We start from the raw sequence: 144,179 nt of genomic DNA on the forward strand, positions 1-144,179 counted from the left end.
GTGAGGGTCCCACCTAACATCCCTCAAAAAGTTTGTCTTATGCCTATATCCACCAATAACAATAAGCATATAAAACCTGAGAATATGCACTCTCAGTGCCACCAACAGGACCCACTTTGGACTGATGCTGATAAACCAGTGAGATCTGTAATTCGTCAGTAAATGCTCCAACATAAATGTTGCATTGAAAATAATTTTTTTTTCATTGCAATTCTCATTAAGGTGTAGAATTACATGTTTCTCCTTATGCTGAGGTCTTCTTCAGGCTTATACCATACTGTTCGCTGTATTGAGAATGCATATTTTCCTGGATACAATCATTTAGTATTTCCAAATAAAGAAGATCATGAAACCAGGATTAGAGCAGAGAGAAGCCAGGTATATTATGTTTTTAAGTCACAGAAGAAAGTGAATAGCGGCACCAGTGTAAAAACATGTAATCCTTTGTACGGAGGAGTTGACACAGATTATAGAGCCTTTATCAGCATAAATATGTCCAATATGGAGGTGCTCAGCATATATCAACATGTAGATATAAATAATTCAGAAAAAAGTGTGCGGCACTCGCCATGGCAACTTGTATGAAAAGTCCTTTATTTCATGACTTTCATCTCAGATGGTAAGGTGCAAAGGGATGAGGGGAGAGAGGACAGAGGATGCGCCCCTCTTCACCTTACCCTCTAAGATGAAAGTCATGAAATAAAGAACTTTTCATACAAGCTGCCATAGTAAGTGCCGCATACTTTTTTCTGACTTTTTTATATTATGTTTTTACTTGAAAAAAAAAAACATTTAAAAAATCTACTCAACATGTACATTTCCTGCTCTACATTTCTTTTCTTTTCATTGGTTTAGCTTTTGTTACAGGTATAGCTTTTGACATCATGACCATTAATGCCTTCATCATATTTTATTAATGTGAGATCACAAATTGTTTACAGTATATTACATTTGAGTGCATTAATATAGTTTTGCACTGACATGCAAATATTTTTGTACAATTGATAATGAGAAAATGTTTTTACTATATTTACTTTATGTACAGTCATATGTAAAAGTTTGGGCACCCCTATTAATGTTAACCTTTTTTCTTTATAACAATTTTGGTTTTTGCAACAGGTATTTCAGTTTCATATATCTAATAACTGATGGACTCAGTTATATTTCTGGATTCAAATGAGGTTTATTGTACTAACAGAAAATGTGCAATCTGCATTTAAACAAAATTTGACCGGTGCAAAAGTATGGGCACCCTTATCATTTTCTTGATTTGAACACTCCTAACTACTTTTTACTGACTTCCTGAAGCACTAAATTGGTTTTGTAACCTCATTGAGCTTTGAACTTCATAGCCAGGTGTATCAAATCATGAGAAAAGGTATTTAAAGTGGCCACTTGCAAGTAGTTCTCCTATTTGATTCTCCTATGAAGAGTGGCATCATGGGCTCCTCAAAACAACTCTCAAATGATCTGAAAACAAAGATTATTCAACATAGCTTTTCAGGGGAAGGATACAAAAAGTTGTCTCAGAGATTTAACCTGTCAGTTTCCACTGTGAGGAACATAGTAAGGAAATGGAAGAACACAGGTACAGTTCTTGTTAAGCCCAGAAGTGGCAGGCCAAGAAAAATATCAGAAAGGCAGAGAAGAAGAATGGTGAGAACAGTCAAGGACAATCCACAGACCACCTCCAAAGACCTGCAGCATCATCTTGCTGCAGATGGTGTCACTGTGCATCGGTCAACAATACAGCGCATGCATAACGCCTTTTTGTATGACCAAACAACTCAATCTTTGTTTCATCAGTCCACAGGACCTTCTTTCAAAATGTAACTGGCTTGTCCAAATGTGCTTTTGCATACCTCAGGCGACTCTGTTTGTGGCGTGCTTGCACAAACGGCTTCGCATCACTCTCCCATACAGCTTCTCCTTGTGCAAAGTGCGCTGTATTGTTGACCGATGCACAGTGACACCATCTGCAGCAAGGTGACGCTGCAGGTCTTTGGAGGTGGTCTGTGGATTGTCCTTGACTGTTCTCACCATTCTTCTTCTCTGCCTTTCTGATATTTTTCTTGGCCTGCCACTTCTGGGCTTAACAAGAACTGTACCTGTGTTCTTCCATTTGCTTACTATGTTCCTCACAGTGGAAACTGACTGGTTAAATCTCTGAGACAACTTTTTGTATCCTTCCCCTGAAAAGCTATGTTGAATAATCTTTGTTTTCAGATCATTTGAGAGTTGTTTTGAGGAGCCCATGATGCCACTCTTCATAGGAGAATCAAATAGGAGAACTACTTGCAAGTGGCCACTTTAAATACCTTTTCTCATGATTTGATACACCTGGCTATGAAGTTCAAAGCTCAATGAGGTTACAAAACCAATTTAGTGCTTCAGGAAGTCAGTAAAAAGTAGTTAGGAGTGTTCAAATCAAGAAAATGATAAGGGTGCCCATACTTTTGCACCGGTCAAATTTTGTTTAAATGCAGATTGCACATTTTCTGTTAGTACAATAAACCTCATTTGAATCCAGAAATATAACTGAGTCCATCAGTTATTAGATATATGAAACTGAAATACCTGTTGCAAAAACCAAAATTGTTATAAAGAAAAAAGGTTAACATTAATAGGGGTGCCCAAACTTTTACATATGACTGTATATATATATATATGTATATATACTCATGAATTCATAGGTGATGCTACATATATAACATATGCTGTTCATTTTTAATCTGATATTTTATATACTGTATGTTTGCAATATACTTTATATTTTATAATCCACCAGCTCCCAATAAATTTGTTGTGTGCTTCCAGGGTTCAAACTCTGACATTTAATAGCTGAAAATACAATGCAGCCAATAAAATGTAGAGCAGAACACCAATTATACCCTAACGCATCACTTGGAGAAAAGGATTTTATCATCCTCTCCCCTACTTCAAAGGGATACCCGGAGACCAAAGTGGTTACATTTTTTTGGTTCCTAGAGCAACCAGCAATCTTATTGAATTAGGACTTGGTCCTAAACAAACACCCCAGAGAAAGTTTGTATCATCTTTATATATTGCTGTAATCCTATTAAATAGCACTGTGTTCTTACAATTGCTCATTTTGCCTTTCTACCCAGCTAATGCTTCTCTTTTCTCTGCTGTATGTAGACACAGGACGTCTCTTTCCTCTGCATAAATCATTCCTCTCTTCACCTCCTGACCCATCTGCTTCTTTCTCCTCCCCCTGCCAGGGACTTATGCAGTGACTCATGACTCATACAGGGAAAACTTACTTCCTGTTTCTACACAGAGATTCAATTTACTTAGTTCTTAAACACATGATGTCATAGACCTAATGGAAATCAGAATAATTATCTTTGTAGAAAGACAATAAGAGCAATTGTCAGTAAACAGAGCTATATAATATGAGAACTGCAATATATTAAGAGGTAAAAAAACTATGATCGGAGGAGGGCTTCTTTAATGACTTATGATATAAAACATTTTCAGCGAATTTAAGAGGTTATTTGACTTTCCATGTACCTGTAATATAATAGTTGACTTTTTTCAGTTTTTGTAGATATACATTTCTATTAATTCAACATTTGTTATTGTATGATTTTAGTTGTCATGGCTTAGTGTGTGATTCTTTATAATTTCTAAGTTTTTCTCTCAGTTGTACTACTCTGATAGCTTGGTATTTTTGAGCTTGTCCATGATAATGTACATATTTTGATAACCATGGCACCAGAAGAAATTTTAATGCAATTATTTTACTGTTGTAATCCATGTCCACATGCCTTACTAAGCATGGATGTTATAGAAGGTTCTTACGGTTTCAACTCTCATCTATGGGCCAGGACAGTGAGTCTGAAGTGTCAATTGAGTACATGAAAAGCCATACATTTAACTGTTGTCATGTAATGCTACATGGCCACCCTTGTGAAGAAATGTGGTTGCCCATGGCTTCTTGTGGTGATAACAGCTGATCTCAAGAGTGTAGAGATGCTGGACTCATGGGGATGAGCTGATGTTTGGGTTGGATTTTTTCTCCTACATGGGGCAATTCTCAACAAGTCTTAAGGGTAGAAGAAGGCATGTGCATGGTGGTAACCACATAAATGTTGGTCAGTTACAATGGTCACTGCATTTCCGAGATAATCTTACCAGAAAAGCAGAGATAATTTACAAAGTTTAAATTGATGTTAATACCTTTTTTTTCCACAAGAAATGAAGGGTCATCTACATAGTGAGTAGATCCATACCCCAGAGGAAATATGTAGTACTACACAGTCATTGTGTCCACATCGAAAGTGGGGAATAAATTAAAATGTGTTATTTGTGTTAGCTTTTTCTACACTGACAAAGAAATGTGCTGTGATGTATGCAGATTGAGGATTTCATAAGAAATTGATTTCGGTTGAGGAGGCATGACATACAGAGTAATTGATTACCACACTGAGCTGCTGTATTACCTGTTTTGTCTTTAAAGATATCTATTTAGAATGATGGTTTAGCTTATTACCATTAAATATCTCAAAACTGATTGCATAATAAAAAATTCATGTGTTTAACAATTTATGTGCTGTATATATTTAGCAGTGTTTAGAACCTTCAAGAGTTCAAGAACAGCATATTCTTGGACATCAGATTTCTTACACTGGCATCATAGCTTTCTTTTTTAGGATGCGAGGCATAAAAACTATTATGATCGGCTAATCTATCATGAGCCTTTAATATCCATTTTGTAAATCCATCATGATCCATACAGATGCACTGTGACCTATTTAACTTACCCCCATGCATAAGAAAACTGACGGAAATGAAACAGCACAAGCATGAACACAGATTTCAGAAATCGGAAAATGGGACTATCTGAAACCTTCACCAAATCAGGTACTAATAATAGCCACGGACCTTAATGATTCCCAATGACATTCTAGTATAATCATTCATATATTGCAAAATGATGAACTAATGTCCTAACGTATTTGTATATACCGTAGGTATGTATTACAGCTGGTCTCCACAAAGTTTTAACCATAGACTTCAGTTGAGATGGATGATCATATAAGAATATTCTATTTCAAATGATATTCAAAATGAGAATTTTGAAGTCCATAAAATGTAGCAACTCAGAGCAAGAAATCACATTTTCTCTTGTGTGTGAAAGCCCATATGAGCCATCCTTACATGTATTATATATGTTCACATGAAGATATCTGTCCGAGATAATGCAAAAAAAACAAAAACATTTTCTTCCTCCTCTTTTTACTCTTTTTTTGTCGTGAAGGGGATGATTGATAATGTATGCTTTAGCATAGGTTGGTAAACTTAAAAATAACCATCCCACCAATATTGATCTACTCCAGATCTAGTACTACGTCTTTGCTGCTGCTTCAGTCTTTGTTGACAGGCTACATCAATGATATCACAACTCCACTGCACGTGACCGCTGCAGACAGTCAACTGGCTCAGCGACTCTGGAGATATGCATGTAAAATGCGAAAAAACGTGGATAAAAAGTTATTCCTTTATTATATCCCAGGCGAAGGATACAGACAGAAGAGATAAAGATGGCAACAGTCACTGAGCTAAGTGAGTAACTGAAGGGTCACATGTGGTCCTGTAGTGATGTCAACACTGTATGGATTCAACAAAGACTGGTGCAGCAGCGGTGGCTCATGATTGGACATGCGGAAGAAGAATGATGTGTGTTTTTAAAAGATATTCCCGAGTCGACAACTCCTTGAAGTATATATATATATATACCTGAATGGCAGAAAATACTTAGGTGATTTAAAAAGGCAAGGATTGCACAGTTCCTGAATTCTTCAAGCTTTTCCTGATCCTAAGCATTAGCACCTATTCTTTTAATCACCGCATAAAATACTGCAACAATATGTGAATTACAGGGACACAGGAAATTACTTCCTATGGAGGAATATTAGCATTTGGAATCAAAGCTCAATACCCAGAACCTTACTTAGCAGTTAATCTCCCTGAAGTTTACAGCAGTAGAATCAGCCAGCAGACACACTGCAAAAATCATATATATACAGCTGAGATCTCTCCTTGTAAAATATATATATTCTAACATAGGTGAAAAATACATAGTGCACAGTCTGTGGTCGGACATCAATAAACCTTCCGCTTGGGGTGACAATGTGGCACTTGCAATATTTCACAATTGCGATGTTGTTTATTGACCCTGGGTAAATAGTATAATGGACATATATGTTAATACAATAAACCGCCTGTATATATATATATATATATATATATATATATATATATATATATATATATATAAAAAACCCACTAAAAGTCAGGAATGATTGTCATTTTCTCCCTGCTATCCAGCACCATTAATTTCTGCATTACTTCACACACACACACCAGTTATGATGACAGAATCTCCAATCAGAATGAACAATTAAGCCTATAATTATTCCAGCCAGCCCGCATACAATGAAATCTTTCTTTTGGGTTTCCAGCCTGCTTTGGCAGAGCTTGCCTCACTGGCCCCCTTGGCTTCCACCAGAATCAGCTGCCTGCATTTTGTAAGCATCCCAGTCTTTCAATGCCAATAATGTGCTTCGACTCTCTCGGCGGAGCAAAAAAATATTTTAATGGCTAAAAAGTCCAATTGTCCTCTCTATCACTGCATGGCACAAGTCTGATAACTGCTTCCTAACAAGTGAATTGCATTTTTTTTCCCTCTAGCAGACAATTTCCCTTCTCCCCTTTGCTAGGCGTAGAACCTAATCAGAGATCTTCTGCATTTAATAGCAGTCTCTTGGGTGCAAGGTGACCTGGATATCTCTCCCCCCCCTATTTCTCTGCAGAGAAGAAAAAGTTACTAAGTCCAGGACTAAAAGATAATGTGAGATGAAGAACAGATAAGGTCGAGCTGTCCCCTTCTGCATAATGGAGAAGAAGACACGTTTCAAGTTCATCGGAAAGTTTTAGGAACTTATCTGAGTTGATTAAAAAAAAAAGTTGGAGTCAGCAGAGTTTGGGAAAAACAGCCCTGGTCCTGGGAGATACAGTGAGCCGGGAGCTGTCCAGAGTGCTGAACGGTGCGCACAGCTGTAACGGTCGTACACGATCCTGCTATAGATCGTCCAGAATAATGATTCTCACCTGCTTGCAATAAAGTCCAGTCTAGCAAATCATATAATTGTCTGTCTTCTAATCCCATATGGCTACAGTGCTTCATTGCATAAAGCTCCTAGGTACAGCATGAAACTTCCTTACCTGCTTTGTGTCTCTCCTGCAGCCCTTCTCCTTCCGTCTCAGATGCCCAAAGATCCAAGGCTCTCCCTTGTTGCTCAGCTCGTCCTTAGCCACACATGTGCAGCCTTCCCCGGCTGCCTGCACTCCTCCAGGCTCCTTCCAGTCCTCCCTGTGGCTGTGTGTGATCTCTAAGTGCTCAGTGACAGGAGCTGTGGAGCTTGCAGGAACCTTGCTCTCTCACATCAGGCTCTTTCTCTCTAAGTGGATTCTGTTTGCTTGTGCCACAGCTTCTCATTCTCCTGCTCATGAATATTCTGACAGAGGTTAATGCTGCTGAAGTAAATTGAATTAGCCAATTGGTGCCAAGAGCTGCACTCCTTCCTTCTCAGGAGATGGCTGGAACTGCACCAGATGGAAGTAATTAGTGTCCACTTGGCACCCTGTGGCTCAGTCCCTGCAGTTTTCATTGGACTCCTCCAGAGAGATCCCCAAAAGCTTTAAGCATTCAGTTCCCATCATTCTGATTGGTAAAGGCAGCTGCCTGGTACAGTAAAAAGCCAACTATTCAAATCAGCCTCTTCCAAAAATAAGCAGCTGCCCTCCCTTCTTCCAGAATCACTTTGATTTGTAACACGACATTTCCATGATTAAGGCAATGACTGCATGCAAACATGCACAGCATATGATCAGTAGCAGTCAATAGATGTCAGAGATTGGTGATTTACAAAAGTAAACAATTTGCTAAATTCGCTTGTCAATTCAACGGAAGCTAAAATATAAGCAAAACTGCATACTAATCTAATATACACAGGCACTACCCCAAATCTAATGTAACTTTCCATTCACTCTCTTTAATTAAATGCTTTATTTTCACCAACATTCTGTCAGCACTATAGAGGCTAGAACATCCCCCTCTCTTTCCAGCCTGTTTTGTACCTGTTACTATCCAGAGGCTTGCGGGCAATAAAACTGAAAGAATAACACTCTGTTTTGTCTAATTCACAGATAGTAGAACAGGACAAAGACCCTCCAGCACTTTCAGTGTTCTTCATCAGATCTTTGCTTGTAGAGTTGGATTCCAGGTTTCAACAGGCAGTTGACAGCAAGTAAGACAAAAGGGAGACACCTAGTGGTTATCACTTTTGAGAGTTTTTTTTCCAGGTTAAAAATGCCATTTTGGATAATTTTATTAATCTTGGGATTGACCATCACTTAAATTAAAATGTATTAAATCCACAATTATTTTTTAAATACCTAATCATGGCAGAAAGACATAACTAAAACACTCTTAAATCAATATATGCTGTAAGTAGCTCACTATGACTGTAGCAATGAAGGTGTCAGATGTATACTATCAATAATCCTGGCACACAATCAATATCTGTAAATTCTATAGCTGTTCTAACCACATTATAATCTTATTGGTGCACAATAGATATAAGGACACCATGAGCAAAGGTTAACTGTGAACAAAGACGAAAGAGGAAGCAAGAACTAAGGCTGGTTTCACATTTGCGTATCTGTGCACAGCATTTGATCCGCAGAGATCCGCATGCATCTTGCCTACCTATCTTTAACATGGTGTACGCAGGGACATGTTTTTGCATCAGTTCGCATGCGGTGTGCAGCGAGGTCCGGCGAACGCAACATGTTGCATTTTTTGAAGCGGCAAAAATCTGTGAAATATGCGCAGTCATGCGCATGCGGATGAGTGCGTCAAAACATCGCATTACTGTCTATGGGAACTCATTGGTATGCAAGGACATGCATACGCATATGCATTTGATATGCATACGTACTTCTAATGAGTTGGTCCTGGAAGTGATTTCACCACCTGCTAATTGCCAGCTGTATAAAAGGAAGTGTGGATACTGCAAGGCCATAACTCTCTGGACTCTGGACGATAGCACAAGACTGACTTTGAAAATGTATGTCTCTCTCACTGCAGTTTGTACTTTGTACCAATATTTTTTTTTTTCGTTACTTCTAAACTTGTCGACTCTCCTGGTGCTGCGGTTGTCTCCTGGTGCTGCGGTTGTCTCCTGGTGCTGCTTTCAGTCCTGGTGAGGACAACACTGTCTATGTAAGTGTAGAAACTTTGAAAATATCTGTCACTCTCAATGCTTTTTCTGTTCCTTGTAGACTGGTCGACTCTCCTGGTGCTGCGGTTGTCTCTTGGTGCAGCGGTTGTCTCCTGGTGCTGCGGTTGTCTCCTGGTGCTGCTTTCTGTCCTGGTGAGGACCACACTGTCAATGTAAGTATAGAAGCTTTGAAAATGTCTTTAACTCTCACTGCTTTTTCTTTTCCTTGTAGACTGGTTGATTCTTCTTGTGCTGCAGTTGTTTCCTGGTGCTGCGGTTGTCTCCTGGTGCTGCTGTCTGTCCCTGGCCTGTGCTTACTGCTGTGCTGTTGTACTACTACCTGTAATGTAAGCATTGGTGTCCATGGAGTTTTTTGTCTACAATGTGTTTGTATCTTAACAAGTTTAATTTTTCATCTGTTCTTTTCTGTAGTGTTTCACTTGTCTGCTGCCTGCTCTTCAAACATGTCCTTAAGTGAAGAAGTGACTGCTTCCCAGGGTGGACAAGACACTGCTTATGTAATCATATTTGCTACACTGATTTGTATGTATTGACTGGCAATACTACACATGTGTTAAATTATATAATTTCTTTATAGGTACTTTCCAGTTATGAAGAGCAGCAGCAGTCAAGTGGAAATGATGCTTCACGGGATCGTCGGGCCCATGTGTCTCAGGAGGAAAGATGGGGTGTAAGTAGTCTTTCATCAGAGTTGTAATAGAATTTTTTTTCAGTTTTACTTAAAATTCACTTTTTCTATTTCATCTATAGGTTCCACAATGGGAAGAAGCCAAACCGGATATTGATAATGACCAACTAATCAACCTTGGGCAAGAGTGAGTACCATTGTGGGACACCCGTAACAGTCATGACTCTGACAATGGGGTGATTCGATGACTCGGGGAAGAAGTGGCAACATCGCTGCTGCCCGGTTGGGACTGTGCCACGCCATGTGCCAGAAATGATTTTAGTAATATTGCAATGTGGTACGATGCGGCAGTGAACCTGTTAATGTATGTGCATTGTTTTCCAATTATTTTTTTCATTTTTTCCCCCTTCACAGTGAAGAGAATCAAAATCCGCTGGCATTCGATGAAGGACCACTTCAACAAGGACATGAGAGAGGAAATTCGGGTCCAAAGTGGTGCTGTTCAAAGGTTAAAGAAATACAAATACCACGGCAACCTTGCTTTTCTGAGGCCTGCGCTTGCTCAGCAAACGTAATTTTTTTTTTTTTCTTTTTAATAATGTTTTATTTTATATTCCACACAGAACCTGGAGCAGCATAGCACAACCTGTTTTTTTTTTACTAATGTTTTTCTTTTCTTTTCCACACAGACCCTGGTGCAGCACAACACAACCTGGATCATCCTCTGTTGAAGCGGCCCCTCATCTGCCAGCCACTGAACAGATACAGTCCCAATCATCCACCAGCGATGGAGCAACCTTGCAGGGTTCACAGGCTGGGGAAGAGGCAGCTGGTCCATCAGGTTTTCCCCTCTCCCAGCCCTCTGCCACTGCTTTTGTTGGGTCTTCTCATCAGCGGCAGAGAGCCTGTGAGAGGTCAGGCATGCCCGAGTTTATGCACTTAAGCTCGGTCTTCCAGAATGGGATTAGGGTGCTTGGTGACAGACTGAAGAGTGAGTTCAACCATGTGAACACACTTATACAGGATGTCAGCAAATGCCTTGACCGCATGGAAACCGACCTTGAGAGACCGGCACAACATTTATTTTCAGCAATAGAGCGGAGCGTGTCGAAAAACCTTACGCCTCAACTCCAGCTGAACATCATGCAGACCTGCCAGGCTGCTAACAGCCATGCACTGCAGCAGCACCAGTCTCAGCAGCAGTCCCAAAGCTACAACCCACAGGCCGGAGGACATTACCATAGAAAACCAAAAAAGAGAAGACCATAAAGGTCAAAGGGGGATCAAGGGTAGACGTAGTTATGGTAAGGAGGAAGGATATAAATATCTATCAAAAATTGTCAGTAATACCTCAAAAATAAATATCCTTCACCTATTAATAACCATAAGTATAGATGTATAAAAACATTACTCCTTGATACAATAGAGGCTCCATATACGGTAAATAATTAGCATAAAAAGATTTTTTTATTAATTTTTATTAGACAAAAAGTATGAATAGTGACAACATGGAAGCAAGCAGAACACGGGACAGTGAAAATATAAGTAGGGTAATCATAAATAACCAAAACAAGGAGAAAAACATATGTCCTATGTGTACAGCCGTATGCCAACACACAGCAGATGAAGGCACAAAATATTCACAACAAAGTACAGGCTTAAATGACTGATTGTGCGTATAGAGGTCAGCAACATATAAAAAGGACAAATGTCTCCCTGTACAAAATAAAATAGGGAAGGAGGGGAAACTGTCACACACTGATGATGGCTGCAGCCACTCTCAATAGGGTAAAGTACTCCCCTTTTACCATATCTGACGCAGCCACAGTGAAAGACCTAGGTAAAGTGATGGCTGTGTCATAGGCAATATAGCATAGGTGGCAGAGGTGGGAGCAAATAAATAGATAAACTATTATATTAAATACCTTCAGTCATAGTGTAGCAGAGAGTGGGTGCAGCAGGCACGTGTGGGACACCGGGAGCCTCGACGCGCGTTTCGCCTATGGCTTCGTCGGGAGGCGTGGCTAATTTGAGGAGGCATGGGCTTTTTAAATACAAGGGCTGAAACTTCAGCCAATCAAGGTTCGTCATGTGTAAAGGTCCGCCCATAAAGGGGAGGCGACAGAGCGCACTCCAACCAATGAAAAAGAGGGCAGTGACATCGCTGAACAGTGTCACAGCGACGTACACATCCCCCAAAGGGGGCGGTACTGGGATATCTCGCCATGGCAGCTCAAGTACAGGGGCAAGTCCAGGTATGTTGGCGCGCGTCCTGTGTGATGCGCCCGTCCGTGGTGCAAGGCGGCGAGCGCGCGCCTCGGCAATGGAGGGGAGGACAAATGTCATCCCCATCCATCACCAAGGCAACGCGCACGCCACCCAAACACCACAGGACGAGCGCGGCGCACACATAGAGCGCGTCTGCACCAACGGAATGGAAGTAAGATGAAAAAGCTAATGCCCATATATTACGTTCAGAAAAGGGGAAAAGCTAAATATATATACTAACCATCCTGTGGACTTAATAAAGTATAGGTGTAACATATTATGAAGGCATATATACAGAACAAATGCATAAAATTATTATTCGGAAAATGGGGATAAAAGATAAATTTATAACAGACTTATACCAACACATATCCCCGATTTCTCAATGCCTAATGTTAACCCATACAGATATCAGAAAGGACTAATTCCAGTACTGTAATCGGAAAAAGATACCGCAATCGCCACATAGAAACAGAAGATAATGTCCGCTATTGTTAAATAAATATATACAAATTATATATAGGAATCAGTGGCATCGGCATCCGCATAGTGACCACGGGCAAAGATAATCTTCGTCCACCTTTGCTGTATGTTATTGTGTATAATCTTGCTGAGATGATCCTAGGAATACTGGATACAGAGAACGAGGACGAAAAAAATCTATAATACAGAGAAAATTAATTAACAAAAAAACAAAACAGAAAAATAAAAAGAGAAAGAAGACCACATACCATTATTAAAATATTTTAAATTAAAAAGAGTTTTATAAAAAGGATTTGAAGCTGACGGTTTCATTGAGACCCTTAGGGGCCACCGTATCAAGGATAGTGATCCATCGAGTTTCCTTTTGAAGTAATTTCTGTTTGAGATTTCCACCACGAATTCCCATATATATGGGGTCAATGCCACATACCTTCAGGCCTTTCGGATCGCATTTGTGGACCTCAAAAAAGTGTTTCGGGATAGTTTTCAAAAGATGAGATTCGGTGCAATCTCGAGCATTTTTAATGTCCCTAATATGTTCTTGAATGCGAACTTTAAGGGACCTAGTAGTCATGCCGATGTATATAAAATCACAGGGGCAGCATGCGTAATATATCACTGCTTATGTTTTGCATGTGATATGATGAACAATTTTAAATTTTTTAGTCTTAGAGGAATCCCAGAATTCTTTAGTCCGCAATATATTATAACTAGAGTTGAGCGATACCGTCCGATACTTCAAAGTATCGGATCGGAATGGATCGGCCGATCTTTAAAAAAAGTATCGGTATCGCCGATTCCGATACCGGAAGTCCCATTCAAGTCTATGGGACTTCCGGTATCGGAATAAGAAAAACCCTGTTTTTGCCTTGTACAGCCTCTCTGGGGTCTGTACGGGCCTTTCGGGGGGCTGTGCCGGCCTGCCAGGGGGTCTGTGCAGGCTCCGGTGGTCTGTGCCGGCCTGCCGGTGGTCTGTGCAGGCTCCGGTGGGCTGTGCCGGCCTGCCGGGGGGCTGTGCCGGCCTGCCGGTGGTCTGTGCAGGCTCCGGGGGGCTGTGCCGGCCTGCCGGTGGTCTGTGCAGGCTCCGGGGGGCTGTGCCGGCCTGCCGGGGGGCTGTGCCGGCCTGCCGGTGGTCTGTGCAGGCTTCGGGGGTCTGTGCAGGCATCGTCCGATGGGACTACAAGTCCCATCGGGCGATGCCTGCTACCATGACAGTGATTGACACATTAGCCAATGATGGGACAGTAGTAGTCCCATCATCCGGCTAATGTGTTGAATGTAAAAAAAAAAATAAAATAAAAATAAATACTACATACATACTACATGCATGCTACATACATACTACATGCTACATACATACTACATGCTACATACATACTACATGCTACATACATACTACATGCTACATACATACTACATATATACTACATGCATGCTACATACATACTACATGCTACATACATACTACATGCTACATACATACTACATGCTACATACATACTACATATATACTACATACATACTACATACATGCTACATACATGCTACATACATACTGCATGCTACATACATACTACATACATACTGCATGCTACATACATACTACATACATACTACATACATACTACATGCATGCTACATGCATGCTACATACATACTGCATGCTACATACATACTACATACATACTACATACATACTACATACATACTACATGCATGCTACATGCATGCTACATACATACTACATGCTACATACATACCACATACATACTACATACATACTACATACATACTACATACATACTACATGCATGCTACATACATACTACATGCATGCTACATGCATGCTACATACATACTACATGCTACATACATACCACATACATACTACATACATACTACATGCTACATACATACTACATATATACTACATGCATGCTACATACATACTACATGCTACATACATACCACATACATACTACATACATGCTACATACATACTACATATATACTACATGCATGCTACATACATACTGCATGCTACATGCATGCTACATACATACTACATACATACTACATGCTACATACATACCACATATATACTACATACATACAATACATTCATACAATACATACATAGACATACAGTACATATAACATAGAGTAACATACTTACCAATACTTGTCACATTGTTCCCCGAAGCCATTGTCTTTTCTGGAATAAATATTAACATAACAAACCACAAAAATACTCACCCACGATCCGAAGCAGTCCACGAGTGTGTCCCACGACGATCTTGGGTAGAGAACTGCAGCATCAGATGATGCTGCCGTTCTCTACGGGCTGCAGGAATCCAATGACGGAAGGTAGGTATCCTTCCGCACTGTATTCCTCCGCCACTTAAAAAAAAAAAAAGTCCCTAGTCTCACTTTATGCCATTGCTGCGTGGGAAATTCCCACACAGCAATGGCATAAAGTGAGACTAGGGACTTTTTTTTTTTTTTAAGTGGCAGAGGAATACAGTGCGGAAGGATACCTACCTTCCGTCATTGGATTCCTGCAGCCCGTAGAGAACGGCAGCATCATCTGATGCTGCAGTTCTCTACCCAAGATCGTCGTGGGACACACTCGTGGACTGCTTCGGATCGTGGGTGAGTATTTTTGTGGTTTGTTATGTTAATATTTATTCCGGAAAAGACAATGGCTTCGGGGAACAATGTGACAAGTATTGGTAAGTATGTTACTCTATGTTATATGTACTGTATGTCTATGTATGTATTGTATGAATGTATTGTATGTATGTAATATATATGTGGTATGTATGTAGCATGTAGTATGTATGTAGTATGTATGTAGCATGCATGTAGCATGCAGTATGTATGTAGCATGCATGTAGTATATATGTAGTATGTATGTAGCATGCATGTAGTATATATGTAGTATGTATGTAGCATGTAGCATGTATGTAGTATGTATGTAGTATGTATGTGGTATGTATGTGGTATGTATGTAGCATGCATGTAGCATGCATGTAGTATGTATGTAGCATGCATGTAGTATGTATGTAGCATGCATGTAGTATGTATGTAGCATGCATGTAGTATATATGTAGTATGTATGTAGTATGTATGTAGCATGCATGTAGTATGTATGTAGTATGTATGTAGTATGTATGTAGCATGCATGTAGTATGTATGTAGTATGTATGTAGTATGTATGTAGCATGTAGCATGTATGTAGTATGTATGTGGTATGTACAGTGGGGCAAAAAAGTATTTAGTCAGTCAGCAATAGTGCAAGTTCCACCACTTAAAAAGATGAGAGGCGTCTGTAATTTACATCATAGGTAGACCTCAACTATGGGAGACAAACTGAGAAAAAAAAATCCAGAAAATCACATTGTCTGTTTTTTTTTCAGTTTATTTGCATATTATGGTGGAAAATAAGTATTTGGTCAGAAACAAAATTTCATCTCAATACTTTGTGATATATCCTTTGTTGGCAATGACAGAGGTCAAATGTTTTCTGTAAGTCTTCACAAGGTTGCCACACACTGTTGTTGGTATATTGGTCCATTCCTCCATGCAGATCTCCTCTAGAGCAGTGATGTTTTTGGCTTTTCGCTTGGCAACACGGACTTTCAACTTCCTCCAAAGGTTTTCTATAGGGTTGAGATCTGGAGACTGGCTAGGCCACTCCAGGACCTTGAAATGCTTCTTACGAAGCCACTCCTTCGTTGCCCTGGCGGTGTGCTTTGGATCATTGTCATGTTGAAAGACCCAGCCACGTTTCATCATCAATGCCCTTGCTGATGGAAGGAGGTTTGCACTCAAAATCTCACGATACATGGCCCCATTCATTCTTTCATGTACCCGGATCAGTCGTCCTGGCCCCTTTGCAGAGAAACAGCCCCAAAGCATGATGTTTCCACCACCATGCTTTACAGTAGGCATGGTGTTTGATGGATGCAACTCAGTATTCTTTTTCCTCCAAACACGACAAGTTGTGTTTCTACCAAACAGTTCCAGTTTGGTTTCATCAGACCATAGGACATTCTCCCAAAACTCCTCTGGATCATCCAAATGCTCTCTAGCAAATTTCAGACGGGCCCGGACATGTACAGGCTTAAGCAGTGGGACACGTCTGGCACTGCAGGATCTGAGTCCATGGTGGCGTAGTGTGTTACTTATGGTAGGCCTTGTTACATTGGTCCCAGCTCTCTGCAGTTCATTCACTAGGTCCCCCCGTGTGGTTCTGGGTTTTTTGCTCACCGTTCTTGTGATCATTCTGACCCCACGGGGTGGGATTTTGCGTGGAGCAACAGATCGAGGGAGATTATCAGTGGTCTTGTATGTCTTCCATTTTCTAATTATTGCTCCCACAGTTGATTTCTTCACTCCAAGCTGGTTGGCTATTGCAGATTCAGTCTTCCCAGCCTGGTGCAGGGCTACAATTTTGTTTCTGGTGTCCTTTGACAGCTCTTTGGTCTTCACCATAGTGGAGTTTGGAGTCAGACTGTTTGAGGGTGTGCACAGGTGTCTTTTTATACTGATAACAAGTTTAAACAGGTGCCATTACTACAGGTAATGAGTGGAGGAAAGAGGAGACTCTTAAAGAAGAAGTTACAGGTCTGTGAGAGCCAGAAATCTTGATTGCTTGTTTCTGACCAAATACTTATTTTCCACCATAATACGCAAATAAAATGAAAAAAAAAACAGACAATGTGGTTTTCTGGATTTTTTTTCTCAGTTTGTCTCCCATAGTTGAGGTCTACCTATGATGTAAATTACAGACGCCTCTCATCTTTTTAAGTGGTGGAACTTGCACTATTGCTGACTGACTAAATACTTTTTTGCCCCACTGTATGTAGCATGTAGTATGTATGTAGCATGCATGTAGTATATATGTAGTATGTATGTAGCATGTAGTATGTATGTAGTATGTATGTAGTATGTATGTAGCATGCAGTATGTATGTAGCATGTATGTAGCATGTATGTAGTATGTATGTAGTATATATGTAGTATGTATGTAGCATGTAGTATGTATGTAGCATGCATGTAGTATATATGTAGTATGTATGTAGCATGTAGTATGTATGTAGCATGCATGTAGTATATATGTAGTATGTATGTAGCATGTAGTATGTATGTAGCATGCATGTAGTATATATGTAGTATGTATGTAGCATGTAGTATGTATGTAGCATGCATGTAGTATATATGTAGTATGTATGTAGCATGTAGTATGCATGTAGCATGCATGTAGTATATATGTAGTATGTATGTAGCATGTAGTATGTATGTAGTTTTTTTTTTTTTTTTTTAACATTTAACACATTAGCCGGATGATGGGACTACTACTGTCCCATCATTGGCTAATGTGTCAATCACTGTCATGGTAGCAGGCATCGCCAGATGGGACTTGTAGTCCCATCGGACGATGCTTGCACAGACCCCCGGACATCAGCACAGCCCCCCGGCAGGCCGGCACAGCCCCCCGGCAGGCCGGTACAGACCCCCACAGGGTGCACAGACCACCGGCAGGCCGGCACAGCCCCCCGGCAGGCCAGTACAGACCCCCACAGGGTGCACAGACCACCGGCAGGCCGGCACAGCCCCCGGCAGGCCGGTACAGACCCCCACAGGGTGCACAGACCACCGGCAGGCCGGCACAGCCCCCCGGCAGGCCGGTACCGACCCCGGGCAGTCCACACAGCCCCCCGGCAGGCCGGCAGAGACCCCCGGAAGGCCCAAAATGACGGCGCATCATGATGCGCACACACCGCGCATCATGATGACGTCAGGCCGTCAATCAACTTTGAACTTCCGATTCCGATGCCGAATTCCGATATTGAAAAAATATCGGAAGTCGGTATCGGAATTCCGATACAGCAAGTATCGGCCGATACCCGATACTTGCGGTATCGGAATGCTCAACACTAATTATAACAGATTGAGCAATCTCCACATGGAAAACTACCCCAGGGGGGGCCTTTACTCGGAGTGAATAATGGTTTTGCCTGTGGTGGAACATAATGGCTGCGACAGAGAATATCTCCTAGAGATTGTGATTTTCGCCACGTAATTGAAGGATGGGGGGTCAGTTGATAATTTAAATCTCTGTCCGTCAGCAATATTGGCCAATGTTTTTTAAAAATATTGTTAATTTCAATCCAATTAGAGTTAAATTTAGTAATGAAGCGTGGTTTAAAATCATTGGTTTTTTGTCTGCTTTTTGATAGTTTATTCAATAAGAATTGTCTCTCAGAATGAACTGCTCGCATGAATCCTCTATGAATATCTTTTTTGTTATAACCCCTATCTTGAAACCGGTTGGACAGTTCCTTTGCTTGTTTGAAAAAAGTATTGTCATCTGAGCAAATCCGACGTGCTCTTAAAAACTGTCCAACGGGGATTGAACTTTTTAATTGGGGAGGATGAGAGGATGAATGATGTAAAAGTGCATTTGTCGCTGTGTTCTTTCGGAAAATATCCGTACAAATTATTCCATCCAAGTTTTTTGATATAAGAAGATCTAGAAAGTCAACAGATATTTGACTATATTTCCATGTTAGCTTTATGTTGAATTCATTAGTATTCAAACGGTTCAAGAAGGTTTCTAGGTGCGACGTGGAGCCCTGCCAAATAAAGAGAATATCATCGATATAACGAAGCCACAAGGTGATATGGCAATGGCCCGGTGTGTCAAGGACCGTATCCCTCTCCCACAGCCCCAGGAACAGGTTAGCATAGGAGGGCGCACAGGCCGCTCCCATGGCTGTACCCTGGAGCTGTAGGAAGGGGCGGTCCTTGAACACAAAAAAATTATGTGTCAAAATAAACAGTAGAAGATCCAAAATGAATTGGATCAAACTAGGTTCCAAATTTGTCATCTGGAGAAAAAATCTAGCAGCCTTCACCCCGTGGCTATGGTCAATCGATGTATAAAGGGACTCCATGTCGCACATTACCAACCACATGTCACTTTCTAAAACAAGACCATTAAGTCGCCTGAGGACATCTGTGATATCTTGAACAAAAGAAGGGAGAGTTTCCACACATCGCTTCAAGTAAAAGTCAATGAATTTACAGGCTAATTCACAAAGACCCCCAATGCCCAACACGATGGGCCTACCCGGCGGGCAGTGGGGGTCTTTGTGAACTTTCGGAAGCAAATAAAAGGTTGGAACAATAGGATGCTCAGGCAATAATGCTTCCTTCATTTTCTTAGAAATGGCTAGATTGTCTACCCCTTCATCAAGAAGGTGAATCAATTTGTGCTTAAAGCCTAGTAAGGGTATTGAATCCAACCTTCTATAATAATCTTTCCTGTTTAGTTGTTTAAAAGCTTCCACTTCATACATAATTGTTGGCCAAATAACTACGTTGCCGCCCTTGTCTGCCCTTTTTATTACAACATCCCTCATTTCTCTCAAAGCTCCAAGTGCTAATTGCTGAGAATAGCTTAAGTTATCATCAGAGGGATGATTATTCAATTTAAGAAGATCTTTTTTAACCATTTTAACAAAAATTTCAACAGGAGGACAGGCAGACAAGGGAGGAAAGATAGTTGACCGAGGATATAGATGTACAGGGAGGGAAGATTCCTGAGGTCCTATGCTTTCGGCTGCCAATGATTCCAAATCACACAATGCCCGTAGTTCAGTCCTTGATAATGTGGGGTCTAGTTTAGGGGAGAATTGTTTTTTTAGAATTAATTTACGTGCAAATAGTTCAAGGTCTTTTAACAATGTAAAATGATCAGAACCCGTCACCGGTGCAAAGGATAGGCCTAAAGAAAGCACCTCAATTTGTGAGGGCGAGAGTATATGTTGGGATAAGTTAATTACCTTTAAGGTTTCTTGCCTCTTTTGGTCCTCATGTTGTACGAATATTGTTTTCTCTTTGCTGCCGGTGTAAAAGGATGTTGAAAATGATTGTTTGGTGGGCCATTGTTTTCGCTGGGCCCACCTCTTTTTTCTAAAAAATGATCTCCACATACCCCTTCAGAGGTGGTTGAAAGACTAGAGGTAGACTGAGATCTGGATTGTGGTTTAATTCATTTATTAGATTGTCTAGACTGCCAGCGGTATACTCTTTTAAGCTGGTAATCCTCAAGATCACGCTGATATTTTTTAGTCTTATTGTTCTGAATTTCTAGCTCCCACTTATTCAGATCATCCTCAAGGGCTGTATCAAATTTTTTAATTTCGTCACCTGAAATCAGCTCATGGATTTTTTCACGTAATAATTCAATTTCTTTTTCCAAAAATTCAAGTGTCTTTTTGTCAGCACCTATAAGTAGTTCTAATAGTGTTCGTGAACATTTAGTGAGTGTATCTTCCCACTTATTAACAAAGGATGAGTTGTCTGTATCTAATGTTGGAAACAGTTGCACCCGCAAACCTCTCGGGATAATATCCTTTTGTAGATAATTTTCTAGTGCAGCCTTATTCCACCAGGTTTTTGCTCTTTTTTTAATGAGCTCTCTGATCCTCAGCTTCAAATCCTTAATATCAACCGTTTCCCTGTCCTTTGGTTGATTTTCACCAAACACAGCCCCAAGCTGAGCTACCCACGTTTTGTCACGTTTCTTGTAATCCATCAACCCTATAGGGAGGTAAACACAATAAAATAGTTATATAACCAAAACAAAATTCCACATGGTCAAGTGGAAGAAAACCTCTAGACCACAAACATAGAAAACCAAAAAAGAGAAGACCATAAAGGTCAAAGGGGGATCAAGGGTAGACGTAGTTATGGTAAGGAGGAAGGATATAAATATCTATCAAAAATTGTCAGTAATACCTCAAAAATAAATATCCTTCACCTATTAATAACCATAAGTATAGATGTATAATAACATTACTCCTTGATACAATAGAGGCTCCATATACGGTAAATAATTAGCATAAAAAGATTTTTTTATTAATTTTTATTAGACAAAAAGTATGAATAGTGACAACATGGAAGCAAGCAGAACACGGGACAGTGAAAATATAAGCAGGGTAATCATAAATAACCAAAGCAAGGAGAAAAACATATGTCCTATGTGTACAGCCGTATGCCAACACACAGCAGATGAATGCACAAAATATTCACAACAAAGTACAGGCTTAAATGACTGATTGTGCGTATAGAGGTCAGCAACATATAAAAAGGACAAATGTCTCCCTGTACAAAATAAAATAGGGAAGGAGGGGAAACTGTCACACACTGATGATGGCTGCAGCCACTCTCAATAGGGTAAAGTACTCCCCTTTTACCATATCTGACTCAGCCACAGTGAAAGACCTAGGTAAAGTGATGGCTGTGTCATAGGCAATATAGCATAGGTGGCAATGGTGGGAGCAAATAAATAGATATACTATTATATTAAATACCTTCAGTCATAGTGTAGCAGAGAGTGGGTGCAGCAGGCACGTGTGGGACACCGGGAGCCTCGACGCGCGTTTCGCCTATGGCTTCGTCGGGAGGCGTGGCTAATTTGAGGAGGCATGGGCTTTTTAAATACAAGGGCTGAAACTTCAGCCAATCAAGGTTCGTCATGTGTAAAGGTCCGCCCATAAAGGGGAGGCGACAGAGCGCACTCCAACCAATGAAAAAGAGGGCAGTGACGTCGCTGAACAGTGTCACAGCGACGTACACATCCCCCAAAGGGGGCGGTACTGGGATATCTCGCCGTGGCAGCCCAAGTACAGGGGCAAGTCCAGGTATATTGGCGCGCGTCCTGTGTGACATTACCAGCAGCCTATCTATTTTCCAACTCCCACAGCACCGAACTATCCTCCACCACCACCGCCCCAAGTTCACAGATCCACCACGCTGCCGAGTTCATCAGCCCTGCAGCCAGCAGCATCCACCATGCTCCAGAGACCAACACCCATGCAGCCAGCAGTATCCACAATGCTGCCCAGTCCAGCACACCTGCCCAGTCCAGCACCCCCGCAGCCATCACTATCCATAATGCTGCCCAGTCCAGCACCCCTGCAGTCAGCAGAATCCACGATACTGCCCAGTCCAGCACCCCTGCCCAGTCCAGTACCCCTGCAGCCAGCAGTATCCATGATGCTAACCAGTCCAGCACCATGCCAGATTCATGCTACAGAGGCCAAGAAAACTGAGTACAAAAATAAACCATCTTTCCATCAGAACGAAAGCCTGGAGCCAAAAAAAACATTCCCAAATTGAACCCACCACATCCCCCTTCACCTACCAATTTGTCACTACCTTCCCGTGTGTCTTCGTCTGTACCTTCCAGTTTGTCTATCAATTCCCATGATTCCACTTTGTCATCTATCCCCAATGTCTCCACTGCCATCCATGATCAAATCCTTCAATTTGATGCCCCTTCCCCTTGTTGCACCTTTCCCTGTATGTAATTTTTACATTACAGGTAGATTTAAACATAAGAGGTACATTTTAAAATTACATGTACATTTTTACATGAAAAGTACATTTAAACATAACAGGTACAATTTAAAATTACAGATACTTTACTTAGCGGCTTAAACCATTTTGTCTTGCCATGCCACACATACATTATCTGAAACAAAGTACTGTAAGCAGCAAACTTATCCCTTATCTGGGCAACTTTCACTGTAGTTCTCAGAGGGTGAAATTGGTAATCATGCAATGTAACAGGTTCCTCAGGTTGTAAGTTTGGTCGTTCTTTTACCAGGATGTAGTTGTGCAGAACAACACACGCTTTCACAACCTCATCAATAGTGTTAATTTTTAGATTGATGGATGTGCCCAAAATGCACCAGATACTAGCAATCCAAATGCACACTCCACAGTTCTTTGTGCTCTTGTAGTCGGTAGTTTTAAATTTTTTTTGTGTGATTTAAGTTTCGACTTGAGTGTGGTTTAAAGAGGTTGTCACACATCTGGAACACCTCATCCCCAACCACAACAAAAGGCATTGGTGGTCCTTTAGTGTTGTGAAGAGGTCGTGGCTGTGGAAAATTAAACTCATTCCCATACAAATGTTGGCCCATGTCAGAGTTTTTGAAAGCCTGTGAGTCATTTCCTCATCTAAATGAGCCAATGTCCATGGCAACAAATCTACACTCAGCATCTGCAATAGCTATTAGAACAATGGAAACGTATTATTTATAATTGAAATACTCTGTTCCACTTCCATCAGGTTTCACAGTCCTAATGTGTTTGCCGTCCCACAGCCCCCACACAGTAAGGAAAATTAAAAAATTCCCAGGAATTTTGAAGCATTTTCCAGCCAGATTTCAGTTGTGGGTTGGGGACGAATTCTTGCCGCAGAAGGTCACCTAAAGCACAACAGGTGTCTCCAATAATCCCAGAAAGTGTGGACACTCCAATCCTGAATTGAAAATGGAGTGATGATAAGGTCTCTTCGGTAGCCAGGAATCTACGTAACAGAAAATGAGAAAAAAAGGTAGTACATGGCTTTTATAGCAATCATATTAATGCCAGGTGTTTCTTTTTCCAAATTACGTACCTCAGGGTGACCAACAGATGTTCCTCAGCAGGAATTGCTCAACTGAGCTGTGTGTTCTGCCTGGTGGTGGAACCTTGGACACGTAGCAGCAAATCATGGAAGCTCTGTTCTGACATCCTCATGTAGTCAAAAAACTTCTCCGGGTTTTGCCGCAGCTCTGTATACAAAGAGTGGTAGGCTCCATGGCTCTCTCAGAGTTCAAGCATGGGGTGTTGCCAATAGCGACGACGATGCCTTCTCTAGCTTTCTCTTCTTTTTTCTTGACAAGCCACAGCAAAGGCAGCAGCTAATTTCAGTTGTAAATCCAGATCTTCGTAGAAGTTGTCCATGTCAAGATTTATCTTGCAGCTAGATTCAACAGCCAAAGACAAGGATTTCATCAGTGCAGTGTGTCTATATATATAAATATCCCATGAGACATGCCTATTGGGTGTCTGATGTCAAGGAAAAGCTGCAGTGAAGCATTGGAAATTTCTAATGCATGCGCATAAACAGCCAAACGCATGCCAAAACGCATACAAATGCATGCATATGCAGTGGGTTTTTTTGCGTCATGTGTAAGATGATGCAGCTAAAAAAAAGCTGCGTAAACATGCGTTTGAATGCGTTTTTGCATGCATTTGCACATGCAGATGATACTCTGCGCACAAAAACGCTAATGTGAACCTAGCCTAAGATGTTTAGTCTTTTTAAAGGAAACTAACATATACATTTAAAATGTTTTAATATTCAGAGACAATATGTGAAATATTTGAAAATGTACAGGTAAAACATGAGTAGGGATGAGCTGACCCCTGGAAGTTTGGGTTCTGGTACCCGACCCACACTTTATTCCAAAGTCTCTTTCTCTCCTCCCTGACTATCCCTGGAATGCCGAACATTGCAACAGACTTCCGTGAGAAGTCTGTGTTTGACATTTAGCACCGGTCACAAACTGTCCATTAAGAACCCCGAACATTTAAATTCGGGTTCACTCATCTCTAAACATGAATTGTTATATCAATTGTGATGGATCCTCAGTAAACAGAGCACATAGTCGTGCTCAATACAGCTGTTTTCCGTTTTATGCATATTTAGTTTCATCTGTGTTATGTGACAGAGGGCCATTTGGTACTAATTAAGTAGAATATTTTATGCCTCTGGGAGGTTGATTTAAAAAAGAATTGTATTCTGATATTTATATAAAAGGGATTTTTTTTTTAACATGAAGAGATGAATAGATTACATATATTGTTTTATATGTTGGTTATCATCTGATGTGAAGAATTAATTAACATAAATAACTGCAAAAAGACATATTTTTTTATTCAAGCTAATGTTGTTTTGTAAAACTACAACATGTTATAAACTACAACACATGAAATCAGAGATTCCAAATAAAAACCTTTGTTAACATCCAATTAAAGAACAAATGTCTATTACTTATACTGTAGAGTACATATCATCAAGTTACAATATGGGAAATATCCCCTATATCCCCTATGTCCTAACTCACCTAACAGAAAATCTTTGGACTTTGGTAACTTGATCAATTATGCAAGTGCATAAAGACGTCTGTTTACTAATGGCGGACATGGAAATCATGACTCAAATGCTGGACTCCCCCTCATAATTTACCCCGATGGCTTCCTTATGGGTTTATATATTGTAAAAAGAAATGTATCAGAAATGTTTCAGTAGTATCTGCCATCTGATATTACGGTCTGTTGTCACTCACTGAATACAGATTTAACCCCTTAACGTCCAATGACGGATATATCCGACATTGGACGCCTCCCCCTGTTTGGTGTGGGCTCCGGCGATGAGCCCGCATCTTTTCCAGCACTTGACAGCTGATCTGATCAGCAGTCATGTGCCCCCAACAGCTGCGGGTGGAATCGTGATCCACCCGCCGCTGTTAAGATGCCACCCTGCAGCCCTGCTCTATGTAGCAACAGCGATCGGATGATTGCAGCTTCTAGTCTCCCATGGGGACTATTGAAGCAAGTAAAAAGTAAAAATAAAAATGTTTTTAAAAATATTAAAAAATAAAAAAATAAAAGTTCAAGTCACCCTCCATTCGCCCCATTCAAAATAAAACAATAAAATAAAATCAAATATACACATATTTGGTATCACCGTATTCAGAATTGCCCGATCTATCAATATATAATAAGAATTAAACTGATTGGTAAACAGCATAAAAAAATCAAAACGCCAGAATTTCGTTTTTTTGGATGCCGAAACATTGCATTAAAATGCAATAACAGGCGATCAAAAGATCGCATCTGCGCCAAAATGGTATCATTAGAGACGTCAGCTCGGCCTGCAAAAAATAATCCCTCACTCAGTACGAGATCACGAAAAATGGAGATGCTATGAGTCTTGGAAATAGCAACTTTTTTTTTTTTTTTTACAAACTTTGGATTTTTTTCACCACTTAAAAACCTAGACATGTTTGGTGTCTATGAACTCGTAATGACTTGTAGAATCATAAAGAAGGTCAGTTTTAGCATTTAGTGAACATGGTAAAAAATATTCAAAAAACAAGAGTGGAATTGCACCTTTTTTGCAATTACACCACACTTGGATTTTTTTCCAGTTTTCCAGTACACAATATGGTAAAATCGATGGTGCCATTCAAAACTACAACTTATTTCACAATAAACAGGTCCTCACATGGCCATATTAATGGAAAAATAAAAAAGTTATTGCTGTGGGAAGAAGGGGAGCAAAAAATGGAAACGCAAAAACGGAAATACCCCTGGTCCTTAAGGAGTTAATGACTGAGATTTAATGACTGATCAGTTCCGGCAGAGAAATAGGAAAGATGTATATCTTTGTACCATGTTAGCCAGTAGATAGAAAAATATTCAGAATTGAGAGTCTTCAGTGGTTGATACCTTTTAATGGCTAACTGAAAAGATGGTAACACATTGCAAGCTTTCGAGACTACTCAGGTCTCTTCATCAGGCATTGACTAACACAAAATCTGAAGAATCACATATTTATCCACAACACAGCACAGAAAAAATGCAATAGATAAGACAAGTGATGTGAAGCAGAACTATCATTGTGGGATAGGGAGAAACATAAATATTGGGCCAGTTCATAGATAAGGAGTCTGGAAGTTTTTTTGTCCTCTGGTCAAGGTCTTAGGAGCAAATTCCTTAATTGCTGTAAAAGACATAAATCCATGCGACACATACATTCCAGCATTGAAAGTGTCAAAGGTCATCATGAGCTTGAACTCCCAGACTCTTCTCTCTCTCTGGGATGTGAAGTTACTTTTCAATACCAGTAACTTCATATCCATGGTGTTATGATCAGGCATACAAAAATGTTTTGCCACAGGTAGAGCCATTCTTTTTTCACTTATTGTGTGACAATGAGCATTCATCCTTGTTCTAAGCTTTTCCCCTGTCTCCCCCTCATACAGACCCCCAGTTGGACATTTAGTACAAATAATTAAGTACACCACATTAGATGTGATGCAGCTGAAAGTACCTGGGATCTTGTAGTCCTGATGTGAATTAGGGATCTTTATCTTGTCCGTGGTCATTATAAATGGACAGGTTTTCCATTTTTTTCTGGTTCCTGCAGCTGTTGGAGAGGACAGGGACCCTTCTGACAATGATGCTTCTTAGATTTGGGGGCTGCCTAAAGCACAGTAGTGGGGGTCTGGAAAAATGGATTGTAATCATGCATCTTTTTGTAGTAAAGGTTGTAATTTCTGTGCCGCTCCCCTTAGCACTTCCAGATTTGGGTTGTAGGTGACTACTAGAGGCACCCGTTTATTTTCTTCTTTAGCTTTGTAATGTAGCAGGTGATTCCTTGACATTCTGGTAGCCCTGATTCAAAAAGGTCTTTTTGAGGCGACCAAGGTGTTCATCTCTATCCATGGTGTTGGAACATATACGATTGTATCTGATGGCTTGGCTATTGATAATAGAGTTCTTTATGTGCTTTGGATGGAAACTTTCCCATTTAAGGTATGTTGCACGGTCGATTGGCTTCTGATACAGGGATGTCTCTATTTCATTGTTTTTTAGCTTAATGATGGTGTCCAAAAAGTTAATCTCAGTGCTGGAGTAGTTGAGTGTTAAGTTGATGGTGGGATGAAATTGATTAAACTGATTCGTGGAACGTCTTTAGCTGTTGCTCAGACTCCGTCCAGATGATTAAAATATCATCAATGAAGCGGTAGTAGGCCAGAGGCCTGATGGGACATGAGGACAAAAAGTCACTTTCAAGCTTGGCCATGAAAAGATTTGCATATTGTGGAGCCATATTACTTCCCATAGCTGTGCCAGTCTCCTGTAGATAGATCTTGTTGTTGAATTCAAAGTAATTGTGGGTGAGGATGAATTTTATAAGTTTCACCACAGCATCAGCATCAGTCCCTGTGTTTTCCATGAAAAATTTGCAGGCATTTAATCCATCCTGGTGTGGGATATTAGAGTACAAAGATTCCACATCCATGGTGGCCAGGATGGTTACTTCTGGTAGAGGACCTATTGCTGCTAGTTTATTCAATAGGTCAGTTGTGTCCTGAATGTAGCTGGGTGTATCCTTAACCAGCTGTTTAAGAATACCCTCTGCCCATCCAGATACCTGCTCAGTAAGGGTGCCCACACATGAAATAATTGATCTTCCTGGATTTCCAGATTTGTGGATTTTGGGAAGCAAGTAGAATGTCCCTATTCTTGGACTCTTGGTATCAGGTCATCGCCGACGCTTATGAACTGGTCAGGCAGACAAGATACCAACTTGTTTAATTCCTTGTAATAGTCCTGTGTAGGATCCGACTCCAATTTTTTGCAGTAGCATATGTCCATAAGTTGTCTGTTTGCTTCCTTCATGTAGTCTGACGTATTCATCATGAATCATGTTGGTTTGTTTGTTGGCAGAGAAATAAGCAGATTACTCTGATAAGATATATTACAAATATATCACGTGTACTACTGATTTATAGAGTTAAGCAAAACGGGTCGAAAAAATTCAAAAGTCGCCGACTTTCGCCAAAGTCGGGTTTCATGAAACGAAACCCGACCTTAGCGTGAGGTCGGCCACGAGGTCGGCGACCATCGCGCCAAAGTCGCGTTTCAAAAGATGCTTTTGCGCCCTTTTTCAGCCAATCAGGAAGAACGGACACTGTGGGCAACGTGATGACATAGGCAGCGGTAACCACCATGTTTGTGAAGGGCATGCAAGTGATTGGCTTGCTTTGTGTGGCGTCACAGGGGGTATAAAAGGGCGGGGACGCCGACCGCCATGTTACTTATGCTGATCTCAGAATAGGGAGAGCTGCTGCTGCTGCTGATGATTCTGTAGGGAAAGCGTTAGGCAGGGAAGAAGATACCAAAAACTACTTCTGCTGCTAGCGATTTTGCCCGTACAACACACCAGCTACTGTGCAGTGCAAGGGGAGGCTATATTTCGGTGCATCAGCTCTGTTGGTTATTAGGCTGCCTTTTAAGGCTCCCTGATAGCTGCATTGCTGTTTTCACACTGCTGAGCAAACTGCTTTTTTCAAAGCAATCCAAATTTTATTGTTTTGTCCTGGTGAGTTACTGAGCGTTCATTTTTTCACACACCGTACAGCGGTGTACGCTCCTCACACGGCCAAATTGTAGCTATCTACGTGTGCGACTCTGTAAGGAAAAGTCGAGGAGTTTGTCCGTTCTTACAGACCTACACCTTATAGTTTTGTCCATTTTTCAAACAGTTTAGCATATTTGCTGTTTGATTACATTCAAAACTAGAGAGAGACAGCGTGTGTCAGTCCGTATACAAAAACACGGAGCTTGACAATTTTACATACACCATACAGCGGTGTACGTGCACGCTCCTCTCTCAGTACCGTGTAATGGCTGTTATTATGGCTAAATTGAAGCTATCTACGTGTGTGACTCTGTAAGGAGAAGTCGAGGAGTTTGTCCGTTCTTACAGACCTACACTCTAGGGAGATTCCAATTCTTCCCAATTCTATATACACCTTGTAGTTAGTCATACACTAGGCAATTTCTGCCTGCCACATTGCAGTGTAATCTGTCCTGGGCCTGAGACAATAGTTCAGCATCCTCCAATCTACAGTGAGATTAAAATTCTCACCAATACTCTATACAGCTTCTGCCTTCTCATACACTAGTCAATTTCTGCCTGTCACATAGTGGTGTAATCTATACTGGGCCTGAGACAATAGTTCAGTGTCCCCCAATCTACATTGAGATTCAAATTCTCACCAATACTCTATACAGCTTTAGCCTTCTCATACACTAGCCAATTTCTGCCTGTCAAATTGCGGTGTAATCTATACTGGGCCTGAGACAATAGTTGAGCGTCCTCCACTCTACAGTGAGATTAAAATTCTCACCAATACTCTATACAGCTTCTGCCTTCTCATACACCAGACAATTTCTGCCTGTCACATAGCAGTGTAATCTACAGTATACTGGTTCTGAGACAATAATTCAGCTTCCTCCAATCTACATTGAGATTCAAATTCTCACCAATACTCTATACAGCTTCTGCCTTCTCATACACCAGCCAATTTCTTCCTGTCACATAGCGGTGTAATCTATACTGGGCCTGAGACAATAGTTCAGCGTCCTCCAATCTACATTGAGATTCAAATTCTCACCAATACTCTATACAGCTTTAGCCTTCTCATGCACCAGCCAATTTATGCCTGTCACTTTGCGGTGTAATCTATACTGGGCCTGAGACAATAGTTCCACGTCCTCCACTCTACAGTGAGATTAAAATTCTCACCAATACTCTATACAGCTTCTGCCTTCTCATACACCAGACAATTTCTGCCTGTCACATAGCGGTGTAATCTGTACTGGGCCTGAAACAATAGTTCAGCGTCCTCCAATCTACAGTGAGATTCAAATTCTCACCAATACTCTACAGACCCTTTACCTTGTTTTACAGTACCATATAGCTGTTGTTATTTTGGGTACCTTTTTCAAAAAAATGAAGAAGTATGGTGGAAGAGGCCGTGGAAGTGGGCGGGGGTTGCCAGCTGGTCCTGATGGTGGTGTTGTTGGTGGTGGTGCTTCTGCTGGTTGTGGCAAAAGCACAATAGCACCTAAGGCAGGAGGTGGTGAGCCGGAGTCATTGTCTGGCTCCACAAGTCCTCGTAGGCTCCCTTTTCTGGGAGTAGGTAAACCGCTTTTAAAGCCAGAGCTTCAGGAACAAGTTTTGGCTTACATTGCTGACACAGCCTCCAGCTCTATCACCTCCTCTTCTGAAGTTTCAAAAAATAAAAGCACTGCGTCGTCAGTGGAGGCTCGTGGTCAGGAACAACACCTTTCCTTGTGTCCCTCACCCCTACCAAAAGTGAAGGATGCGGCAGGCCACACTAGAGCTCTTTTCTCATACCATGCTTGGGTTATCAAGTCAAATCGTGAATTCCCCAGTCCAAGATGAATCTGACATGGAGTGCACTGATGCACAGCCACTGCTAGATTTATCTGCTGGTACATTCACTCAGAGCACTACATTGTCCTCGCAGTGTACTGAGCCAGAATATGACCCTGATGAAACTCATGTGCCCCTTCCCGCATACTATACCACCATACATGATGACACAGAGGAAGGTGCACATGACATTGAAGAGGAGGTGATGGATGACCCAGTTGTTGACCCAGATTGGCATCCATTGGGGAAGAGGGTGTCGCTGCCAATAGCTCAGAAGATGAGGAGGAGCATCCGCAGCAGGCATCGACATCGCAACAGCTGTTATCTGGCAGGCCCAGAGCAGTCCAAAAATGGGTTACAAAAAGCAAAAGAGTTGCAGGACAGCTTGGCCAGACGGTCAAAATAGCACAGCGTGCAAGGCCTCAAAATGTCTTCCATAGTAGGAAGAGTGCAGTGTGGCACTTTTTTGAACAAAATCCTAATGATCAGGCAAAGGTTATCTGTAAGAAGTGCGCAAAGACCTTTAGCCGAGGAAAAAATCTGAGAAATTTGAATACCAGTTGCATGCTTAGAAATTTAACCACCATGCACTTGCAAGCGTGGACGGACTACCAAACCTCACGTACCACATGTGCAACTGCTCCCAAAGAAGGTAGTCAGCAACGCTACATTGTTTCCCTCACTGTAAGCCCACCGTTTAGCACACCACCAGCAGCAAATGTTGAGGTGTCGTCGCAAGGCCAAAGCAGTCAGGGAATCACAATGTTATATCAACGAAAGACTGAATCTAGGCCATCAGAAAGAACACCAACTCCATCACCATCATCAACCCTCTCTCATTCCACCGTGTCCACCGCTAGTTCCACCATATGCAGCTCTCAAGTCCAGCTCACCTTACCAGAGACTATGAGTCGGACAAGAAAGTACTCATCCTCTCATCCGCGTACACTGGGTTTGAACGCCCACATTGCCAAACTAATCTCGTTAGAGATGATGCCCTACTGGTTGGTTGAAAGTGCAGCTTTCCGCGAACTCATGGCCTACGCAGTACCACGTTATGACCTACCCAGTTGCGACTTCTTTTCTCGCAAAGCCATCCCAGCCCTCCACGTTCATGTGAAAGACCGCATTGTCCATGCACTCAAGCAATCAGTGAGTGGAAAGGTGCACCTCACAACTGATGCATGGTCCAGTAGGCATGGCCAGGGCCGTTACGTGTCCATCACTGCGTACTGGGTTAATGTGGTGGATGCAGGGTCCACAGGGGAGAGCGGTGGTGGGACAGTGCTGCCTAGCCCACGGTATAGGAAACAGTTGGCTGTAGGCATTCGACCCTCCTCCTCCTCCTCCAGAAGCGAAAGCTCATCCACAGAGCGCAGTCGCACGAGCACTCCATCCGCAGCTGCCAGTGTTGCACACGAGGTGTCCCCCTATCGATCAGCTAGTGGAAAACGTCAGCAGGCTGTGTTGAAAATGATGTGTTTGGGCGACAGACACACCGCGGATGTACTGGCCTACTACTTTCAGCGACAAACTGAGTCATGGCTGGGCAGTCTACATCTTGTGGCAGGCAAGGTAGTTAGTGATAACGGCCGGAATTTTGTGGCAGCCATAGCCGTTTCAAAACTCAGACACATACCTTGCTTGGCTCACACCTTGAACCTGGTGGTGCATTGCTTTCTCAATAAATATCTGGAGTTAACAGGCCTGCTCCATAAGGTTCAAAGTCTGTGCTCGCACATCCGCCGGTCGCCGGTACACTCCAGTCGTATGCAGAAGCTGCAGCGATTGCTCCACCTTCCCAAGCACCGCCTAATTATCGATGTTGCAACAAGGTGCAACTCCACCCTGCAGATGGTTGAGCGGCTGTGCAAACAGAGGCAGGCCGTAATGCATCTGTGTGAGGATACACGGGCAGGGACTTTGAGGGCAGACATGGAGTTGACAGGTGTGCAGTGGTCGAAGCTGAAAGATCTCTGTAAAGTCCTTCAGTGTTTTGAGGAATGCACACGCTGGTAACCGCAGACGATGCCATCATAAGCATGAGCATCCCACTTATGCGTCTGCTCATGCAAACTCTGACGCACATTAAGGAGCAAGCGTCTGCAGCGGAGGTAGATGAGGAGGAAGTGGAGGAGGGAAGCCTTGATGACAGTCAGCCATTGTCTGCTCCGGGACATCTCCTGGACAAGGTGGAGGAAGAAGAGGAAGAGGAGGAGGATGATGATGGGGATGATTATTTAGGGGAGGAGGATGCTTTTCGTGGGGCAAGAGAAAATGTTGGTGTGGCAAGGTCTGGTACAGGGTTTGTGTGTGACTGGAGGGATGTGGACTTGCCAGAAAGTGCTCCTCCACCCAGCACTCACAGTGCATCATTGACACCGGGAACATTGGCCCACATGTCAGATTATGCCTTGCAGATCCTAAAAAGGGACCCCTCATTGCCAAAATGATGAACGATGACGACTACTGGTTGGCCAGCATCCTGGATTCACGCTATAAAGGCAAATTCCAAAACATAATGCCACAGGAGAACCTTGACCTAATATTGGCTAACAAACAAGCATCTCTGGTAAACCAGTTGGTTGAGGCATTCCCAGCACACAGCAGCGGTGATGGTTCTTACACGAGCCGTAGGGGCCGGGGGCAGCTTGGAAGAGTTGTTCGTGGTGCGCACATCAGAAGTGGCGTTGGAGACAGGGGTTTCATGACCATGTTGTGGACTGATTTTTCAAGTCCTGCTCACACGACTGGTAATACTGCATCGATTGAAAGTGACAGGAGACAGCAGTTGTCAACTATGGTTACAAACTACTTCTCGTCCCATATAGATGTTCTCCCGCACAGGTCTTTCCCATTTGACTATTGGGCCGCTAAACTGGACACCTGGCCTGAATTGGCACAATACGCCTTACAGGAGCTCGCTTGCCCAGCTGCAAGAGTCTTCAGTGCAGCTGGATCAATCCTGACAGAAAAAAGGACCCATCTGTCGAACCAAAATGTGGATGATCTAACGTTCATTAAAATGAACCATGCATGGGTTTCCAAGGATTTTGTCCCACCTTCCCTTGATGACACCTCAGTTGCCAGAAAAATGACTTGCTTTGGTCCTCCTCTTCCTCGCACTTGCCCAATTTCGCCTTTTGCAGCAGCTGAATGTTCAACATCAACATATGCCATTTTGTAAACCTCCCTAACTGTGCTGCCTCCCCCCCATGGCCGGGGTCACCACCTAGTGCACCCAACTGTGCGAGTGCCGTTGCCCTGGACAGGTGGGTGCGCTGACTCTTGGGCGTGGGCACTGGCACAGGGTCCCTCATAGTACAATCAAGTGTCTCTGATGGTGGGGGTGCACACCCGCCATCAGACACACCGCTGTACTATGAGGGGCCCAGTGCCAGTACCGACATCCACTAGTGTGCCCCCCTTGCTTGGGCAGGGCCACAGCAATTGCAATGTTTACCTCTCCCTGCTCCTCCGCTGTGTAGTCTGGGCTGTCAAATCCTTCACTGGGACTGCCACTACAAATTTGTTGAACTGATAGATGATGGTTAAGATGTAGCTATGCCCTGTCCCGCTGGCCGGGCTCTAGCTTCAGATGATCAATGACTTCCATTTCTTATGGACCTCGACTCACAATGACATGCAGTCGTGGTTTACCATCAGCTTTCACAGTTTTCCTACTCACAGACGCGTGACATTCCGGCGCACATTTATAAATGTGCCCTCTCATGCTAATCCCATAGAATCGCCTATAGAATTTGATGGAGATGAGTAGCGCTGATGGGATCAACGGTACTGCGATACAGCAACACTTTCTTCACAAAGTTGTTTTCGCTGTCTCCACACACAAATTAATTGAGGGTCAGCATCGCCTCAGAAAATTGTGACGGCAGTTTTTCCCGTGATTGTTAATTCCCAGATTTCTGCAATCACTAGACTTTATGTCAGTAATTGTATGCATCTTATTTCCTATGTCGGAGAGGCTGGACAGTCTTACTGAGACAGAAATATACATGAAGATTTAAAAATACCACCAAAAGTGGTATTTTCTACTTTTTAGATTGTTGTCTAATCCATACTGAGAACACAGAGATTTTAAATGTTTAAACTATGCTCTATATACCTACTATCCAGTGATAATGTACCATTTCTCACCTTTGTGCAATCACGTCTAATCCATACTAGGCCTGAGACCATCTGAGCCTGCCTCCTGATCTACAGACATAGGTTTTTAATGTGTAAACTAGGCGATACATACCTGTAATCTGGTGATACGTTACCCTTTCTCACCTTTGTCCAATCACGTCTAATCCATACTGGGCCAGAGACCGCCTGAGCCTGCCTCCAGATCTATAGACATAGGTTTTTAATGTGTAAACTATGCTACATATATACGTGTTATCCGGTGAAACTGTACCCTTTATCAACTTTCTACAATGTTGTCGAATCCATATTGGGCCTGAGAACGGCTGCCGAGCTGTTAAGCAAGCTACAGCACCTGTGGTTTGGACACGTAATTTTTTCATTTTGTCAGGAATGCCGGTTAGGCCTAATTCCATAATTGCGGTTGACCTGCACTTACTGGGAAATCATCGTTTGAGGGGAATAATTGGAATCCCAGATCCCCATCACTAACGGTGTTCAGCGGGTTATCAGCACCTGTAAGCGACAAAAGCTGGTCCTTTCAGTGTAGCGCGCATGCAGCCCCGGACATGTAAGGGCATGATAGACCTGTTATTGCTCGATCTCGCGTGCCAGAGCCTCGCGTATCCCTCTAGTAAGCTTGACGCGTACCGCGGGGGCATGCCGGAGTCTCGGTCGTTAACGGAATAAAGCTGAGAAATCGCTAGCACAACTACAAACAGACATACCACACCACACACAGAAACGACAAAGCTTGCAATCTGTCGATCTTTTCTGCAGCTTGTATGGTTGTGGTTTCCCAGGTGGAGTCCAATTAAGCCACAGGCTCCACTCCTGGTGGTGCCCTTTTGGACATTCCTTTAAGGTTCAGCTTTGCAATCATACAGCCCCTGGAAACCAAACACTTTGCCTTCATGGATGCAGTTTGGAGGTTCGTGGGAATAACGTCGCCCCATCGGCAGTTGCCATAATTTATTGGTGGGCAGTCTGACGGTATATGATCGTGTTCGATTTCAGAATTTTTTTTTTTTTTTTGGTTTGTATTTTACATTTTTATTCCAGCCTTTCTTGACTTCTTAAGGGCATGACAAGCCTATATCTGTGTCTCCTCCACCTCCTCCTTTTACTTCTCCACCTCTTTTCTCAATGTAGTTGCCCTTTTCCATATGTTATTTTTGTCTTCTGAGCATTTTGTCTGCTTTGGGACACCTTTAAAGGTGTTTTGCAATTGTTTTCTATGTGTTTGTATGTGTTTGTGTTTGCCTGCCATTGTTTTGAATGGGGTTCGAAGGTGTTCTTCGAACGTTCGACGAACATTCGACGAACTTGCCTCCTGTGCGACGAACCAAAACACTAGCGGGGTGGCTCAACTCTACTCCTGATATATCGAAGTGCATTGTTAATGTTTAAACTATGCTATATATACCTGGTATCTGGTGATACTGTACCCTTTCTGCCAGGAAGTCCTCATCCAACCAACACTCTAAGTGTATCATTGACACCTGGAACATTGTCCCACATGTGTGATTATTTCTTGTGGATCTTCTTGTTATATTGTGGTGTGATCCATCCTGAGCATGTGAGTGTCTATGGGTTACTACTGCAATTTAGATGTACATTTAAAAATTACCCCAACACTGTATACAGCTCTACGCTTGGGATACATTACCCATTTACTGCTTGTTATATTCTGGTCTAATCCAAACTGACCAAGTGAGAGTTATTTTCTGACTGTGGAAATAAATACTGAAATTGACAACAATGACACCTACACTGTGTACAGCTGTACTCTTGAGATCCATTATCGTTTTACGGCTTTTTAGATTGTGTTGTAATCCAATACTGAGCCTGAGAGCTTCTGTGTGTCCCTCCTCAAATATCTACGGAGATGTAGAATGTTTAAACTATACTATATATACCTGCTATCTGATGATACTGTACACTTTGTCTAATTTTTATATTCTTGTCTAATCCATACTGAGCCTGTGAGCATCTCTGTGTGACTGATGGAATATATAGGGAGATTGACAATTATCCTTTGACTGAATAGAGCTGTATGCTTCTGATACAGTGCCATATATCTGATGTTATTTTGGGTCTATTTTCTGCAAAATTTTGAAGTTTGGTGGAAGAGGCTGCAGACGTGGGCGTGGGGGGGCCAGCTGGTGCTGATGGTGGTGGTGCATCTGCTGGTAGTGGCAAAAGCACAATAGCAGCTAAGGCAGGAGGTGTTGAGCCTGTGTCATGGTCTGGCTCTGGAATGCCTGGAAGGCTACCTTTTCTGGGAGTAGGTTAACCGCTTTTAAAGGCGGAGCATGAGGAACTGGTTTTGGCTTACATTGCCGAAACAGACTCCAGCAAATATGCCCTCCTCTTCTGAAGTTTCAAAAAATGCAAGCACTGAGTCGTCAAGTGCTGGCTCCTGGTCAGGAAGAACCCCTTTCCTTGTGTCCTTCACCCCCACCAAAAGTGAATGATGCAGCAGGCCACACTTCACATTAGTCCATGTAACTCTTTCTATCATACCATGCCTGGGTTATCAAGTCAAATCGTGAAATCCCAAGTCCAAGATGAATCAGACATGGAGTGTGGGTGGCCAGCCAGGGCAGTGGGGTTAATAGGTACCGAGCCGATGTCTCACAGGGATGTGTCACAGTGGTGGTGACCCGTTCAGTGTCCCTGGGCGTCCATGCAAAGGGGTGAATTACGTTTATAGGTGAATGATACATGATGCCACCTGTCGTTTCTGATTAGATTGACCAGCGCTGCAGTGTCACTTCTCTGGGACAGATGTTGTGGTGCAGCTAAGATGTAGAAGCCCTGCACAGGTAGGGCCGTAGTCGCAGGGAAGATGAAAGAGTTGGTAGATGGTGTGCAGTGCAGGATGTAGCAGAGCCGTGCGCCAGGCGCAGGAGAAAGATGACAGATGCAGTCATGCAGTTACTTTACCTGTACTTGGTATGTGCCGCCCAGGACCCAGAGGACAGATGGAGAAGGAGTTGGTCAGCCTGGAAGCCAATTTGGAATTCTCTCTCTGCAGATAGGTAGTGTGGCCTCCGTTCTAGCGCTTATCTGAGTTATTCGCAGTGCTGAGTTCAATGAAGTTCCCCCTGTTGACTCTCTTTTGGAACTTTCTCGTATGGCAGGCAGCCGTAGCCTTTTCCTTCTGGCTCCAACATGTCGATGCTGGGGCCTCCTAGCCTTAGTTGGGTACAGAGCATTTACAACTGCTACTTCCTCCGGTTTCGGCTGCAGGAACGTCAGTGTCCCTACAAACTCGGAGACCAGAATCTGGACCATGTGCTCCAGCTAGGAGTGAGCCTTAACTCTGCTCATCCTCCAGCTCCCCTTCTCACGTCCACACAATTCCCCTTCCCTGCACAGAGTGCCCTAACTTACCTCCTCCCGACCACAGAGGGCAGCTCCTCAGCAGTCAGGTTCAGAGGTCTCCCTGCTGGCCTGGAGTGGGAAATGTGTTGTGTGTTGGTTGAACTGCTAGAGATATCCTTCATTGCTCCCAAGCATGACATCACACTCCCTAGGAAGAAGGTAATGCCACTGTGGGGACCGTACTCCTGGGGACGCCACAAGTGCACTGATGCCCAGCCACTGCTAGATGATTCTGCTGGTACATTGACCCAGACCACTACATTCCCCTCACACTCTACACAGCCAGAATGTGACCCTGAGTAAACTCAGGTTCCCCTTCCCGCATACTATACCACCTTACAAGGTGACAAAGAGGAAGGTGCAGATGAAAGTGCAGGTTCCTTGAGCAGGTGGGGGGCATACTCATGGGCGATGGCACTGGCACAGGGTCCCTCGTAGTACGCAAAAGTGTCTCTGCTGGTGGGAGGGGGAGGGCCACCGCCGTCAGACACACCGCCACAAACTGCCGTACTATGAGGGGCCCTGTGCCAGTGCCGTCGCCAACTAGTGGGCCCCCCCTGCTTGCTCTGGATCACAGCACTTGCAATGTTGAAATACTTACCTCTCCCTGCTCCACTGCCATGACGTCTTCCGTTTGTCCTGACAGTGATATTCTGATCAGAGAGCGCAATGACATCACGTCTGTATGCCCTCTGCCTAAACAGCCATGTGCAGTGAGATGGAAGATGGGGACGACGAGGAGTCCAGACTAGTACAGGGATTCCCTAGCGAGGAGACTTATTTAATTGTTTTCCATGTTGGGACATTTTTTGGGGAGCACTATACTCTGGAGAATAATATATGGGGCCCACCACACACTGGAGCATTCCAAAGGTGGACATCAGACACTGGAGCAGCATTTACAGGGCTCATTATACACTGGAGCATTAGAAATGGGGCCCATTATATATGGAGCATTATTTGGGACCATAAGGCAGTGGAGCTTCATCCATGGAGACCAACATATATTGTAGCATTATGTGGAGCTCATCATATACTGTTTCAAACATTATATGGGACCAATGATTCTGTATGGAGAAATATATGGGCCTCATTACTCTGTATAGCGCACTATGCGGTGCCCATAATACTGTATGGAGTAATATACTGTCCATTTTTGGAGCTATTGGAGAATTTAAAATCGATATCAGTCATGAGATGTAAAAAGTGAAGCATTTTTCATTGTACTATACCACTATTTCTCTACCGTATCGGAGCATGATGAGTTGTGGTATGTGTTAAAGGGGCGCTCTTTGGTCCAGGGCACATGAAAACCTGGAGCCAGCCCTACCCCTCCTCAACTTTAGCCAAATAACCCCCAGTTTTCAGTGCGTAACTATTATTATGAAGTAAATTAAGGTAGACAAGCTTCAGTAATAAAAATTTATGTTTTTGCCGTTCAAATGGGCACTGTAGGTGTGTTTAATGTCCGCCACTCCCTGCCGACTTTGCCTCCCCATTGACTTGCATTGGGTTTCAGTCGGCCTTCGACTTTTCACGATAATCGGCCGATTTCGTTCGACCCGACTTTTGAGAAAGTCGGGTTTCATGAAACCCGACTCGACTTGAAAAAAGGCAAAGTCGCTTATCTCTACTGATTTATGAAAAAAAAATTAAAACCTTTGACGTATCCATACGTTCAGGATAGTAAGTACCTTGGACATATAGATAAGTCATGGAGATCACCACTAGGCGATCAGCTGATTTCATAGCTGACACCAGGCACTCATTGCCATTCCTGACAGATTAACCCTCCTAAGTGCTGCAATTGATCGTTGACATGGCATGATCTAACTAACTTGTGTAATTGCATGAATGACAGTTACAGTATAAAGCATAACAATGCTCCTGCATTGCTATGCTTTATAATTGCGATCAGAGTGCTGAAAGCAAAGTTTCCATAGTAGGGCTGAGTAAAAAAAGGGAAAAAACACTAGTATAAATATATATTTTTTAAATTACAAAATAATAAAAAAAGCATATTGTACCAATAAATAAATATTTTTATGAAAAAAACAAACATAAAAAAGCACACATATTTGATATTGTCACATCAGGAAAGACCCACCCTATATAAATGTTACACCAGTTAACCTCCTCAGTGAACACCGTAAAAAAACTAGGTACAAAATAATGCTTTATCATGATATATAAAATGGAATAAAATCAAAAAGATAAATGTAAATAAAAATGGTAACGCAGAAAATGTCATTTTTCTCCTGAAAAAACAAGCCATCATACATCTCCATCAGTAGAAAAATAAAAAAGTTATAGCTCTCATAATAAAGCGATTAAAAAAATGTTTTCTACAAAATACCATATTTTACTGATTATAAGACTCACCTTTTTTCCCCAAAATTTTGGCGGTGAAAATGGGAGTGCTTCTTATAATGCAAATATACCTTACCGTTACCGTTGTGTTGCTGCAGGCTGGAATGAGGGGATGCCTGGCAGTGCTGCTGGGGTGTCCGGTGCTGCTGCAGGGGTCTTCAGTGTGGCTGGGGGCTCTTTTGATATTTTGTGAAAGGCCAGAACCCCCGCAGTTCCGTGGTTTCCTGTGCAGTGAACTCCGGGAAAATGGCAACCGGGGGGCGGTGCATGCGTAGATGGAAATGTCGGCATCAAGATCTCGGGACATGAGATTTCCTTTCTGCTGCAACTCAAATACCCTTCTTAGGGTTAATGATATTCTTTTTGCTCTTAATCTTTCAAATTGTTCTAAGCATGGAAATATTATATGCCATTTTTACTGCAGCAGTTGTGCATCAAAAATATACAGCCAGACTTTTTTAGTTATCAATAGCATTGGTATATTGCTTTTGCAATATAAGAAGTCCATATGAGGTGGGCAAATTTTCCTGCAATAGTAATGCAGTAATTTTTTTCAGCAGTGAAATATTATACAGCATTTATACTGCTCCAGTTGTGCATTAAAACTAAAAAGACAGACTTGTTTGTTTAGAAATAGCATCACTACATTGATACTGCAGCGTAAGAAGTCTATCTGGGGTAGGCAAATTTTCCTGCAGTAGTAATAATGCAAAGTTTTTCATCGGTTAAATATTATATGGCATTTATCCTGCACCAATTGTGCATCAAAACAAAAAAGCCAGACATGATAGGTTAGAAATAACATCGCTGTATTAATATTATAGCGTAAGAAGCCCATCTGAGGTGGGAAAACTTTGCTGCGATAGTAATACTGCAAAGTTTTTTCATCAGTGGAATATTATATAGTATTTATACTGCTTCAGTTGTGCACCAAAACAAAAAAGGCAGACTTGGTTGGTTAGAAATACCATCATACTGCAGTATTATGAATGAGTCACCGGAGGAGGAAATAACAAAAACACAAGCTAAGTCCAGAAAACCGGAGAGGTTGGTAGCTAGAGGATTGCAGACCCCTGATCCTATTCACCACAACTGACAGTAGCCGTGGGGAGTTCCTACGGTGCCCTAGACCCCTCGTCACAGCCGGAGAGCTAAATAAGCCTAAAGAAAGAAATGGGAAATCTAAACTGACCCAGAGCAGACCCCAAAGCAATAGACAGCCCCCAACATGTTTTGTCAGTGAAAAACAGATGAAAACACAAACACAGACAGAAAGACAGGCTGAGCAAATGATGGGGCCTAACTAACTAGATAGGAAAGGAGAGAAAAGATGCTGGCTGCAATCATGCAAAAAACCCTGCGAAAAATAATGTCCAACTCCTCTGATAGAAAAGGCCCTGAAGTCACTAGACTTCAAAATCACTATATCAGCACTCAGGTATATTCTGAAGACAGAGCAAAGAGATCAACTGATCAGAGACAAAGTAAACAGACAAAATCTCATGGAAAAATAGCAGAGCAAAAACTTAGCTTTTAGTAGACAGGAACTAAACTGGATGCCAGAGCTCAGAGCAGAAAGGATCACCAGCAACCCAGCAGGGCGTCGGCTGCCTTATATCCACTCAGAAATTCCGGATGTCCAATCACACTCCACCTGTTCAGATGACAGGTTCTTCCCATCCAGATCAATTTCACTACCTCCTTTCACCAGCAGAGGGAGTTCATCAGACATCAGAGGTGAAGGAGAAAATGAACTCATAACAGTACCTCCCCCTTGGGCAGGGGTCACCGAACCCTCATCCACGCCACCAGGGCGATCAGGATGGGCCCGACGAAAAGCACGAACCAATCTTTCGGCATGAATATCGGATGCAGAGACCCAAGAATTATCCTCCTGGCCATAACCCTTCCATTTAACCAAATACTGGAGTCTCCGTCTAGCCAGACGAGAGTCCAGTATCTTCTCAACCTCATATTACACATTACCTTCAACCAATACAGGGTCAGGAGGTGCCACCACAGGAACTATTGGCTCAACAAACCTCTTTAACAGAGACTTATGAAACACGTTATGGATCTTGAATGTAACAGGAAGAGCCTATTGAAACGAGACTGGATTAAGAATCTCCAAAATCTTGTAAGGTCCAATAAATCTAGGTTTAAACTTTGGAGAAGCCACCTTCATAGAGATATTCTTTGATGACAACCAAACCATATCACCCACCTTAAACCGGGGACCAATGGTCCTATGCCGGTTGGAAAACCGCTGGGCCTTTTCCTGGGAGAGAGACAACTTATCCACCACTTGGTCCCAGATCTGGTGCATTCTCTCCACCACAGTGTCAACACCTGGGCAGGCAGAAGACTCCACCTGCCCTGAAGAGAATCGAGGATGAAACCCAAAGTTACAAAAAAAAGGTGACATCAAAGTGGCAGAACTAGCTCTATTATTTAAAGCAAATTCGGCCAAGGGCAAAAATGAAACCCAATCATCCTGATCAGCAGAAATAAAACATCTCAAATACGACTCCAAAGTCTGGTTTGTTCTCTCCGTCTGCCCATTGGTCTGAGGGTGAAACGCAGAGGAGAAGGACAACTGAATTCCCAGCTTGAAACAGAAAGTCCTCCAAAATCTAGAAACAAACTGAACTCCTCTGTCAGATACAATGTTCTCAGGAATCCCGTGCAACCGAACCACCTGCTGCAAAAACAAGGGCACCAACTCTGAGGAAGATGGCAACTTAGGGAGTGGTACAAGATGGACCATCTTAGAGAATCTATCACAAATCACCCAAATAATAGTCATTCTGAGAGACAGGCATATCAGAGATAAAATCCATTGAAATATGGGTCCATGGCCTCCTGGGCACCGGCAAAGGCATCAACAACCCACTAGAGCGAGAACAAGGTTTAGACCGGGAGCAAGTCCCACAGGACTGCACAAAATTCCTGACATCACGAGACAAGGCGGGCCACCAAAAAGACCGACTCACCAAATCTCTAGTACCAAAAATACCTGGATAACCAGCCAATGTGGAGCAATGAACTTCAGACATTACTGTCTTCCTCCACTGGTCAGGAACATACAATTTTCCAATGGGACAACACTCAGGTTTGTCCTCCTGAAACTCTTCCAGAGCACGTCTCAAATCGGGCGAGATGGCAGAAAGAACTACTCCCTCACCTAAGATGGTAGCAGGCTTGGTCACAGTAGGAGAATCAGCAAAGAAACTCCTAGAGAGGGCGTCTGCCTTGACATTCTTAGTGCCCTGAAAAAAAGAGACCACAAAATCAAAACGTGTGAAAAACAAGGCCCACCTAGCCTGTCTAGGATTCAAGCGTTTGGCCGACTCCAGGTAAATCAAATTCTTGTGGTTAGTAAGGACCACGACTTGATGTTTAGCTCTCTCCAACCAATGTCTCCACTCTCAAATGCCCATTTCATGGCTAACAGTTCCCGATTCCCCACATCATAGTTACGTTCGGATGGGGAGAACTTTCAGGAAAAGAAAGCACAGGGATTAATTTTAGATGTTACAGGATCTTTTTGGGACAGAACAGCTCCTGCACCAATCTCAGAAGCGTCCACCTCTACCTGAAACGGGAGTGAGACATCAGGTTGCCGCAAGACCGTAGCAGAAGTGAACCTTCGCTTCAGCTCCTGAAAGGAAGAAACAGCCTCCGGAGACCAATTCAGCACATCAGCACCCTTCTTAGTCAAATCAGTCAATGGTTTGGCAATACCAGAAAAATTAGCTATAAATTTACGATAAAAATTAGCAAAACCCAAAAACTTCTGGAGGGCCTTCAAAGAAGTGGGCTGTACCCAATCATAAATGGCCTGTACCTTGGCCGGGTCCATTTCAATAGTTGATGGAGACAAAATAAATCCCAAAAATGAAATCCTCTGTACCCAAAAAGGCATTTCGATCCCTTGACATACAGGGAATTCTCCCTCAAAATCCGGAACACAGTCCAAACATGTTCCACATGAGAGTCCCAATCCCTGGAAAAGATCAAAATATCATCCAGATAGATGATCAAAAATTTATCCACAAAGTCTCGGAAAATATCATTCATGAAGCACTGGAAGACAGAAGGGGCATTAGTGAGCCCAAAAGGCATCACCAGGTACTCAAAATGTCCCTCCGGAGTATTAAACGCCGTCTTCCATTCATCCCCATGCTTAATGCGAATAAGATTATACGCCCCCCTGAGGTCAAGCTTGGTAAACCAGCAAGCACCTTTAACTCTGGAGAATAGATCAGAAATCAGGGGTAATGGATGCTGATATTTAACAGTAATTTTGTTGAGGGAACGATAGTCAATACAAGGCCTTAATGAACCATCTTTCTTGGCCACAAAAAAACCCCCAGCACCTAAGGGTGAAGAGGGTGGTCTAATATGACCCTTCTCCAACGACTCCTTAATATAGGATCGCATAGCCTCGTGCTCGGGTACAGATAAATTGAAAAGTCGACCCTTGGGAATTTTACACCCAGGGCTCAGCTCAATTGCACAGTCATAACTCCTATGAGGAGGCAAAGATGCAGACTCATTCTCACTAAATACATCATAAAAATCAGCCAAATAGTCAGGAACATCATGCGACTGGGGAGAGGTGGAGAAAACAGGAGCGCCACTAAGGGCACACCGACAACCCCAACTCACCACAGACAAAGATTTCCAATCCAAAATTGGATTATGGATTTGCAACCAGGGAAACCCCAGAACAATGTTATCATGCAAATTATGCAACACCAAAAATCTGCAATTTTCTTGATGGTCTGGGGCAACCCGCATTACCACCTGGGTCCAAAACTGAGGTTTATTCTTCGCCAAAGGAGTAGCATCAATACCCCTCAAAGGGATAGGCGTCTGCAGAGGTGTCATAGGAAACCCACAACGTTTAGCAAAATCCAAGTCCATCAGGTTCAGAGCTGCTCCCGAATCCACAAAAGCCTTAGCGGAAAATGTGGACAGGGAGCAGATTAGAGTAATTGCCAGAAGAAACTTAGGTTGAACACCACCCACTGCAAATGTGTGTGCAAAACGTTTCTCTCATTTAGGGCAGACAGAAATAATATGAGAGGCATCTCACAAAAAAACACAGCTTATTACGCCTTCTGAACTCCTGATGTTGCACCCTAGACAAAACTCTATCACATTGCATAGGTTCAGACATTTGTTCAACAGGTGGCAACACCTCTCGTCCAGTTTTGCATTCACGCAAACGCCGATCAACCTGAATGGCTAATGACATAGAATCGTCAAGACCAGAGGGAACAGGAAATCCCACCATAGTATCTTTTACAGTTTCTGACAAACCCTTCCGAAAGAGAGCTGCCAAGGCACCATCATTCCAGGTAGTAAGGACCGCCCACTTTCGGAATTTTTGACAGTACAACTCTGCAGAATCCTGACCCAGGCTCAATGCCAACAGGGCCTTTTCAGCCTGATCAATAGCATTAGGTTCATCATACAACAACCCCAAGGCTTGAAAGAATGTGTTCACATTAGTTAGAATAGGATCATCAGGGTTTAAAGAAAACGCCCAATCCTGGGAATCGCCGCGTAGCAAAGAGATGACAATTTTAACCTGCTGCGCGGAGCTCCCCAATGAGTTAGGCTTCAAGGCAAAAAATAATTTACAATTATTCTTAAAATTCAAAAATTTAGACCGATCCCCAAAAAACACATCAGGAGTAGGGATCTTTGGTTCAGCAGCATGTGAATGAACAAGATAGGCGGAAATTCCCCGCACTTCAGCAGTGAGCTGCTCCACACGTTCAGACAATGGCTTAATCTCCATTGAGAAAAAATTCCCCCTACGGCCCCAGAGAAATAGAGGAAAAAATATACACAAAAAAAAAAATTCTGACATCTTTTTTTTTTTTTTACAATTCTTTCCTGCTATTGAGTACCCTAGAATCTGTGGTATGGCTGGTGATTCTGCTATGAATGAGTCACCGGAGGAAGAAAAAACACAAGCTAAGTTTAGAAAACCGGAGAGGTTGGTAGCTAGCGGATTGCAGACCCCTGATCCTATTCACCACAACTAACAGTAGCCGTGGGGGGTTCCTACGGTGCCCTAGACCCCTTGTCACAACCAGAGAGCTAAATAAGCCTAAAGAAAGAAATGGGAAATCTAAACTGCCCCAGAGCAGACCCCAAAGCAATAGACAGCCCCCAACATGTATTGTCGGTGAAAAACAGATGAAAACACAAACACAGACAGAAAGACAGGCTGAGCAAATGATGGGGCCCAACTAACTAGATAGGAAAGGACAGAAAAGATGCTGGCTGCAATCATGCAAAAAACCCTGCGAAAAATAATGTCCAAGTCCTCTGATAGAAAAGGCCCTGAAGTCACTAGACTTCAAAATCACTATATCAGCACTCAGGTATATTCTGAAGACAGAGCAAAGAGATCAACTGATCAGAGACAAAAATGGAGTTCAGCCCGTCCCAACCAGGGCAGGCTGAACACAAACACTAAGTAAACAGACAAAATCTCATGGAAAAATAGCAGAGCAAAAACTTAGCTTTTAGTAGACAGGAACTAAACTGGATGCCAGAGCTCAGAGCAGAAAGGATCACCAGCAACCCAGCAGGGCGTCGGCTGCCTTATATCCACTCAGAAATTCCGGATGTCCAATCACACTCCACCTGTTCAGATGACAGGTTCTTCCCATCCAGATCAATTTCACTACCTCCTTTCACCAGCAGAGGGAGTTCATCAGACATCAGAGGTGAAGGAGAAAATGAACTCATAACAGTGCAGTGTAAGAAGTCCATCTGAGATGGGCAAATTTTCAAGCGATACTAATCCTTCTAAGTTATCTCAACAGGGATATATCCTACATAATTTAAAATCAGTAAGGCATGTGGTAAGGGTCATGGAAGTGGATATGATGCTGATGGTGTGCACAGAGACCATAGCCGTGGGCAAGATGAAACTTTGCCTGCTACAGGAGCACAACAAACACACACATCATGTCGACCCAGTTTCCTGTCCCACTTTGTAGGGGGACATGAAACAACATTCTTGAAGCCTGACCAGTGTGAAAAGGTTGCTGGATGGATAAGAGATAATGCTTCCCAGTCACTTTGACAGCACCACCTTGTCTTCCACACGGTCCGGTCTCAGTAGCCATTATTCTGGACCACACCCTGATCCTATTTACTCCCATCATGCTGAGTGCCCAGAGACAAGTGATTCCACACTTTAACACTCCAAAGAGCTCTTCACATTTCCATTTATAGATTCTGGCCTTTTGACCTGCCCTTTTCAAGCAGGACATGAGGAGATCATATATAGCAATGCCCAAATATTTGAGCAGCCATGATGGGAAAATGTAATTACTGTCGCAAGAGGTGAATGATGATGGCACACAATTGCCAACAAGTAATTGTGTTAAGTCGGAAAATCCGGAGAAGGACCAGGATGCGGAAGTGAAAGATGAGATGGTGGACGATGAAGTCACTGACCAAACCTTACAAGGTGACATTGACATGCAAAGAGAGTACAGAAGTGCACAGAGGGAGGGATCCACAGCATCAAAACAGTCAGAAAGAGGCAGCAGGATGGTCAAAGACAGAAGTCGGGCATGTGTCCTCCAGAGTACCAAAATGGGTGAAATTGCCAAGCCAAGGTTTAGGTGTTCCCGAGACTTGTGCTTTTATAAAGACACGCGAGTTAATCCAAAAAAGGCCAATTGCAATATCTGCCATGCCAGCATCAGCAGGGGTAGCACAACTATCAGCCTGACTACCACCAGCATGCTCAGGCACATGATAGCAAAGCACCTGACTAGTTGGGCCGAACCCCAAGGAACAGAAACAATGTCGGTAGGTGACATCACTTGCTCATTCCTTGTTATATATGCAATTCAATCCCCTGTCCATGATGCAGGCGAAGATGCCTCCCATTCTGCGCCTGTCATTGCATCATTTCACACTTGTAACCACCTTTAGCAACCATGCCCACATCCTTGTCCCAATGCAGTGTTCAGTTGTCCCTACCCCAGTCTTTGGAACGCAAGTGTAAATACACAGCCACCTACACACAGGCCACAATATTAGATAACCACATTTCCAGACTGCTTGTCATAAAAATGTTGCCACTTAGACTTCTGGAGACTGAAGCTTTCTGTAACCTCATGACGGTGGCCATCCCTCAGTACTCAGTCCCCAGCCACCACTATGTTGTCCCTGCCTTACACATGCACGTGTACATAACATCAGCTATGCCCTGACCAATGCTGATACTTGGAAGGTCCACTTAACCACAGACACATGGACAAGAGTTTGTGGCCAGGGACACTACATTTCACTGATAGCACACTGGGTGAACACTGTTGAAACCGAGACCCAGTTGGACACTGTGATGGAACACATGCTACCGACACTGAGGATTATGGGCCCTGTTTTAGTAAGAGTTTCCCTCACCTTCTACAGTAGTTCCTCCACCTCCTTCTTCCTTATCATCTCCGAAATGTCAACATTAGTCTCAAGCTGGAAGCACTGCAGCACTCCCTAGGTCAAGCAGGAGCAGGCTCTGCTGAAACTAATCTGCTTAGGTGATAAACCCCACACTGTCGTGGAGTTGTTGAAAGATCTAACAGACCAGACTGATTTCTGGCTGTCAACCCTGAACCTACAACCAGACATGATCATGTGAGACAGTGGCCTTAACCTGGTGGCAGTTCTGAAGCTTGGCAACCTCGCACCAGTACCATGTCTGGCCCATGTGCTCAACCTAAAGGTTCAGTGGTTTCTCAAAACCTTCCCAGATCTTCCTGAGCTACTTGTGAAAGTATGCTGTGTGTGTGTCCATTTCCGCAAGTCAGCAACAGGTGTCGCCGCCCTGCCAGTTATGCAGTAGCATTTGTAACTTCCAGCTCAACCACTGGTGTGCGATGTCACCATGAGCTGGAACTCTGCATTACATATGTTAGCTAGGCTTTGTGAGCAGCAGAGGGCAGTAGTTGAACATGAGCTACACCATACCCATTGGTATTCTGGTCAGCCTCCTCACATAAGAGCTGAAGAGTGAGCATGGATGCCTGACATCTGTATGGTTCTCCAAAACTTTGAGGACTCGACCAAGATGATGAGCAGCGATGATACCTTAATCAATATCACCAACCTGCTTTTCTGTTTACTGAAACACTCGCTGCTCACAATAAAAGAGGGTGCTTTGCAGGCAGAGCAAGTTGAGATGGAGCAAGAAACTATACTGGGTGATGCTACACAGCTCAGTCTCATCTCATCTTCTCAACACGGCTTGGGTGATAGTGAGAATGAGGAGAAGGAACAGGAGAGGCATGCCTGTGCTACAGACGGTACTACCCACACCACCTTGTATCCCATCTGTTCAGTATGCATGGTTTGAAACAAAGAGGACAAGGAGGAAAGGAGGAGAATGAGGAGGACAATATAAACATTGCATGGGCATTACCAGTCTAGGATGCCTACTCCTTAATAATGGCAAAAATATCTGAGGCCCTCTACTGCGTCTTTTCAAAGGGGTATTAGAGTTCCTACTAAATTTTGTCATCCCTTGCATTTTTAGTGCATGGGCATTACCAATCTTAAGTTACCCACTCCTTAATAATGGGAAAAAAAATGTTTCCTGAGGCCCTCCACTACGTCTCTTCAAAGGAGTATTGAGTGCCTTCTTCTAATTTTTGGCATCCCTTGCACTTAGTTCATATGCTTTAACAGTGTTGGAGACCCACTGCTTAGTAATAGTAAAAATGCTTTTCTGAGGCTCCACCTTCTAGTTCGGGAACATTTTTGGAAACTAAAATAGCCAGCGGGTTCTATTAGTATATGATCCAGTGCCTTGTTGTGGGCTGTCAGGTGGTCATCACATAGACAGTTCTCTCCCTGCATACAGGATTTGACAGCCAGGACAGGAGATTTTGTTCAGTAAGTACAGACGATTCTGGTCTCTTCATATCAGGCTGAGTAGATGCGAAATGCTCCTCTATAGGAACAGGGTTGATGAAATAACAGTCCTTGGTGCTGCTATTTTAAACTAATTGCTTTTTTCAGGGCTAATTCAAGGTGGGTCACATGCAACAAACAATATCTTCAGGGCCAGTTCAAGTCTCTTTTATGATCTACAATAATACCGCTCTTATCTGCAATTTGTCTACGGTGTGGTGTGACACTAGATATAGCGTATGATTGGCATCCAGTCAGGGATTATTGTGCTATAAACTTTAAGCCTAGCTGCTGCTTTTTTCCATGCACTCATTTAACTATTCATGCTTTTGCAGTGATCTATACTCAGAAATTAATCAAAGCTGATAGTGTTACTTGTGTTCCTCCAGAGGTTGTTGCTGCCACATGCACGGAAATATCTTTTCAGGGCCAGTTCAAATCCCTGTTCTACAATAATTCCGCTTTTATGTCCAATTCATCTATGATGAGGTGTGGCACTAGGTATAGCTGTCAAGGGAAGCAAGGGGAAAACAGGAGATAAGGAACCTGGGCCTCTGAACTGCCCCTCAGACTACGGGGTGTCCTGTCTTTTCTTAACTCAGGGGTACCCTTGATGGTAGAGAGGCCTGAGTCACTGACCTGTCCCTATCTCCTATCCAGCCCTGAGATAAACCCCCCAACTCCCACCACAGGAGGTGAACCATAATGGATAGCCACAGATAAAGAAAGACAGGGACTAAAGTAAACTGCATCGCAAAGCAAACTATCAGGACGACAATATGTGTGTGAGGACAACACAATGCAAGTAGGGAAATTAACAAACATCAAAGTATACTTCACTAAACTTCTAAATAAAGATTGGAGTATCAACAGCTACTCCAACACAGGACTGGTATTCAAGAGACATGCAAATGCTATAGTGAGCATCCAGGAATGGTCTGAGCCATGCTTAAAGGGAGAAGGCATTCCCAGCAGCTTAAGCCACTAATGAAAAAGTTAACTCCTGCCAAGCTGAACATAAGTCAACAAACCACCGCCAACGCCGCAACTCAGGCTGAGCAAAAGGAAGGTCTAAGGGTCCTTTTTCACTTAGTGATGCACCAGTGATCCCGACAATGATACGACCTGGTAGGGATTGCTGGTGCGTCGCTAATTGATCGCTAGTAAGCTGCCTAACAGGCAGATCTCTTCAGCGATGCAGCAACGATCCAGTGATCAAACACAGTGATGCGCACTGGCCAGTGGGACGCCGATGATGAAAAAATGGCCCAGGACATTCCTGCATGATCAGCGATATCCAGCGGGTGGGCTGGTCGCTGTTGCATTTTAGATGTAGCAGTGTCGCAATAGCGATCTCGCTAGCGATCTCACTATGTGAGACGGGGCCTCAAGTATGCACAACAGACTCCCCAGTGTGAACAGTGTCCGAAGCTGGCATGACAATAGCGTATGACAAGCATCCACTAGAGGATTGTTGCATTATAAATTTTAAGCCTTGCTGCTGCTTTTTTTCATGCACTCATTGACTGTTTCATGCTTTTTACGGTGATCTGAACTCAGAAATTCATCAAAGCTGGCATTATTACTTGCATTCCTCCAAAGTTTGTTGCTGCCACGTACAAGAAAATTTCTTTTCAGGGCCGGTTCATATCCCTTCTATATTATGCAATGATATTGCTCTTGTCTTCAATTCGTGTAGGGTGAGGTGTAGTAGTAAGTATAGCATATGACAGGCATCTAGTCAGGGATTATTGCCTTATAAATTGTAATCTTTGCTGCTATTTTTTGCAATGCACTTCTTGACCGATTCATGTGTTTTATGATCATCTGTACTCAGAAATTCATCAAAGTTGGCAGTGTTACTAGTTTTACTCCACAGTTTGTTGCTGCCAGGTACAAGAAAAGAAATTTCAGGGTTGATTCAAATCCCTTCTATTTTCTACAATAATACCGCTCTTATCTGCAATTCATCAACAGTGATATGTGGCAGTAGGAATAGCTTATGACAGGAATCAAGTCAGTGATCATTGACCAATTTTTTTAAGGTGATCTGTACTCAGAAATACATTAAAACATGCAAAATTAACTGATTCAATGTGTCTATTCACACTTTCTCTGTAACATCTGGTAGTGGTGGGAGAGTTTATGCTACTGGAGCTAGAATTATCACTTCTGAACTCTCCAATGCTTTGTTTCCATCTATTTCTAGGTGCTTTTTGAAGTATGTTTGGGGTTATTGTCCTGCTGAAAGACCCACGATGCAAACCCAACTTTTTGATCTTGGCACTACATTGTGGCCCAAAATCCTTTGGGAATCTTCACATTTAATGATGCCTTGCACACAGTCATGCACATTAGCAGAGAGGATGTGGAGGGCATAAAGGAATATATGTGTCATCGCTCATCTCAATCAAAGCAGCATAATATAGCCTTTAACAGTGACACCATTATCAGAGCAGAATTTATAATCCGCCAATAACAACTATTTCTGTTTTGCTCCCAAATACCATAACTCACTGTACCACAGCAGAAAAACTTCTTACAGTTTTTTTTAAAACATGAACAGTCAACCTTTGCTTTTGGTAGACATCATCCAGGAGGAAATGAATAACATGATTGCCATTCTATGTTGCAGGCTTTGCATGTGATAGGGACACTGTCCATTGTTGTAGTCCTCTGAGCCAAGGAAAATCTCAGGGTGGCAATCTGATGGAGGAGCAAAAAGAGCTGGCCTTTTCACATACAGAGGCACCTATTGACTGACTTATGTATCATGATGAAGATGATGATTAGAATGATGATGTTGTGTAGGAAAAACCTGGGAAGCAGACAGATGTGATGAGAAGTACATGTCATCAGAGGAGTAGGCTGTTAGCATTGACGATACACAGTGCGGGAGACGTGTATCAGAAACTTTTTCTGGGACCAAAATCAGCTTTTCTTGCAGTAAGCACTGTAGCAGGTAAATGACACATGTACTGTTGCTGGAGGAGGATCTACAGCACTTGAAAGTTCTGGTTGCAGTGTCGCTAGTCATACTTAAAGACTTTTTGTGTGTGTTCTTTTGTATGCTGCTGCCAGGTGATTATTTGGCACTCTGCAGGAGCTATGGCTCTCCATCAGCACATGAAGCAAAATCACTCATTCATTTGGCAACATTTGTCTTTCTATCAGCCAAGCTGCGTAATTAAATAGCACCTGTTTTGTGTCATCATCACCACCATCATCCTTTTCATCCTCTTCTACTGCAGGCAGTACTCCAAGTACACCTCCTCCTTTTCCATTTAAATGGAAATATTCATCTCTGATTGTGTATTGGATAAACAGTCATATGCATCCAGTCATCCACTGGCTAAGCCATCTAAATAATAGCTGGAGGTGCAGTCGCTGCCTTATCAGTTTGTAGATTCTGCTGCCTTTTGAGAAAATATGGAGTGTGCTCGATATCACTAAACCATACCAATCTGCCATTATTTCTAGCAGAAAGGAGTTCCCGCTTTAAGTTTTAATGTGCTGGCAGCTCTATGGACTTGTCTTTGTACTCCAAAGTGTACTGCACTATTAATATGTGGAGTAGCAACTATGGCCATGGAGTTCTGGAGGCTACAGTCTCTATACTTGTCAACCTTGGCTGCCGGGATCCTCGATTCCCCTACACTGTTCTATTGTGGCCATCTACCTATGTATTAAAATACATCTTTGGGCACAACATTTTTTTGTACTGTATTTTATGCATTATATTTCAGTATATTGTCCATGCTAACTAGGATTTGTTTTTCTCATTTTTGTTCAGCTATATGATACTATTAGTCATATCTTTCTTGCCTCTATATTGCAAAGGTATTTCTGGCCTATTTTGACCTAATTTAATATTATTGTATTGGCGGTTAGAGTTGAGCGATACCAGCCGATACTTGAAAATATCGGATCGGAATGGATCGGCCGATCTTAAAAAAAAGTATCGGTATCGCCGATTCCGATACCGGGAACCAATGCAAGTCAATGGGGCCAAAATATCGGAATTAAAAAAAAACCTTTCTTTCCTTGTAGGTTAATTCTACATGAAGAAAAACAACTAAGAATAATGTAGAATGTATTGTGGGAGGTGGAGGAGACATTAAAGCCATAGAGGTTTAGCCCAATCAAATGGAATAGCAGGAATTAAACTTTTTTTTTAAAGATGTTAGGAGTTACAAAGATATTGACTATGTTAGCCTCATTTATATTTTGCCAGACATGTATGTCTTCTTCTTCTTTCTTCTTCTTTCTTATTCTTCTCCCTTTTTTTTACCTTCTTCTTCTTCTTATTCCTTTTTTTACATTCTTCTTCTTCTTCTTCCTCCTTTTTTTACATTCTTCTACTTCCTTTTTTTACATTCTTCTTCTTCCTTTTTTTACATTCTTCTTCTTATTCCTTTTTTTACATTCTTCTTCTTCTTCCTTTTTTAAATTCTTCTACTTCCTTTTTTTACATTCTTCTTCTTCTTCTTCCTTTTCTTACATTCTTCATATTCTTCTTATTCAACAATTATTATTCTACATATTCAACTTCTTCATCTTCTTCCTATTCTTCTTCATCATATTCTTGTTTGTGTCAGGCATTCCTGTAGTTGTTATCTGGAAAAGTTAGAAGTTTACACCTTCCGTTCTGCCTGTCACAAAAGATTTACAACAGGATTTGTCCGCGTTCAGTTTGGCCTGCAGCAGCAGGCCTTTTCCAGGGGCACCACGAGGAGGAACGGACTCACCCCCATACACTGCTTAGTCTTCTTCTGCTTATAAATAAGATAATATCATTTGCTCAGAGTATTAGTCTTATGCTTAATGTTCTTCTGCTTTGTTTTTTTTATGCTTCTTGGTCTTCTCTCTCTTGTTGTTCTGCATCTTGGTGGTTGTCTTCCTGTTCTTTGTCCTCTTGAACCAGCTGACGGTACTGGCACCGGGAGGGGCAGCAGAAGGAACAAGAGCCAATGGCACTACCGAGGACCAGCTGACGGTGCTGGAACCCGGTTACTAAGCAGGAGGTACCTGTGCTACAAAGCACTACCAAGGACCAGCAGACGTTGCCGGAACTCGGATACCGAGATGGAGGCACCTAGGCCAAAGGCTCTGACGAGAACCAGCTGACGGTGCTGGAACCCGGAGGGGTAGCATAAGCTGCAAGAGCAAATGGAAATAGCGAGGACCAGCTGACAGTGCTGGCACCCGGAGGGGCAGCAGAAGGAATAAGAGCCAATGGCACAACCAAGGACCAGCTGACGGTGCTGGAACCCGGTTACTAAGCAGGAGGTACCTGTGCTACAAAGCACTACCAAGGACCAGCAGACGTTGCCGGAACTCGGATACCGAGATGGAGGCACCTAGGCCAAAGGCTCTGCCGAGAACCAGCTGACGGTGCAGGAACCCGGAGGGGTAGCATAAGCTGCAAGAGCAAATGGAAATAGCGAGGACCAGCTGACAGTGCTGGCACCCGGAGGGGCAGCAGAAGGAATAAGAGTCAATGGCACAACCGAGGACCAGCTGACGGTGCTGGAACACGGTTACTAAGCAGGAGGTACCTGTGCTACAAAGCACTACCAAGGACCAGCAGACGTTGCCGGAACTCGGATACCGAGATGGAGGCACCTAGGCCAAAGGCTCTGACGAGAACCAGCTGACGGTGCTGGAACCCGGAGGGGTATCAGAAGTTACCCCTGAAAAGCAAAGTTGGCATGCCGCAAGCTGGCCGCAGTTACCGAATCACACAGTCCTACAGGGGGTGCTTGTCCTACTGGCACTATGGAACAAGCCTTTCTTACCAGAACCCGCAGTCCACATAGGAAGCACCTAAACTGCTGGCACCCTAGCCTCGGCTAACCCAACCGCAACACGACATGGCAACTTGGGGTGGCAAACTGACATTGACACTTCCCGGAAACAGCAGGCAGGGCTGGAACCAAGCTGGGCAGGAGGGAGTACCCGTGCCAAAGTCAGTTATGAGCAGCAACTGGCGATGTTGGAGCCCAGGACAAGCACTTAGCAGGCTGAGGCCTGATGTGCTGTCAATTGGGAGGCAGCAGGACAGATTGCCATCAAAACAGCAGGGGAACAGCTGACGTTACTGAACCCCACAAACACAGGAGCTAGTGTTTTACTCTGTGAAGACGGCACTTCCGAGCAACAACTGGCTGTGTTGAAGCCCAGGGACAAGCACGGAGCAGGCTGAGGCTGCATTGAAGAAATTTTAAGATCGGTTGTAGACTACTAATTTGAACCAAGCTCCACTTAGGCCTGTGGCTTCACTGATTTTCGTATTTCCCCTGTCCTCCAACCCCGCCAGTTACAGCTCCGAAGTGGCGTCTGCACAATCCACACTTGTTCCTGTGTTACAGGTGTTCAGTCCGGTCAGTTAATCCCCTGATGTGTGTCCGGCAATGTCGCCTGCTCTGTCCACATTCCCATAATGGGAATGTGGACAGAGCAGGCGACATTGCCGGACACACATCAGGGGATTAACTGACCGGACTGAACACCTGTAACACAGGAACAAGTGTGGATTGTGCAGACGCCACTTCGGAGCTGTAACTGGCGGGGTTGGAGGACAGGGGAAATACGAAAATCAGTGAAGCCACAGGCCTAAGTGGAGCACGGTTAAAAATCAGTAGTGGTATGACTGTGTAGGCAGCAGGAGACTTTGCCATCTACACAGCAGGGGATCAGCTGACGTTACTGAACCCCACTGAGACACGGGAGCAAGTGTCTCTTTCCGTGTGGACGGCACTTCCGAACTACAACTGGCTGTGTTGAAGCCCAGGAAATAGGAGGGTGTAGGCAGAGGCCTACTGTATTTTGAAAGAGGTGACAGCAGGAGAGACTGCCATCCACAAAGCAGGGGATCAGCTGACGTTACTGAACCCCACTGAGACACGGGAGCAAGTGTCTCTTTCCGTGTGGACGGCACTTCCGAACTACAACTGGCTGTGTTGAAGCCCAGGAAATAGGAGGGTGTAGGCAGAGGCCTACTGTATTTTAAAAGAGGTGACAGCAGGAGAGACTGCCATCCACAAAGCAGGGGATCAGCTGACGTTACTGAACCCCACTGAGACACGGGAGCAAGTGTCTCTTTCCGTGTGGACGGCACTTCCGAACTACAACTGGCTGTGTTGAAGCCCAGGAAATAGGAGGGTGTAGGCAGAGGCCTACTGTATTTTGAATAAGGTGACAGCAGGAGAGACTGCCATCCACACAGCAGGGGATCAGCTGACGTTACTGAACCCCACTGAGACACGGGAGCAAGTGTCTCTTTCCGTGTGGACGGCACTTCCGAACTACAACTGGCTGTGTTGAAGCCCAGGAAATAGGAGGGTGTAGGCAGAGGCCTACTGTATTTTGAATAAGGTGACAGCAGGAGAGACTGCCATCCACACAGCAGGGGATCAGCTGACGTTACTGAACCCCACTGAGACACGGGAGCAAGTGTCTCTTTCCGTGTGGACGGCACTTCCGAACTACAACTGGCTGTGTTGAAGCCCAGGAAATAGGATGGTGTAGGCAGAGGCCTACTGTATTTAGAATGAGGTGACAGCAGGAGAGACTGCCATCCACACAGCAGGGGATCAGCTGACGTTACTGAACCCCACTGAGACACGGGAGCAAGTGTCTCTTTCCGTGTGGACGGCACTTCCGAACTACAACTGGCTGTGTTGAAGCCCAGGAAATAGGAGGGTGTAGGCAGAGGCCTACTGTATTTTGAAAGAGGTGACAGCAGGAGAGACTGCCATCCACACAGCAGGGGATCAGCTGACGTTACTGAACCCCACTGAGACACGGGAGCAAGTGTCTCTTTCCGTGTGGACGGCACTTCCGAACTACAACTGGCTGTGTTGAAGCCCAGGAAATAGGAGGGTGTAGGCAGAGGCCTACTGTATTTTGAAAGAGGTGACAGCAGGAGAGACTGCCATCCACACAGCAGGGGATCAGCTGACGTTACTGAACCCCACTGAGACACGGGACCAAGTGTCTCTTTCCGTGTGGACGGCACTTCCGAACTACAACTGGCTGTGTTGAAGCCCAGGAAATAGGATGGTGTAGGCAGAGGCCTACTGTATTTTGAATGAGGTGACAGCAGGAGAGACTGCCATCCACACAGCAGGGGATCAGCTGACGTTACTGAACCCCACTGAGACACGGGAGCAAGTGTCTCTTTCCGTGTGGACGGCACTTCCGAACTACAACTGGCTGTGTTGAAGCCCAGGAAATAGGAGGGTGTAGGCAGAGGCCTACTGTATTTTGAATAAGGTGACAGCAGGAGAGACTGCCATCCACACAGCAGGGGATCAGCTGACGTTACTGAACCCCACTGAGACACGGGAGCAAGTGTCTCTTTCCGTGTGGACGGCACTTCCGAACTACAACTGGCTGTGTTGAAGCCCAGGAAATAGGATGGTGTAGGCAGAGGCCTACTATATTTTGAATGAGGTGACAGCAGGAGAGACTGCCATCCACACAGCAGGGGATCAGCTGACGTTACTGAACCCCACTGAGACACGGGAGCAAGTGTCTCTTTCCGTGTGGACGGCACTTCCGAACTACAACTGGCTGTGTTGAAGCCCAGGAAATAGGAGGGTGTAGGCAGAGGCCTACTGTATTTTGAAAGAGGTGACAGCAGGAGAGACTGCCATCCACACAGCAGGGGATCAGCTGACGTTACTGAACCCCACTGAGACACGGGAGCAAGTGTCTCTTTCCGTGTGGACGGCACATCCGAACTACAACTGGCTGTGTTGAAGCCCAGGAAATAGGAGGGTGTAGGCAGAGGCCTACTGTATTTTGAAAGAGGTGACAGCAGGAGAGACTGCCATCCACAAAGCAGGGGATCAGCTGACGTTACTGAACCCCACTGAGACACGGGAGCAAGTGTCTCTTTCCGTGTGGACGGCACTTCCGAACTACAACTGGCTGTGTTGAAGCCCAGGAAATAGGAGGGTGTAGGCAGAGGCCTACTGTATTTTGAAAGAGGTGACAGCAGGAGAGACTGCCATCCACACAGCAGGGGATCAGCTGACGTTACTGAACCCCACTGAGACACGGGAGCAAGTGTCTCTTTCCGTGTGGACGGCACTTCCGAACTACAACTGGCTGTGTTGAAGCCCAGGAAATAGGAGGGTGTAGGCAGAGGCCTACTGTATTTTGAAAGAGGTGACAGCAGGAGAGACTGCCATCCACAAAGCAGGGGATCAGCTGACGTTACTGAACCCCACTGAGACACGGGAGCAGGTGTCTCTTTCCGTGTGGACGGCACTTCCGAACTACAACTGGCTGTGTTGAAGCCCAGGAAATAGGAGGGTGTAGGCAGAGGCCTACTGTATTTTGAAAGAGGTGACAGCAGGAGAGACTGCCATCCACAAAGCAGGGGATCAGCTGACATTACTGAACCCCACTGAGACACGGGAGCAAGTGTCTCTTTCCGTGTGGACGGCACTTCCGAGCTACAACTGGCTGTGTTGAAGCCCAGGAAATAGGAGGGTGTAGGCAGAGGCCTACTGTCTTTGTAATGCGGAGACAGCAGGAGAGACTGCCATCTCCACAGCAGGGGAACAGCTGGCAGTGCTGAACCCCACTAACACTTGAACGAATGTGTTTGGCTCTGTGGAGACGACACTTCTGAACACCAACTGACGTTGTTGGAGCCCAGGATTAGGCGAGGAGCAGGCTGGGGCCTACTGGATTTTGGCAGGTGAATGCAGCAGGAGACTTGCCATCTCCACAGCAGGGGAACAGCTGACAGTGCTGAACCCCACTAACACTTGAACGAATGTGTTTGGCTCTGTGGAGACGACACTTCTGAACACCAACTGACGTTGTTGGAGCCCAGGATTAGGCGAGGAGCAGGCTGGGGCCTACTGGATTTTGGCAGGTGAATGCAGCAGGAGACTTGCCATCTCCACAGCAGGGGAACAGCTGACAGTGCTGAACCCCACTAACACTTGAACGAATGTGTTTGGCTCTGTGGAGACGACACTTCTGAACACCAACTGACGCTGTTGGAGCCCAGGATTAGGCGAGGAGCAGGCTGGGGCCTACTGGATTTTGCCAGGTGAAGGCAGCAGGAGACTTGCCATCTCCACAGCAGGGGAACAGCTGACAGTGCTGAACCCCACTAACACTTGAACGAATGTGTTTGGCTCTGTGGAGACGACACTTCTGAACACCAACTGACGCTGTTGGAGCCCAGGATTAGGCGAGGAGCAGGCTGGGGCCTACTGGATTTTGGCAGGTGAAGGCAGCAGGAGACTTGCCATCTCCACAGCAGGGGAACAGCTGACAGTGCTGAACCCCACTAACACTTGAACGAATGTGTTTGGCTCTGTGGAGACGACACTTCTGAACACCAACTGACGCTGTTGGAGCCCAGGATTACGCATGCCGCATGCAGAGGCCAATGGGCATCGGTTTTTATGGAGGTTGTGGACTACTACTGATTCTAACCATGCTCCACTTAGGCCTCTGGCTCCACTGTCTCTACTATTTACCCTGGCCTCCAACCCCGCCAGCTACATCTCTGAAGTGGCGTCAGCACAATCTACACTTGTTCCTGTGTTACTGGTGCTCAGTCCCATCAGTTGATCCCCTGATGTTTGTCCGGCAAGTTCGCCAGCTCTGTCCTCATTCCCACTACTGGTTATGGGAATGTGGACAGAGCAGGAGACCTTGCCGGACACACATCAGGGGATAAACTGATGGGACTGAGCCACAGGAACACAGGAACAAGTGTAGATTGTGCTGACGCCACTTCAGAGATGTAGATGGCGGGGTTGGAGGTCAGGGGAAATAGTAGAGACAGTGGAGCCAGAGACCTAAGTTGGGCACGGTTAAAAATCAGTAGTGGTTTGAATGTTGATGGAGCTGGTGACTTTGCCGTCCACACAGCAGGGGATCAGCTGGCATTACTGAACCCCACTAACACAGGAGCTAGTGTGTTTCTCTGTGCAGATGACACATCTGAGCGACAACTGGCTGTGTTGAAGCACAGGGATTATAGTTCAGGTGGTAGAAAAATGAACACACCAGCAGACCTGGATACAGTTGCCAACCACTAATTTAGTCTGTAAGAGGAATGGCAAAGTCTTTGGAGATCCAGGCCTTGTTCATTTTCAGAAAAGTCAGCCGGTCAACATTATCGGAAGATAGTCGCGTGCGACGGTCTGTTAGTACACCACCTGCGGCACTAAAGACACGTTCCGATAATACACTGGCAGCAGGGCAAGCCAGCACCTCCAATGCATACTGGCTAAGCTCTGGCCATGTATCCAGCTTAGAGACCCAAAACTTGAAGGGGGAAGAGCCATCTGGGAGTACAGCGACAGGGCAAGACATGTAGTCTGACACCATCTGACGGAAGCGTTGCCTCCTGCTGACTCGAGGCGTCGCTGATGGTGTAGACAATTGTGGTGGACACACAAAACTTTGCCACATTTGGGCCATAGTGGTCTTGCCTTGTGCTGCGGCACTGCCTCTGCTCCCTCTTTGTGCAGAGTTTCCTCCACTGCCTCGACGCACAGAGCTGCTTTGTAAAGCACTAGCAACAATGCTGTCGGGTGGAATGGAAAACATTATGGACTGCACCAGTGACTCTTCGTACTCCCGCATTTTACGCTCCCGGTTCAACGTTGGTATGAGCCTTTGTACGCTGTCCCGGTAGCGAGGATCTAGGAGGGTGTACACCCAATAATCAGCCGAGACGAGAATGTGGGCGATGCGGCGGTCGTTTCTCAGGCACTGCAGCATGAAATCAACCATGTGCTGCAGACTCCCAACTGCCAAAGAACCGCTGTCCCCTGTTTGAGGCGTGACCTCGACCTGCTCTGCATCACCCCACCCTCGCTGTACATACTGAGTAGAGGTTTGTGTACCTCCCTCCTCTGGAGAGATGTCTTCCTCCTCCATCGACTCCTCCTCATCCTCCTCACAAAGTGTCCCCTGCCTAGGCCTTTGTGAGGAAACACGTAGCGCAGACTGTCCAGAAGCAGATGGCATTTGGGACTCCTCATCCTCCACCTCTTCTGAAACCTCATCCCTTAGTGCTTGCAGTGTTTGTTGAAGCAGGCAGATAAGGGGGACAGTCATGCTGACTAGTGCATCATCTGCACTCGCCATCCGCGTGGATTCATCGAAGGCACGCAAACGAGGCAGATGTCCTTCATAGAGGCCCACTCAATGGTGCTGAAGTGTGAACGGCGCACAGTGCGACTTGTTTGCGCCTGATGCAGCTGGTACTCCATGACTGCTGCCTGCTGCTCACACAACCGCTCCAACATATGTAACGTTGAATTCCACCGGGTGGGTAGGTCACATATGATGCGATGTTCCGGAAGGCCAAATCGTCGCTGCAGAGCAGCGAGGCGCGATCTTGCCGTGCTGGAACGTCGCAAGTGAGCGCACTCTATGCGGACCTTGTGCAACAGTGCATCAAGATCCGGATAGTCCCTCAGAAAGCTCTGCACGACCAAGTTAAGAACATGTGCCAGACATGGGATGTGTGTGAGGTTGCCTAGGCCAAGAGCTGCCACCAGATTTCGGCCATTGTCACACACTACCAAGCCCGGCTGGAGATTCGCTGGCCCAAACCACACATCGCTCTCCAGCTTGATAGCATTCCAGAGCTCCTGCGCTGTGTGGCTTCGATTCCCCAAAGAAATTAATTTGAGTACAGCCTGTTGACGTTTGGCCACGGCTGTGCTCATATCGGTCGTAACAGGCTCCTGCTCTGCTGTTTCTGAGGAACTTGAGTAGGAGGAGGAGTCTATGTGTACAGACTGGAGTCCTGCAATCCGTGGCGTTGGAAGAACACGTACAGCGCCACTCTCCAGATCCGTACCCGGCTCCACAACATTGACCCAGTGGGCAGTGAGGGAAAGGTATCGTCCCTGTCCATGGTTACTGGTCCACGCATCGGTGGTCAGGTGGACCTTGCTACTAACGGCGTTTAGTAGCGCATGTTTTATTTTGCCCTCAACATGTTTCTGCAGGGCAGGGACGGCTCGCCTGCTGAAATAAAAGCGGCTGGGCACGTTGTATTGGGGGACTGCCAATGCCATTAAGTCCCGGAAGGTGTCAGTGTCCACCAGCCTGAATGACAGCATTTCAACTGCCAGAAGTTTGGCAATGCCAGCATTCAGAGACTGTGCTCGGGGATGGTTTGCCGAGTAAGGGCGCCTTTTATCCCATGCCTGTGCTACCGATGGCTGTGATGGATGGGAACGTGCTGTTATGGGTGGAATCTGACAGGGTCTCCGGACAACAGTGGCAGAGGTTCTTCCTTGGCGATCCTGTGAGGAAGCCGAACCAGCAGTGTGTGAGCTGGAGGAAGAGGGCCCAACACGAACTGAAGAGGTGGTAGGTGGTGCTGTACGTTGGCCTACGTCTTCAGGGTGTCTCTGCAACTCCAACTCGTGCTTGGTGCGCACATGTTTCCACATATTTGTGGTATTGAGGTTGCTGACATTTCTCCCTCTTTTGACTCTCTGATGACACAGCTTGCATTTGACAAAGCAAATGTCATCTGCAACTGTGTCAAAAAAGGACCACGCACTGCAACTCTTGTGAGCGCCCGGTTTGCCTTTGGAAGGAGGAATGCTCCTAACGGGTGCCGAAGTGGAGGGTACAGGCAACCAAGTCTTCCCCCTCCCTCTGCCTCCTGTTTTGGCCGGTAGGGGAATCTCTTCCTCCGAGCTGCTCCCACCACCTTCCTGTTGCTCACGCCATGATGGGTCAAGGACCTCATCATCTTCCCTCCCCTCTTCAAACAGCTGCTTCTCCGGGGTTGTCTCGCCAGCACCGTACGCACCAGAAAGTGGCAACTGAGTCTCGTCATCATCTGATGCGTACTGAGGTGTGCTGACCATAGGCACTGGCCCACTCGCCTCTTCAGATTCAGAGGGACAAAAAAGTTGCGCATCACTGCATACTCCCTCTTCTTCACATTCAGGAATGCTGCTTGGCTGGCCCCCTCTTTCCAAGCCAACAGATTCCGAGAACAGAAGTAGAGACTGTGATGGCTCCTGTCCATGTCTCTCTGACTGCCTGGGCACTTTGGCAGGTGGTGAAGAGACAGATGGTTGCTCTTCGGTGCTCTGACCCTGAGAGGATGCGGAAGTAATTGAAGTCGATGCGTTAGCTGCCATCCATCCGACAACGGCTTCAATTTGTTCCTCCCGCAGCAGTGGGGTACGTTGAGGTCCTACAAAGCTGCGCATAAAGGACTGTTGCCTGCTAAAACTGGGGGATGCTGATCCACTGGTGCCCGCAGCAGGCCCAGAATCCCCACGTCCTCTACCTGTAGAATCCCCACGTCCTCTCCCTGCAGAATCCCCACGTCCTCTCCCTGCTGAAACTCCACGCCCACGCCCCCGCGCCTTACTCCCTGCCTTCTTCATCTTGCAAGACTGCTTAAGATAGGCAAAAAAGTACAAAGGGGGGCCTTAGTGTGCTTATTCCTGAACAGCTGGTTACAGGTACAAGAAACACTAATTTTATGAAGTGTGTGTGTGTGGACTAGACTTTAATAGGAGCTGATGTGGCCTACACAAGTTCAAAATGTAGTGTTTGGTGAACTTTTTATGTGGTTTCTTTGTTTGAAACAAACTCAAAGTATGAGAACAAAGAATTGAAACTGATAGTATCACCAACTTTTTGGAGCTATTACAATGCAGGCAGGTAACCTACAATGCAAAAGATGAGGCTCCCAAAAAATTGGGTAATACTAATCTGGCTGCGCCGGCAGGGCACAAGCCAGAAAAAAAGGCTCCTCTATCTACTCCTATATAGTGTTTGCAACCAACCAATGTTGATGGATACGGATGGATGCACACTAATAGGAGAAGAAAAAATGAGCTGCACTCAAAGACAAATATGTGTGAGGCAGTGACGCACGTTGAGCGTCCTACAACCAGACGTAGCTGCAGGACACTCTACTCAGCGTGAGCTGCACTCACACACAGTCAGAGACCTCTCAGACAGCCGTCAACAGTGCAGCTAAGTGGGCACTGGCACTGACAGGCTGCAGAAAGGCTCCGCTGTGTACTCCTATATAGTGTTTGCAACCACCGTAGATGGAGACGGATGGATGCACACTAATAGAAGAAAAAATGAGCTGCACTCAAATAAAAATATGTGTGAGGCAGTGACGCACGCTGAGCGTCCTACAGCCAGACGTAGCTGCAGGACACACTACTCAGCGTGAGCTGCACTCACACACAGTCAGAGACCTCTCAGACAGCCGTGAACAGTGCAGCAAAGTGGACACTAGCACTGAAAGGCTGCAGAAAGGCTCCGCTGTCTACTACTAGTGTTTGCAACCAACGTATATGGATACGGATGGAAGCACACTAGATTGAAATTATTTAAAAAATGCAGCTCAAAAAATAAAAGATGTATGAGGCAGCAGTGATCACACTGGGTGGCCTACAGCCTGACGTGGCTGCAGGACCCACTCCACAGCGTGAGCTGCACTCACACAGCCCTTGCAGACAGCTGTGAACACTGCTGCTAGGGCAAAGAAGGCTACAGTGGTGGTTTATGTAGCCTGGGTAAAGCACTAGATGTTTGGTGGAATCGCTATTTCTAACTGTCCCTCACAGTCTTCTACAGCAGCCTGTCCCTAACTGAATTCACAGCAGAGTGACCAGAAATGGCGGCTGCGGTGGCTTTTATAGTGCATCATGACATCATTTCGGCAGCCAATCACAGCCATGCCAATAGTTAACATGCCTACATGCCTAACAGGATGTGCCCACACTTCGGAGGATTCCCATTGGCTTAATCAAAGCAAGCAGGCTCATAGCATGATGGGAACTTCCTATTCCGATTCCGATCCCGGAATCCGATATGAAAAAAGTATCGGAATTAAGTATCGGAATTCCGATACCGCTAATATCGGCCGATACCCGATACTTGCGGTATCGGAATGCTCAACACTATTGGCGGTACTTAAGTTATGTTCATATTGATAAATTATTCTTGAGCAAACCATCAACCAGTCAAACATTTTATATATAAATACTTACATTGCTCATTCTACTGAGTAGTCACCCATCCCTTGCACATAGTAACTACTCTAATTTATAGCTATTAAATTCAATTTAGCTATAGCTACCAGTTTCCTCAAGTAGGTAGATCTATTAAAGAAATCCTGCATGATTACATTTAGGACATGTGCCATTCAGAGAGTAAGGGTTACTTTTTCTAAATGTAAGGTAGCCATAGTGTTCTGGGCATTGTCACTCATGTCAGTTCCCAGCTGCAATTGGAGAGGAATCAACCAGCATGATATTTGGTGCTTAAAGTGAACCTGTTAGTAGCATTTTGCTAAGTAAACTACAGGCATTGTTAGGTTGACTGTGTTAACCTGATTAAAATGATACCTAGGGTGAAAAAATCCATCTTGTAATTCTTGTGTAATCAGTGTTAGAAGCTTTCAGTTAATGAGATTCTCGTGCTCTGGGGTGGGACTGTTGGCAGAGTCTTATTTTCCTGCTTTAGACCAGAGAAACCAACTAGAGACCGGACCACAAGTCTTCCCCAAAGCATAAACAGTCTGTCTCTTTCTCTGCCTCTATGCTGAGGAACATGATTGTGCTTTGGGGCAGCCTGTGGGCAAGTCTTTTCTTGGTTTCTCTGGCTTTCTAGCAGGAAGATAAGACACTGCCTACTGTCCCGCCCCAGAACACAGGCATATCATTAACCGAAAACTTCTAACACTGAATACACAAGAACCACAAGACAGGTTTCTTCACCCCAGGTATTATTTTAATCAGTTTAACACTGGCAACCTGACAATGCCTATAGTTTACTAAGCAAAATCCTGCTGACAGGTTCACTCTAATACAAGATTTGCATCTGCAAAAGTACTCCGACACAGCAGATGCCTGTGCATATTATATATTACAAAAGTGAGTACTCCCTTCACATTTTTGTAAATATTTTATTATATCTTTTCATGGGACAACACTGAAGATATCACACTTTGATAAAATAAAAAATAGTCATTGTACAGATTGTATAACTGTGGAAATTTGGTGTGCTCTCTAAGTAATTCAACTCACAGTCATTCATGTTTAAACTATTGGCAATAAAAGTGAGTACACCCCAAAACTCTGCCTTCTTTAAAGCATTATATATCACCTGGACTTTATCTAGATGGCTTTCCCAATCTTGACTGCAGATCATGATGTCATCCAGGTAGGCTGCTGTATACTTCTTGTGGGGAGTGAGAATTTGACCCATGGCTCTCTGGCAGGTGGCTCCAACTCCTTGCAAATACCAAATGTCATCTTGACATGCTGGAAGCTGTTGCATCGGTTGTATCAGGAGTTTGTTGCTGTCCTACTACTATTTCTACTACACTGGTCCTAACGGAGGTCACTGGAATTTTCTGCTATGCCAGAAGTGCTAGGTATGTGAGTCACTTGGTAAACAGTGTGGTCGTCACTAGAGTTGAGCGAAACGGGTCAGTCAAATTCATAATTCGCCGACTTTCGCTAAAGTCGGGTTTCGCCGATCGAAACCCGACCATAGCGTAAGGTTGGCCATGTGGTCGCCGACCCGCGCGCCAAAGTCACGTTTCCCATGATGCTTCCAGCGCCTTTTCTCAGCCAATCATCAAGGACGCACACTGTGGGAAACGCGATGACATCGGCAGCGGCCACCACCATCTTAGAGAAGGGCATTCGTGTGATTGGCTTGCTTTGTGTGGCATCACAGTGGCTATAAAAGCCCTGACCGCCATTTCACTTCTGCCGATCTTAGCATAGGGAGAGGTTGCTGCCGCTGATTCTCAATAGGGAGAGCGTTAGGCAACAAAGAAAACAAAACTTTGCTTCTTCTGATAGCGATTTCAACTGTACAGTTAGTGTGCAGTGACAGGGGAGGATTTTTGTGTGTGCAGCAGCGCTGGTGGTTATTAGGCTGCCTTATAAGGCTACCTGATAGCTGCATTGCTGTGTGCACACTGCTGTGCAGACTGCTTTTTTAAAAGCAAAAAACTTTTATTCTGATTTTCTGCACAGTTACAGAGCATCCATTTTTTCACACACCGTAGAGAGGTGTATGCGCCTCACACACTACCCTGTACCGGCTGGTATCACGGACATATACATGCTATCTGTGTGTGACTTCATAAAAAAATAGACAGAGATTTTAAATTTTCCATACATACAACGTATAGAGCTGTCCGCTTCTCAAACAGTATCATATATCTGCTGTTTGTATTGCGGTCAAATCTATACAGAGACAGCGTGTGTGTGTGTGAGACTCCGTAAAAACATATACGGACATTTCAGTTTTTCATACTCCGTACAGAGACAGCGTGTGTGTGTGACTCCGCAAAAAAAAGATAGAGATTTAAAATTTTCCATACATACACCGTATAGAGCTGTCCACTTGTCAAACAGTATTATATATCTGCTGTTTGATAACGGTCAAATCTAAATAGAGACAGCGTGTGTGTGTGACAGAGATTTAAAAATTTCCATACATACACCGTATAGAGCTGTACTCTCCTCACACACTACCGTGTACCGGCTGGTATCACGGACAAATACATGCTATCTGGGTGTGACTCCGTAAAAAGATAGAAGGAGATTTTCATTTTTCCATACATACACCGTATAGAGCTGTCGGCTTCTGATACAGTACAGTATATCTGCTGTTTAGATTACGGCAAAATCCATACTGAGACAGCGTCTGTGTTTTACTACAGAAAAAAATAGACGTAGATTTTCATTTTTCCATACATACACCGCATAGAGCTGTACGCTCCTCACACGCTACCGTGTACCGGCTGGTATCACAGACAAATGCATGCTATCTGTGTTTGACTCTGTAAAAAAACAGATGGAGATTTAAAATTTTTCATACCATATACAGCTGTCCGCTTCTCAAACAGTATCGTATAACTGCTGTTTGGATTATGATCCAATCTATAAAGAGACAGCTCGTGTGTGTGTGAGTCCGTAAATACATAGACGGACATTTCCATTTTTCCATACACCGTATAGAGCTGTCCACTTCTCTAACAGTATCGTATATCTGCTGTTGACTCCATCAAAAAATAGACAGAGATTTAAAATTTTCCATACATATATCGTATAGAGCTGTCCGCTTCTCAAATAGTATCATATATCTGGCGTTTGTCTTACAGTCAAATCTATACAGAGACAGCGTGTGTGTGTGACTCTGTAAAAAAATAGACGGAGATTTAAAATTTTCCATACATACACCGTATAGAGCTGTACGCTCCTCACACACTACCGTGTACCGGCTGGTATCACGGACAAATACATGCTATCTTGGTGTGACTCCTTAAAAAAATAGATGGAGATTTTCATTTTTCCATACATACACCGTATAGAGCTGTCCGCTTCTGATACAGTACCATATATCTGCTGGTTGGATTATGGTCAAATACATACTGGGAGAGCGTCTGTGACTAAGGAAATATTTACGGAGATTTAAATTTTTACCTACACCTTATAAAGCTGTACGCTCCTCATACAGTACCATATGTCTGCTGGTATTTTTGTTACATTTTCACAAACAGGAGGAAGTATGGTGGAAGAGGCCGTGAACGTGGGTGGTACTGATGGTGGTGGTGGTGCATCTGCTGGTTATGCCAAAACCACAATAGCAGCTAAGGCAGAAGGTGTTGAGCCTGCATCAACGTCTGGCACAAGAAGGCCTGGAAGGTTCCCTTTTCTGGGAGTAGGAAAACCGCTTTTAAAGCCGGAGCATCAGGAACAGGTTTTGGCTTACATTGCAGAAGCAGCCACCAGCTCTATTGCCTCCTCTTCTGAACTTTCAAAACCTGCAAGCACTGAGTTGTCAGTGCAGGGTTCTGGTCAGGAAAAACACCTTTCCTTGTGTCCTTCACCCCCACCAAAAGTGAAGGATGTGGCAGCCCACACTTCAGATTACTCCTTGGAGCTCTTTTCACATACCATGTCTGGGTTATCCAGTCAAATCCTGAATTCCCCAGTCCAAGATAAATCTGACATGGAGTGCACTGATGCACAGCCACTGCTAGATGATTCTGCTGGTACATTGACCCACAGCACTACATTGCCCTTGCAGTCTACTGAGCCAGAATCTGACCCTGATAAAACTCAGGTGCCCCTTCCCGCATACTATACCACCTTACATGGTGACACAGAGGAAGGTGCAGATGAAATTGAATAGGAGGTGATGGATGACCCAGTTGTTGACCCGGATTGGCATCCATTGGGGGAAGAGAGTGCCGCTGGCAATAGCTCAGATGAGGAGAAGGATCCGCAGAAGGCATTGACATCGCAGCAGCGGTTATCTGGCAGGCCCGTAGCTGTCCAAAAACGTGGAACAAAAGCCAAAAGAGGTGCAGTACAGCTTTGCCACATGGTCAAATTAGCACAGCGTGCAAGCCCTGAAAATTTATACCATAGTAGGAAGAGTGCAGTGTGGCACTTCTTTGTCCAAAGTCCTACTGATGAGGCAAAGGTTATCTGTAAGAAGTGCGGAAGGACCTTTAGCCGAGGGAAAAATCTCAGAAATTTTAATACCAGTTGCATGCTTAGACATTTAACCACCACGCACTTGCAAGCCTGGACAGACTACAAAACCTCAGGTTGCACATGTGCACCTGCTCCGACTGAAGGTAGCCAGCAACGCTCCATCGCTTCCCCCACTGTAAGACCACAGCCACTGGTAAGCACACCACCAGCAATAAATGTTGAGGTGTCGTCACAAGGCCAAAACAGTCAGGGAATCACAATGGTTTTGCAATGAAACACTGAATCTAGGCCATCACCACCAACCCCATCACCATCACCAACCCCCTCTCAGTACGTCTGGTCCACCGCTAGTTCCCCCATATGCAGCTATCAAGTCCAGCTCATCCTAGCAGACACTATGAGTAGGACAAGAACGTACTCATCCTCTCATCCACGTACACTGGCTTTGAACGCCTACATTGCCAAACTGATCTCATTAGAGTTGATGCCCTTCCGTTTGGTTGAAAGCGAAGCTTTCCGAGAGCTCATGGCCTACGCTGTCCCACGCTATGACCTACCCAGTCGGCACTTCTTTTCTCAAAAAGCCATCCCTGCCCTCCACCTGCATGTGAAAGACCGCATTGTCCATGCACTCAAACAATCAGTGAGTGGAAAGGTGCACCTCACAACAGATGCATGGGCCAGTAGGCATGGCCAGGACCGTTATGTGTCCTTCACTGCGCACTGGGTTAATGTGGTGGATGCAGGCTCCACAGGGGACAGCGGCGGTGGAACAGTGCTGCCTAGCCCACGGTACAGGAAACTGTTGGCTGTAGGCGTTCGACCCTCCTCCTCCTCCAGAAGCGAAAGCTCATTGACAGAGCGCAGTCACATGAGCACTCGATCCGCAGCTGGCAGTGTTGCACACGAGGTGTCCCACTATCGAACAGCTAGTGGTAAGCGGCAGCCGACTGTGTTAAAGATTGTCTTTGGGTGACAACAGACACATAACGGAGGTACTGGCTGACTACTTGCAGGGACAAACTGAGTCATGGCTGGGCAGTCTACATCTTGAGCCAGGCAAGGTAGTCAGTGATAACGGCCAGAATTTTTTGGCAGCCATAGCCCTTGCAAATCTCACACACATACCTTGCCTGGCTCAAACTTTGAACCTGGTGGTGCAGTGCTTCCTAAATAATTATCCGGAATTAACAGCACTGCTCCAAAAGGTGAGAAGACTGTGCTCACACATCCGTCGCTCGCCCATACACTCCAGTCGTATGCAAAAGCTGCTCCACCTCCCCAAGCACCACCATAGATGTTGCAACAAGGTGGAACTCCACTCTGCGAACAGGCAGGCTGTAATGCATTTGTGGGAGGATACACGGGCAGGCAGTTTGAGGGCAGACATGGAGTTGTCAGGTGTGCAGTGGTCAAAGCTGAAAGACCTCTGTAAAGTCCTTCAGTGTTTTGAGGAATGCACATGGCTGGTAAGCGCAGACGACGCCATCATAAGCATGAGCATCCCACTTATGCGTCTGCTCATGCAAAGTTTGATGCACATTAAGGATCAGGCATCTGCAGCGGAGGAGGAACAGGAGGAGGAGGAGGGAAGCCTTGATGACAGTCAGCCATTGTCTGGTCAGGGAACTGTCCTGGACGAGGTGGAGGAAGAAGAGGAAGAGAAGGTGGAGGATGAGGGGGATGATTATTTTGGGGAGGAGGATGCTTCTCTGGGGGCAAGAGAAAATGTTGGCGTGGCAAGGTCAGGTACAGGGTTTGTGCGTGACAGGAGGGATGTGGATTTGCCAGAAAGTGCTCCTCCACCCACCACTGCCAGTGCATCATTGACACCTGGAACATTGGCTGTATTATACCATTCTGGGGGGGCTATATACCATACTGGGCTGTATTATACCATACTGGGCTGTATTATACGATTCTGGAGGGCTATATACCTTGCTGGGCTGTATTATACCATGCTGGGCTGTATTCTCCTTTGCTGGAGACAAATGATGGGAGATATATTCTATTATTTCTTCCACTTATTCCCCCTAATATGCTTGCAAGAGACAAAGAAGGACAATTATGAATTTCTTTTGATACTACTACTGCCTGAAAAGCTGGTGCTTGTGCTTATAGTGGCTGTCATATTTTTTTTCATGATATACCATATATACTCGAATATAAGCTGGCCCGAGTATAAGCTGACCCTCCTAATTTTGCCACAAAAAACTGGGAAAACTTATTGACTCGAGTATAAATGCAGCAGCTACAGGTAAATTTCAAAAATAAAAATAGATACCAATAAAAGTAAAATTAATTGAGACATCAGTAGGTTAAATGTTTTTGAATATCCATATTGAATCAGGAGCCCATATAATGCTCCATACAGTTCATAATGTCCCCATAAGATGCTCCATACAAAATACGCCCCATATAATGCTGCACAAAGGTTAATAATGGCCCCATAAGATGCTCCACAGAATAATATGCCCCATATGCTGCTCCATAAAGGTTATGGCCCCATAAGATGTTCCATAGATTATGCCCCATATGCTGCCCCATAAGATACTCCATAGAATATGCCCCATATGCAGCCCCATAAAATGCTCCATAGACTATGCCCCATAAGATGCTCAATAGATTATGCCCCATATGCTGCTCCATAATTTATGTCCCCATATGCTGCCCCATATATTTTACCCCATATGCTGCTCCATATATTATGCCCCATATGCTGCCCCATAAGATGATCCATAGATTACGGTATGCCCCATATGCTGCTCCGAATGGTTATGGCCCCATATGCTGCTGCAAATAAAAAAAATGGCATACTCACGTCTCATCACTGGGGGCCAGGTGCCGGTGTCCTGAGCAGGCAGGGAGACCAGTGCACTATGGGGGACAGGTGCCAGTGTCACCACTGGCTCAGGCCCCAGCATCTGAGATATTCACCTGTCCCCGTTCCACAGTTGAATGTCACAGACAGAGTACGCAGATGACAGAGCTGCGCGCAGCGGTGGAACAGGGACAGGTGAATATCGCATATACTTACCCCCTCCTGGCACGTTCTCTGCAGCTCCTCTTCTCCCACAGTTGCTGGCAGCTCTTCCTTCCTTCAGCGGTCACGTCATACCACTCATTAAAGTCATGAATATGTGCATATTCATGACTTTAATGAGCGGTACCACGTGACCTCTGAAGGAAGGCGCTGGAGACCATGGGAGAAGCAGGGGGCTGCAGAGATAAGACAGGAGGGATAAGTATGATCTGACACCCCCGCTCCCACTCCCCCGTCGACCTCCTGGTGTATATGAGTCGCGTATAAGCCAAGAGGGGGCACTTTCAGCCTTAAAAAATGGGCTGAAAATCTCAGCTTATAGTTGAGTATATGTGGTACTTTTTTTCCTCATATTACCAAGTCTGTTACCAGTGCCGCCTTTTTATTTAAGATATATTTTGGGCAAAAGAATATTGTTTACAAAAAATGTTAAACATTTTTTAACCATACTTTTCCAAACTTGTAAAAATATGAAATCAACTGGAAGGGCTAGTTAGGGTCACATAAGAGGCAAAAATAACAACGCAACAACAGCCTGCATATAGAATTGGTGCTGTGTGCATGTGTTTCCACTTTACCAACTTAAACAGATGTGACTAAACAGGAAAACCAACATACAGAAAAAATTATAGTCAATGATGTAAAGATAGTCACCAAAAAAGATATCAAAAAGCAAAATTCCATAAAGAAATAGGGGTTTTAGTGCAAATCAATACACCTGAAGAAGCCAATGTGGTGAAACGCACGTCGAGGCTCCCCTGAGTCCTATGTGCATGCCCGCTTTCTGATCATACCATGTCCCAAAGTAATACTATACAGTTTGTAGGGATTCGACTTGCTTAGGTGCAGCGGGAGACAAATATGCGACAGGTTCTTCCCAATGTTCATGAGGTTTATTTGCATCATAAACCCACAAATCTGCATATCACCAAAATAGCCTCTAGCTTAGGCAAAAAGAACATAAACGTCCGTGGCTTCAGACTCGGACCGAGAGTCTCAGCACATGCTGGGAGGTGTAGTCCTCCCCCTATACAACTAATATACATAGGCCAGGGCAATGTCCCGAGCAGCGCTCTATCTGCAGCCGCAGACCCAGGAAGGCTTCTCCTTCCTTAGCACACAGGTCACTCTCTGTCGTGTCCCACCTGGATACAGGGAAGTCTGTCCACACTCTGACAGACTCCCTCACACTCTCCACATGTGCTAAACACCTCAATTACATAGCCCTGTAACCACACCCACAGGTGATCACATGGCTATGACATCAATAAAGGTTCTATTGCACATAGACACACATAGGCTTCCCTGACACAGTGTAACAGAAATATCAGCAGTACCTCTCCTGATCAATACTCGAGCCTGCATCCCAAGGCCACCCACCTTGAGACACATAATGGTCATTTAGGACCCTGCTCCTGTTACCACACTGAATGTGTCTGTACACCCGTCCTGGGACACCCACACAGCGCCCCCTAGAGGACATAGTGGTCACTACACCACATACCTCCCCCCTCCGTTCAAACTTGTGGGGTTGAACACATGACATCACCCAGGGATCTTGAGACCTGGCACCCATGTCACCTTGCCCTACAAGTCGAGAGGACCATCTCCGTCTGTTTCGGTAGTCATACTGCATCACATTTACGTTAGGCCTCCCCCGCCCCCAGCGGTCAGTATCTCGGCCTTGGGCTTTGGCCTTCCCGTCAAAGTCCATCAGGGAGACCAGGCACTCTTTAGTCTCCACTTGTCTGCAGTGCGCTCCGTCACCTGACTTTTCTCTCACTGGCCGGCTCTTCCAGTTCGTACGGTCATGAGTCCCACGTCCAGTTGGGCTAACTGGCTGGTCTGAGTCTGACCCTCTGTCGCTATGTCCACCACCGGGTCTCGTGCCTATGTCACTAAGATTAGAATGGCCACTTGCGGACTCTCGACGTTCTTGCCTTCGACTACCTGTCCTTTCATTCTTTGGAGGATCCCTTCGGGTCCTTACACCATGGGTTGGAGGTGGATGCCACCTGACGTTCTCTATCTGCTCATTCATCTGCAGTCGATCCTGTCTTAGCTGCTCAATCTCCTTCAGGTACGCTACCTGATATTCCAGGAGCATGCGAAGCTTCTCAATACTTTCCACCGAATCAACCACAATGACAGGAACCATGTCATCTTCAACAACGACTTGGATTTCACCAGCAGGTGGGATCCTCACTCTCTTCACACTGGATCGATTCACCATCTCCTGCATCACCTTTCCAAGTCTGCCAACGACTTTCGCCACCAGATTTCTGGGTACCGAAATTATGTCTTCCACGAAGCCCAGCCGACTTTGAGCCACCCTTGCAAGCTCCAGACGTCGAGCGGCTTTCCTATTACGCTCCACGAGCATCTGTTTCGTGCGGAGACATTGTAGGTGCATCTCCTTCAGGACAGCCACCCTTCTCTCTGTGCCTTCCGTTTCTGCCAGTATCACCAACTGGTCTGTTTCTGGTGCCCAGCTCACATTATAGGCTTTTACTGCCCTTTTAAAGGTCTCATGCACACCTTTTCTGGCACACGCTTCGCGCACGTCTTCGGGTACCTCCATCACGCACTTGAAGGTCATGGACTTGCTCTCATCCTGGACAAATGGCTCCGGGTTCCCCACGGACACTTCCCTCAAGGTATCTGCCAAGACTGGGTGACTGACTTGTGCAGCTCTTGACTCACCATCTTCCTGAGATTTACAGTCTTCAAGACCCTTTTCCAAGATGGGCTTTGGCAGTTCTGCCTTGCTATCAGTCGGGCACGGCCGCTGTACGTCTTCGCCCCTCCACTTCTCCCGCAAAAGACCTTTTACTACACCACTGAGTTCTTGCAGAACTTTATCTCGCTCCTCTGCCAGGTAGCGATGCTCATCCTCTCTCCTGAGAATCTCCTGTTGATGCTTCTCTTGGGCCTCTCTGAGCACCTCCATATCTTTCACTATAGCTTTGTTCCTAGTTTGACACGCTGATAGGTGACCTCTGAGCTCAGAGACTTCCTTCTCCAGCTCATCCACTCTGAGCTCAGCTGCTTGCCTTAGGACTCTTTCCCATTCGACATGTTCTGTTACAGTCTCCTTTATCAGCTGTATCTCACTATCTTGTTCTCTTTTGGCCAGCACGTGTCTCACCACTACCTCTTTAATTATATCGTTAAAGGGTACCACTGGGTCAGTCACACCAGTCGAGTGAACCCTCCAGTTACCGTCCAGCACCAATGTGTCTAGTCCAGTCGTCTCATCTCCCAGCCCACCATCTGTCTTATCACGAGACGTCAGGTCCATCAGTTGGGCAGATGTACTTCTTCCTCTGGTCAGTTCTACCTCTGACCTGTCCATGTCAGGAGCCATCACTGTCTCAGTGCCTGCATTCTCCATCAATTGTAGGGATTCGACTCGCTTAGGTGCAGCGGGAGACAAATATGCGACAGGTTCTTCCCAATGTTCATGAGGTTTATTTGCATCATAAACCCACAAATCTGCATATCACCAAAATAGCCTCTAGCTTAGGCAAAAAGAACATAAACGTCCGTGGCTTCAGACTCGGACCGAGAGTTTCAGCACATGCTGGGAGGTGTAGTCCTTCCCCTATACAACTAATATACATAGGCCAGGGCAATGTCCCGAGCAGCGCTCTATCTGCAGCCGCAGACCCAGGAAGGCTTCTCCTTCCTTAGCACACAGGTCACTCTCTGTAGTGTCCCACCTGGACACAGGGAAGTCTGTCCACACTCTGACAGACTCCCTCACACTCTCCACATGTGCTAAACACCTCAATTACATAGCCCTGTAACCACACCCACAGGTGATCACATGGCTATGACATCACTAAAGGTTCTATTGCACATAGACACACATAGGCTTCCCTGACACAGTGTAACAGAAATATCAGCAGTACCTCTGCTGATCAATACTCGAGCCTGCATCCCAAGGCCACCCACCTTGAGACACATAATGGTCATTTAGGACCCTGCTCCTGTTACCACACTGAATGTGCCTGTACACCCGTCCTGGGACACCCACACAGCGCCCCCTAGCAGCCTAGCCTATGTTCACCATCAGGAGCTCCAGTGAAAACCAGGTATCCATTTATCTACTCCCCTTCCAAGGCAGGTCCAGTCCTGTGGCGCAGAGAGTCAGTGAGTCTATGAGCCACATATTTCACCTGTGGGCGTAATCCAATATTTAAAACTTTAAAAAAAAACATGCATACTTTGTGAGGTAGTCTATTGTATTTAAATTTCTGGAAGGTGGAGAAGGTCTTTCTTTTCTCCATGCTCAATGTGGTACACACAAGGGCACAGGACAGAGGTTGAGTCAACTTTAATCCATGTCAACTGGCTGCAAGTGTGATTAAGTTATTGCCAACACCTGTTAGGTGCCACAGGTAAGTTACAGGTGCTGTTAATTACATAAATTAGAGAAGCATCACATGATTTTTCAAACAGTGCCAATACTTTTGCCCACCCTCTTTTTTTGGTGTGGAATTATATCCAATTTGACTTTTGGACAATTATTTTGTGTTTTTTCATTTAAGACAAATTAAATGAAGATAATAATACCAAAGAATTTGTGTTTGCAATCATTTTCAGAAAGAAACGGAGTATTATCTGACAGAATTGCAGGGGTGTCAATACTTTTGGCCACAACTGTAATACAGTGATACATAAATAATTATAGTACGTTTTGTACACCGAGTTTCAACCATACTTTCCTCTCATCTGTGACACATTTAGAGAACAATTTTTAATAAAAAATCGGTATAATTGTATTCTCAGGCTTCTGCATTTGTTTTAATCTTTGTAAGGGCTCCCTCACACAAGCTTATAACATGGCCGAGTTGCCATGTATTAAAACATCACATTGCACTCGGACCACTGTTATTCTAAGGGGCAGCTCAGACCTGCGACTATTCTCTCATGCCGATCCTGTATGAGAAAACAATTGCAGCATGCTGCGAGTGCATCCATGTTTTAGCGCGCGTTCACCCATACAAGTCTATGTGTGCATGTGATACATCAGACTACACTCAGATGCCACCCAAGTGCATTGTGATTCCGTGATACTGGAATTGAGAAGATGGAGAAATTAATTTCTCCTTCTCCTCCCCACATGTGCTGTGATTCTCTTGGATGCTATACGCTATTTTGACCCTGGCCTAATGGGCACATTGCACTACCAAATAAATAGCATCATTTCCATTTACTTCTACAGGTCGAAAATATAGATCATTGCTCCTTGTGGAATTTGAATTTGCCAGGTTTGACACATTTTTACCAAAAGTTTGATTTACTGCTTACTTATTTACAGCAAATCTCAAGTAGTCTTACTGCCTAGGAGAGGTATGTAGAACATTTTATGGTTCCTCAATACTGTATCAATCCTCCTTTCATTAATATAGCTTTGAGAGAATGATACGAAATGTGAGGAATAGAGAGTTAATAAAAATGTGTTTAATTTGAATACAAAAACAGCAGAATAGATACCGTATGCACCATATCATTAATCAACTGCACTGGCACTTCTGCTGCCATCTGCACCTCTCTCTATTGATTGTAACTCTGTAACGCAGACTACTACTCTTGTTTTTCTCCAAAGGTTTTGGGATTGTCTTCCTGCCTTAATTAAAATGAGCTTCACAATCCTCTCACTAGCCTAAAATAACGCTAAAATGCCTACTGCAACCCCTGCACAGGCTTCTATGAAAGCCATGATAAGTCCCGTCTGATTGGCTGTGTTATACTATGTGGTAAGATAGCTGTAAGGCATTATGGCGAAGCCTGTGAAGTCTCGTTTGATGTCATATCAGCCTTCTATAATTGATGCAATCTTCTGCAATGTGTAAATCGATAAACATATTTTTTTGCAATAAAATCACTGGGACATTAAAATTTCATAAGATTCCACAGGTTGATTAGATCATCTCAAGTCCCAAATAACTGATTGAGGGTCCCTGCATGTGAACTTACATCTTATTTGTTAATGTTTGAGATAAACAGAACTTTGTGCTTGGAAAAGGAGGACGAACACAACTATTTCATTTACCCGTATTTGTTATACACTGCTCAAAAAAATAAAGGGATCACTAAAATATCATTGCAGTGTTCAGAACAATAAAACAACAATTATCAATGTAAATCAAAATGAATATCCCATGGAGGTCTGGATTTGGAATGATACTCAAAATCAAAGTGGAAAATCAAATTACAGGCTGATCCAATTTCAGTGGAAATGCCTCATGACAAGGAAAAGATGCTGAGTATTGTGTGTGGCCTCCACGTGCCTGTATGACCTCCTTATTGTACAACGCCTGGGCATGCTCCTGATGAGGCAGCGGATGGTCTCCTGAGGGATCTCCTCCAAGACCTGGACTAAAGCATCCGCCAACTTCAGGACAGTCTGTGGTGCAATATGACGTTGGTGAATGAAGCGAGACATGATGTCCCAGAAGTGCTCAATCGGATTCAGGTCTGGGGAACGGGCGGGGCATTCCATAGCTTCAATGCCTTCATCTTAAAAACACATGTGAAATGTACAAATGTGAACAAGTCTGTAGGACAATGTTCACACCACTCACTGATTGAAACACAAGCAAAGCACAGAATGAAAAATGTGCAAAAATACCTTGCAGTAAGACATATAATAATAATCAGCAAGTGCTGGTAAAAAGATGACAACAAATACAAGGTATTTAGTCGATACTTTTTTTGCAAAAAAATGTATGCCAAGCTGCTCCACCACGTCACGGTAACCCCTATTGAAGCAGTCCCTATCTAATATATTTAAAACCTGAACATGTGAACAGTGTCTAAATGAGCAGGATTAAGACAGGCGCTTACCTGTATGGGCTCATGGCGTGAGACAGCTCCTTTTGTGCATGTCACACAAGAGAAGGATGGGGTTTCTCAAATCATGCATAAGTACCAAAAAAACTGGATTAAAAACACATGTGAAATGCACAAATGTGAACAAGTCTGTAGGACAATGTTCACACCACCCACTGATTGAAACACAAGCAAAGCACAGAATGAAAAATGTGCAAAAATACCTTGCAGTAAGACATATAATAATAGTCAGCAAGTGCTGGTAAAAAGATGACAACAAATACAGGGTATTTAGTCGATATGTTTTTTTGCAAAAAAATGTATGCCAAGCTGTGCTCAATCGGATTCAGGTCTGGGGAATGGGCGGGCCAGTCCATAGCTTCAATGCCTTCATCTTGCAGGAACTGCTGACACACTCCAGGCACATGAGGTCTGGCATTGTCCTGCATTAGGAGGAACCCAGGGCCAACTGCACCAGCATATGGGCTCACAAGGGGTCTGAAGATCTCATCTCGGTACCTAATGGCAGTCAGGCTACCTCTGGTGACCACATGGAGGTCTGTGCGGCCCTCCAAAGAAATGCCACCTGTTATGAATGGGTCACCATGGAGGAAAAACCTAAACAAGCTAAGCCCCAGAAAAACCAGAGAGGTTGGTAACTATGCAGATTGCAGATCCCTGATCCTAACCACACAACTAGCAGGAGCCGTGGAGGGTACCTACAATGAACCTAGATGCCTCGTCACGGCCAGAGGACTAAATAAGCCTAACGCAAGAAAAGGGGAAAACTAACTGCCCCAGAGCAGACCCCAAAGGAATAGACAGCCCCCACACATGTATTGACGGTGAAACAAGATGAAAACACAAACATAGGCAGGAAAATAGGCTGAGCAAATGATGGGTCCCAAACTAACTAGAAAGGATAGGAAAGGAAAGCCACTGTCTGCAATCTGCCAAAAACCCTACAAAAATAATGTCCAACACTTCTGATAACAAAATTAACCCTGAAGTCACTAGACTTCTCCCACTATATCAGCACTCTGAAATATTCTGAGGCAGAGCAAACAGAGGCCAATCTAAAAAAGCAAATTGGCAAATACAGATAAGTAAGAGTGGAAATTCAGCACAGCCCCAGCCGGGGCTGGCTGACCACACAAAAAACTGAATAGACCAGCAAAATCAAGTGTGAACATTAGCAGAAAAACTTAGCTTGAGCTGACAGGAACAGAGCTGAGAACCAAGACTTGACAAGCCAGAAGGAATCACCAGCACCAGAATAGGGCGTCGGCTGTCTTAAATCCTGTCTGAGATTCCTGAGGTCCAATCGTCATCCTCCTTATCAGGTGGCAAATCTGTACTGATTAAATCAGCCTCAGTACCTCCTGTTACCACCAGAGGGAGCCTGGAAGGAGAACTCACAACTGGTAGACCAGAAAATGAACTCACAACAGCCACCCCTCACCATTACTGACCCACTGTCAAACCGTTCATGCTGAAGGATGTTGCAGGCAGCAGATCACTCTCCATGGTGTCTCCAGACTCTGTCACATCTGCCACATGTGCTCAGTGTGAACTTGCTTTCATCTGTGAAGAGCACAGGGTGCCAGTGGCAAATTTGCCAATCCTGGTGTTCTGTGGCAAATGCCAAGCATCCTGCATGGTGTTGGGCTGTGAGCAAAACCCCATCTGTGGACGTCGGACACAGCATACCTTCTTGCCACAGCTCACATTGATGTGCCATCCTGGATGAGCTGCACTACCTGAGCCACTTGTGTGGGTTGTAGAGTCCGTCTCATGCTACCACGAGTGTGAAAGCACAACCAACATTCAAAAGTGACCAAAACATCAGCCAGAAAGCATTGGTACTGAGATGTTGTCTGTGGTCCCCACCTGCAGAGCCTCTCCTTTATTGAGGGTGTCTTGATAATTGCCAATAATTTCCATCTGTTGTCTATTCCATTTGCACAACAGTATGTGAAACTGATTATCAATCAGTGTTGCTTCCTAATTGGACAGTTTGATTTCACAGAAGTTTGATTTACTTAAAGTTATATTCTGTTGTTTAAGTGTTCCCTATATTTTTTTGAGCAGTGTATATTCCTAAACCTCATTTGAATGTCTATATTATAATAAAACATTTTCCACTATCTTAGTGCCATGAGTCAACCCATTTACTTGACATACAGCAACAGTTGATAAGATGTAATACCACTCTAGATAAAGATATGGCAAAAAGCACCAAGATTCAACATTTGCTATTCACTTATCTTTACTAAGTTTACATAAGCATTCAATGCTAAAGATTTCATTCTATTTATGTCCAATATTAAAGGAAGTAATTCCACAGCAGTATCCTTACACTTGTGAGAACTCCTGTAATAGAAAACCCCTAAGGAAAGTCAAAGTTTGGCCTCTAATATAGTTTATCTTTCCTTCATTTGAGTAGTAATAATCAGGAGTTCAAATTGATCATAATATCAAGATGTTTAGTAGCTTAGCTACCAGAGTGACAAAGGGGATGGTCACCTCAGGCACCTCACTCAGAAGAAGCCATCCAGAGTTACCACACCAATTAAATGCATCTGTGTATACAACACCCTGATACAGTTAAACGCTGTGGTAAAACAGAGAGACATGGTCTTTCTGCACTACCACTCTCTGTTCTGTAGGTAGCAGGTTGCCGTAAGCCTGCAGTCTATAAAACTACAGAATGACACACAGGACAAGTCACAGGTGGGGTCAAGTGATGTAATGATGTCATCACACCATGACTGATATCCTGTGTATGCTGCACAAGTGCATCACTGTTTAAGTCTATGCACACTTTGCCACTGGTCAGGGTACATGTTTGGGAGAGTATATGGTGTCTATTTTTTATTTTAACCCCTTCCTGCCATCAGACGTACTATCCCGTCCATGGGACCCGGGCCCCTATGCCCATGGACGGGATAGTACGTCTACCGCGATCAGCGGCGCCCACATGGTGATCGCCGCTGATCGCGGCCGGGTGTCAGCTGATTATCACAGCTGACACCCGGCACTATGTGTCAGGGGCGGTCACGGACCGCCCCCGACACGTTAACCCCTTGCACACCGCGATCAAACATGATCTCGGTGTACCGGGGGTTAAAGGGAAGCATCGGCAGGGAGGGGGCTCCCTCCGTGCTTCCCTGAGCCCCCCACGGCAGCGCAATGTGCAGCGCTGCTGCGGGGGTCTCTTTCCCTACAGGCCCCCGAATCCAAGATGGCGACGGGGGCCTTCGGGGGCCTGTAGGGAGCTGACTTCCTCAGTGCCTGCAAAGCGCAGGCATGAGGAAGTCTGCAGCAGTGCCTGTGACAGATTGCTGATCTGTCACAGTGATCTGTGATGTGACAGATCAGCGATCTGTCACAGGACAGATGTCGCACCTGGGACTATGTAATAAAGTTAAAAAAAAAAAAAAGTGTTAAAATAATTTTAAAAAAATCGCCAAATAAATTAGAAAAAAAAAAAAATATTCCCCCAATAAATCCATTTTTTGAAATAAAAAAAAAAACAATAAAAGTACACATATTAGGTATCGCCACGTCCGTAACAACCTGACCTATAAAACTATCCCATTAGTTAACCCCTTTAGCGAACCCTTAAAAAATAAAAATAAAAAACGAAGCAAAAAATAATGATTTATTATCATACCGCCAAACAATAAGTGCAATAACGCACGATCAAAAAGACGCATATAAATAGCCATGGTACCGCTGAAAATGTCATCTTGTCCCACAAAAAACGAGCCACCATACAGCATCGTCAGCGAAAAAATAAAAAAGTTATAGCTTGCAGAATAAAGCGATACAAAAATAATTATTTTTTATATAAAATAGTTTTCATTGCATAAAACCGACAAAACATAAAAAACGACCTAAATGAGGTATCGCTGTAACTGTACTGACCCGAAGAATAAAACCGCTTTATCAATTTTACCACACGCGGAACGGTGTAAACGCACCCCCCCAAAAGATATTCATGAAACGCTGGTTTTTGTTCATTCTGCGTCCCAAAAATCGGAATAAAAAGCGATCAAAAAATGTCACGTGCCCGAAAATGGTACCAATAAAAACGACAACTCGTCCCGCCAAAAATAAGACCTCATATGACTCAATGCAAGAAAGCGGACGGCACCGCTGTTACCATGCTAAGGTCCGTGGCTGGCAGCAGGCGGAGAGCTCACATCCAGGACTCCCGGGTGCTTGACCTCGTAGCAAGACGAATGTAGTTTCCAAGAGAAAAAGGTCGCACTCTGCGGGATAATGATGAATGTTTATTGACACTGAATTACATGTCAGTGTCAATAAACATTCATCATTATCCCGCAGAGTGCGACCTTTTCCTCATATGACTCAGTGAGTCAAAATACGGAAAAATTATAGCTCTCAATATGTGGTGATGCAAAGACTATTTTTACAATAAAAAGCGTCTTTTAGCGTGCGACAGCCGCCAAAAAAAAATACCACCATAAATAGTAAATCAAACCCCCATTATCACCCCCTTAGTAAGGGAAAAATAATAAAATTAAAAGAAAATGTATTTATTTCCATTTTCCCATTAGGGTTAGGGCCAGGGTTAGGGCTAGGGTTAGGGTTAGGGCTAGGGTTAGGGTTAGGGTTGAGATTAGGGTTAGGGGTGTGTTACCGTTAGGGTTGGAGTTAGAATTGGGGGTTTCCACTGTTTGGGCACATCAGGTGCTCTCCAAATGCAACATGGCGTCTGATCTCAATTCCAGCCAATTCTGAGTTGAAAAAGTCAAATGGTGCTCCTTCCCTTCCAAGCTCTGCCATGCGCCCAAACAGTGTTTTACCCCCACATGTAGGGTATCATCCTACTCAGGACAAATTGCAAAACAACTTTTGGGGTCCAATTTCTCCTGTTACCATTAGGAAAATAAAAAATTAGGGGCAAAAATATCATTTTTGTGGAAAAAAAATATTTTTTCTATTTTCACGCCCGGGCGTTATAAACTTCTGTGAAGCACTTGGGGGTTCAAAGTGCTCACCACACATCTAGATAAGTTCCTTAGGGGGTCTAGTGTCCAAAATGGGGTCACTTGTGGGGAGTTTCAATAGTTTAGGTAGATTAAGGGCTCTCCAAACGCACATGACACCCGCAGACCATTCCATCAAAGACTGCATTCCAAAACGTCACTACTTCCATTCTGAGCCCCGACGTGTGCCCATACAGTAGTTTTCTCCCACAAATGGGGTGTCAGCGAACTCAGGACAAATTGGACAACAACTGTTTGGGTTCAGTTTCTCCTGTTACCCTTGGGAAAATAAAATATTTGGGGACTAATTGATCATGTTTGTGGAAAAAAATATGATTTTTTTTATTTTCATGCCCAGGCATTATAAACTTCTGTGAAGCACTTGGGGGTTCAAAGTGCTCACCACACATCTAGATAAGTTCCTTAGGGGGTCTAGTGTCCAAAATGGGGTCACTTGTGGGGAGTTTCAATAGTTTAGGTAGATCAGGGGCTCTCCAAACGCACATGACACCCGCAGACCATTCCATCAAAGTCTGCATTCCAAAACGTCACTACTTCCCTTCCGAGCCCCGACGTGTGCCCATACAGTAGTTTTCTCCAACAAATAGGGTGTCAGCGTACTCAGGACAAATTGAACAACAACTTTTGGGGTCCAATTTCTCCTGTTACCCTTGGGAAAATAAAAAAATTGGGGACTAATTGATCATGTTTGGAAAAAACACGATTTTTTTATTTTCATGCCCGGGCATTATAAACTTCTGCGAAGCCCTTGGGGGTTCAAAGTGCTAAACACATCTAGATAAGTTCCTTAGGGGGTCTAGTTTCCAAAATGGGGTTATTTGTGGGGGCTTTCCACTGTTTAGGTACATTAGGGGCTCTCCAAAGGCAACATGACACCCGCAGACCATTCCATCAAAGTCTGCATTCCAAAACGTCACTACTTCCCTTCCGAACACCGACGTGTGCCCATACAGTAGTTTTCTCCCACAAATGGGGTATCAGCGTACTCAGGACCAATTGGACAACAACTTTTGAGGTCCAATTTCTCCTGGTACTCTTGGGAAAATAAAAAAATTGGGGACTAATTGATCATGTTTGTGGAAAAAATATGATTTTTTTTATTTTCATGCCCGGGAACTATAAACTTCTGTGAAGCCCTTGGGGGTTCAAAGTGCTAACCACACATCTAAATAAGTTCCTTAGGGGGTCTAGTTTCCAAAATGGGGTCATTTGTGGGGGTTTTCTACTGTTTAGGTACATTAGGGGCTCTCCAAAGACAACATGACACCCGCAGACCATTCCATCAAAGTCTGCATTCCAAAACGTCACGACTTCACTTATGAGCCCCAACATGTGCCCATACAGTAGTTTTCTCCCACATATGGGGTATCAGCGTACTCAGGACAAATTGGACAACAACTTTTGGGGTCCAATTTCTCCTGGTACCCTTGGGAAAATGAAAAAATTGGTGACTAAAATATCATGTTTGTGGAAAAAATACAAATTTTTTATTTTCAAGCCCGGGCGTTATAAACTTCTGTGAAGCACTGGAGGGGTCAAAGTGCTCACCACACATCTAGATAAGTTCCTTGGGGGTCTAGTTTCCAAAATGGTGACATTTGTGGGGGGTTTCCACTGTTTTGGTACATCAGTGGCTTTCCAAACGCGACATGGTGTCAGATCTCAATTCCAGCCAAAAACGTCAAATGGCGCTGCTTCCCTTCCGAGCTCTGCCATGCGCCCAAATAGTGGTTTACCCCCACATGTGGGGTATCAGCGTACTCAGGACAAATTGCACAATACCTTTTAGGGCCCTGTTACCCTTGGAAAAATAAGAATTGAGGGTGAAAAGTTCATTTTTGTGGAAAAAATATGATTTTTTTAATTGTACGGCTGTATGTTATAAACTTCTATGAAGCCCTTGGGGGTTCAAAGTTCTCACCACACATCTAGATAAGTTCCTTGGGGGGTCTAGTTTCCAAAATGGTGTCATTTGTGGGAGGTTTCCACTGTTTTGGTACATCAGGGGTTTTCCAATCGCGACATGGTGTCCGATCTCAATTCCAGCCAAAAACGTCAAATGGCGCTGCTTCCCTTCCGAGCTCTGCCATGCGCCCAAATAGTGGGTTACCCCCACATGTGGGGTATCAGCGTACTCAGGACAAATGACACAATAACTTTTAGGGTCCTGTTGCCCTTGGGAAAATAAAAATTGGGGGTGAAAAGATCATTTTTGTGGAAAAAATATGATTTTTTAATTGTACCGCTGTACGTTATAAACTTCTGTGAAGCCCTTGTGGGTTCCAAGTTCTCACCACATATCTAGATAAGTTCCTTGGGGGGTCTACTTTCCAAAATGGGGTCACTTGTGGGGGTTTCCACTCTTTAGGTACATCAGGGGCTCTCGAAACGTGACATGGCGTCCGATCTGAATTCCAGCCAATTTTGCATTGAAAAAGTCAAACGGCGCTCCTTCCCTTCTGAGCTCTGCCATGCGCCAAATCAGTGGTTCCCCCCAACATATCAAGTATCAGCGTACTCAGGACAAATTGCACAATAAGTTTTGCAGTCCAGTTTGTCCTGTTACCCTTGGTAAAATAAAAAAAATTGAACCTGAAGTATTTTTTTTGTGAAAAAAAGTTAGATATTCATTTTTTTTTAAATATTCAAAAAATTCCTGTGATGCACCTAAAGGGTTAATAAACGTCTTGAATGTGGTTTTGAGCACCTTAAGGGGTGCAGTTTTTAGAATGGTGTCACTTTTGGGTATTTTCTATCATATAGACCCCTCAAAGTGGCTTCAAATGTGATGTGGTCCGTAAAAATAAAATGGTGTTGCAAAAATGAGAAATCGCTGGTCAATTTTTAACCCTTACAACTTCCTAACAAAAAAAATGTTGGTTCCAAAATTGTGCTGATGTAACGTAAACATGTGGGAAATGTTACTTATCAAGTTTTTGTGTGCCATATCTCTGTGATTTAAGGGCATAAAAATTCAAAGTTGGAAAATTGCGAAATTTTCAAAATTTTCGCCAAATTTCCATTTTTTTCACAAATAAACGCAAGTTATATGAATGAAATTTTACCACTATCATGAAGTACAATATGTCACGAGAAAACACTGTCAGAATCACCGGGATCCATAGAAGCGTTCCAGAGTTATGACCTCATAAATGGACAGTGGTCAGAATTGTAAAAATTTACCCGGTCATGAACGTGCAAACCACCCTTGGGGGTGAAGGGGTTAATAGCAAATGTAGGGGGACTGTGGGGACATCATACCATGTGGGAGACATTACATTAAGTATAGGAAGCTGTGGGGGCATCATATAGTTTGGTGGGCAGTATACTGAGTATAAGGGAGTTATCAGGGCTTCACAATGTGAATAAAGGATTTTTTGTATTATACTTTGTTTAGAAGGGCTTTTGGGTATCATCCTGTGCATAGGTGTTTGGGGTATTATACTGTATAGAGGGGGGCTTTGGGGGCAATATACTGTTTATAGGAAGGCTATATAAGCATTTTACTGGATAGGACTGATGTTGGGACATTGGGGAGATTTCGGTTATTATACTGTGTTATAACTGTTGGAGCATTATATTGTACATAGAAGCTTTGAGACATTTAGCTGTAAATAGGTGGCTTAGGGGGTATTATACTGTATAAGAACTACTGTTGGGACCATTGTATAGTGTGGGAGGCATTATTCTGTTTATAGGTGCTATTGGGACATTATACTATGTTTAGGGGGATTTTAGGGTTATCATACTGTACATAGGGAGCTGCGGGGACCTCATACTGCTTACAAGGGAGCAGTGGAGACATCATAATCTGTAGGGGGATTTGGGAGCCAACAAACTGTATATAGGGGAGCTGTGGGCTTGTTGGGGTGATCTCTTAAAGTGAGATCTAAATAATTGCCTGTTCCTGACCTAAATGCAGTCCAAGTGCATGCTTAGAAGAGTCACCTCAGACAAAGGAGTCAGATAAATATACTCCTCTCTCAGCGAGAGTTGGCATACAACTGATCTTTATTCTTAGAAAAAATAATTGTGTCACAGACAGGAAATGGGTGTTTCACAATTTCTGAAAGATGGTGTCAGTCTGTGTTTGGTCCATGTTAAGTTCATATTTGGTATTCAGTATGTCTCCACTTTTGCATTCTAAAGATTCCTTCCAGGATGCTGTTCCAAGATGCAGAGCCATTTTGTTACATCATTTCTGAACTGACTTATATAAGGTTTAATAATTGATTTCATTAGCCATTCTCTCCTTCACAGTCCCCCCTAAATTAATTATTAACCTGATGTCAAGATGTGATTTGACCAAACAGGTGGTTGGTTAGCGAAATGTGAAACACAAACACAACGAGATGGAAAATGGGGAAAGGAAGGCACTACTGATATGAAAATGGGGGACAGTCACCACCTGAACTTAACCTGAACCTATCCCTACAGTTTAAACTGGGAAAACATATTTCAGAGGCCATACAGGGTGATTATACACAGCCCAGCCTCATGTCATCCCAATGTGGATTGATTTACAATGAGTAAGTGGAGGAGGAGGTGGAAGAACAGGAGCTACTTTCATGCGCTATAGACGGTACTATAAGCACAACTGTCTTACCATCTGTTCATCATGGATGGCCTGAGGACAGGGAGGAGGAGAGCATGGCAAGTCATCCTCTTGGTGAGGACATGGAAGTCTTGCCTGTTAGAAGTCTGGCACGAATGGCTGACTTATGCTGCGCTGCCTTTCCCGTGACCCTCGTATTCTTCCAATTTTTGGGTGATAGTCATTACTGGTTGGTGACACTTCTAGACCCACGCTACAAGGAGAACTTTCAATCTCTTTTCCCAGAGGCAGATAGGTGTACTAAAATGGTGCTGTACCAAAAGACTATTGTTGCGGAATTATTAAAAAAATTTCCATCTGAAAATGCTGGTGGCAGAGGTCACAGTCCATAGGACAATCAAGGAGTACAGGTGAGAGAATTACAACTCCAATCCAGCAGAGGCAGGGGAACACTGGCAAAGTTCTGGGAGAGTTTTCTCAGACCCTCCCATTGCACTGGCCCTGAGGTGTGGGGTACTCTCACAAGGAGTGCAAAGTTTTGGAAGATGCTGAGGAATTACCTTGTTGACCATACCAACGTCCTCCGTGATTCCTCTGTGCCTTTTAATTATTGGGTATCCAAGCTGGACATGTGGCATAGACTGGCTCTCTACTTCTTGGAGGTCCTGGCATGCCCTGTGGCTAGCATTTTGTCAGAGGGGGATTTTAGTGCCATTGGTGGAATTATAACTGATAAGCGCATTTGCCTGTCAAGGGCTGGATTGGGCCAGACTTCTCTACACCACTGAATGATAACAGCGAAACATAACCTCAAATACAGTGTAATTTTTTGGAGGTATTTTCCCATGCACCTCTTTACACCCACACATGTGCTTCCTGATTTTGCTTTTTTGCTGTTATCCTCATCCTTCTCATCCTCATCAGCCACCACCACTAGATCACCATGGTGACCGTGATCCATGATGCAACAGCCACATGTCATTATCCATGCTGGATCAGGACTGATAAAAAGCACAGGTAACCTTTTTTTTTTCTTAAGCTGTGCTTAAGTTTGGTTTTTGCCCCTGGTGGCCATTAGGATTATTGCACTGTGGTGTCGTTTGTTCTAAGTTTGCCCCCGGTGGTGGTGAGCATCATTGCACTCTGGTTTCTTTAGTTAAGTGCACATGATTATAATGCAGATGTAATTGCTCTCTGAGTCACAGGTGTTGCAATCAGTGTTGGTGATAGTGTTCATTTCAACCATCCTTGGTGGAGGAAGGAGCTGGAGAGCATTCCTTGCAGCACTGTCTTAGTCCTGGTGTGGAAGGAGTCATAGGGGATTTCCTTGTAGCTCTGACAGATTTGGTGGCAGCGATTCAGGAGAAGAGCTGCATTCTGGTGGTGGACTCTGTTGCCATGAGCAAGAGCAACAGAGTAAAGCTAAGTGGTGTTTCCCTGTTTGTGTTTTTCCTTAGTGTGTATTAGTACAGCAGTGGGGCCAGTGCCTGCGCCACCCAGCTCCCTAGCAAGGGATAGGTGTAGGGTGTGCTAGGGCGACAGGTTCCTGACCGGCACCTGGTGTGGAACCGGCATAGGGAACGTTAGGAGCGTTAGGGACACTGACTCAGGGGAGTGCAGGAGGTCTCCACGTCCCCTTTCCCTATGGCAGGACCCACCATTGTAACTGTTTCCCCTTTTCCCGTGTCTTGTTGTTTTAGTTACTGGCCTGCGGGCCCTGTCACACAGGACAGTAATCACGTGCTGCGCCTTGTTGTTTTAGTTACCGACCTGCGGGTCTCGTCACACAGGAAGGGTCATTGTGACACCACGTTATTGTGTTAAAGTGTGTTTTTGATGCCGGTGAAAAATTTTTTTTAGCATTTGGCCGATGTGTACCCCCCAAGGGGAATTGTGTAGCAGCCTATACACTTAGTGTATGGGCATTACAAGTATAGGAGACTCGCTCCTTTAAATTGGGGAAAACATTTTTGGGAGGTCATCCTCCACATCTCTTCCGACACCACCACTAGATCACCAGGGTGAACGTGTTCTGTGATGCAACAGCCAAGTAATTTTTTTCAACGGTGTTTTTGATGTCCGTTCCAAAAATGTTTACACAGTATGTTGAGGTGGACCCCCAGGGGGAAATTTTTGGCAGCCCATACACTTAGTGTACAGGCATTTCAAGTAGAGGAGACCCGCTCCTTTAAACTGGGAAAACATTTTTAGGAGGCCATCCTCCATGTCTCTTCCGACTCCACCACTAGATCACCACGGCGAACCTGTTCTGTGATGGAACAGCCAAGTAATTTTTTTCAAGGGTGTTTGTGATGCCCATTCCAAAAATGTTTTTCACAGTATGTTGAATTGTACCCCCCAGGGAGAAATGCTAGTCAGCACATACACTTAGTATATGGGCATTACAGGCATAGGAGACCAGCTCCTTTAAACTGGGAAAACATTTTTCAGAGGCCATCGTCCACATTTCTTCCTTGGGGATTGGAGTGCATGCAAATTTAGGGCAGGTCTTGTATTCACTTCATCAAAAATCATAATAATGGGATCTTTGGTTTCATGTGGCCATCCACTACATGGGTTTAAAGGCTTATTGGGGTGCATGTAACTTTGGTGCAGGGCAGGCATTGCATTCAATGCTTAAGCAAACAGTATGGGAGTACCAAATTAATAATGTGACCTTGTTTTTCCTGTGGCCATCCAGTACGTGGGTTCAAAGGCTTTTTGAGGTGCTCAAAACTTTGGGGCAGGGCTGGCCTTGCATTCATTGCATAAGCAATCAGTATGGGAGTACCAAATGAATAATATGAACTTTGTTTTCCTGTTGCCATTCAGTACGTGGGTCAAAAGCTTATTGAGGTGCGTGTAACTTTGATGCAGAGCATGTCTAGCATTCAATGCATAAGCAAACAGTATGGGAGTATCAGATAAATAATGTGAACTTGATATTCCTGTGGCCATCCAGTACGTGTGTTCAAAGGCTTATTGTGGTGTGTGTAACTTTGGGGCAGGGCAGGCCTTGCATTCAATGCATAAGTAAACAGTATGGGAGTACTAAATTAATAATGTGAACTTGGTTTTACGAGGCCATCCAGGACGTGGGTTCAAAGGCTTATTCAGGTGCATGTAACTTTGGTGCAGGGCAGGCCTTGCATTCAATGCATAAGCAAACAGCATGGGAGTACCAAATGAATAATGTAACCTTGTTTTTCATATGGCCATCCAGTATGTGTGGTCAAAGGCTTATTGGTGTGCATGTAACTTTGGGGCAGAGCAGGACTTGCATTCAATGCATAAACAAACAGTATGGGAGCACAAAATAAATCATGTGAACTTGGTTTTCATGTGGCCATCCAGGACGTGGGTTCAAAGGCTTATTGGGGTGCGTGTAACTTTGGGGCAGGGCAAGTCTTAAATTCAATGCATAAACAAACAGTATGGGAATACCAAATGGATAATGTGACCTTGGTTTTCCTGTGGCCATCCAGTACGTGTGGTCAAAGACTTATTGGGGTTCATGTAACTTTGGTGCAGGGCAGACCTTGCATTCAATGAATAGGCAAACAGAATGGGAGTACCAAATGAATACTGCGAATTTTGGTTGCATGGGGTTAGCCATGATGTCTATTCAATAGGCTGTTGGGGTGCGTCCATATTTTAGGCAGCCCTGTCACTCACTGCATATGGAATAACAGTATAAAAGACCCACTGTTCAATAATGGGAAAAACAAAGCATAGCTGGCTGATGGCTCTCTAAGAAAAGTGAGGGCCAACTGCTGGCCCTATAAAGGTAGACTTTGTGACTTTCAGAGTCCCTCCTTTATAAATGAAACAGGATGTGTCTGATGATATGTCACACAACACATGGCCAAATAAGGTTGTAAAGTGTTAAAATGACACTTCCCAGTGAATGCATTTCTCTTGGTTGAAATCAATGCTAAAGTTGAAAAACGCATCAAAAACGTTACGTATGAACATAGCCCAAGTGGTGGAGAAACATTTTTGTTTTTTGGGTTATTTATTTTGCCTTACATACAAATCATTACCCTGGAAAGGATGTTCCTTAACATATTTCCCAGGAAAATCCATTTTGGTTTTGTTTTAGTATGTTTTATTGTGCGCCTGTAAAAGTGGCATAAGACTCTGACAACATTGTTCACAGCTGTGACCTGGGAGTCAGAAATTCTTCCAGGGGCGATCCCCATGATGTTTCCATGTCATTTGAGCACTGTTACCATCAATTTCAGATGTTTTAGACCCTAAAAGGACCCCTGGGGGGGAATCAAGGCAAAAATGCTCGGTTTTCCCATAGACTTACATTGAGTTCATTGCTCGGGTCGAGCACGCAAGCATTCAAGTTTGCTCGACCTGAGCAACGAGCACCCAAGCATTTTAGTACTCGCTCATCACTAGTTTTCATATCTAGACGTTTTAAAGTTTTGTGAGTCACGCGTAGGTTAAAAATGCTCAATGCAGCCCTAATTAAATTTCTTGAGGGGGTGTGTTTTCCAAAATGCGGTTACTTGTGGGGAGGTTTCTGCTGTTTTAACATGTCAGGGGCTCTCCAGACAAATGTATGCTCCAAAAATCAAATAAAATTCTTTGCTTTCCAAGCCCTGCCATGTGCCCAAACAGCAGTTTTGACCACATATGGGGTATTTTTGTATTTGGAAGAAATTTTATAACAAATTATGAGGTTTGTTTTTTCCTATTATCCATTGTGAAAATCACAAATTTTGGGGCTAAAACAACATTCTATCAGAAAAACAATGTTCGTGTTTACATCCCCATTTTAAAAAGTTCTGTGAAACACCTACAAGCTCAACAAACTCATCACCCCCTAGATGAATTCCTTGATGGGTTTAATTTGCAAAATGGGGTCACTTGTGGGGGTTTCTGCTGTTTTGGTAACTCAGGGGTTCTGCAAATAAGGCATGGTGTCTCGAATCTATTCCAGCCAAATTTACATTCCAAATGCAAAATGTCACTTCTTACCTTCCGAGCCCTGTTGTTTGTCCAAACAGAATATTTAAGGCATGTTAGTTATCACCACACTCAGAAGAAATTTGGAAACAAACTTTTGCAGTCTACTTTCAAATATTACCTCTTGCAAAGTGTAAAAATGTGGGACGAAAGCGTTAATTTTTTTGAAAAAAATTAACGTTTTCAATATGACGACTTAATGTTATGGGGCCGTGTAAATGCGACATGGTGCCTGCAATCTATTTCAGCCAAATTTGTATTCCAAAATTCAAATGGCGCTTCCTTCCTTCTGACCCCTGTCGTTTGTCCAAAGAGAGGTTTCTGGCCACAAGTATGGTATTAGTGTGCTCAAAAGAAACTAGGTAACAAATTGTGGGATCCACATTCTTGTGCTACTACTAGTAAAGAGAAAAAATTGGACTAAAGCAACATTCTGGCGTAAAAATTACAATTTTTCTATTTTTCATTCGACTTGCATTTATTCCTGTGTAGCACCTAAAGGGTTCAAAAATTTCCTTACAGCAGTTTTGAAGTATTTGAGATGTGCAGATTTTAAAATGGTGTCAGTTTCCAATACATAGGCCCTGCAAAGTCCATGTAAATCTGAATAGCTCCTTAACCCCTTCACCCCCAAGGGTGGTTTGCACGTTCATGACCGGGCCAATTTTTACAATTCTGACCACTGTACCTTTATGAGGTCATAACTCTGGAACGCTTCCATGGATCCCGGTGATTCTGACAGTGTTTTCTCGTGACATATTGTACTTCATGTTAGTGGTAAAATTTCATTGAAATAACTTGCGTTTATTTGTGAAAAAAATGGAAATTTGGCAAAAATTTTGAAAATTTTGCAATTTTCCAAATTTGAATTTTTATGCCCTTAAATCACAGAGATACGGCACACAAAAAACTTGATAAGTAACATTTCCAACATGTTTACTTTACATCAGCACAATTTTGGAACAAAAATTTTTTTTTGTTAGGAAGTTATAAGGGTTAAAAGTTGACCAGCGATTTCTCATTTTTACAACACCATTTTATTTTTAGGACCACATCACATTTGAAGCCACTTTGAGGGGTCTATATGATAGAAAATACCCAAAAGTGACACCATTCTAAAAACTGCACCCCTTAAGGTGCTCAAAACCACATTCAAGAAGTTTATTAACCCTTTAGGTGCGTCACAGGAATTTTTTTGAATATTTAAAAAAAAATGAACATCTAACTTTTTTTCATAAAAAAAATAATTCAGGTTCAATTTTTTTTATTTTACCAAGGGTAACAGGAGAAATTGGACTGCAAAAGTTATTGTGCAATTTGTCCTGAGTACGCAGATACCTGATATGTGGGGGGGAACGACTGTTGGCAAAATTGGCTGGAATTCAGATTGGACGCCATGTCACGTTTGGAGAGTCCCTGATGTACCTAAACAGTGGAAACCCCCTACAAGTGACCCCATTTTGGAAACTAGACCCCCCAAGGAACTTATCTAGATATGTGGTGAGAACTTTGAACCCACAAGGGCTTTACAAAAGTTTATAACGTACAGCGGTACAATTAAAAAATCATATTTTTTCCACAAAAATGATCTTTTCACCCTCAGTTCTTATTTTTTCAAGGGTAACAGGACCCTAAAAGTTATTGTGCAATTTGTCCCGAGTACGCTGATACCCCACATGTGGGGGTAAACCACTATTTGGGCGCATGGCAGAGCTCGGAAGGGAAGCAGCGCCATTTGACGTTTTGGGCTGGAATTGAGATCGGACACCATGTCGCGTTTGGAAAACCCCTGATGTACCAAAACAGTGGAAACCCCCCACAAATGACACCATTTTGGAAACTAGACCCCCCAAGGAACTTATCTAGATGTGTGGTGAGCACTTTGAACCCCCCAGTGCTTCACAGAAGTTTATAACGCCCGGGCGTGAAAATAAAAAATTCGTATTTTTTCCACAAACATGATCTTTTAGTCACCATTTTTTTATTTTCCCAAGGGTACCAGGAGAAATTGGACCCCAAAAGTTGTTGTCCAATTTGTCCTGAGTATGCTGATACCCCATATGTGGGAGAAAACTACTGTATGGGCACACGTCGGGGCTCGGAAGGGAAGTAGTGACGTTTTGGAATGCAGACTTTGATGGAATGGTCTGCGGGTGTCATGTTGCCTTTGGAGAGCCCCTAATGTACCTAAACAGTGGAAACCCCCCACAAATGACCCCATTTTGAAAACTAGACCCACTAAGGAACTTATCTAGATGTGAGGTGAGCACTTTGAACCCCCAAGGGCTTCACTGAAGTTTATAATGCCAGGGCATGAAAATAAAAAAATCGTATTTTTTCCAGAAACATGATCAATTCGTCCCCAATTTTTTCATTTTCCCAAGGGTAACAGGAGAAATTGGACCCACAAAAGTTGTTGTCCAATTTGGCCTGAGTACGCTGACACCCCATATGTGGGAGAAAACTACTGTATGGACACACGTCGGGGCTCGGAAGGGAAGCAGTGACGTTTTGGAATGCAGACTTTGATGGAATGGTCTGCGGGTGTCATGTGCGTTTGGAGAGCCCCTGATGTACCTAAACTATTGAAACTCCCCACAAGTGACCCCATTTTGGACACTAGACCCCCCAAGGAAATTATCTAGATGTGTGGTGAGCACTTTGAACCCCCAAGTGTTTCACAGAAGTTTATAACACTCGGACGTGAAAATAAAAAAATCATTTTTTTCCACAAAAATGATATTTTTGCCCCCAATTTTTTTATTTTCCTAAGGGTAACAGGAGAAATTGGACCCCAAAAATTGTTTTGCAATTTGTCCTGAGTAGGCTGATACCCTACATGTGGGGATAAAACACTGTTTGGGCGCATGGCAGAGCTTGGAAGGGAAGGAGCACCATTTGACTTTTTCAACTCAGAATTGGCTGGAATTGAGATCAGACGCCATGTTGCATTTGGAGAGCCCCTGATGTGCCCAAACAGTGGAAACCCCCAATTATAACTCCAACCCTAAACCCAACACACCCCTAACCCTAATCTGAGCCCTAACCCTAGCCCTAACCCTAGCCCTAACCCTAACCCTAACCCTAGCCCTAACCCTAGCCCTAGCCCTAGCCCTAACCCTAAGGCTGTGTGCACACGCTGCGGATTTTGCTGCGGTTCCGCAGCGGTTTTGGTGTACAGTACCATGATTCCCTATGGGAATCAAAAACCGCAGTGCAGACGGTGCGGAATTTTCCGTGCGGATTATCTGCGGTTTTCAATCCGCAGAAAGAATTGACATGTCAATTCTTTCTGCGGATTCTCCTGCGGTTTGCCATCTCCTCTATTGAGGAGATGAAAAACCGCAGGACAAAACCGCAGAGCAATCCGCAGGTAAAACCGCAGGTCTTTTGACCTGCGGTTTCACCTGCAGATTTTACAAAATCCGCGCGGATGAATCCGCACCTAATCCGCAGCGTGTGCACACAGCCTTACCCTAACGGGAAAATGGAGATAAATACTTTTTTTTTAGTTTTTTTATTTTTCCCTAACTAAGGGGGTGATAACGGGGGGTTTGACTTACTATTTATGGCGGGTTTTATGTTTGGCAGCTGTCACACGCTAAAAGACGCTTTTTATTGTAAAATAGTTTTTGCATCACCACATTTTGAGGGCTATAATTTTTCCGTATTTTGACCCACCGAGTCATGTGAGGTCTTATTTTTTGCGGGACGAGTTGACATTTTTATCGGTACCATTTTCGGGCACGTGACATTTTTTGATCGCTTTTTATTCCTATTTTTGGGACGCAGAATGAACAAAAACCAGCGTTTCATGAATTTCTTTTGGGGGGGTGCGTTTACACCGTTCCGCGTGTGGTAAAATTGATAAAGCGATTTTATTCTTCGGGTCAGTACGGTTACAGCGATACCTCATTTAGGTCGTTTTTTTATGTTTTTGTCGGTTTTATGCAATGAAAACTATTTTATATAAAAAATAATTATTTTTGCATCGCTTTATTCTGTGAGCTATAACTTTTTTATTTTTTCGCTGATGATGCTGTGTGGTGGCTCGTTTTTTGCGGAACAAGATGACGTTTTCAGTGGTACCATGGATATTTATATGCGTCTTTTTGATCGCGCGTTATTACACTTTTTGTTTGGCGGTATGATAATAAATCATTATTTTTTGCTTCGTTTTTTATTTTTATTTTTTAAGGGGTTCGCTAAAAGGGTTAACTAATGGGACAGTTTTATAGGGCGGGTCATTACGGACGCGGCGATACCTAATATGTGTACTTTTATTGTTTTTTTTTTTATTATTTCCAAAAAATGGATTTATTGAGGGAATATTTTTTTTTTTTTCTAATTTATTTGGCGATTTTTTTAAATTTATTTTTACATTTTTTTTTAATTTTTTTTTTACTTTATTACATAGTCCCAGGTGGGACATCACTGTCCTGTGACAGATCGCTGATCTGTCACATCACAGATCACTGTGACAGATCAGCAATCTGTCACAGGCATTGAAGAAGACTTCCTCTTGCCTGCGCTTTGCAGGCACTGAGGAAGCCAGCTTCCTCAGGTCACCGAAGGCCCCGTCGCCATCTTGGATTCGGGGGCCTGGAGGATAGGAGCCCCCCGCAGCAGCGCTGCACATTGCGCTGCCGTGGGGGGCTCAGGGAAGCACGGAGGGAGCCCCCTCCCTCCCGATGCTTCCCTTTAACTCCCGGTACACCGCGATCATGTTTGATCGCGGTGTGCAAGGGGTTAACGTGTCGGGGGCGGTCCGTGACCGCCCCTGACACATAGTGCCGGGTGTCAGCTGTGATAATCAGCTGACACCCGGCCGCGATCAGCGGCGCTCACCACGTGGGCGCCGCTGATCGCGGTAGACGTACTATCCCGTCCAAGGTCATACGGGCCCGGGTACCGTGGACGGGATAGTACGTCGGTTGTCAGGAAGGGGTTAAAGAAACAAGTTTTGTAAACTTCTTGAAAAATTAGAAATTGCTACCAAACGTTTAACCCTTCCCACATCCTAACAAAAAAAATGATGAAGATGTAAAGTAGACATATTGGAAATGTTATTTATTAATTATATAGTATGACTTACTGGTTTAAGAATGTAAACATTAAAAGTTTGGCATTTGTGAATTACTCTAAATTTTCACCAAATTTCTGATATTTTCACAAAGAAACACATAACATATCGACCTAACTTTACCATAGACATAAAGTACAATGTGTCATGAAAAAACATTCTCAGAATCACTGGGATAAGGTGAAGCCTTCCTGAGTTATAACCTCACAAAGTGACCCTGGTCATATTTAAAATATTTGGCCTTGTCATTAAGGCTAAAATTAGCTCAGTCACACTCTCACAGGTTGGCGCATTGCCCGGGTAACTGGCCTGGCCACCTAACCTAGTTTTGTGCTCACATGACGTCCACATTGAGTGCCCTTTGATGACATGGCAACATGGCGGGGACGCGCCACTTCACACAAATGGCTATTACATTAATGAACCACAATATATAACACAGGTAGCAACATGTTCTCTTACCTCCAGACAAAAGCACAGGCGGCAGTGAAACACGCGTTGAGGTGTGCAGCAGCCCATCCTTTACACCAGAGGTCTTAAACACACGGCTGGCGGGCCACATGCGGCACCTGAGGCAGGCATCTGCAGCCCGCGGTGCACCACATGTCTCACTCCCTGAGGCAGGGGGAAGGCAAGCATTCAGGAGCAGCGATGGCATTGGCTGTTCTGTGTGCACACACTGCACAGGACCTGTGATGAGGTCACAGGAGGGGGAGGAGTCAGGGGTCAAATGATCAGGGGCCTCAGTGTGTGCAGGATGCTGCTGTTTGTGTGCTGGTTGTCATGGTACTGGATGAAGGTAAGTTTATGCGTGGGGTCAGGAGGGGTTTACAGGGTGGATGGAGCAGAGCCTTGTGTGTTCGAGGTGTATGGAGCAGAGCCCTGTGTGTACAAGGTGTATGGAGCGGAGCCCTGTGTGTACGATGTGTACAGAGCGGAGCCCTGTGTGTACGAGGTGTAGGGAGTGGAGCCCTGTGTGTAGGAGGTGTAAGGAGCGGAGCCCTGTGTGTACAAGGTGTACGGAGCAGAGCCCTGTGTGTACGAGGTGTAAGGAGCGGAGCCCTGTGTGTACGAGGTGTACGGAGAAGAGCCCTGTGTGTTCAAGGTGTGCAGAGCCCTGTGTATACAAGGTCTATGGAGTGAAGCCCTGTGTGTACGAGGTGTATGGAGTGGAGCCCTGTGTGTTCAAGGTGTGCGGAGCCCTGTGTGTATGAGGTGTACGGAGTAGAGCCCTGTGTGTATGAGGGGTATGGAGCGGAACCATGTGTGTGTACGAGGTGTACGGAGCCCTGTGTATACGAGGTGTATGAAGCGGAGCCCTGTGTGTTCGAGGTGTGCAGAGCCCTGTGTCTACGAGGTGTATGAAGCGGAGCCCTGTGCGTACAAGGTGTATGGAGTGCAGCCCTGTGTGTTCGAGGTGTGCGGAGCCCTGTGTGTATTAGGTGTACAGAACAGAGCCCTGTGTGTGCAGAGCCCTGTGTGTACAAGATGTATGGTGCGGAGCCCTGTGTGTACCTGGTGTACGGAGCAGAGCCCTGTGTGTACGAGGTGTACGGAGCGGAGCCCTGTGTGTACGAGGTGTACGGAGTGGAGCCCTGTGTGTGTAAGGTGTACAGAGCGGAGCCCTGTGTGTATGAGGTGTACGGAGCGGAGCCACGTGTGTACGAGGTGTGCAGAGCCGCGTGTGTGCGTGATGTATTAAGTTTGAAAGGAATGGGGCCCCCCAGCTCAAATTTTTTTTTATGTGCGGCCCATTTACTCTGCCGAGTTTGAGACCCCTGCTGTACACTATCAACACAGGTAACTACCATCTACAGAGAAAGTAGACTACTATAAGGCATCAGCTATGTTTGTGGTACTACGAGGTGAAGGATCTATATAAATAACTTGAGACTATTATAGTAAAATTAATACTTGTCATTTCATGTGTATGTTCATCCATATGTTATTGATAATATTTATATATGGCTGACCAACATATTAAAATTCAGTTATATTCTCATCTAACCAGCTGTTATTCTTATATATGGCCCTTAATATCTATTTACAGAACGTTTGCCATAACATATGAATGTGCTATAGGGTGTATAGTATCTTTGTTTCTGTGTCTCTGTTGTTTATTATTTACTCTGTACTGATTTAATTGACAACTAGCTGAAGAGCCCGGCGCTGCCCGGGCATAGTAACTAACTACGGTTATTAATAACAAATTATAATGATTATATCTATATATATAAAGCTGTGTGTAGAGCCCCGCCGACTCCGCATAGCCACATTCACTATAATATCCCACATCATCCCATCAGCCAGAGCCACTGGACTACTACCCCTAATATCCCACCTCATCCCATCAGCCAGAGCCACCGGACTACTACCCCTATTATCTCACATCGTCCCGTCAGCCAGAGCCACCGGACTACTACCCTTAATATCCGACATCATCCGTCAGAGCCACCGGACTAATACCCCTAATATCCCACATCATCCCGTCAGCCAGAGCCACTGGACTACCACCCCTAATATCCCACATCATCCTGTCAAAGCCACTGGACTACTACCCCTAATATCCCACATCATCCCATCAGCCAGGGCCACCAGACAACTACCACTAATATCCCACATCATCCCATCACAGATGCCCAACTACTCTCCCTAATATCACACATCATCCCGTCAGCCAGAGCCACAGGACTACTACCACTAATATCCCACATCATCCCGTCAGCCAGAGCCACAGGACTACTACCACTAATATCCCACATCATCCCGTCAGCCAGAGCTACCGGACTACTACCACTAATATCCCACATCATCCCGTCAGCCAGAGCCACAGGACTACTACCACTAATATCCCACATCATCCCGTCAGCCAGAGCCACAGGACTACTACCACTAATATCCCACATCATCCCGTCAGCCAGAGCTACCGGACTACTACCACTAATATCCCACATCATTCCATCAGCCAGAGCCACCGGACTACTACCCCTAATATCCCACATCATCCCATCAGCCAGAGCCACCGGACTACTACTCGTAATAGCCCACATCATCCCGTCAACCTGGGGCCAGAACCAGAGTGATGAGTGTAACGGTCCTAACTTCCATACCGGGGATCCCTTTAAGAGAGGCCTGGGGTCAGAACCAGAGCACTGAGTGGATTTGTCCTGACTTCCATACCAATGATCCCTTTAATAGAAACCTGGGGTGAAAATCAGAGCCTGAAGGATTTACCTTAACTTCCATACCGGAGATCCCTTTAAGAGAGGCCTGGAGTCAGTACCAAAGCGCAGAGTGGATTTGCCGTGACTTGCATACCAATGATCCCTTTAATAGAACCCTGGGGTCAGAATCAGAGCATTGAGGGATTTGCCCTAACTTCCATACAGGAGATCCTTTTAAGAGAGCCTGGGGTCAGAAACAAAGCGCTGGATGGATTTCCATACCAGAGATTCCTTTAAGGAAGACCTGAGGTCAGTACCAAAGCGCTGATTGGATTTGCCCTAACTTCCATACAAATGATCCCTTTAAGAGACCCTGGGGTCAGAACCACAGAGCTGAGTGGAACGGTCCTAACTTCCATACCAGAGAACCCTTTAAGAGAGGCCTGGAGTCAAAACCAAAGACCTGGATGGATTTGCTCTGACTTCCGTATCAATGATCCCTTTAAGAGGGAAGATGTGCCTATGGGATGGAGAATGTGTGATGGGGATATGGGCAGGGAGGGGGGATTAATTTCTGTCATGTGCTCTCTGCTCCTTTCAGGGGGCAGACAATGGCTTGGAGCTTATGTTCCCAGGGATGCTAGATTTCTCCCACCATGTCAGTGTCTGCTGAGGTGTTGTCAAGTGGGAAAACTTGCTCATAGCAACCAATCACAGCTCAGCTTCTTTTAACCAGCTCTGGTGAAATGAGAGATGCTTGGTTGAAAGGAAAACTGTTGCTCATAGCAACCTATCACAGCTCAGCTTCTTTTGAACAGCTCTAGTAAAATGAAAGATGCTTCATGATTGGTTGGTGATACACATACACATACATACATACATACATTCACTTTTTATATATAGAGATAGGTTTCCTATTGTTTTTTTTAAATGGATTCATTTAATTTAATTAAAACATTTTTGATACATTTTGATACTTTGGATTGTGTTGCTCCATCATAATCTCTATAGGTTTATACTGTATAAAACTATGAAATATAAAACCCACTTGACATAATGAAAACAAAATGAAAATATTTTAACAGCTAACTTTTTAACACTTGCTTTTTAAAAATTTCATACTACACACTTATTTAGCAACCTTTTTCCCGTAAAGCTTTTGCAAAAAAGTAAGTTACATTCCTTCTAAGATACTATAAGTTGAACCTACTACTACTATGTCAATTGCATTGTTCCTCGTGCCAACTAATCAAGTATATCACTAGGGACACTTTAGTGCAGCGTGACTGCAAGGCAGACTTAGCAATTTAAAACATAGAAAGTTAAATGCTTTTAACATTTCCAGAAAAGAGAGAAGGAATGGAAAAAAAAAATTTACTTTCTAAAATATTAAATGTAATGTAGAAGATTCTTGAAAATTTAGTATTTGTTTGTATTTAAATACTTATTTATCATAAATTTCATAAACTATGCAAAGCGTATAAGCATTCATATTCAACTATTCAAATTAATCATGAAAATAATGTTTGATAAAGTTTTGTGCACATTACAAAAAATTATTTACATTTTCTTGTTTTTTTTTTTAAATTTAACCCCTTAAGCCCCAAGGGTGGTTTGCACGTTCATGACCGGGCCAATTTTTAAAATTCTGACCACTGTCTCTTTATGAGGTTATAACTCTGAAACGCTTCCATGGATCCCGGTGATTCTGACATTGTTTTCTCGTGACATATTGTACTTCATGATACTGGTAAAATTTCATTCATATAACTTGCGTTTATTTGTGAAAAAAATGGAAATTTGGTGAAAATTTTGAAAATTTCGCAATTTTCCAAATTTGAATTTTTATGCCTGTAAATCTCAGAGATACGGCACACAAAAAACTTAATAAATAACATTTCCCACATGTTTACTTTACATCAGCACAATTTTGGAACCAAAATTTTTTTTTGTTAGGAAGTTATAAGGGTTAAAAATTGACCAGCAATTTCTCAATTTTGCAACGCCATTTTATTTTTACGGACCACATCACATTTGAAGCCACTTTGAGGGGTCTATATGATAGAAAATACCCAAAAGTGACACCATTCTAAAAACTGCACCCCTTAAGGTGCTCAAAACCACATTCAAGAAGTTTATTAACCCTTTAGGTGCGTCACAGGAATTTTTTGAATATTTAAAAAAAATGAATATCTAACTTTTTTTCACAAAAAAATATTTCAGGTTCAATTTTTTTATTTTACCAAGGGTAACAGGAGAAATTGGACTGCAAAAGTTATTGTGCAATTTGTTCTGAGTACGCTGATACCTGACATGTGGGGGGAACCACTGTTTCGGCGCATGGCAGACCTCAGAAGGGAAGGAGCACCATTTGACTTATTCGATGAAAAATTGGCTGGAATTCAGATCGGACGCCATGTCACGTTTGGACAGCCCCTGATGTACCTAAACAGTGGAAACCCCCCCACAAGTGACCCCATTTTGGAAACTAGACCCCCCAAGGAACTTATCTAGATGTGTGGTGAGCACTTTGAACCCCCAAGTGCTTCACAGAAGTTTATAACGACCGGGCGTGAAAATAAAAATATCGTATTTTTTCAACAAACATCATCTTTTAGTCTCCAATTTATTTATTTTCACAAGGGTAACAGGAGAAATTGGACCCCAAAAGTTGTTGTCCAATTTGTCCTGAGTACGCTGATACCTCATATGTAGGGAGAAAACTACTGTTTGGGCGCATGGCAGAGCTTGGAAGGGAAGGAGCACCATTTGACTTTTTCAATGCAGAATTGGCTGGAATTGAGATCAGACGCCATGTTGCATTTGGAGAGCCCCTGATGTGCCCAAACAGTGGAAACCCCCAATTCTAACTCCAACCCTAACCCCAACACACCCCTAATCCTAATCTCAGCCCTAACCCTAGCCCTAACAATAGCCCTAACCCTAACCCTAGCCCTAACCCTAGCCCTAGCCCTAACCCTAACCCTAGCCCTAAACCTAACCCTAATGAAAAAAATGGAAATAAATACATTTTTTTATTTTATTATTTTTCCCTAACTAAGGGGGTGATAACGGGGGGTTTACTATTTATGGTGGTTTTTATGTTTGGCAGCTGTCACACGCTAAAAAACGCTTTTTATTGTAAAAATAGTTTTTGCTTCACCACATATTGAGAGCTATAATTTTTCCATATTTTGACCCACCAAGTCATGTGAGGTCTTATTTTTTGTGGGACGAGTTGATGTTTCTATTGGCACCATTTTCGGGCACGTGACATTTTTTGATCACTTTTTATTCCGATTTTTGGGATGCAGAATGAACAAAAACCAGCGTTTCATGAATTTCTTTTGGGGGGGTGCGTTTACACCGTTCCGCGTGAGGTAAAATTGATAAAGCGGTTTTATTCTTCGGGTCAGTACGGTTACAGCGATACCTCATTTAGGTCGTTTTTTTATGTTTTGTCGGTTTTATGCAATGAAAACTATTTTATAAAAAAATAATTGTTTTTGCATCGCTTTATTCTGCGAGCTATAACTGTTTTATTTTTTGCGGATGATGCTGTATGGCAGCTCGTTTTTTGCAGGACAAGCTGACGTTTTCAGCGGTACCATGGATATTTATATGCGTCTTTTTGATCGCGCGTTATTGCACTTTTTGTTCGGTGGTATGATAATAAATCATTATTTTTTGCTTCGTTTTTTATTTTTATTTTTTAAGGGGTTTGTTAAAGGGTTTAACTAATGGGACAGTTTTATAGGGCGGGTCGTTACGGACGTGGCGATTCCAAATATGTGTACTTTTATTGTTTTTTTTTATTTTCAAAATATGAATTTATTGGGGAATATTTTTTTTTTTTACTAATTTATTTAGCGATTTTTTAAAAATTATTTTTACACTTTTTTTTTTAACTTTATTACATTGTCTCAGGTGGGACATCACTGTCCTGTGACAGATCACTGATCTGTCACATCACAGATCACTGTGACAGATCATCGATCTGTCACAGGCACTGCTGCAGACTTCCTCTTGCCTGCGCTTTGCAGGCAGTGAGGAAGTCAGCTCCCTACAGGCCCCCGCTTAGGGAAGCACGGAGGGAGCCCCCTCCCTGCCGATGCTTCCCTTTAACTCCCGGTATACCGCGATTGTGTTTGATCGCGGTGTACAAGGGGTTATGTGTCAGGGGCGGTCTGTGACCGCCCCTGACACATTGTGCCGGGTGTCAGCTGTGATAATCAGCTGACACCCGGCCACGATCAGCAGTGCTCACCATGTGAGCGCCGCTGATCGCTATGACGTACTATCCCGTCCCTGGGAATTAAGTCCCAGGGCACATGGATGGGATAATACATCTGATGGCAGAAAGGGGTTAAGAGATTTTCACAACAGGCAGCTCCAGGTCAGATCAGACCTTCAGCTTACCCAGTAAATTAAACCAATGTCAAATATATGTTATGAAATTGTTGCTAATATTATTATTATTATTATTATTATTATTATCTAAAATTGGCTCATTCTTCAGTTACTATTCATTATATTTAGTTTAAATTGAATACTTTTTTGGGGCATGATGATTTGCTTAATAATATTATTCATTTATTTTACTGAAGGTTACTTTGTTTTCCCATGGATCATCAAATAGTATCCCAAAAACACAGTAGCCATATATGCTGGAAGCAGGATACAATATTTTGTTTATTAAATGATAAACATGGATTTATTGCCCTGTACTGCATCTTTTTCTACAGCTGCAGTACCTAAACCAGGGTTCCCCAACTCCAGTCCTCAAGCCCCACCAACAGATCATGTTTTCAGGATTTCCTTTGTATTGCACAGGTGAAGCAATTATCACCTGAGCAATACTAAGGAAATCCTGAAAACATGATCTGTTGGTGGACCTTGAGGATTGGAGTTGGGGAACCCTGCCTTAAACAATTGTACTGACTATCTTAAATGAATTGTCTTATGAAGCCCCCAGCCCTTTTTTCTTATTGGGCAGGAGGATACAGATGGCAGTCACCATCTCCAGACCTCCGTTTGTCAGAGTTGGATGCTGCTCCCACTTTGGCAGATATGAACTGTCAATTGCAATTTGGTTGGTTCTGTGTTTGAATGTCTGGTCAGGCAAGGATTGTTTCTTTTGACAAAATCAGGATGTTGGTGTTACCAAAGAAAAAACCACAAAAATTAAGCTGGAGTTTGCAACACATAAATGCATGTTCACATTGGCCATTAAACAGACAAAACCTATAAGAAACAAAATGAGCATAGACCCTTACATAGTTGCATAGTGAAATACATTCAGGTGCTTCTCATAAAATTAGAATATCATCAAAAAGTTAATTTATTTCAGTTCTCAATACAAACAGTGAAAGTCATATTATATAGAGTCACTACAAACAGAGTGATCTATTTCAAGTGTTTCTGTTAATGTTGATGATTATGGCTTACAGCCAATGAAAACCCAAAAGTCATTATCACAGTAAATTAGAATAATTAACAAAAAACACCTGCAAAGGCTTCCTAAGCATTTAAAAAGCACCTTAGTCTGTTTTAATAGGCTCCACAATCATGGAGAAGATTGCAGACACACTCCACAAGGAGGGTAAGCCACAAAAGGTCATTTCTAAAGAAGCTGGCTGCTCACAGAGTGCTGTATCCAAGCATATTAAAAAAGAAAAGTTGAATGGAAGGAAAAAGTGTGGTAGAAAAAGGTGCACAAGCATCAGGATAACTGCATCCTTGAAAGGATTGTTAAGAAAAGGCCATTCAAAAATTTGGGGGCAATTCACAAGGAGTGGACTGATGCTGGAGTGATTGCTTTAAGAGCCACCATACACAGACATATCCAGGACATGGCTACAACTGTTGCATTCCTTGTTTCAAGCCACTCATGACCAATAGACAACACAAGAAGCGTCTTACCTGGGCCAAGGAGAAAAAGAATTGGACTGTTGCTCAGTGGTCCAAGGTGTTGTTTTCAGATTAAAGTAAATTTTGCATTTCATTTGAAAATCAAGGTCCCAAAGTCTGGAGGAAGAGTGGAGAGGCACACAATCCAACCTCCTTGAGGTCTAGTGTGAAGTTTACACACTCAGTGATGGTTTGGGGAGCCATGTCATCTGCTGGTGTAGGTCCACTGTGTTTTATCAAGACCAAAGTCAGCACAGCCGTCTACCAGGACATTTTAGAGCACTTCATGCTTCCCTCTGCCAGCAAGTTTTTGGAGATGGAAATTTAATTCTCCAGCAGGACTTGGCACTTGTCCACACTGCCAAAAGTACCAATACCTGGTTTAAAAACAGCATTGTCGCTGTGCTTGATTGGCCAGCAAACTCTCCTGACCTTAACCCCATAGAGAATCTATGGAGTATTGTCAAGAGGAAGATGAGACCCAACAATGCAGATGAGCGGAAGGCTGCTATCAAAGCGACCTGGGCTTCCATAACACCTCAGCAGTGCCAAATTTTTCAAGCTGGTGTTATAAAGTATTTTAATTTACTGTGATAATGACTTTTGGGTTATTATTGGCTGTAAGCCATAATCATCAACATTCACAGAAATAAACACATGAAATACATCACTCTGTTTGTAATGACTCTGTATAATATATGAGTTTCACTTTTTGTATTGAAGTACTGAAATAAATTAACTTTTTAATGATATTCTAATTTTGTGAGAAGCACGTGTAGGTTGAAAAAAAGGCATAGGAACATCAAGTTCAACTTTTCTCCAATAATTGTGCATTTTGTCACAAATTTAACTATTGCCCACAATTTTATGCGTATCGAGGAAATTATCCAGTACTTTTTAAAAGATATCTTTGTGACTGCCAATACTACCTCTTGTGGTAGGGCATTCCACAGTCTGACTGCTGTAACTGTAAATAACCCTTTCCTATTTAGCTGCCGGAATAGAGTTTCTTTCACCCATAATCCATGCCCCCTGGTCCTTAGTATGGCCTTTGAAGGAAATAAGTCATGTGCAAGTCATTTGTACTGACCAAACACAAACTTATACATGTACATGAGATCTCTTCTGAGGCATCTTTTTTCTAAGCTAAACAAGCCCAACTTTTCCAACCTCTCATATGAGGTGCCTTCCATCCCTAGTAATAATCTAGCTGCCCACCTTTGAACTGACTCTAATTTCTGAATATCCTTTTCAAAATGTGGATCCCAAAACTGGATCCCAAATTCTAGATGTGGCCATACAAGTGATTTATAGTGGGGTAACAAATACATTGGGATCGCAGGATTTTATCTCTCTTTTTATGCATCCTAAAATCTTGTTTTCTTATGCAGCTGCTGCTTGACATTGAGTACAGTTGCTCAGATTACTTGCAACCATAATACCCAAGTCCTTCTCCTGTTCTGTAGTCCTGAGTATACTACCATTTAATGAATATGCAGCAATAGGATTTGTGGAGAAGCAGAGTCAGTGGGGGCTCTCATCCGCTGGCCCAGCTGTCTTTAGCAAGACTGCATTGAAAAGGGCTCATACCACTGAACGCCCACTCTATCTCCCCGTGGGCAATACACTACACAGCCAACACAGGGTCAGGGTAAAACAGTATGGCAATACTTTATTGAACCACAACACCCAATAACAAACAGAACAATCCCAGCAATTACTCCAAGATAGTGCACATTACAAGGTTTCACCTTTCCGCTGTCTCACCGGGATAATGGAAGATGTTATGTCAGAGCTTCCAGGGTCGCTATTCCAACTGTGATATATAAACAGGAAGAGGTAACCACAAGCGTAGAGAGATGACAGAGAATAGTCCATAGAGTCCACACAAGGTCCAAAGCCATTTGACACGAGATTCACCACATGGCTTATCTGACCATCCCCATGGAAACAGGCGACTGATGGGTCCCAAAACCTGGCTTTCTACAAACATATTCATGGTTCAGAGATGGTCACTGGTTCAGATTGATGTCCTTCCAAATGGAGCCACCAACCCCTAGATTTATTCCTATAGGATCATAGATCTGTGTCCCTCATGATGGTGCCATGATGAATCTGCTGCAGTTCTGTCTCTTGTCCGTTGAGTGTTTTGCAGAATGGTAGCTCTGTATGATGAGATCTGCTCTCTGAGTCTTTTATACCTGAGAAATGTAAGCTATTTTTAGAATTACCCAGTGTCCTTCAGTCCAGCTTCATAGCCTTTCCCTATCTACTTTAAAAGTCAACAAATTGCTTCCAGAAAACAATGCACAATTAGCATATCAGCACACATCAGTAAACAAAGATACACACACTATGTACGAGTCACTATTGCAGACAGGGTACTGTCACACTTGGCGACGCACTAGCGATCCTGACATCGATGCAACCTGGAAGGGATCACTGGTGCATCGCTATGAGGTTGCTGGTGAGATGTCAAACAGTCAGATCTCAACAGCGACGCAGCAGCGATCCAGAATGATACAACGGTCGTTGGGACCCTGTCTCTCAGACCTGTAGTATTGAGGTTGTTCGTCGTTGTCCCTGTCAAACACAGTGATGCATGCTGGCCAGCAGGACACCAGCGATCAAAAAATGGCCTAGGATATTCGAGCATGATCAGCGACATCGCAGCATGGGCCCAATCGCCGCTATGTGTCACAAGTAGCGAGATCGCAGGCAAGATATTTAATGGTATATCAGCTGCAAGTCTGTCTTCTTGACCCACCAGAAATCCACATTTAAATCCACAAGCTAATATACAGATATAAAGGCAATTATTGGTGTGCAAAAACAAAGCCATCTGGGTAATTAAGATCATAGAATCGTAGAGTTGGAAGGGACCTCCTGGGCCATCTGGTCCAACCCCCTGCTCAAAGCAGGATTCGCTAAATCATCCCAGTTAGATGTCTCTCCAGCCTCTGTTTGAAGACTTCCATTGAAGGAGAACTCACCACTTCTCGTGGCAGCCTGTTCCACTCATTGATCACTCTAACTGTCAAAAAGTTTTTTCTAATATCTAATCTGTGTCTCCTCCCATTCAGCTTCATCCCATTGCTTCTAGTCTTTCCTTGTGCAAATGAGAATAAAGTTGATCCTTCTACAATGTGACAGCCCTTTAGATATTTGTAGACAGCTATTAAGTCTCCTCTCAGTCTTCTCTTTTGCAAACTAAACATTCCCAAATCCTGCAACCTTTCCTCATAAGACAGGGTTTGCAGACCGGTCACCATTCTGGTAGCTCTTTTCTGAACTTGCTCCAGTTTGTTGATGTCTTTTTTAAAATGTGGTGCCCAAAATTGGACACAATATTCCAGATGAGGTCTGACCAAAGAGGAGTAGAGGGAAATAATGACTTCACGTGATCTAGACTGTATGCTTCTGTTAATACATCCTAGAATTGCATTTGCCTTTTTTGCTGCTGCATCACGCTGTTGACTCATATTCAGTCTGTGATCTATTAGTATACCCAAGTCTTTTTCACATGTGCTGTCACTTAGCCCTATTCCTCCCATTCTATATATGCTTTTTTCATTTTTATTGCCCAGATGTAGTACTTTGCATTTCTCCCTGTTAAAAACCATTCTGTTAGTTGCTGCCCACTTCTCCAGTTTATTTAAATCTTTTTGAATCCTCTCTCTCTCTTCTCTAGTATTAGCTATCCCTCCTAGCTTTGTGTCATCAGCACATTTAATCAGTTTACCCTCAATTCCTTCATCTAAATCGTTGATAAAGATGTTGAACAATACAGGGCCCAGGACAGAGCCCTGTGGTACCCCACTTGAGACATTCTTCCAACTGGATGTGCAGCCATTTACGACCACTCTTTGGGTCCGATCACTAAGCCAGTTATGAATCCACCTAACAGTTGCCTTGTCCATTCCATACTTAGTCATTTTTTCAATAAGGATTGTATGAGAGACTTTGTCAAATGCTTTGCTGAAGTCAAGATATACTATATCTACAGCATTTCCTTGATCCACCCAATCAGTAATACCATCATAGAAGGAAATTAAATTAGTCTGACATGACTTATTAGTTACAAACCCATGCTGACTCTGTTTAATCACTTCATTCTTATCCAGGTATTGACATACATGTTGTTTAATAATTTGTTCAAAGATCTTTCCTGGTATAGAAGTCAGACTCACCGGCCTATAGTTGCCTGGGTCCACCTTCTTCCCCTTTTTGAAGATAGGAACAACATTTGCTCTTCTCCAGTCTTCTGGCACTTCTCCTGTTCTCCAAGAATTTTCAAAGATTATGGAGAGGGGTTCAAAAATTTCTTCTGCTATCTCCTTCAGTACTCTGGGGTGTAATTCATCTGGACCTGGAGACTTGAATACATTTAGGTTAGCTAAGAGTTTCCTCACTATCTTTCTGTTTATAGATATCCTGGATTCTTCTATTCCCTTAATAGGACAGTGAATAACAGTTGATGTTACATTTCCTTTCTGAGAGAAAACAGATGCAAAATAGGAATTTAAAAGTTCAGCCTTCTCAACATCCTGTCTTACCATTTCATCATTTTCATCCTGTAAAAATCCTATAGCATCTTTGACTTTTCTTTTACTTTTGACATATCCCCAAAATCCTTTATTATTGCTTTTGACATCTCTTGCAAGCCTCAATTCATTTTCAGCTTTAGTAATCTGATTTGTGCCTTGCAGGTTCTGCAGACAGCATTATATTCTTCTTTAGATATGCCTCCTTCTTTCCATTTTATAAACATTTTTTGCTTCCTTTTTAGCATGTGCTTAAGTTCTGTGTTCATCCATCCTGGTTTCCTTAAATGCTTCCTATTCTTCCCTCTTTTCGGAATTGTTAACAACTGTGCTTTGAGAATTTCATTTTTCAAGATTTCCCATCCTTCCTGGACATTTTTGTCTTTAAGGATATCCAGCCATTGGATCCCTCCAATTCTCTTTCTGAATCCCTTAAAATCTGCCTTTCTGAAATCTAACCTTGACGTCTGAGTCTTCACAGGTCTTCCGCCTCTAGTTATCCAAAATTCTAAAATAGCATGGTCGCTACCTCCTAGGGTCCCAGTCACTTTTACCTCCTCAACCATTTCCTCCCTGTTTATAAGGATTAGATCCAAGGTAGCAGTTCCCCTTGTTTTCTCCTTTACCTTTTGGAAGATAAAGTTGTCAGCAAGAGAGGATAAGAATTTCCTTGACCTGTTAGTTTTGCCTGAGAGAGATTCCCAACAAATGTCTGGATAGTTGAAATCTCCCATGACAACTATGTCATATTTTTTGGAGAACTTGGCCATTTGATGCATAAAGAGTTCATCCATATCTTCAGCTTGCACAGGCGGCCTGTAGTAAATGCCTACAATGGTGTCCTTTCCATTGTTCTGTCCTTGTATTCTTACCCAAACAGTTTCCACAGAACTCCCAGTCTCTGAAGCTTCAATCTCAGTGCAGATATACGCATTTCTAACATACAATGCGACACCCCCTCCTCGTTTATCAAGTCTGTTTCTTGCAAATAAGTTGTATCCTTCTAGTCTTGTATTCCAATCATGTGTATTGTCCCACCAAGTTTCAGTGATTCCAATGACATCATATTTCTTTTCCTGTGTTAGTAGTTCCAATTCTCCTTGTTTGTTGCCCATGCTTTGTGCATTAGTATAGAAACATTTTAGTTTGTGATTGGTTTCTCTTTCTCCAATATTTTTTTTAATTAGATTCTTTCGTCTTTGTTCTTCCTTTCCACTTCTAATAGCAGAGTTCTCAGTAGCATTTGTCAGGTGTATGGCTTTTTCTGGTCTTTTGCTTCCCTTCCCATGTTGTTCTAGTTTAAAGCTCTCCTTACAAGTGTAGCAAGGCGACTTCCAAATACCTGCTTTCCAGTCTTCGTAAGGTGCACCCCATCTCTAGCAAGTAGTCCATCGTATAAGTAGTTCACTCCGTGATCCAGAAATCCAAATCGTTGCTGACGGCACCATCGACGTAGCCAGTTGTTCACCTGCAGAATCTTATTCCACCTCCTCGTTCCATGGCCATCCACTGGGAGGATGGAAGAGAAGACCACCTGCGCTCCCAGTTCTTTCACTTTCTTGCCTAAGTCTTCAAAGTCACTGCAGATGGTTTCCAGGTCGTTTCTTGCGGTGTCATTTGTCCCCACATGTAGTAGCAGGAATGGGTAGTCATCTGTAGGTCTGAAGAGTCCTGATATCCTGTCAGACACATCTTTAATTTTTGCACCTGGAAGACAGCACATTTCTCTTGAAGTTATATCCGGTCTGCAGATATACTCTGGTTTCTTCACAGGATTACTCCATCCTAGGTACATTACTCTACATTTATCTACAGTAACCTCATTTACCAAGTGTTTGCCAGGTCAGTATTCTTATCCAGATCGTTTTGCAATATTGTAAAGTCAAGGTCAGATTTTAGTATCCTACATAGTTTGGTGTAGTCAGCAAAAACTGACACTTTACTCTCAATCCCATCCATAAGGTCATTAATAAAGAGGTTTAAGAGAATCGGTCCTATCACAGATCCCTGCGGTACCCCACTGCTGACTTTATCCCATTTAAAAAATGTGCCATTTATGACAACTCTTTGTTTCCTGTCATTTAGCCAATTCTTTATCAATCTGCATATATTACCTAGTTCTTGCTTCTGTAGCATCAGTATAAGGCTTTTATGTGTTACAATATTAAATGCCTTTGCAAAGTCCAGATCACATCAGTCGCATTACCAACATCGAGATTTGCACTTACCTCCTCTTAGAAACCCAACATGTTGGTTAGACACAACCTATCTTTCATGAATTGATGCTGGTTGTCATTTATTATATTATTCTCTGCAATATAATGTATTTCTGCAGGTCATCTTTTATAATGTCCTCAAAAACTTTGCACACTACTGATGTCAGGCTTACTGGATGGTAGACGCCTTTCTTACAATATGAGATACAGAAGTCTGTCATTTACTGAGCTCAATTTCCTCAATATCCATGGATGAATGCCATATCAGCTGAGGGATTTGTCAATGTTTAATTTGCTCAGATGCAGGCATTCTTCTTTTTGTGTTAAACTAGTTATATCAGGTGGTGAACTTTGATTTTTGCCTTCATGAAAGATCACTGGAGCAGACAAATCATTGGTGAACACAGAAGAATAGCTCAGCCTTTTCTTAGTCCTCTATAATTATCTTGCTATTATCATCTTTTAAGGGGACGATAGCATTTGCTTTTGTCTTTTTGGCATTGATATATTTATAATAAAAGTGGGGATTTATTTTAAGGTCGCTGACAATTTGTTTCTCTGTAGATAACTTTGCTAACTTGAGTTCTTTTTTATATTTCTTATTTAGATCTTTATACTCTGGAAAAGCTATTTCTGTATTCTTAGCCTATTGAAATTTGAATGCCCTTTGGTTTTTTTCTTATTAAACTTTGCACTGTCTTATTTATCCATAATGGTTTCTTTTTATTAATTGACATTTTATTAAGAGTGGGTATAAGTTTTCTACAGGATTCTAGTAGTATTTCCTTAAACACGCCCCATTTATGTTAGTTATTCCCAGTTACCATGACATGGTCCCACTCTACTTGATTAAGCTCTTCTCTTAGGCCTCTATCACACATCAGGTTTTCGGCGTCAGGCGCGATCCGGCGCTTTTGACTAAAACCGGATCCGGCGAAATGCAATGCCGGATCCGGTTCCCCCCATTGACTTGCATTAGAGCCGGATCGAGCCGGATGGCCATGCGTTTCATCCGATTTTCGCCGGATCCGGCAATGTGATGCGATCCGGCGTCTGGAAAAAACGGCTACTGTAACGTTTTTTGTCTCCGGCGAAAAAGCTGGACACGCCGGATCCGGCGTGTCCGGCTTTTTCATACAATGAAAGCCTATGAGCGCCGCAATGCGCCTGATCCGGCGACAGCCGGATCCGGCGGCCGGATCCGGTTTCTTTGGTCTGAGCATGCTCAGTAGCTCTGCCCACAGGACATATATAAAAGCAAGACAATGGGACCCTCAGCCACACCCAACATGCCACCCAAGCCAAGAACCAGGAGCAGGAGAAGGCAGCAGACATCTGCAGCAGCAGCAGCACCATCAGCACCACCCCAAATGGAGCAGCATGCTGAACAACGGGAGGGGAGTCCAGCAGCAGATGAGAGACGGTAATTATCAAATCCCCCATTCCTCCAAACTAGGGCTATGGAATATCAAGATATTCATTGGCCCTTTGTTTCTCTTTATTCAACAGCCGCCAAATAGATGCAGCAGCAGCAGCAATGGCAGCAGCAGAAACACCACCCACAGCCATGGAGTCTGGCCATAAGGAAGACAGCACATCTTCTGGGAGCCCTCCCTCGCATCGTCAGCGTTTGACGGTAAGTTTTTATTTCCAAAATCCATCATCTCTGTAATATATGTGTATTCATTGCCTTTTATTTCAAAACAGGAATTACAAGATGAAGAGGAGCTCCCAGAAGAAGAAGGAAGGGGTGGACAGACACTTGGAGTGGGCTCACAATTGGTAAGTTTTTTGCATCAAACGCAGAAACACAACATCACACTACACACAACACATAGAAAACAATGTTCTGCAGACCACACACAGCAAACAAATGCCTACATCCAAAGACATAACATTTTTTGTTTTCTTCTCTAGTCTTCCCAATCTGGTGCTCGGCCAAGAGGTCCTCGCAGTGCCTCCCAGGGTCGTCGGCGACAGCAACGCGGCGGTCACCAGCGTGTAAGTATAAATATTTTTGCTTTGTTTTTTTTGCACTTTTTATTTCATTTCTTTTGTGGAGGCTAATTATGTTATTTTTGTCTTTTTCTTTAACAGCCTTCACAGCGTGCTCCCGACTCTGACGGTGAGGATGGAGGGATTGATGTGGACCGCCTCATCGATCTCATCAGAGAAAGGGAGCCGCTCTGGAATATGGCTGACCGCCACCACGCTGACCTGATCATTACCAGACGACTCTGGGAGGAAATCTGTTCGCTCCTTGTGGACCGCTGGGAGGACCTCGAAGCTCGGGCCCAGATTAAAGAGCGTAAGTATATACAGTACCGGTTGCTTGATTTAAACCAGTGTTTCCCGAACTCCAGTCCTCGTGGTCCCCACGGATCATGTGTTCAGGATTTCTATTTACTTTGGAAATCCTGAAAACATGACCCCTGGGGACCATGAGGACTGGAGTTTGGGAAACACTGATGTTGTATACTAACCACTTTGTCCTTTCTCGTTTCAGGGGAGAGAATTGTGAAGCGGTGGCGGTCTGTGAGGGATCGTTTCAAGAAGGAGTTCAATAAAGAGATGCGGGCCCCGAGTGGATCTGGAGGATGCAGGAGCAAGTACAAGTACGCACGAGCCCTGTCGTTCCTCAGGGAGACAATGCTCACCAGAAGGTAAATATTACACACCACATGTGACAAAAAAATGTTTAGATGTAACTTTTTTTTTTCAGCCAGGGCCATACCATGTCACTATTTTAATTGTTTTTTTTTCTCTTTATTCCACAGCACGGTGAGCAGCACTCGGGAGCCTGCACGATTGGACCCTTCTGAGGCGATCCCTGAGGAGACCGGCACCGAGGGACACTTCGACCGCCCCGGTACATCTGCACCTTCCCAGCCTTCCCACACATTCGACCCATCTGTCCCATCCACCAGCACAGGAGCATCGTGGCCACCTACATTACATGAAGCTGCTGGTGAGGAGATCGCTTTCCCTTTACCCCACCCTTCTGCCCCTGCCACCTCTAGTACACCTGCGGGTACTGGGCGGCAGCGGCAGAGGGGTCAGGAAAAGAGTTATGCGCCAGAGTTCTTGCATCTGAATGCATCTTTCCAGAACTGTCTAAAAGTCTTGTCAGAGCAAATCTCCGCAGACTTTCAGCAGATCAACTCCAGCATTCTGGAGGTGAAGACACTTCTGCAAACCATGCATTCAGAAGCAAGTTCTTCGCCAAACCACACCTTTTTCAGGTCTGTTGTGGAGCGCATGGCAACACTATCTCCTACCCAGCAGATGCATGTAATGCATTCGTGCCACGGTGCTTTACAGCAGGTTACCTCCCAACCTCCACCTCCCACCTCTGTAGTTCCTCCACCTGCACCCCCTCCAGCCACTTTCCATCCTCCCCCTCCTATTACATCTGCACCCCCTCCAGCCACTTTCCATCCTCCCCCTCCTATTACATCTGCACCCCCTCCAGCCACTTTCCATCCTCCCCCTCCTATTACATACCAGCAACCTCCCCAGTACCAGCAACCTCCCCAGTACCAGTCATCTCCCCACTTCCAGCAACCTGCCCCGTATCAAACTCCTTCCCCGTACCAAACTCCTTCCCCGTACCAAACTCCTTCCCCATACAACTTTCCATCAACATCATCTGCTCCTACAGTCCCTGCCCAACCCTCCACTCCACCGCCCACCACCTCTTCTGCCTCCCACATGTCCACCCATTCTGTAGCTTTTTCCACACCATCACCTCTAACTGTTCCTTCCCCACCACGATCCCAATCCTCTCTCCACACTCCCAGTGTCGAAGTGTCCCGCAGCCCCTCCAGCAGTATTTCCACCCCACACTACACAGATTTATGATGTGTTTTGTAATAAAAATGCCCATGTTTTTTTCAAACCTTTATTAAAAAAGTTTTTTTAACTTTAAAAACAGCTTACAAACAAAAAAATATTTTAAATAAAAAGTTAAATTATTGTTTACACTGGTTGTCTGTCATTTCTTTCTGCGGCGAAATATGTTTAAAAAAAAGGTTAAATAAAGGGTATTTAAATGGTAAAAAGGTATTCAAAACCAGGTATATAACTGTGGGTAAATTTTAGCTTTTTGCCACAGTTGTGTTCCTGGTTGTGTTTGAAGCAAAGTATTTCACCTAAAAAGTTGTGTTTATTGTTGGTGATTTCATAACAATGTACACAACTTTTGTTAAAAGGTGAAATACTTTGCATAAAACACAACCAGGTACACACCTGTGGCCTAAAGCTAAAAATAGAGACCATGACAAGATAGCCAACTTTGGTTGGCAAAGGTATATACTGTTGGTACAGAAGGTACACAAGTTTGGTTAGGGTACAAATCTTTCACACTCTGTCATCCTGCCAGTGTACTCTGCCTTGAGGTGACATAAAGTATAGTGCAAAATTGTCCCTCATTACTGAAACCGTCACAGAACTTCTAGTGGTAATGTCATGGTAATCTTGCAAGGTAGTTTCTTCAGAGGTGTCCTCAATGGAAATGGGTTCCTTGCAGATAACAAAATTGTGGAGTACCACGCAAGCTTTGATCACCTCGTCAACAGTTTCTGTCTTGAGGTTGATCGCAGTCAATAGGACCCGCCATTTGGCTGTCAGAATACCAAAGGTACATTCAACCATTCTTCTTGCTCTTGTGAGGCGGTAATTAAAAATGCGTTTTGGTCTTGTCAATCCTCTGCTAGAGTACGGTTTCAAAAGGTGTTCTGACAGCTGGAAGGCTTCATCCCCTACACAGACAAATGGCATAGGTGGACCAGATGTTTGCAGCAGCGGTCTAGGGGGTGGGAACTGGAAGGTGTTTCCATACAGTTTACGCCCCATGGCAGACAGTTTGAAAACTTGAGAGTCATTGGAGCGGCCATAGGCCCCAATATCCACAGCAATAAATTTGTATTCCGCATCAGCGATGGCCATGAGGACAATTGAAAAATATTTCTTGTAATTGAAATATTCCGATCCCGATCCGGCTGGCTTTACAATGCGGATACGTTTCCCGTCCACAGCGCCCAAGCTGTTGGGAAACTGACATATCTGTTGAAACTTGTCAGCAATTTCAATCCACCTCTCTGTTGTGGGCTCTGGTAAAAACTCTTCAGCTAAGGAGTCCCACAGTGCACGGCATGTGTACTTCACTATTCCTGATATGGTGGAAATCCCGAGTCTGTACTGGAAATGCAGTGACGAAAGGGATTCTCCAGTTGCAAGAAATCTGTGGGGAATTAAAAAACAATCAATTAGTTTAAAATCACAGCATTGCATACCAAAACTCAGCTATAACACTTGGAGATACAAACTACCACCAACAAGATTGCAGTGAAAGTGTGCTCTGATGCGAGCATATCCAATAAATGTGGCTTACCTTAAAGTCACCATCAGACGCTCAGCGGGTGAAACAGAGAAGCGGCAATAGGTGTCTGCTTTTCTTATGAGGTGTGCAATGCGCTCCACCAAGTAATCAAAATTCTCCATTTTCATCCGAACATATCCAAAAAATTTATCCGGGTTTCGTCGAAGGTCCATGCAGAGTGTAGAATAGACCCCACGCGTCATTCTCTTGGCTGTGATGGGGTGGATCCACAAACGTCGTCTACGATGCCTGATGCGCTGCTGTCTCGCTCTCTCCTTCTCCAGAACAATCACCCTCAAACGATTCGCCTCCGCTATAAAATCCGCCAAATTCTTCAAAATATTTCCAATGACAACATCCATCTTCGCCAGTAACTTGCTCTTCTCTCCAACCTGCACTTTCTCCTCGACAACCTGTCAAAGAAGGGCTGTAGGAACACTCTATATATAGTTTTCCAGTAGCCAATCCCGTTCGGAAGGCCACAAGGGTCAATTTTAAAAACCGGATCCGGCGTAATCCGTCGAAAAACGGATAGAAAAACGGATGAACCGGATGAGACGGATCCGGTTTTGTCTGTCAAGAAAAAGACGGATCCGGCAGAAAACCGGATCCGTCACATCCGGTTTTACTAAACATTTGCCGGATCCGGCGTTCCGGCACGACGCCGGATCGCGCCTGACGCCGAAAACCTGATGTGTGAAAGTAGCCTTAATGTATTGAAATCAGCTTTCCTAAAGTTCCAGGTTTTGGCATTTTCCCTTTTGAATATTTAATTGAAAATTACATTGAAACTTACCATATTGTGGTAACTGCTTCCCAAATGTTCTCTGACCTGTAGATCTGAAATTTTATCTAGTCTATTTTACAGAACCAGATCCAGCAGATTACTTCCCCTAGTTTGTTCATCTACCAGCTGAAAAAAGTAATTGTCCTGAAGTGTGGATAAGAACTTGCAACTTTTAGCACATTCAGAAAATTCTATGTCTAATGGAATGTCTGGATAGTTAAAATCTCCCATAATAAGGACCATATTATTATATGCTGCCTTTTTAATTTGTTGAAACATTTCATCCTCTACCTGTTCAGCTATATTAGGAGGCTTGTAGCAAACTCCAATTAGCAGCTTTCCATTATTGCCTTCCCCATGTACATTTACCCATACTGACTCTACATTGTCACAGGTCTCCCCAATGTCCTGATTAAGCTGGTTTTAACTTGGATTTAATTAAAATACACACCCCTACACTTTTGTGTCTTCCCTGTCTTTTCTAAATGTAGTGCAACCCTTTACAATTCTTATTCAGTGATGGCTTTCATCCAGCCAGGTTTCCATAATGCCTACCACATCACATTCTGTGATTGACTTAAGATTCTCCATTTAATTCTTTTTGTTTGTGAGACACCTTGCATTTGTCAGCAGACATTTAATGCTATTAGTACATTGGGTACTCCTTCTCAGTTCCTTACTTTCCTTCCATATCCTAGCCCTCTCATTAACACAACTACCTTTCCTTCCCCAGATTATACAGTAGCTTAAAATGTTCTTTGTCTGACCATTTTTTTCCCAAGCACAGCTGCACCCTCCCAATGGAGGTGCAGCCTGTCCCTACCATAAAGCCTGTACTGACAGAGAAGCTGGCCCAGTTCTCCTTGAACCCAACCCCTTCCTTCCAGCACCATTGTTTAAGCCACTTATTTATTTCCCTAAGTTCCCACTGTCATTCTAGCGACGCTCGTGGCACCAACAGTATTTCCGAAAACACCACCTTGGAGGTCCTGGACTTCAGACTCTCTCCTAGTTTCCTGTAATCATTTTTTAAAGACTTTCCACCTTCCTCTCACTTTGTTGTTGGTAAAGATGTACCCTGCTGTAACTAAATAACTAAAAAGCAAAAGTGAATTTAAATAAAATAGAGTTCTTAGTAAACTTTGTCTTTGATCAAAAAAAGCATAAAAGCCATCCCACCAGCAGCAAGGTGACCCTATTGGGGATGGTCTTACACTGTCTAATACTAAAACTTAGCCATGTGTTAGGTGTGACCTCAGTGTGAATAAGGGCAGACAGATGACTGGGTCTTGACCTCTGGACGCTTTGAGAAGCTTTTTAAACATAATGTTCAGCTCATGCAAGGAAGGCCACACCCTAAGTTACACAAAATGAAAAAATCCAAAGAAAAAAATGCAAAAATTGAGCTGGAGTTTCAGTTGGTACACATACTGTACAACACAAACGCATGTTCACATTGGCCTTTAAACAGACAAAGCCTACAAGAAACAGAATGAGCATAAACCCTGCTGTAACTTAATAAGTAAAAAGCAAAATTGCATTTAAATAACATAGACTTGTCAATTACTTAATAACTTAAATTTTCTTGAAAACGAGAATCCGTAAAAAAAACTACAAACTCAATTTTGTTGCATTTTTTTTTACAACTGTACATGCATTTTAATTTGAAGAAATACTTTTTTTAATGGGATGTCCAATCTTAGTAGAAAAGTCGACAGTCACTCTTTCTTGCACCCTGTCACGACTCCTCTGTATTCCCCCTGTGGGTGGGAATTCATAATATGGCCGCATGTATGTGTTTACATATTTGCGGTCACTTGTCAACTAGACTTGAGCACTTCTCTCAGTTCTCTTCTATTGAAAAGTTGGGTGATGCTAGTTGGCACATGACCACATATATGCAAATTGTGCACATACATGTATATGAGGTCATGTGACTTGGTATACAGGGAAATCTTTACAGTGTGTTCATCACACACTTTAGCAATTCGTCAGTTTGCATCACATAAAGTGACTGCAGACTTTTCTTCTGAGACTGAACAAGAACTGTAACACTTTCCTTTACTATTTATCATTGCTTAAACAATGCATAAATGCATAAGATCATGTAAATAAATATATGTATGCATGCAACCCTCCTTCCTCTTCCCATAACCCAAAACATAAGGGCATGGCAAGCGTGAAGAGAAAAGAAAATCATTATCAAAATTCCATATTTGCTCAAGTTACTTTACATCATTCTTGCCAACATTTTTCATACTCCCTATAGATCCTTAGCGTAGTATTAGAGTAAATTTATTATAAACCACAAGATTATTTTTGAGAATTAAAATTTAGATTATAAATTGAAGGTAAAATATTTCCCTTTTTGTTTTCTTAACACACTTCAAGATCATTCTCCCATTTCACTCTACTAGGTTGTCATACCTGAGTTTACCTACAGCATCCGTCAACAATGCCGTAAAACTGATTCTTTACTTGTTAGAATACACTACATTGTAGATAACACAAAAAATAAATCAGTTTTTTCCATTGAAAGTCAAAATGTGACTGTAATTCTTCATAGCTGGGGTTCATTATTCTAGCATTTGGATGCATTCATTATGTGCTTCAAAATAATGAATGAAACCCTGCATGCTTCTAGATTGAATATAACAAGCATATTAGAGGTGGCATACAAGGATATTGGGTATAGTTTCTCTGTAATAGAATGAGTCCTGGTGAAATTTAGTCTATCTACATCCAATGTATTTTTTCTTCTACTATCCAAACATAATGCACTACACTGACAAACAAATGCAAGGAAAACCTGTAAGGCCGGGGTCACACTGGCGAGAAATACGGACGAGTGAGAGGCGTTAAAAGCACGCATTACACACGGACACATTATTCTCTATGGGTTTGCTCCCAACAGCCGTATATTAGGTGCCTGGGAAGATCCATTCCGAAACGCGCGTCGGGGCGCGTTCTCAGGCATTCCCAGACACCTATTATTGGCTCACCAGGTATCTTCCTGTTCATTCCCAGCTCCCATTTCCCTTTACACTGTGTGGCACCATAGCAGTGTCATTTTTTCCATTGTACACTGCTCATTATTTATTGATTAATACTTTTTTGCCTTTTTTGCTTTATTTGCACCTAGTATGCACAGCATCATTTGTCCACTATATAATCATATTGGTTAGTTATTTATCATTATTATAATTTTTTTGTCTATCATTGCATTTTTCATTTTTTATTTGCACAATTTTATGTCACTGCACTGTACATGCACTTTTTTCTGGGAGCTCTATGAAGTGTATAGTTAAATTTTACCTGTACAACATTGAGCCTTTATATATGGGTATATAATAAATGTTTGCATTATATATTTTTTATATCATTTTGATGTTGGAGACCTCCTCTTTTTGACTTCTGAATCCAATTGTCTAATGTTGCCCTGTAATTGCATTATATCTTTTGTTGGATATGTTTGCAACGTTTATTTTGCAACAATGTTCAAATCTGCAAAATGGCCAATTTGGCCCATTGCCCAAGTTTTACATAGGGCAAGAATATGTTTGCCTTTAAGAAAAAAAACCCTAAAAAAAAGGCAAAAGTAAAAATTTGTCTACTACACTTTACGTCTCTGTCTCAATTCTCAAAAACCGTATCAACATACGCTTACCAATGCAATTAAACAGTCATAGATTCAGAAGGGGTAGAAATATATATTTTTGGACACACATCAATCAAAAATTTACAACATAGAGACAGCATGCTCTTGCCAAGAAGTTTCCCCCTCAGGTGCCATAAAGTAATTAGTGAAAATATCACACACTATGAGGCCAGAGAGCGGTCTACGTTGAGGTTTGATAGGTGGTCTCACCCTATGAACATTGTCCGGCCTACGCACAACACCAGCAGAGGAGGAACAATTATCTATCCTGGTGAAGCTATGAAGAACCACACAGGCTTTCACTACTTTATTAACATTTTGTTCACTCAGCTGAATGGCAGACTGAAGTGCACGCCATTTGGCACAAAGAATGCCAAAGGAACACTCCACCAGTCGCCGAGCATGTGATAGGCGCAAGTTAAAAATTCTGCGCCTGTGGTCAAGGTTGCGCCGGGGATATGGCCTCATGACATTGCGTGTTAACTGAAACACCTCATCTGCCACAAGGACATAAGGGACAGATTCTTGAGTGGAGCCTGGTAGCTGTCAACTGGTTGTTGCTTAGCCGCCGAGCCATAATGGAAGTATTGAAGACTCGAGAGTCTCCCGTCCTTCCATAGGCCCCAATGTCAACAATTATAAACTTGTAATGAGGGTCGGCCAGAGCCAACAATGCAACAGAAAAGTATTGTTTATAATTGAAGAATTGGGAGCCAGAGTTCGGCTGCTTACGCACCCGGATATGTTTGCCATCAAGGGCCCCAATACAATTAGGAAAATGGCATTCCTCCTCAAAGTCCCTTGATATCCTCAACCAGTCTTCCATCCTGGGCTCGGGCATGACGACTTGATGTAGTCTTGTCCAGATTTCACTATATGTTGACCTGACTATGCCAGAAATAGTAGATCTTCCAATCAGAAACTCATGGTGTAGGGCAGCATAAGACAGGCCAGTGGCCAGGAAGCTGAAGAACAACAGAAAAGGAATATTTTAGAATGCACACATTTACAAAACAAACAGGTCCAAACATAACAAACTTGGTAGGATTTCAGAGCAAATAACACACAAATCTTTGTTTGCACAATGAGTTAGTGATATTCAGTACATACTACACATAACATTCTGGTCTGTAAGTTGACACATATGTGGACTAAGATGAGGGCATAAAAGTTACTCCAAGAAGCAAAAAATACATACTTTGGCCAACACATCATGAACATAGAGAATATGGTTGTGTAGTACATACCGTATTGTGAGTAGAAGTCGCTCCTCTGCAGATATAGCTTTGCGTATCCTTGTGTCCTGAAAGGTTATCCCAGGGCGCATTGTCTCCAAGAGTCTATCAAATGTTGCAAGGCTCATGCGACAGTATTGGTAGAATTTAGCCGGATGCTCCCGCAGAGAAGAATAGAGGCAGTGAAAATGACCTCTTGTGAGTCGTTGCCTCAAAAGTGGATGTACCCACATGCGTCTCCTCTTCCGCAGATCCACTATCACTGGGTATGGTTGGCCAAAGCGGCGTGACAAAAGCCAGTTGAAAAGAACCTGCTCAGTTGTGTTGAAACTCAGACTGTTTGCCATGTTGCACATATAACAGCAACACACCTATTGAAGGCAAGGTCACAAATGGACAGAATGGAGGCAGCCACCTGTTCCTGAGGCAATAAATAGGGTGCAGGCTAATGATTTAAATAGTTAGCAGGCCTCAAAACCGTTAAATGTCCATTTTGCAAGGCTGCGAGAAAATCTCGCCATACGGAGTCCATACAGATGCCATACGGATTACATACGGAAGCTGACATGCGCAAAATACGCGACCGCACCTTGCTTACGGATGACATACGGAGCACTATTTAGGGGTTATTCATCCGTATTCTGCCTGTAAACTACGGACCGTATTTTGCGTCGGTTAGTGTGACCCCGGCCTAAGACCTCTTTACACCGCACATGCAATTAATCAGTGCTGATAGACATGCAGTCTGCATCCATGTCCTCACTTGCAGTTTTTAATTTTTTTGTGTAAATATAATTCAGATATCATAGAATAAATAGGAGATATACAATTCAGCAAATTTAGATTGCAATGACTTTAATATCACTGCGCAACAAATTTCAGGGTAATTCTTGTCCCCTGAGAAAATGTTATTGCATCTTATAGATTTTGATATACTGAACACGAATATGTGCTCCAAAAGTCTGTATCACGTAAGGTTTTTAACCCCTTCATGATTAGAGCTTTTTTAGATTTTTCGCTTTCGTTTTTCGCTCCCCTTCTTTCCAGAGCCATATCTTTTTTATTTTGCCATTGTGAGGGCTTATTTTTTGTGGGACGAGTTCTACTTCTCAACGGCATCATTGGTTTTGCCATGTAGTGTAAGGGAAAAAAGGGGAAAAAATATATATATAAATAAGGGAAAAAAGTGGAGAATACACAAAAAAAGAGGTGGTTGAACCTAAACGGATAAAGATATACTCAAATCATGCTAAAAAGTGGAAACAAAAAGAAAAAAGTAAAAAAGAAAAAAGAAAAATTGAAATATAAAATAGAAATAAAATATAAATAAGAAATGGAGAGAGAAAAAATTATGGGAAATTTGGGGGAAAAATTTTAGGTTCAACCACCTCTTTTTTTGTGTATTCTCCACTTTTTTCCCTTATTTATATATATATATTTTTTCCCCTTTTTTTCCCCCTTTTTTTTCCCCCTCCTTTCCCTTTTTTACATAATATCATTAAAACATTTCTTTCCCTCCCCCCCTTTTTTTTTCCTTTATTTCCCTTTTTCCTTTTTTTCCCCTTTCCTTTTCTCCCTTCGTTTCAGTTTGGACTCCTACAATAGAGTATTGTCGTTTTTATTAAATCTGTGTAATGTATTGCTGTAAGTATTGTCTTTGGTTTATATCTCTCATGTTCACCATGTTGTGCCTTACAACCGATATGTATGTATTTTTATCCGCTCCATATGGAGCTTTCATCTCCTTTTATCTAACTTTGCCCATGGCGATATCTGCTCCCGCCCCTCGGCGCCTCTCCTGTGAGTAAGTCTCTCCCCAAGCGCTACTGCGCAGGCGCGGGTTACCAGCGCCATTTTCTTGGTGGTTTTCCCCTTATGGGCGACATGTTCCACTCCTTACTGCGCAGGCGCCGGCGTCTGACGTCATTTCCGGTCAGATGACCGACCCTGCCACCATTAAAGAGCGCTGATACAGACACAGCGCTCATTCACTGCACAGGCACGGCGGTGCCTGCATCCACCACTGCCACCAATGATTGTGAGTAACATGGAAGAGATTCCCCATAACCACCGCTGCACCACCAATAGATCTTGCTATTTACATGTCATTATGTGTATGTTTTTACCTTTAAGGCGATGTACCTTGGGCACACTGGCATAATTGTGGATCCTCTATAATCACTTATCTTAAAGGTATTCATTTTTCCTCATGATTCCATATGTATCTCTGTCCTCATCATATTATACTTATTAGTATGCCTTTTTGGCGCATACCTATAAAAGATTTTCTCTTTTAAGGCAATTAGCCTTTGGCACATTCATACAGTTGTGGATCCCCTTGAACCAGGACCACTTGCTACAAAGGTATTCTAATTTTCTTGTTGATTTCATTCCTTTATTATACAAACTAGCCATTTAGAGTGTTACATCAGTTTACCATAGGCCTACACCGTATATCCCACATTTACATGATCAATATACAAGTTTCCATTGGTCACACTATAAATGAAATATTTCTGTCTACATTTCTGATCTTAGTAGTACTAGGAACCATACGGTCTATAGACTCTTATAAAGACCTTTTCATTACTTTGTAACATGTTTGTCGACATTGCAATCATTATACTCTAGTATTGATTCCCATCTAATTATATTCCCATCTAATTATATTCTCAAGTATTGGCTCCCATCTAATTATATTCTCATTCAACCTCCACTTACAGGTCAATCCATTTACTCTAAAAACATTGTCTAACAGTGAAACTATCTAACCGATGACTACAATCTTGTTTCTGGTAATAAGAGATTCCTTTCTTGTAGCCTTGATCCCAATAATTCTGCCTGCCTTTTTGACAATTTCAAATCTCTGACAAAGTCACTCAGATCAGCTTGACTGAACAGATGTGGATTAGATGTAGAAGGCTCAAAGTCTGGGTCTGCAGCAGTTTCATTTTCCACTGACATTGTTAAGTCATCCTCCATTGTCCATAATTTGGGCGGCTTTGGAACACGAAGACTTTCATTGTGTGGCACTGGTCTTATGGCTGAAGGAAGATTAGGATATTCTATTGATTTCTTGTTCATTGCTGAATATCCTGTTATATTTGTAAGGCAGAAGTAGCAATCTGTTACATGATCTCTCTGCTCTCTCCATATCATTAGGACAGCGAACGGCATTGAAAGTCGTGATCCATTCAGCCCTGCTCTAAGTATGTCAGTAGTGTCTTTTGATTCATCATCTGCCCAGGAAATGTGGCATGCTCTGTACACGGTCAGCCGAATGATTCACTGCGCCTTCGCGGAATTCGCATAAGTGCTTGCATATGTGTAGATCAGCGATTTATGTTATTTCAGTGGAAAATTCAGAATATACTGTTTCAAAAAGAGTTCATATATGAGATTTTAGAATTGGAACAGAATATTATAATGTTTCGTATCATTTCTCAAAAATCTTAAATGATAGGAAAAATCTGAAGTCATTTCTAAAATCAGCCTGAAAAAATCTATCAAGAACACTCAAAGTTGTCTGAGGGACAAAACCTTTGTAACACAGTGTATTTAATCCTCTTTTTTGTACTGCTCAGACTCAATGGAAGATACCTAGCCACCATTTTTTATTGTACTGAAAAGCTATCCCTGCCAGGTTTGGGCAATACATGCTAAGTTTTTTCAGGAACTTTTTTTTATAGCACGTAGCTTCTTACTAATTTTGCTAGAAATTCAATTCAATGAATTTTCCCAGTAGGACCCTGATTAGGATTTTGAGAAAAGGCAAAATTGTTGAAATTTATCAAGTCAAACCTCTTTGAATTTGAAATAGGGAAAATTTATTTTAACCCCTTTCCGACATCGGGCATAATAATGCGCCAATGATGGACACCCTCCCTTTGATGTGGGCTCCGGTGGTGAGCCCACATCTTTTCTGGTACATAGCTGTTTTGAACAGCTGACATGAACCTCTAACAGCCGCAAATGGCATTGCAATCCACCTGTGGCTGCTAACCCATTAAATGCCGCTATCAAACTCTGACAGTGGCATTTAACATGCGCTTCTGGCAAGCGCGCCGGAAATCCCACCCATCAGTTACCCCCGTCACATGATCGCGGGTCACCGATGGGTTGGCATGACAACATGAGGTCTCCTGCAGATCTCTATGGTTGTCACTGCTGGATTGCTATGAGCACCACCTGGTGGTTGTTCACTAGAGCCTCTGATGGTGAGGTTAGACTTGGCTCCTGATAAACACCAAGTGCCACTGCAGGGCAGAACAATGGTCATGCAGCAGCTTCACCAAGAAGGACAGACTGGATGGAGCAGCAGGTATCAAAGTGCTGTAGGTAGAGTTCAAATCAGAGTGCAGCAGACCAAGTTCATATCAGAGTGCAACAGAATTTGCGTTAGAGTCCAGTAGACAGGGTCTGCATCAGAGTGCAGCAGGCAGGATCTGCACCAGACTGCAGCAGGCAGGATTTGCACCAGAGTGCAGCAAGCAGGATTTGCACTAGAGTGCAGAAGGCAGGATGTGTACCAGAGTGCAGCAGGGACAGGTATGCGACCTTACACAACATAGACTGCAAACAGTAAGGTTGCTCAGGCACCTCCCCAGTGGGGAGGAAGCAATATATACATAATGTCCCACAGCCATTGACTGGGGAGGATATAGCAAGTGCACGTGCTGACCCTTTAAGAGGGCAGGAGTGCACACGCGTGTGCCCTAAGGACATGGCTAGAGGGCCGACTGGAAGCATGCAGAGCATGTGGAAGGGGCGCAGCATAGGGTGAGTGAAGTGACACGTTGGAGACCATGCCTGTTAGAGCATGGATCCGGTGTGGTGCTAACAGTAGCGGAGCCAATCGGGTTATGGCATCTTCTAGTCTCCCATGGAGACTATTGAAGCATGCTAAAATTAAAAAAAAAATTTAAAAAATATAAAAAATTAAAAAATAGAGAAGTTCAAATCATCCCCATTTTGCCCTAAAATTATAAAAAAAAATCAAACATATAGATATTTGGTATCAGTGCATTCAGAATTGCCCAATATATCAATAAAAAAAAGAATTAACCCGATCACTAAACGTCGTAATTAGAAAAAAGTAAAAACACCAGTGTTATGTTTTTTTTGGCCGCCACAGCATTGCTTTAAAATGTAATAATGGCTGATCAAAAGATCGTATCTGCACCAAAATGGTATAATTAAAAACGTCAGCTTAACATGCAAAAAATAAGCCCTCACTCAACCCGAGATCACGAAAAATGGCGCAATTTTATTTTTAAACAAACTTTTTGGTTTCTATAAACTCGTAATGACCTAGAGAATCATAATGTGAGGTCAATTTTAGCATTTAGCGAATATAGTAAGAAAGCAAAAAAAAAAAAACAATTGTGGAATTGCATTTTTTTTGCAATTTCACCGCACTTGGAATTTTTTTCCCAGCTTCCAGTGCCCAATATATTAAAACCAATGGTATCATTCAAAAATACAACTCCTTCCTCAAAAAACAATCCCACACATGGCCATATTGACCAAAAAAATAAAAAAAGTTATAGCTCTGGGAAGAAGGGGAGCAAAAAGCGAAAACGCAAAAATGAAAATACCTCCAGTCTTGAAGGGGTTAAAAAAAATGTTAAGCTATTTTAGGGATGACAAACTTGACAGATTACTGTCAGTGTCCTGTCAGCGACGGCATGCAGCCTCCGCAGAGCAGGGACTCACCTGCACTGTAGGGGGGCCCGGGGTCAGGTACGGCCGGGAAGCTCAGACAAACAGGACCTGGGGATGCTGAAGTTTAGCAAGCAGTGAATGACCTACGGTCATGTGACTGCAAGGGGCAGGGATTAGCGTCCTGCTGCCAGAGATCGGCAGGACACAACTACAGGAATGCTCAAAGTCAGGCAAACGGGGGTCATACACAGAGATAGCAGTAAAGTACCAGGGATGAGACAGAACGGATAGCCAGGGACAAGCAGAGGTAAAAAACAAAAAGACATAGAAGGTTCCAAGCAGAATCCAACAAGCAGTATGCAGAGAACAGACCGAGTCAAAACCAAAGTATCAGGCAACCAAAACACAGCACAAACACACTCAGAGGTCAACACACTCTGCCAAGGGCGAAAGTATAACTGACGGGAATTGGAGCTTCCTGAGGCTATATGAAGCCTTCCCAGAACCAGCCTTCCCAGGAGAGGCCACAATAATAAGCCCCAGGTGTGCAGGTAAGAGTCTGCACTGAGATCATAACATTAAGCCCAGAAGTGCAGGTCCACCAGCACTGGTTCCAGACATTAACCCCAAGCATGTGAGTCCAACCCGCACTGGGATCATGACAGTACCCCCCTCTCAACAGGGGGCCTCTGGACCTAGCATGGAAAGCCCGAATCAGGCGATCCGCATGCATCACCTGGACCGGCACCCAGGACCTGTCCACCAGCCCATACCCCTTCCAATGAACCAGGTACTGTACTGACCGCCGTACCAACCTGGAATCTACGATATGACCAATCTCATATTCCACATGTCCCTCAACCGAAACCAGAGGAGCAGTGGACTTGGATTCTCCCCACACTGCTTCAAAAGGTTTCAGTAGAGATCTAAGGAAGACGTTAGGGATCTTGAATGAGGGTGGAAGGCACAGCCTGTACGCCACTGGATTGATTTTTTCCACAATCTTGTACGGGCCAATGAATTTGGGGCCCAACTTTGAGAGCCAAACTTTCTCTCCAACCTGAATCGTGGGACCAGGTGTTCGTTTCCTGTCCGCGAAAAATTTATACCTGCCTTGAGACCTAGATATACTCCCTGGACTTCTGCCCATGCATCTTTTAACCACTGAACAGAGTCCTCAGCCCCAGGACACCCCGAATCCAGATGAGAAAACTCACCAAAATGAGGACTGAACCCATAGTTGATCAAGAAAGGAGACATACCCGTGGATTGACTCACCCAAATTCAGCCAACGGCAGTACATCACACCAGTCATTCTGTCTAGCAGAAGTCACACATCTGAGGATCTGTTCCAGAGACAGATTAGTGCGTTCCGTCTGACCATTGCTCTCGGGATGGTATGCAGACGAAAAGGACAGAGACACCCCTAATTTTTTGCAGAAAGCATGCCAAAACTTAGCCACAAACTGCACACCATGATCAGACACCATATTCAGAGGTAGCCCATGCAACTGGACCAGATGCTGCACAAACAATCTGGATAAAGTCTCAGCTGAAGGTAGTGCCGACAGGGGTATAAAATGAGCCTGCTTTGAAAATCTGTTCACCACTACCCATACCAACGTATTACCCCTGGATGGAGGAAGATTGGTAACAAAATCCATGGACAGGTGGGTCCATGGTCTCTAGGGAACTGCCAAGGGCATCAGCTCCCCCGTCGGCCGGCTATGAAAGCTTTTAAAACGAGCGCAGACCCCACAACCAGAAACAAACTTTTTTTATGTCAGAACCAAGTGTAGGCCACCAAAAGATCCTAGCCACCACCAGACGCGTGGCGGATATACCAGGGTGAGCACTCAGTTTGGATTCATGGAACTCCTGCAAGAGTTTAAGGCGAAGTTGCTCTGGGACAAACAACTACCCCCCTGACTTGGCCGCAGGAGCCAGTGACTGGGTCCCCTCAATCTCCCGTTCCAATTCAGACGAGATCCCAGCCAACACAACCCCAGGGTGAGGAATGGAGGACGGTGGCTCAGGGGAAGACATGGGATGAAAACTGCGAGATAAGGCGTCAGCCTTGACATTCTTTGACCCTGGACGAAATGTAATATTAAACTGAAAACAGGAAAAAAAAGTGACCAACGGGCCTGTCTGGGCCTTCGTCTTTTAGCAGACTCAATGTATGACAAATCTTTGTGATATGAGAGCACAGTAACCGGGTGACTGGCCCCCTCCAAAAAGTGCCTCCACTCCTCAAACGCCAACTTGACCACAAGAAGCTCTCTATTGCCTACATTATAATTTCTTTCAGCAGCAGAGAACTTCCTGGAAAAGAAAGCACATGGCCTAAGGTTGGTAAGAGTGGCAGGCCCTTGGGACAACACTGCCCCCACCCCCACCTCGGAGGCATCCACCTCCACCACAAATGGTTTGGACAGATCTGGCTGTACCAACACAGGAGCAGACATAAAACATTTTTTCAGAGTCGCAAAGGCCTCTATTGCGAGCGAGGACCAATTTCTCACATCCGCACCTTTGCATGCTAGATCTGTGAGTGGTTTGACAACCTGCGAAAACCCCGGAATAAATTTGCGGTAATAATTGGCGAACCCCAAGAAGCACTGAAGACCCTTAAGATCTCGGGGTTGCACCCAATCCGCAATGGCCTGCACCTTCTTGGGGTCCATGCGAAAACCCTCACAGGACACAATTAATCTCAAAAAAGACAATTCCTGAACACAAAATACACATTTCTCCAATTTGGCAAACAGATGATTTTCCCTCAGTCTTTGGAGAACGGTTCGTACATGTTCCAGACGAGAATGCCTGTCAGAGGAGTATATCAAAATATCATCTAAGCAGATAACAACAAAACGTCCAATGAGATCCAGGAATACTACGTTGATGAAATTCTGAAATATGGCGGGGGCATTGGTAAGACCAAACGGCATGGCTAAATTTTCAAACAGTCCCACTCTCGGACCCTTATCAAATTATATGCCCCCAGAAGATCAAGTTTAGAGAACCATTTTGCCCCTGATACTTGGTTACACAAATCGGGAATCAACGGAAGAGGGTATGTATTCCATACGGTAATCTGATTAAGCTCACGAAAATCGAGACAGGGACGTAAACTGCCATCTTTTTTCTTTACAAAGAAAATCCTGCTGCCACAGGTGAGACTGAGGGATGTATGTGTCCTTTGTGAAGACTTTCAGCAATGTAATCCTTCATAGCTAAGCGCTCAGGGCCGGATAAATTAAACAGACGGGCTTTAGGTAATTTAACCCCCGGGACCAGCTCAATAGCGCAGTCAAAGGGTCTATGTGGTGGCAACGTCTCGGCCTCACTTTCAGAGAATACATCTTCGAAGTCCTTCAGGTATTCTAGAATAGCTTCCTGTTCGACAGATGACACAGATTTAACAGGTTCAACCAGCAGTGAGGATTTATCACATAACTTAAAATCATTAAACCCCATTGAACAATCTCCCCCGTTTTCCAGTTAATAACTGGGTTATGGTGTTGTAACCAGGGCAGGTAGATTGTCCAGAACCACAACAACTAAGGTTTTCCAGATGAGTAGCGCCCACTCTGAGTGCAAATAAATCAGACATGAAAAGAATACCTTCTTTAGTGAGGGGGGAGGAGTCGATGGCCACCACTTTGATCGGAACATTGAGCCTAACTGTCCCTATCTTGCAACGTGTGACCAATTGGGAGTCAATAAGATTAATGGATGATCCACAGTCCACGAAGGCTGTAGAGGGAAAAGAACTACCGTCCACAAACAGTTCCACATGAAGCAAAACTTTAGAAAATGAGGAAAAGGGTACCTGAGGGTCTGAGTAGTCTCCCCGCTGACTACCCATACCTAGTCATTTCCCGCCGACCGGGCCGAAGATGAGCAATCAGGACACTCCCTTTTCCAATGTCCCGTTTTACCGCAGTAGAAGCATAACTGCTTGTTCCTCTGGTGTTTTCTCTCCGTATCCTTCAGGGAGAGGGCGCCTATGTCCATGAGCTCAGGGACAGTCTCTTTTCCACTGGGGAACAATGGAGTCTCCACCTGCATCACCCCTCTGGCCCACAACCTGCGGTCCATCCGGACGGCCTGGGTCATGGCGTCCTCGAGAGAGTTAGGTGGGGGATGTAATGCCAACCGCTCAGACAAGCCTCTGCGAAAGAGTCCTCGAAGCACGGCATCGTCCCAAGAGACCTCTGCAGCCCAGCAGCGGAATTCAGTACAAAACCACTCAGCCCAGTGTTTCCCCTGACAGATGCTCATCACAATTTCCTCTGCCAATCGCACTCGGTCAGGCTCATCATTTATGTGCTCGAGGGCCTCAAAGAATGCATTCACAGACACTCTCTCAGGGGCAGTAGGAGGAAGGGAAAATGCCCAAGCTTGTGGGGACCCTCTTAATAAGGACATACTGACCCCTACCTTCTGGTTTTCATCCCCAGAGGAACGTGGTCTCAAACTAAAAAAAAGTTTGCAACCCTCCATGAAGATCCTGAACTACTTTTTGTTCCCAGAAAATAAGTCATGCAGTTTAACAGGTGTTCCGGGGACACCAGAACAACATCACTCGCCCTAGCCCCCACAGACCCTGCTGAAAAAGCCCCCCACACTGTCTCAGAAACCTGCTGCTGAGAACGAGCAAGAGCTTGCTGCTCCAGAGATAAACCCTGAAACATCTGACTCAGATTTTTCATCTGTTCAGCCAGAGACTGTATGGAATCCATAATTCTCTGCACAAAAAAACCCCAAAACTTAATGGTCAGTTATAATGTCAGGGTCCTGTCAGTGCCGGCATGCAGCCTCCGCAGAGCAGGGACTCACCTGCACTGTAGGGGGGCCCGTGGTCAGGTACGGCCGGGAAGCTCAGACAAACAGGACCTGGGGATGCAGAAGTTTAGCAAGCAGTGAAGGACCTACGGTCATGTGACTGCAAGGGGCGGGGATTAGCATCCTGTTGCCAGAGATCGGCAGGACACAACTACAGGAATGCTCAAAGTCAGGCAAATGGGGGTCATACACATACATAGTAGTAAAGTACCAGGGATGAGACAGAACGGATAGTCAGGGCCAAGCAGAGGTCAAAAACAAACAGATATAGAAAGTACCAAGCAGAATCCAACAAGCAATATACAGAGAACAGACCAAGTCAAAACCAAAGTATCAGGCAACCAGAACACAGCACAAACACACCCAGGGGTCAACACACTCTGCCAAGGGCAAAAGTATAACTGATGGGGACTGGAGTTTCCTGAGGCTATAAGAAGCCTTCCCAGAACCAAGGAGAGGCCACAATAATAAGCCCCAGGTGTGCAGGTAAGAGTCTGCACTGAGATCATAACATTAACCCCAGAAGTGCAGGTCCACCAGCAATGGTTCCAGACATCAACCCCAAGCGTGCGGGTCCAACCCGCACTGGGATCATGACAATTACAAGGAAAATCTGTGTTTCCTGATCAATGAAGCTTTTGCACAGCAAATGGGGTTGATGACCATAATATACAATGAGGAGACTGCTCTCTGCTACTTGCAGAGCTAAACTTCAGTTGTCAGACAGGGCAATTGTATAAGTGCAATTTTTTTTCTTTCACAAAATTAACAACTTTTCAAATTACAAAGGAAGCAGCACCAAGTCAATATATATGACATGACATGATGAACCAGATGTTTTTTTGCCGGTGCAATAAATTGATGCATTTTAGCAAGCACAGTTGAACCACCTGAACAGCCAAGTTCAGTGGCATCTGCTGTCCTTTCTTCAGCAGACGCCCTAAACTCTGATTCCTTGGACTTGTTTCTCAGGAGATTGGATTAATGGAAAGAAGTTGCATAGTTTGCTATGGGTGTACTATGACGTCAAGCCTCCAATGTACTGTGAAAGAGGGGATTAAGCATGGCTGATGGCTTTGTCACGCCGAAATAAGGTTATCATCTGCCAGTATGGAAAACCTTACATTTGTCAAAATTAATGATGCATGAACAGTGCTTATTTTCATTCACCTGCAGCTGATGGCCATGAATAAATCAGCTGTACCATCTTCCTACCTGTCTATTGTCTGTCTTCAACATTGATTTGCTGCCACAAGTGTCAATGACCTACGCTCAACCAGGCATCTATTCTCTGTCGAGAAGTCATTACTGCTTCTCGTGCAAAGCATGATGCTTACTAATTAAAGTGATAATTTTTGGATGGATTGTGAAAAAGCTACTACTTCTTCATATAGCAGAAACAAAGCTCTTGATAATCCCCAAAGAGGAATAATTTTTGCCCTCCCTTGTGAAAAAGTGATGGCTTATTCCATTTGGACTATTTTAACATTTTAAGTAGCATGCAAAAGTCTGAAACTGCAGTGTGTGGTTGGATAGTTCCAGGTGTTAACAAGAAGCCTGTCTGTTTTTCCACAGCTAGAAAGATTGCGGTCACTCGAACAGGAATAAGTCTATGCTTGCATTACCAAGCTCAAAATGGGTTCAAAAACACCTAGAAGACCTTAGCATGTTATATATGTATTTTCCTGGGAATTTAGAGGCTTTGCAGTGTTGCAGTTCATAGCTACCATAAGTTATTCACAACCAGTTTAATTTTCATGGGAAAATTCTACAGTTGTCAAATTTTAATTTGAAATGATCTGCTCATCTCCAAAGTGCACTAAAAATGCATACTTATCATACTTTTAATCAAATTTTGTCCTTTTATCATTATTCTTAGGCATGGTATCCCTTAATTTAATAATATTCTCGTACTTCTTATACCCTAATGCACTTCATATCTGTGATTACACAGAAATAGAGATGAGAAAATTGACTTGACACTATTTGAAGTTGTGTCGTATTTTATGAAATTCACAGGTCCTAGTAAATTCGAAAAAAATTAGCAATTTGATTTTCACTAGTCACCAAAACAATGCCAGCTTCTCGTTTTATGCATTGCAGAAGAATGCATAAGCCACAAAAGACTCACTTGGCATCATGGGTTTCACTCATATTGCCTTGAAGCTTCCACATCACATGATATAGCAGAGCCAATCAGAAGAGTCTATCAGAGTGTGTATATAAACTGATGCATAAAATAAAGCAGCCTTCTTAGGGTGAGCTTAGCAATAGAGGCAGGGAGAGAAAACTATAAAGCAAACACTGAAAAAAAACTTTAGGTAGTAGTATGTGATGTACAACTGTAACTATGCAAAAGGTGAGTATAGATTCAATTGATAAAAGAGAGAGATGGGTGACGTGCCAGCCAGCAGCAGTACCAGTGTGATTGATCACATTGATCAGTGATATAGTGTAACTTGTCTGGGAACTTGATTATAGTTTCTGTTTTAATTTTTCATGCACTAGAAAGCATCAATCCAATACAATCATTTTTCAAAGAAAAAAAAATCTGAACTCACTGTCAGTTAGGAAATATGTGCTTCTTAAAAGCCAATGACTACAATGAGTTTTTGCATTTCCTGAGCAATATTTTGTTGAATGGAGGAATAATTTTGTTTTTAAAAAGTTAAAATTATAATCCACAAAATCCAGATATTTAACTGCACACCATGCCAATACAACTGCACTTGGCAGATGCTGGATTTTTGAACATGTACTTACCTACCAGCAAAAAAAAACGAGCATTCTTTATTATATCCTTTTTGATAATGAGGGCTGAATTTTGTTACAAAAAGAAGAAACAAAATCTAAATGTTTAACTGTGCATGTCAGCTTTTGTACCCTTTTATTTGACTACTGTACACACGTCACGAATAATGTGGTCTGCTGCTGCATTTGGCTTTACAGATAAGCAGCTACCTAACTAGTGTTTTCATTAGGTCATTTTTTGCAAAGGGGGAGAATGTTGAAAAATAGAAGAACAAATTGAAAATACAGACATTTAACTTTGCAAGACTGGTTTTCACATCTGTTTTGCTAGTAAAATTTGACACTCGTGCATGCAACACCAATACAGCTGTCTTTTCTTGTATTAGGCTTTTTGGACTAGTACCTGTCATATATTATTCAGGCCTTTTTGCCAACAGTTAAATAATTGGGTTTAAAAAGAATTGGAATAATTTAAGAAAAAGAACAAATAAAAAAAACCATAGCTAAAAGAGTGGTAGCAGTTAGAGATGACCAAACCTTTCAAGATTCGGTTTGATCAGGCTACAGTCCCGATGTTCACCGAACAGTTTGCCAAACATACCCAAAGCCCATTGAATTCAATGAAAGGCTAAACCAAATGAATAGTCAACATCATAAGGGGACCAAAAAGCTTCCCAAACAGCTCAAATTAGGACACCAGTAAAAGACGAAGAGGAATCGAAACGTGCGTTGGAGTGGTGTGTGCAGGGGGGCAGAAAGGAACCTAGGTCAGTATGATTCTCATTGTGATCTTCACCTGTACAATTTATTAAGCGCTACTAATGATATGCTATTTGGAGAGGTGCAGGAGATTTTTAACACTGAGCACTTTATTCTTTCATATGCACTGTCTCATGGAGATTCTTTGCCCCAACAAGTCCGACTATCAACCACATTTGAATCCTTCAGACGGAACCTGAAAACCCACCTCTTCAAGAAAGCCTGCAGCCTGCAATGACCCCGCTACCTCCTTCTCTCTCACCGCTATTGGTGATATCACCTCAACCAACACCGGAACTGCTGCAACCCACCAACCTACTGTCTCCTTCCCCACCATCCTGTAGCATGTAAGCCCGAAAGGGCCGGGTTCTCTCTCCCCTCTGTGTCAGTCTGTCATTGTTAGTTTGTTTACTGTAAGTGATATCTGTAATTTGTATGTAACCCCTTTTCATGTACAGCACCATGGAATCAATGGTGCTATATAAATAAATAATAATAATAATAATAATAGAGATTAATTGATAAAGTATAGCGCTGCTCACATCCGGTATTTTCATAGGTGTGGGAGACCTATATGCACATAGCACTTTATTTTGTCTAAATGCACTATTATATTCTAATTATTATGCATTTATAAAGCGCCATTTATTCCATGGCGCTTTACATGTGAAAAGGGGAGATATAGATAAGTATAATAAATATGTGTAAGACAAGGGACTCACAAGTATATAAGGAGAGGGGACCCTGCCCGCAAGGGCTCACAGTCTACAGGGATGGGTGAGGATACAGTAGGAGAGGGTAGAGCAAGTCGTGCGGTGGTTCAGTAGACTGAGGATCATTGCAGGCTGTAGGCTTGTCGGAACAGGTGGGTCTTCAGGTATTATATGCAGATTATCTAATTTATTCATCTTATGAGCACTTCCTATTATGATGCGCTATAAATTTAAACAGATGAATTTTTATGTATGATTTATCACTTGTTACTTATGTACATATATTTTACTTAATGGTTACTTTTGAGTCTCCATCCTGGCTGCAAGGGTTCTTTTTTGTGCACCCTGCACACATTTGTGTTTTTTAACATTTTTTAAATCTTTATGTATGATTTCATGAATTTTGTAATGATAGAAATAAAATTCTTTTTATTGCATCTCATTTCTGTTACCATCATTGAATATTTCATTTTTATATCATGCAAAGTATTTTTGTTGGTATCTAATAAAATCTAGTCGATATTTTGAATATCTTTTTTGTGGGTTTATAGTCTTATTGGATATTCATGATTCCTTGGTGATTATTTCTTGGTTACATTGGATTTTGTTTGGATTTTTGCTCAGCCAGACTAAGGTGGCAAAACATCAGCTTGGTAAACCACAAATATTATACAGTATACTCTAGTAACACAGGTAGTTGACTGAAAATAAGTGCAAGCCTGCCAGTGTGGGAGCCCTACTGCCACAGGCAACACACATGAAGGAGGCTCAACGTGGAGTCCAAACATTTTAAAAAAATATTGCCACACACCACTAAAGTGGCATCAATTTTCCCAGAGTAGAAATTGTATAATGGGTCTCTGACAGGCCATCCACTATAGCCAACCCACCAGATAGAAACTCAAGTTTGAGTCGCCATATTTTCAAAAATTATTATCACACTTCACTAAAGTGGCATCAATTTCCACCCTGCCATGGCACCTGCCTGTGCAACGACAATCCAGAATTTGGAGATATTGTTATCTCTTT

The 144,179-nt window shown here is 43.5% G+C and overlaps 2 protein-coding genes across 3 annotated transcripts in view; both read right to left on the minus strand.

Annotated features, from left to right (window-relative positions):
• CDH20 (cadherin 20) overlaps positions 1 to 7,655 on the minus strand; it is an 818,364-nt gene extending 810,709 nt beyond the window's left edge. For both annotated transcript variants that reach the window (XM_073550198.1, XM_073550197.1), the window contains exon 1: positions 7,252 to 7,655. The gene's annotated coding sequence lies outside the window, so the exon portion shown is untranslated. The remainder of the gene's footprint in view (positions 1 to 7,251) is intronic.
• Positions 7,656 to 11,428: 3,773 nt separating this feature from the next.
• LOC141052810 (uncharacterized) lies at positions 11,429 to 102,155 on the minus strand. Its single transcript, XM_073550116.1, has 3 exons — positions 101,981 to 102,155; positions 20,564 to 21,323; positions 11,429 to 12,888 (listed from the first exon to the last, which is right to left on the minus strand). The coding sequence occupies exons 1-2, from the start codon at positions 102,078 to 102,080 to the stop codon at positions 20,773 to 20,775; spliced, it is 651 nt and encodes a 216-aa protein (XP_073406217.1). The 5' UTR covers positions 102,081 to 102,155; the 3' UTR covers positions 11,429 to 12,888; positions 20,564 to 20,772.
• Positions 102,156 to 144,179: the final 42,024 nt, after the last annotated feature.

Source organism: Dendrobates tinctorius, unplaced genomic scaffold (assembly GCF_039654945.1).
Source record: "Dendrobates tinctorius isolate UK_male_01 unplaced genomic scaffold, ASM3965494v1 ptg000163l, whole genome shotgun sequence".
NCBI lineage: Eukaryota > Metazoa > Chordata > Amphibia > Anura > Dendrobatidae > Dendrobates > Dendrobates tinctorius.

Coding starts and splice junctions, on each gene's coding strand:
- LOC141052810 (XM_073550116.1), bottom strand. CDS start 102,080: ATGTGGCCCGCCAGCCGTGTGTTTAAGACCTCTGGTGTAAAGGATGGG. Junction 21,324..101,980: donor GCCTGTGCTTTTGTCTGGAG/GTAAGAGAACAT, acceptor ACCTCCCTATAG/GGTTGATGGATTACAAGAAA.